General features: G+C 45.7%; 1 protein-coding gene across 1 annotated transcript; it reads right to left on the minus strand.

The window, feature by feature from the left end:
• Positions 1-27,640: 27,640 nt before the first annotated feature.
• Positions 27,641-118,347, minus strand: LOC308675977 (oxysterols receptor LXR-beta-like; the record flags this gene model as incomplete). The annotated part of the gene is given in 9 exon segments (XM_081341668.1): positions 27,641-27,787; positions 48,349-48,557; positions 76,748-76,847; positions 76,944-77,123; positions 77,366-77,607; positions 85,912-86,181; positions 118,081-118,180; positions 118,184-118,203; positions 118,308-118,347. Coding segments are annotated over 9 exon segments (1,308 nt in total).
• Positions 118,348-144,179: the final 25,832 nt, after the last annotated feature.

The raw sequence follows: 144,179 nt of genomic DNA on the forward strand, positions 1-144,179 counted from the left end.
CCCCTCCCCTCAAACCATCTGGTCAGTCCCGGATCTATGAAAATTCAGGTGTCAAACCCTTCCATGGGAAAGAGGGATATGTTCTGTACCAGCCTGCTACCGGCCCTGCAGAAAAGGCAGGGACAACCCCTTTACAAACGGCAAGAGGCTGGAATTACGCCTGCCAAATTTATAGCTACAAAAACAAACAAGACACGAACCAAGAAACAGGAGCTTTAAGAAACACGAACTATCCAAGCGGTTGCCTTCAGCAAACCAGCCCTCCCCACACATTCCCCTTATATAGAGTTCAGGGCGTGGCTTCTCTCTGCCTCCTTCCGAGAAGCCCCATTGCCTTCCTCTGTTTACTCCTAATTGACTGCCTCCTTCGTCGGGTGTCCTTGAACAGGGCCAGCTGTGGGTCATCTTCATCCACGCTGTCAGGCTCACACAGCTGGGTCTCCGTGGTGACCAGGTGGGAGGGGCCTGGCTGAGGGCTCTCATCAGCAAGATCTTCAACCCCCTCAGCAAGGTCTTCAACACCCCCCTCCTCCTCCTCTGAGTCGTCCGACCCAACTGCCGAACCCACAGGCTGACCCTGAATCACAACAGGATCTTCCCATGCCTTTACGACAATTACCTCCTTCCTTTCATATTCTAATCGGAGATACAAACCAGATCTCTTCCCCCCCTTTCCTTTGTTGTTCTCAGTTCAAAGGTTCTTCCCCTGGTCTTTGAAGACAGCCTCCCGGCAGGCGGAATAAACAATCCTTGCACCTATTAACATCTTCTCTTCTCCTCCTTGGAGAAATGGCAGAATCCAGGGAGAGGTATAAGATTTTAGAACATACAGATAGAGTTTTATGAATGGGATATAAATGGATTCTGACAATCTGCTCCCCTTAGAAAAAAAGATAGGTCCATCTGTAGAGGAAATAAAACATAAATGTTAGCCCGGTTTGTTCGGATATTCTGTATGAAACCTCTAAAGCAACTTTGGTGCTTTAACGTGGTGTTTATTGACCCACTCATTTTCTGAGGAGGGGAGGTGTTTCCAAGCTACGAGATACTGAATTGCTCCATGGTGTTTCCTGGAATCTAGGATTTCCTTCACCTCAAAGTGTTGTTCTCCTTCCACCATGATGGGAGGTGGTGGTGGTGGTGTTTTTGTTCACAGGGGTGACTGTTGTTCTCTCTTTAGTAAACAGCAGTGAAAAATTGGGTGTATTTGTCTAAGATTTTTGGGTAGTCTTAATTCAACTGTTACTGGGTGTATGATTCTTTTAATTGGAAAAGGTCCAATATATTTTGGTCCGAGTTTTTTACAGGGTTGTAGTGATTTAAGGTATTTTGTGGATAAATATACCATCTCTCCCACCCTGAATGGTATGGGATCTACTCTTTTTTGGTCCGCCTGTGTCTTGTATGCTTGTCTAGCTTCATCTAAAGCTTTCCTAATGATTGGCCAGATGTTTTGTAATTGAGTAATCCACTCCTTCAGTTCGGGAATTACCGGTTCGGTTGGGGTTAGTTCTGGCATGGGGTTGAAACTTTGACCGGTAGCTACTTGAAAAGGAGTGTAACCTGTGCTGGAGTGGACTGCATTATTATATGCCACTTCTGTGAAAGGCAGTAGGTCCGTCTAGTTTGTTTGCTGGAAATTAATAAAGCATCTTAAATATTGCTCAAGCACTGAGTTAGCCTTTTCACATTGACCGTTCGATTGAGGGTGATGACTAGATGTCAGTCCTTGGGTGGTTCCTAAAAGGGATAAAAATTCTTTCCAAAATGCCGACATAAATTGCACCCCTCTATCAGATATGATGCCTTGTGGTGCCCCATGCAATCTGTAAATATGCTGTACGAACAGTTTTGCTAAAACCTTTGCGGTAGGGATCTTTTGGCAAGGTATGAAATGCAGTTGTTTAGAGAACAGATCTGTGACAGTCCAGACTATCGTGTTCCCATTGCTTTCTGGTAATTCCACTATAAAATCCATGGCTATTTCTTTCCATGGGGCTGAGGGGTTCGCCACCAGTTGTAACAGTCCTGGCAATTTCCCTTGCAGCCTCTTGGCCATCGCACAAATTTGACAACTGCCCACATAGCTTTCTATGTCCTTTTTCATAGATGGCCACCAAAATTGCCTTTTAGTTAAGTGTAAGGTTTTGACAAACCCAAAATGCCCTGCCAATTTTGTATCATGGCACAGTTGCATGAAATTGATCCTTTGGGTGGCAGGTATGTATAACCTCTCACCCACCCAGGGTAGTCCATCTTTAATTGAGCACATATGTCTATTTTTCTGGAACCATTCATCACTTTCCAAAGACTTTCGGAATTCTATTCCAGTTTGGCTATCCACCTTCGGCTTTATTTTTATTTGAGCCCTGGTGGTGACTGGTGCTGCCAGTTGTTCTTCAGGCACAAGTGGTTTAGAGTCAGTGGTCCGTGTGCTGTTATATTGGGGCATGTGAGATAATGCATCCACCAGGAAATCCCCCCCCCCGGTAAGTGTTTGAGAGTGAAATTGAATCGGTGAAAATGTTGGGACCAGCGGGCTTGCTTAGGAGTGAGTTTCCTGGGTGTTTTTAGTGCTTCCAAGTTTTTGTGGTCTGTCCAGACCTGGAAGGGGATTTTATTTCCTTCCATCTCACCGAATACGCCTCCTTTTCCAACGCAGACCAACGTTGTTCTGTCTCCGTGAGTTTCCTGGATGTATATGCACATGGTTGCAACACCCCCTCATCATTTTTCTGTAATAATACGGGGACTTCCGGTAGCGCTGCCGTGCCAAATGGCGGCGTTTCAGAAGCCGCCCGATCTTGGGAAGCGTTAAGCGCTAGGAGACAGCGAAAATCAGCTGTTCCGAGGCACTGAAGTCTCTCCCTCGGGAGAAGAGGGAAAGACGAGCTTGTCTGGGTAGAGGTAGAGCTCCCCTGTCAATTCCTCAATTAGTTTGGGGGTTGATAGGGTGAGTTCCCTCGGAGCCCAGGCTCTCTCCGCTCCCAGGATGCTTTCACTCCATAAGGGAGTGGAACCAGATGCGACAACTACATCTGCTGCTTAGATGGGACTGTGAGTATTTTTTCTCTGAGAAGCAGGCAGAGCGAAACAGGAGGATTTGAATTTTCAAGTTGGATTTTAACTTTAACTCAGATTCATTATCTTCTTCAAGTTTTAAGCTGATTGAAACGGAGTAAAAATGGCGCTGGAATGTTGCTTTCTTGTATGAATTGACAGTTTTGGAAAGTTGCTACATTTTGCAACATAGCATGAGATACAATTTGCAACTGATTCTAACCAGTACCGGATTTTGTGTATTTGAGTTTGCCTTTTTTTTATTGAAGGATAAGGAATTTGGGAGAAAAACTTTTATTTTTTCTCCCTCTCCTTTTTTTCCCTGAACTTTGATTCTGCTAGAAGAAAGAGGAAATCGAAACTTAAGAGATGGCTGCAAGGCGTGGGGGAGGCCCTACAATCTCTAAAAGTGCCATTTCTTCACCTTTATCACAAGCTGCAGGGCAAACTACAATGAAACCTACAGTACAACCACCTTCCCCACCACCACCTGCATTTACATTGGCAGACATTCAGCAAGTTGTGATGCAATCAACGTAAGTATTACAGCAAGAAATAAAGGAAACAAAGGAAGAATTTGTTAATCAAAACAAGCAGATGAGGGAGGATATAGTGCTTGCACTTCAGGGCTTGGCTGCACACATTGAACGCCTGGATGTTTGTGTGGATTCAGTTATGGAGTATGTTGAGAATTTGGAAAATAAAATTATCAGTGCTGAACAGAAATTGGACAGAGCAGAGATTAAAATTGACAGAACAGAAGATGAAATTATCATTTCACAATATAGAGACATGGAGTCTGCATTGCGTACAAGGGGTTTGAGAGAGAACCCTAAAGAAGATTTGGAATGGGAAGTGGCACAGGCAGTGGCTCCTGTCTTGAAATGTGAACCTGAAGAATTAGTTAAAGAGATGGATAAGACATTTAGGGTTAATTCCTGGATTGCTAGACAGAAAAATTTACCTAGAGATGTAGTGATTTACTTCTCCAGGAGATCAACTAGAAATGCAATCATCCAAGCTTTTTACCGGGAAAGATTCCAAATTGCAGGCCAAGATATCATAATTTTAAAGGAGATACCCCAAAAAATTCTTAGAAAAAGGAAAGATTTCACCTTTTTGTTTGATGAGCTTAAGAAGTGACAAATTCAGTTTAGATGGGAAATACCCATTGGAATTGTGGTGAATTATGCAGGGACGAGGTATAGGTTGAATACAATTTCAAAAGCAAAAGATTTTTATACTAAGGTCCTTAAAGCAGGCTCACCACCGTCTCCTCGAGTTAAAAGAACAGAAGTAAGACAAGAAGACAAACAGTTGAGTGAAGGGGCAATGTCACTGCCTCTTGAGGAGATGCAGCAGGCTGAGACTATGGAACAGAGTTTGGTGTTAAAGGAGGACCTGAGAGAACAGAGGATGACTAGGGCTGCATACAAGCGTAAGGAAAAAGAGCAAAAACAGAAGCTTGTATCTGGTTTAACTACACAAGATGCGGCTGTTTCAGAGCCTGTGGGAGGAGTACGCCCGAAGAGAGCAACAGGTGATCTTCAGGTCATGTTCCAAAGGCTCCTGGTCACCAGAGATGGTGAAGTTCCTGACATGGAATGTTAATGGTTTAAACTCACCACAGAAAAGAAAGAAAGTATTTTACTATTTGAAACAACATAAAAATGAGATTGTTTGCTTACAAGAGACTCATATTGCATTAAAGGACCAAAAGTTTTTGGTTAATTCCCGGTTGGGAACACATTTTGCAGCCTGTGCTCCGGACAAGAAGGCTGGAGTGGTCATTTATCTAAAAAAAGATTTTTCGGCTAGATTAATTGAATCGGATAAACTAGGGAGATATGTTAGTATTGAACTGATGTTACAAGGAAAGAAAGTTCTTCTTATTGGATTATATGCTCCAAATCAACAACAGCAAAAGTTTTTTAAATTTTTACATCAAAGACTAATTGAATTGGATTACAAATCTGTTATTATGATGGGGGACTGGAATGGAGTTTTGGACTCATTTGAAGATAAGAAGGGATCTTTTAAAAACCCTTCTAATTATTCGAAACTGCCCAAAGCCTTTTTTGATTTGAAGGAGGATTTGGAGCTAAGAGATGTATGGCGGGAAAGGTATATGAAGCACAGAGATTTTACTTTTTTTTCGGATAGACAGAAATCTTTCTCTAGGATTGATTTTATTTTAATTACTACTGATCTTCTCTCTAGGGTTAAGAACGTTAAGATTTTTCCTAGAACATTGTCGGATCATAGTCCTGTTTGGTTGGAGTTCTTTGCTGAAGATGATAATAGAAGATCCTGGAGATTGAATGAAAATCTATTTACAAATGAGGTGTTTTTGCAGAAATGTAGAGAACATCTGAAAGAATTTTTTGTTATAAATATGCATAAAGGTACATCGATGGGAATGGTTTGGGATGCTAGTAAAGCTTACATGAGAGGGGTCTTGATTTATATGAATAATGCTTATAGGCGTAAGCAAATGCAAAAACGTAAAGATCTTGAGGAAGAGATTAAATCTAAGGAAAAAGATTTTATTTTGAATCCATTGGATAATAATTTAAGGACCTCGATACATTTATTGAAAGAACAATTTAGTATGCTAATGGCTGACCAAGTAGCAACTAATTTGCGTTATGCTAGGCATAATGCTTTTTGTAATGCTAATAAGCCTGGTAGGTGGCTGGCTTATCAATTAAGGAAGAAACAGAAATTACGTACTATAGATAAAATAGAATATAAAGGAAAAGAAGTCTATCAACAAAAATTGATTAAGAGGAGTTTTTTAGAATGTTACTCAAAAATATATTCTAGAGAAAACATACAAGCTTTAGATATAGATAAATATTTACAGGAAGCACATTTTCCTAGACTTTCAAAAGAACAACAACTTGAGATGAACCGCTTAATAACATCAGAGGAAATCTCTTTAGCTATTAAACAGTTGAAAGTGGGCAAGGCCCCGGGAACAGATGGATTAACAGCAACTTATTATAAAATGTTGTTGGTTGAAATGATTGAACCTTTAAAGATGTTGTTTAATGAAATTCAGACTGGAGGAGCAGTTCCTCCATCTTGGAGGACAGCCTTTGTATCATTGATTCCAAAGGAGGATCAAGACCTTACTCAACCTAAAAATTATAGACCTATATCGCTTTTGAATATAGATTATAAGATCTTTGCCAAAGTATAAATCAGGATTTATATCTGGAAGGTATATGAAATATAATGTAAGACAAATTGTAAATTTGCTTGAATATTTGGATAAGAACAACCAAGTCCCTGCAGCATTGATATTTTTGGATGCAGAAAAAGCTTTTGATCAATTGAATTGGCAATTTTTATTTAGAGTTGTTGAGGAAATGAATTTTGGAGAAGGATTCTTACATTCTATTAAAGCTATATATCAACAACAAACTGCACAAATTATAATTAATGGGGGGTTAACAGAGATGTTTAAAATTGAAAAAGGTACAAGACAGGGATGCTCCCTATCACCATTGTTGTTTGTATTAACGTTAGAGATTTTATTAATTAAAATTCGAGAGTCCTCTATGATAAAGGGAATTAAAATAAAACGGAATGATTATAGATTGAGAGCTTTTGCTGATGACTTGGTTGTGACATTATCTCAACCGATACAATCGGTTATAGATTTGATGGAAATTATAACTCAGTATGGTAAGGTTTCAGGGTTTAAGGTAAATAGTAATAAGACTAAGATATTGTCTAAGAATATGTCTATGAGTGAAAGGGAAATGTTAATTAAACTAACAGGTTTTGAAATAGTAAAAAAGGTTAAGTATTTGGGAGTGTATATTGCAGCTTCAAATGCAAAATTATATAAGAATAACTATGAAACACTATGGTTGAAGATACAAAAGGATTTAAATAATTGGAAAAAAATACAATTATCTCTATTGGGAAGAATTGCAGCTGTTAAAATGAATGTTCTGCCGAAGTTTCTTTTTTTGTTTCAAATGATACCTATATTGAAAAAGGATGCCAACCTTGATGAATGGCAGAAGGGTATTAATAAATTTATCTGGGCGGGGAAGAAACCAAGAGTTAAATTTAAGATTCTGCAAGATGCTAGGGAAAGAGGGGGACTCAAGGCGCCTAACTTGAAATTGTATTATGATGCGGTGGTCATGACATGGGTTAGCGATTGGCTTAATTTAACTAATAAAAGAATACTTCACCTTGAGGGTTGGGATTTGGTTTATGGATGGCATGCATATTTGCTTTATGATAAAAAGGTAGATAGGGCTTTTAAATCTCATGTTCTTAGAAGTGCCTTGCTGCGTGTCTGGAAAAAGTATTATTATAAGTTAAATTATAAAATACCAATTTGGGGAATTCCCGGACACGCGATAGAAGGTGTATCTATGGGAGTGAGTTTGGATATGTTTTCCTATAAGGAATTACTTAGATTGGAAGGGAATAATTGGCAACTTAAATCATTAGATGAGTTAAAACAAGAAAACATAAGTTACTCTTGGTTCCAATACACCCAACTGAAAGCTAGGTGGAAGCTGGATCAGAAGGTTGGCATTACAATTACAGATGAAAACTTAGTAAAACAAATTAGAGATATAAATCGTGCACATATAAAGAGGATATATAATGTTTTAATTGAATTGGACTCGGAAACAGAATTAGTTAAAGATTGTATGATAAAGTGAGCACAAAACATACAGGAACCAATTCCATTGGATACTTGGGAGGTAATCTGGGTCAGAAATGTTAAATTTACTCAGGCTCAAAATTTAAGAGAAAATTTGTATAAAATGTTTTATAGATGGCATTTGGATCCCAAAAAGTTGTCTAACATGTATCCTAACCTACAGTCTAAATGCTGGAGATGTGGTAGTTTAGATGCTACTTATTTTCATATGTGGTGGACTTGTAGAAATATAAAAGCTTTTTGGATTAGAATTTGGTGGAACATTCGAAAGATTTTTAAGAGAAAGATAAAGTTTTCTCCACAATTGTTTTTATTGGGTATTGTTGTAGATTGTGATACTAAAGAAATCAATTTGATGTTGAACTTGATAACAGCAGCACGGTTACTGGTGGGACAATATTGGAAGAAGGATAGTTTGCCTACTATAGAAGAATGGGTACTTAAGGTATCGAATCTTGCAGAAATGTCTAAGATTTCTGCTTATTTGAAGGATCACTCGCAAGATAGATATATTTCAGTTTGGAGGAGATGGATAGATTATATTCAGAATAAATATGGGACTAAAAAGTTCCATTTAGCTTATGAGTAGATTTTAGATTGTTATTAATTTTAGTATTAGTATTGATTATATTTTTGTTTAAGTTATTATTATTATGTTTTTAATAATTTGAATGTATCAATGTTAAAGGGGAGTTAAAGCACATTATGAATTTGGTTAATTTTATAATGGATAATTTTAGTTAGAATATGATTATTATATCTATGACCCTGTATTCAGCTCTGGGAAGTGGGGGGGGAAGGGGGGTGGTTTGGGGTGGGTGGGTTTTGGGGATATGTATTGAAATTTTTTTTTGTAAAACTCTTTAATAAAATAATAATAATAATAATAATAATAATAATAATAATAATAATAATAATAATAATAATAATAATACGGCTCCCAACGCTACATCGCTAGCATCTGCCTGTATTACAAAAGCTTTATCGGGATCTGGGTGTCTCAGGACCGGTTCAGCAGAAAAAAGTCTCTTTAGCCTCTCAAATGCTGTTTGACATTCCATTGCCCACTTCAGAGGCTGGCTGGGTTTCACTGGGGACCCCCCCTTCATTTTCAACAAATTTGTGAGGGGCAGGGCTATTTGGGCAAATGAAGGGATGAATTGGCGGTAGAAATTTTCAAATCCCAGGAAACTTCCGTGTGCGGGGAGGTGCCCATTCTAATACTGCCCTGACTTTCTCAGGGTCCATTTCGATGCCCTCTGGGGATATGCGATATCCCAGATAGTCTATTCTTTCCTGGTGGAATTCACAGTTCGATAATTTAGCATATAGGTGGGCAGCCCGCAATTTTTTCAGGACTTCTCTGACTAGGTTGATATGTTACTCTTTGGTCTCAGTGAAGATAAGGATGTCATCTAGGTAAACCAGGACCACCTTATATAGGTGCTCTCTTAGTACGTCGTTAATTAATTGCATATAGACTGCAGGGGCCCCTTGCAGTCCAAATGGCAGTACTTTGAACTGGTAGCAACCCATTGGGCAGTTGAATGCAGTCTTCCATTGATCTCCTTCCTTAATTCTAATGCGGTAATATGCTTCCCTCAGGTCTAGTTTAGTAAAAATCCTTCCTTTCAAAAGGTGGGATAGCATATCCTTCATTAGGGGTAGGGGGTACAGATTACATTCACTAATTGTGTTCAAATTTCTATAATCTACGCATAAGCGATAAGAACCGTCCTTCTCCCTGAACAGGACCGGGGCGGCCACTTTGGGTTTGGCAGGCTCAATAAATCCTCTTTCTAAATTTTTCTTTATGAATCTTTCCATCTCTGCCATTTCCTTTGGGCTCATGGCATACATCCTGGGCTTTGGGAGTTTTGCCCTGGGTTTGAATTCTATAGCGCAGTCTGTGGGGTGGTGGGGGGGAAGCTCATCTGCCCGTTCCTCACTGAAAACTTCAGCAAGGTCCCTGTATTCCTCTGGTATTTCTGGTAATCCCTTCTCTTCCCCCACCGATGCTGACTCCTCTCTTTGGGTTGAGGGGGTGCTTTTGGGTTTTAAACTCCTAAGTTCCCCCTCTGGGAAGTTGAGTTCTGCTGTCCTCCAATTTATCCCAGGGTTCCATTTCTTCAGCCATTCCAGTCCTAAAATCATTGGGCATTCCATGCCTCGGGCCACTACAAACGTTATGTCTTCCTCATGAGACCCTAGGGATAGGTGAATTGGTAAAGTGGCTAGGGTAGCTGGTGCCCCCCTGCTATTGACCCATCTAACTGGCTAAAGGAGATTGGTTGCTTTAGTCTCTTCACTGGGATGCTGAGTCTCCCCACCACCGTTGGGCTGATAAGGCAGCGGGTGCAACCAGAGTCTATTAGGGCTTTTATTTTGACGGCTTCAGGCATAGAGGAAGCTAATATAGTCAGTGTCTTAAAGATGGGTGGGACGGATCCACTTACCAAAGGCTCTCCCTCTGAGCTGTCTTCCGAGGTATCCACCGCCCCTGCGGTGTAGGCTGGAATCCAATGCCAGTTCTTGGCAGGGGTTGTGGACTCTACAGCCTCTGTCCCCTTCATGGAAGATTCTTTTGGGTTGCCTTGGGGCTTCCTTAGTTTCTTGGAGGGTGATGCCTCTGATTTATGCTGGGGGGCTTTTAAGCAGCATTCTGTGGCGCGGTGACCCTCTCTCCCGCATTTGAAACAGCCTGCTGATTTTTTAGCTGTGGACGGTGGTTTTTCCCCCTCGCGTGTTTGCTCGGTTGGCAGGCAGGCCCATGGTTTCCCCCGATGGTGTGTCTTCAGTAGGTCTATCTCTGCCTCCTCTGCCAGGACATACCAGTCATCAAGATGGTGTGGGTCTCCTAGAGGCAGGCAAGCATCATACAGGTTGTAGTTTAGCCCATCCTTGAAATGGCTAAGGAGGATATCTTCTGGACAGTTCAGCTTGCTGGCAATGGCTCGAAATTCTTGGGTATATTCAGCCACCGGCCATCTGCCCTGCCTGTTTTGATTCTCTCCCGGGCCTTATGATCAGCCAAAGGATCCTCGAACCGCCTCCTCAAGGATGACATGAATCGGTTGAAGTCGTTGATTTCTGGGGCATTGGAGTCATGCAGGATCACCACCCAGTCTGCAGCCGGTCCGTCCAGAGCAGATTGTACGAAACGGATGCGGGCTTTGTCACTGGGGACATATAGCTGAGGACTTGGGTTAGGAAAAACCCCAAGCGTGGTGGATCCCCCCTGAATTTAGCTTCCAGGGGTGGAAGTCTTTGAATGGATCGTTGTCTGCTCTGTGGGTGGTATTGCCTCTCATCCTGATCCCTGTCTGTGGTTCTGGGGTGGGTGGGTATTCCTGCAACAGCAACTCCTGTTCCAGCGGACGGCCCCAGTGTTGCAGGTACCAGATCCCCCCACTGTCTCTCCAGTTTCAGTCCCAGGTGCTGCTGCGGCTGTGGTACTCAGCTTTCTCCTCTCTTAGTGAGCTAAGGGTTTTCTTCATCAGGTCAATAGCTCTCTCTAGGACCCACTCCTCTTCACTGACATGCAGGGAGCTCTCCATCTCTTGCCTCCATTCAGGTTGGTGGCTGCCCCACCTCAGGGTCACTTTCCTTGATGCCTTTTCCCACTCACTTTTCCTTCCAACGCCCATTGACCACCACGGTTTGCGGTCGTGCGTCTCCATCACCTCTTCCCCGGAGGAATCTGATGCTTCAGCTTCCAACCGTTGGTGGGGTTTCAGTTGAGGGGGAAACTCCCTTTCCATGGGGCTTTCGTCCTGCCTTGCTTCGTCGTTAGACATTGTATTTTTTGCAAAGTCCCCCGGCAAGGGTTTTCCTTCCAGGTTGACTCTTACTGCAGATCCTGTCTAATGTAAGAACCCACCCCAATCCACGTCTTAGGAAAGAAAGAACTCTTGAACCAGAAATTGTCCAAAAGGAGCTTTTACTAAAACATGATTGGTAATGGGAATACTAGACAGGATCTGAAACTGTGTTACAGTTTGGTACTTTTAAAGAGTCCCCGAGTCATCACCCCTCCCCTCAAACCATCTGGTCAGTCCCGGATCAATGAAAATTCAGGTGTCAAACCCTTCCATGGGAAAGAGGGATCTTCCCATGCCTTTACGACAATTACCTCCTTCTTTTCAGATTCTAATCGGAGATACAAACCAGATCTCTTCGCCCCCCTCCTTTGTTGTTCCCACCAGGCTCAAGGTTGACTCAGCCTTCCATCCTTCCGAGGTAGGTAAAATGAGGACCCAGATTGTTGGGGGCAATAAGCTGACTTTGTAATAATGCCGCTTGGGGGGGGGGGCAAAAGCCCTAATAAGCAGGCATATACATAGAATGAAGGCTATTGCTAAGCACATTGGTTTGTGCTTAAATTGTAAGCCGCCCTGAGTCTTCGGAGAAGGGCGGGATATAAATGGGAATAATATATAAATATGATTCGGTCCAGGAGGAATCTTTTTGTGTGGAGTTCATTTCTGATTAGGGCCAGTTCAGTTCTTATCAGGATGCGTTTGATGGCTGCATAGTTGGAGTGGAATTTCAATTGGAAGGATGTGGAGATTAAATTTTGATCTCGGCAGTTGCGTAGGAATGTGAGGTCACACAGAATGGAAGCTCTTCGTACTTCGAGTTTTTCGTACGTCCTAGTTAGCTGGTGGATTTCCTCCCCGTAGAGGTAACCGAATCAACAGAGAAAGAGGAACAAACAGCCACTACCACATGCTTCTCCCAGAAGAAGGAAGCTGAAGCCACCAGCCTGAGGATGACGGATGGGATTCCTTCGAAACGTTGCTCCTACACCTTCAATTCTACGCGGGAAAAAACCCGAATGACCAAAGATCCACATACAAACACCCGCGAAAACCTCAGAAAACAAATATCTTACCTCTACATATGGATTCAGAGTAAACAAGCTGGGTATAAAGAAAAGACTGGAATGAACCCAGACCCCTGAAGTGTGAGACAACTCTTGCTGGAGCAGGGGACACCCAGAATCTGCTTCCCAGCCCACTCTAACACAGCCTAATCACCTTTGTTGAGTGTATGCGAGCATTGTGTGAATGTGTAGCTTAGTTGGGCAACAATACTTACAGCAACTTGAGTAGCCTTGTTGAGCATAGCTTATTGTAGTAAGATAACTTTGAAATTAGACAAGTACAAGTAGTCCTCAACTTACAACAGTTCATTTAGTGACTGTTCATTCATGTCACTGAACAAAAGTGACTTATGACTGTTTTTCACATGACCATTGCAGCATCCCCATGGTCACATGATCCAAATTCAGATTTATTTATTTATTTAATTAATTTTATTTATATACCGCCCTTCTCCCGAAGGACTCAGGGCGGTGAACAGGGCAGATATATAAAAATACAAAAATACAAAAGTTAAAAAAGAATTAAACATGTGCCCAGCTAAAAACAATAAATACATATAATAAAATGAGAATAAAAAACCCAAACCATCCCCCATCAGGCCAGGCCGGCTTGTTCAAATAAGAATGTCTTCAGATCGCGACGGAAGGAGCGAAGATCGGGTGCCATCCGGAGCTCAACCGGCAACCGATTCCATAGCTCTGGGGCGCCCACAGAGAAGGACCTCCCCCTGGGGGCCACCAATCGACATTCTCTGATCAGTGGCACCCTGAGGAGGCCCTCTCTGTGGGAGCGCACAGGGCGGAGGGAAGTTGATGCCGGCAGCAGGTGCTCCCTAAGGTACTCCGGACCCATGAAATGTAGGGCATTAAACACCATTACCAGTACCTTGAATCTCACCCGGAAGACAACTGGCAACCAATGCAGCTCACGGAGCAGAGGTGTAACATGGGAGTATCGGGAGACTCCCAACACAACTCTCGCGGCTGCATTCTGTACCAGTTGGAGCCTCCGAGTGGTCCTCAAGGGCAGCCCCATGTAGAGAGCGTTGCAGTAGTCCAGACGAGAGGTCACGAGCGCATGAGTGACCTACATAAGGCATCCCGGTCTAGATAGGGCCGCAACTGGCGCACCAGGCGAACCTGGGCGAAGGCCCCCCTAGTCACAGCTACTATATGGTCTTCCAGAGTGAGCCGTGAATCTAGGAGGACTCCCAAGTTGCGAGCCCTATCTACGGGAGGTAATAGTTCACCCCCCATAGAAAGAGATGGAATGTTCTGAATATCCCAGGATGCCGGTATGTACAGCCACTCAGTCTTGTCGGGGTTGAGTTGAAGTCTGTTCCTCCCCATCCAGACCCAAACCGCCTCCAGGCAATGGGACATCACGTCGAGGGCATCACTGGGGTGGTTTGGGGTCGAAATAAAAAGCTGGGTATCATCAGCGTACTGATGATACCCAACTCCAAAACCACGAATGATCTCACCCAGCGGTTTCATATAGATGTTGAACAGGAGAGGCGAGAGGACCGACCCCTGAGGAACTCCACAAACAAGAGACCTCGAGGTCGACCTCTGCCCCCCTGCCAACACCGACTGCGAACGTCCCAGGAGATAGGAGGAGAACCACTGCAAAACCGTGCCTCCCACTCCCAATCCCCTGAGACGCCGCAGCAGGATACCATGGTCGATGGTATCGAACGCCGCTCAGAGGTCTAATAGGACTAGGACAGAGGAATGTCCCCTGTCCCGAGCCCTCCAGAGATCATTCACCAGAGCGACCAATGCCGTCTCCATGCTGTACCCGGGCCTGAAACCCGATTGGTACGGGTCTAGATAATCCGCTTCATCCAGGACCAGAGGGAGCTGATGCGCCACCACACTCTCAACAACCTTCGCAAGAAAGCGAAGGTTGGAGACCGGATGAAAGTTATTCAACACAGCTGGGTCCAAGGCAGGCTTCTTGAGGAGAGGTCTCACCACCGCCTCTTTCAAGGCGGCGGGGAAACTACCCTCACTCAAAGAGGCAGATATAACCGCCTGGAACCAGCCTCGTGTCCCCTCCCGGGCCGCATAAACCAGCCAGGAAGGGCACGGGTCCAATAAACATGTGGTGGAGCTCAGGCTCCCCATAATCCTGTCCACTTCCTCCGGAGTCACAGAATCAAATTCCTCCCAGGTAATATCGACAAGACCACCCGTGTCCTGATCGTCAGACTCTGCCCAGTCAGAGTCCAGACCGGTCCGAATCCGAGCGATTTTGTCCGACAGATGTTGGTTAAACTCCTCGGCACAACCCTGCAAGGGTTCCTCCCTCACCTCCTGATTAAGGAGGGAGCGAGTCACCCTAAACAGGGCGGCCGGGCGATTATCTGCGGACGCGATAAGGGTAGCAAAGTGATTAGACCTCGCCGCCCTTATCGCAGCGAGATAAGACCTAATGTAGGTTCTTAGTCGCAATCGGTCGGATTTGGATCGGCTGGACCTCCAACAGCTCTCTAGGCCCTGTCTCCGAAGCTTCATCTCCCGAAGCTCCGCGGAAAACCATGGAGCTGGATGGGATCTGCACCGGGTCAGGGGCCGCAAGGGTACAACTCGGTCAAGAGCCTCCATGGCTGCCCTTTCCCAGGCTTCCACTAAGGCATCTGCCGAGCTGTGAGCAGAGGAGGCAGGTGGGGACCCCAGCGCCGCCTGGAACCTCTCAGGGTCCATTAAGTGCCTGGGGAAGTACCATCTAGTTGGCTCCACACACCCACAACAGGGAGTGGCAAAACAGAAGACCAGCCGCAGGAGGTGATGATCGGTCCATGACAGGGGCATAGCAGTTGGGGAGCCCCCACCAAGGTCATCTAACCACCGTCCAGATAAGAAAATCAGGTCAATGGTGTGGCCTCCCACATGAGTCGGTCCAGAAATTACTTGCGTCAGGTCCATGGCCGTCATGGAAGCCATGAACTCCCGAGCTAACTCAGATGATCCTCCCAGGGATGGTAGATTGAAGTCACCCAAAACTATAAGTTTGGGGAACTCAATCACCAACCCAGAGAGGATATCGAGAAGCTCAGGCAGGGCTGCTGCTGCGTGACTAGGCGAAAGGTACACCAGCAGCAAGCCCAACTGCACACCAGGGCCACATCTCAAGAAGAGGGACTCACACCCGACTATCTGGGGAACGGTGGTCTCCCTCATAACAACCGCCACTCCCCCACCCCTACCCTGAGCCCGAGGCCGGTGTAGCACCCGGAAACCTGGTGGGCAAAGATCAACCAGAGGAATACCGCCCTCTGGGCCCAACCAAGTCTCCGTGATGCAAGCCAGGTCCGCATGCTCACCCTCGACCAGATCCCGGACAAGGGGAGCCTTATTAACAACAGACCTGGCGTTCAAATACACCAACCGGAGCTCAGGTGGCTGCTCATCCTCGCTCCCGGGACCTCGGGGCAGAAACAGAGGGTCGGAGCGCCTCACTGCTTGTAAACAGCGGAGAGGCCCTCCCGGATATCGATACGGCCCTCTGTTCATACACCTGCTGCCATTCCCTAACGTCGTGGGAATAGGCAATCCCACGACCCGCTCTGGAGCTCCAGGGGCAACCGAACCCCGCTCCCCCCTCACGCGATCAATCCCGGACCTGGCCTGAACAACGGTTGCTGGACTACCCCCCATTGCCGAACAACCATAAGAAATTCCCACCCCCCTCCCTAACCCCACAAAAAATTTAACTAAGAAACTAACCAGGGGCCTCTTATTGAATTTATATCGGAGGCCCCTGCCCCTGCCCGGCCATCTCTCAGGGTCCCAACAATTGGGCCCTTCATCGAGATTATAGTTGGCTAGAGAGGCGGGTCGCACCCAGGAGGGGGGGCACCCCTGAGGGCGAACAAGTCCATGCTAGTGTAGCGAAAATGAGGCATAAGGAGCAGTTCCAGGAGAAGGCAGTCCCATATTAATTAGATGATTAGGAGGATCTAAGCAGAGGTAAATGGGTGTCCAGACCATCAACCCAGCTTCACTGCCACTCAAGCTGGGTGAACCCCGAGAACAGGTCAACCACCATCCTCTCACGAAGGTCGCGACTCTGTTCCCGGGGGTGGTCTGGAACACACATGCTGGGTAGGGCATACCCCATAGAGCTCTCACCTCTAGGGGCAGCCGATGTAATTTTAAGCCACCCTCACACCATGGCTTATACCCAGGTCCCTCTGAGTCCTTTGGGGATGATATGCAGAAGAATTAGGCAAATGTTCGTACGAGGCAGATGTATAATAGGGCATAGTAGACCCGTCTATCAATGGTCGGCCACTCAAGACGCCATCACAGTTCCTCCGGCGCTCCACCATTCCAGACGCTAGTCCTAGCCGCAACTCCATGGGCCCCCAACCATCCACTAGATGGGGCCTTCCACAGCGCGGCCGTCCAAGATGTAAGTCAGGTCTTCCGGGCTCCTCCAGTCCGACCAAACTCGGCTGGGTTCCACTGGGCTTCATCGGACTTAACCGGCTGCGTGGCAACTGACTTATTTTTATGACAGTTGCATTGTCCATGGGTCATGTGATCACCTTTTGCTGCTTTCTGACAAGCAAAGTCAATGGGAAAACCAGTTTCACTTAATAACTGTGTTACTAACCTACCAACTGCAGTGATTCACTTAACAACTGTAGCAAGAAAAGTCATAAAATGGGGCAAAATTCACTTAACAAATCTTTCACTTAGTAACAAAAATGTTGGGCTCAATTGTGGTTGTAAGTTGAGGACTACCTGTGTTAATTAAGCTTAGTTGCACACTTGCTTTGCTTTTTGTCCAAATAACACAAGAATAAAAGAACTATTGGAAAACTGTATTTTGAGTGGTTTGAACTCAATTTTATGACACAGTTAGCCCAGAAGAAATTGACTAACTTTATGCAAAATGGTATTCATTTGCATAAAAGGCTAGAACTGAAGCCAAATCCCAAAGGTGCTTTTTCAAGAGGCAACTGAACTTTGTTTTTCTTTGAAGATGCTTCACTTCTCATCCAAGAAGCTTCTTCAGCTCTGACTGGATGGTGGGGAATGGAAGGATTTATACTCCGTGCAGACAGCTGGTCATTTGCATTCTTTGGGATAACTATGACCTGGATGACTGAGAATCTCCATAAACAACTGAAGACGAAAGGACAGAGTTTCCCTGTTTGAAATTCTGAGGTATTTTCCCCCCATTTATTTGGACAAGGCATATATACATAACACTGTGCTAATAAAGTGCTTCTGCATTTCATTACAAAGCTGAAGGGGGAAATCCAGTGGCTTTAGCCTTACACAATATAATTAGAAATGTAGAAGTTGTGGGTTTTGTACTACCCCTAGTGGACAGTCTTAGTCTCATGGAGGAAATCCCCATTTTCCTGACAAAGCTGGGGATTCCCTGATTGCAGATGGGAAGTTCCAGGCCAGCAGACTTAAAGGCAGCATTGGGCAATATAATATTCTGGAACACTCTTACTCAACCTGGCATCCTCCATAGGTGTTAGATCCGAACTGAGGATCTGGGAATTGTTTATTTCTTTCATTAGATTTAAAGACCACTTAACTGCAATATACAATTTAAAAAGAGTAGAAAACAATGTATAGCAGAAGAGACTAGATATGTCTGGGCAAAATAGGTGGGCAGGGCTTCCCAGCTAACCTCCCACAAGGCCTAGGAGAACAGCCTGGTTTTTAAAGACTTCAGGAACACCATCAAGGTGACACCTACATACAGTAGATCTTAGGGGTGGCAGGGGTACTGTTCCAGAGCACAGGCATCATGACTGAGAAGGAACACTTCCTGGGTCTGGATAAATGGCATTGTTTGACAGGACCTGCAACTAACATAGCTACATATAGTGGATTCAAGCCTGGTGCCTAGCTCCAAGAACATTTCAATAAACAACCAACCTTGTAACACTAAAACATTTGTAGGAAGTCAGCAACCCCCCCCCCCCCAAGATAATGAAATATTTTGGGGGAAATTAAAAGAGGCAGGATAGAATATTTCTCCTAAAGGAGAAATGGAGGAAAAAATCTTAAAGGCAGAAAGCAGCCCCAGTCTTCCTGCTATAGGAAAAAGCCTCAAGGAAAAAGGCCAATCTTTAGGAGATTTTGAATGGATATTCAGAAAGATTTCTCCATTCGCTTCTCAGCCTTCGCCATGTGTTTGTGGAACAAAAAAAAAGTTCCATGAGACTTTCTAACTTCTGGCGAAGGCTGAGAAGCAAACAGAGAAATGGAATGCAGCTGAAAGGCAGGTTAGTAAAAAAATGCTTGGGGGAGGCGAGGGCATCTGGGCGGGGGCAGGGGTGGAGGGAAGGTTAACGGCGGGCGCGGGGGGCCCAGGAGGAGCTGCACAAAGCAGACAGAGGGGAGGCCGGGCAGATTGTGGGCAGTGGCAGCGGCATGGAGGCTGATTACAGGCGCGAGCGGCACAGCTGCGCAGGGCAGAGGCACTGCCCAGGGCCGGAGCGGAGCTGGGCGGGACTGTGGCAGCGGCTCCACTCCAGGCCCGGGCAGCGCCTCTGCCCTGCGCAGCTGTCCTGCTAACGCCTGCGATTGGCCTTTGCACCGCCGCCACTGCAGAAGTCGTGCAACGGGGGTGTGTATCTGGGCAGCTCGGGTGAGAAGAACGTGGGCTTTGTAGGGCTGGACCACGGCGCCACTTGAAAAGCCCATACGTTGGAAACTTGACACCCGGGTCCTCCCGTGATGGGGCCCTGCTGATTGCTGGCTCCGAGGGCGGTGGCGGCCACAGTGGCAAACATGGCTCGATCCTCAGGGAGTCCTGTTTGCCGCCTCCTGCCCAATTCCGCTGCCATGAGGTCACGGAACAAGCCAGGTGGAGGTAAGAAACCAGGGCGGGGCGGTGGGAGAAGAGCGCTCTGCAAGGGTTGGGTCTGATGCACGTGGGGCTGCTGCCTCGCTTTCCATGCCGTGCTGGGGCTAGGCTGGACTGGGTGCTGAGTCTCTTTGCCACTTCTTCCCCCGCAGACATTGGGAGCGCCCACCCCACCTACTGCTCGTCCCAGGGCACCTGCCACCATCCCGCACTCTCCAGCCCATCGCTGGCCAGCTGGACGCGCCGAACTCAGGTCTCGTGCAGATGGAGGCCGGAGGGGAGTGAGAGCTGTGGCTGCCTGGCTCCTCTGCCTGAGGATGCGTGCGGGGAGAGGCGCTGCCCAGCTTGGTAAGCCATGGTCCGCCCGCAGAAGGATGGAGGAGGGCTGGCCAGGGACAGGCGCAGGGCTGCCCATGGGGGGAATCTGACCAGCCCCAGCCTGGAAGGGGGGAACGGCCGAGGGAGCCTGAAGGGAAGCATCCTGGCATGCCCAGTGATGAGCTGGAGAGCGCGGGACAGTGGCAGCTGCCCCGGGACGAGTGGTAGGTAGGGTGGGTACCCCCAATGTCCACAGGAAAGAAGCTGCGAGGAGGCTCCAGGCCCAGTCCAGCCCAGTCCTGGCACGGCAAGCGAGGCAAAAGCCCCATGTGCGTCCCTGAGCTTGAGCACGTCCCCCCCACCAGGCAAGGGGAGCCACAGCATCTGTGGCAGAAGAGCGCAGGCGGGCAGTGAAGGCAGGAGGAGCCCTGATCCCAGCACAGCCCCTCCCCACTCCCCTCCTCCCCCCCTCAGAAGAGCTGCAGGGCTCAGGAGCCTCCACTCATGCCCCCCCACTCGCTGAGCAAGACACCCTCCTGCCCACTGCCCCAACCAGCTGTTCTGTCCCAGCCTATGTACGTCCTTGTTACTTCACAAAGACAACCCCTCTTTTAACAGTAGACTGGAAAAATAAACCCTTCTTGAGTTACAGACCTGATAATTGTCCCAGAAAACAAAAACAACAGAACACTTTTCCAATGGAGACCTTGTCCAAAAGAAAAACGGAGTACGAGTCAAACAGGAAATAACTCACAGGCAAAATAAACAGACTGTGATCTCTTGACACTGAAGTTCTTTGCAAACGGTTGCCTCCAGCAACCAGCCCTGCCCACACATTCCCTTTTTGTTACGCAGCCCCCAAGGCATGGCTTCTCACTGCTTTCTCCTTCTCCCCTGGAGTTGTCCCATTGCCTCCCTCTGTCCTACTCGTGTGACCTGTCTGTGTTTACAAGCGTCTCTGAGGTCTTCCAGTTGTGCTTCCTCCGAGTCCGACTCACCTTCCCAGCACTGCTGGCTCTCAGCTTGATCACAAGTGGAAGGACCAGCCTCTTCATTAGTTTGTAAGTCCTGCAGCTCATCAGAGCCTCCCTCCAACTCTGATGGTTCTCCAGGCCCCTCCTCCTCCTCCTCCTCTGATTCCCCAGACTCAACTACTGGGATCACAGGCTGGCACGGAATCACAACACTGCCAAATCAACATCCTGGCCACACCCACCCAGTCTTCTGTGACCACCGTAGCCATGCCCACCCAGTGGGTCACACCCACTGAGTGGGCCACACCCACCTGGCAATACATAAGTGGGTTTTGGGTTGCAGTTTGGGCACTCGGTCTCTAAAAGGTTCGCCACCACTGTTTTAGAAGAACCTTTGGAGATGATTCCTAAACTACTGGGAAAGATAGAACAGTATGAAGAAATAGCAGGACTGAAAATAAACAGAGAAAAAACTAAAGTAATAGTCAAAAATCTTTCAGATAAACAAAAAAAACAAATGTCAGAAAAAATAGACTTACAAATAGTTAAAAAGGTCAAATATCTGGGAATTACTTAACAGCAAGATGTTCAACGATAAAAGAAGATAACTATGGCTTCCGGTTTGCCAAGCCAGCCGTCATGGACGTCTGGAGGACGGCTCTCGTCTTCCACGTCCAGATTCGCATCGCTAGGGGGACCTAAAAGGGCTGAAGAGTCACCTTGGCGGGGCGACCAGATAGAAGGGGATTTTGCAGAAATGCGGGGGAGCCGCAACCCCCCCGTTAGTGCCTGCATTCCCTTTGTACTGGCAGACGAAAGACTGGTCATAGTAATATGGCCAGTTACTAGGCTGCAGACAGCCGAAGTCAAACTTACCATCAGGCAACATTAAAGCAGCGTGGAAGAGACGGGGGTAAGATTCCTCTCTTATACCTTAATCTTCTTCTTTTCACCTAAATAAGCTGCTAAGTACCTTCCACCCTGTGGAGAGGGAGGGGGTAATTCAACCCTCCCTTCAAATAAGCGGAGAGCAAGCCCAGGGGTGTTTTTTAAAAAAAACATTGAAAAAAGAAACGGACTAAAAGAAAAGAATTTTCAAAGTACTTGGGGGACACCCAGTGGCTAAACCTGAAATTGCAATCTGACTTTCTCTTTTAAACAATCAAGAAAATATTTAAGAAAAACAAGATAAGATTAACCTTGAACACCAGATGTGAAACTTCACTATGGAAGAGTTTCAAAAACAAATCTATGCTATGTGGGAAATATCTTACCAAACTTATCAGTTCCTTTCTTCAGCTGGCGATGAAATAAGAGCTTTTGGAAAAGAACTGGAAAGCATCTCGAAGAAACAAACTCAAACTGTGACTACAACTAATATTTTTTTGGGACAGAACTTAACAGAAGAAATTGAACAATCAAATACTGTACATTGGCAGAAGAATTAAATATTCAACAAATACAGACTTTTGAAGATTATAATGGAAAAAAGGTGGAAAAAAATCTATTCAGACCAGGACAATTATATCAAGAGGCGAAAATAATGAGAAGATTTGGTGCTGTTAACAGACTCCTCAATCCTTCAAAAGTGGAGACTGGAGGGCCACTTCAATATGATATAACAACACAAGAATGCTTTGATGATCCTGAGGCAAAGAAGTGAAAAATGACATGGCAAAGGAAGAAAGCAAGAATAAGATTGAAGAAATATGGACATTCTTAAGAGGCCTGAAATAGATAATACCAAAATAGAAAGGATTGTACTTGGATTACGAGAGATTGTTTTGATGAGTAGATAAAAATACTAATTATAAAAAATAAAAATAAAACACAGATGTATGAATACTATCATTGAAATATTGAGTTCCTTAAATGATATGGATTAAGATGTATATATGTTAAAAATGATAGAATGTATCTAATATACTTGGATGTAGTGACATAAGAGGATGTATTAAATGTTGAAACAGAAGAAATTTTGGTTAATTTTTAATATGAGGAAACTATAAATGAGAAACAAGAATATTATATTGTCCTCCTCCTCTTTCTCCTCCTTGCAATCGGTATTCTAATGACTACTATTCTAATATTGTACTACTAATATTGATATGGAAATGAGATAAATAAGAAGTGTATTACATTACTAGGTATTGGAGAAAATTGTGTAAAGGGAAAGGTTATTTAGCAATATGAAAATGAGAAATTTTAAACATTTAATTTTAATATCAATGTAAAATTAAAGCTAGAAAAATATATAAGGTGTTTGATGTTTTAAAGATGGAATGTTAAAATATAAAATATAGTATAGTATTGATAAATATAAGAAAACTATTAAATGACTGATGGATAGCAATGAGAAGTATGTTAATTTAGATAAGAGATAGTATGTATTAAAGGAAAAGAGAGAGAGGAAGTATTGGTTACAACAATTTGGAGATTTGTAATAATATATATTTGTCTGAAATGGAACTATTGTAACCCAGACAGCACGTTGCTTTTTAAAGATACTATTGTAATATTGGAAAACTAATAAAAAAAGGAAGAAGAAGATAACTATACAAAACTATTGAATCAAATAAGAGTGGATTTGGAAAAATGGAAAAATTTGCAATTGTCACTATTAGGAAGAATTGCTACAGTGAAAATGAATATATTACAGAAAATCTTATTTTTATTCCAAACAATACCTATAAAACTTGAGAAAAAATTCTTTGAAGATTTAAATTCATTAATTTTGAAATTTATTTGGCAGGGAAAGAAAGCTAGAATTAAGATGAAAATGTTACAAGATGCCAAGGAAAATGGAGGTTTGGGTTTACCAGAGTGGGTTTCATATTACCAAGCATCTGTATTAACATGGGTAAAAGAATGGATAATTCTTAGAAACAAAAGGTTGTTATATCTGCGAGGGGCATGATTTACAATTGGGGTTGCACGCTTTCTTATGGTACAGGAAAAATAAATTTCATAAATACTTCCAAAATCACTATATAAGAAATGCATTATTAACAACATGGGAAAAAATAAAATGTAAAATATATCTGAAAATACCAGGGTGGTTGTCAACAATGGAAGCATTTGTACTGTAAGGTTTTACACTTAGCCTCACAATTGCCCCAGCATTACTCAGGAATTTAAAAGAGCCAAAAGAAACTCCTGAGCCGAGGTTTCAGCAAGCAAACAACTTTTATTTTGATCAAACCAGAGTTGGGTGGCTACATCTCTCTTTGTGGCTGGTAGAGAGATGAAGGCAACAACCAGGAAAGATGTCTTCACCTTTTATACCCCTTCAGAACAAAGAGATCTGGTCTTGGTACTAGGAACCAAAAGGTACAGAAAAATAATTCCTAGATGATGACTCATACACAAGAACCCAGGCTCCACCATAACTCCTTTCCCCCCTCCCCTTACCATGCTCTTTTCATGTAAGCAATCACCTGTACCTAAAGCATGAAACATTTGCTTTTATATAATTTCCCAATATAAAGCCCCTACAAAGCTGCTTACACATAAACAAAGATGATTACAAAGTATCACTACTAATATCAATATTACTAACATCAACCTTAAGCATAATAAAATCCCTTCAGTACATCCAAATTTAGTGGACTTTGAAAAATTCTGGACATATAGAGATATTCTAAACTCTGAAGGGAATTTAAAATCTAAACAAGAAATGGAAAATCAGGGTATCAATTTATCATGGTGAGCACAGTTACAAATGCAAACTAGATATGATAAAGATGTTAAATTGTATGGGTTTTATAAGGAGCAAACCTTGTTTGATAAGATATTGTTAATTTCTGATGAGAAAATACTTAAGAAAATTTATAATTTTTTATTAACTTTGAAGAAAATTTATATAAAATGTTTTATAGATGGCACTTGCCACCAGCAAGACTAGCAAAAATGTTTAAAAACATGTCAGATAGATGTTGGAAATGCAAACAGAAGTCAGGCACTTATTACCATGTTTGATGGACATGTGCCAAAGCAAAGAGTTATTGGAAAAAGATACATGCCTGGCTAGAAAAGATGTTGGGAGAACATGTAGATTTTAAACCTGAACTTTTTTTATTAGGTATAATGCCAGAAAAGACTGGTAAACAAAGCATATATTTGACTTTGCATGTTACAACAGTGGCAAGAATTATATTTGCGCAATATTGCAAAAATGAAGGAATACCATCAGATGAAGAAATAATTAAAAAAATATTAGAATGCACGGAGATGGATAGACTGACTGAGACTGAAAGAAAAAGAAGAAACGGAATATTATCAAACTTGGGACTTATTTTATTAATGGCTAGAGGAAAGAATAAAGGATTAGGAACTAAATATGTATTAGCGAATGTAAACTCAAACAGCACGTTTGTTGAATAAATATTACTGAATGTATGGGAAAAATCAATAAAAACCTTTTTAAAAAAGAATAGAACAGAACAGAACAGAATATGCTTTATTGGCCAAGTGTGATTAGACACACAAGGAATTTGTCTCTGGTGCAAAAGCTCTCAATGTACATGCAAAGCAACAGAGTAATAATAATCATAATATGATACCAATAAGAGGGGGTAGTAGAGAAGATGAGGATAATAATACTACAGCCATACAATGTGGGTAAATAAATGTGTAGGATTTTCCCTTCCTTTTATTGTATCATCACAATAAACCTGGCTGTAGACTAGGCTAAAAGATCCTATCTGACCCAAAGCCACTCACTAAATATTAATTAGTACTTAAGTCTCTGTAGCCCACAACATTCCAAAAATGTGATAGCCTAATACATATGGAGGGCACCAGGTTTGAAAGGCCCTCTTGGCTACAACATGAAATACACACACACCTCCAAGAATGCTAGTTCCCAGCTCCCGTCTGAATACAAAACTCAAAAATTCAGTTCACATGTGGCATTAAACACACAATGTGCAATGACTTGTTTTGGCAGAGGTATGTTTTGTGAACTCATCATTGTATATGTAATAAACCACTGTTAATAACAAGGATGGACAATTGTGTTTTAACTGGGGACTGCACCTTTTTCTTCTCCTTGCTTAGGAACCACAATTGGGACTGGCAACATGATCGGTAAGTGGAAAATCACATGATCATGACTGCAGCATATGATCTTACTTTCCCTTCAGTTGTTAAGTGACACAGTCACTATGTGAAAAGTCATGTGAATGTGACAATTTCACTTCCACCTTTCATACTGTACAGTATTAATTCTGCTTGTCATAAGCGAAAATGTGCAATGGTTGCAAAACACGTGAATGGCAATCATGACTGTGGGACACTGCAACTGTCATTAAGTGCAAGGATTGGTCACAAAGGGCACTTTCCTTCCTTTCACTTCTGACAGGATTGCAGCATTTTTTTCATCACCTCCCCCAACATTATAACAATTAACTACAAGGAACATTTCTCATATAGGGGTATCAGGAGACCAGTCAGACACTTCATGACCAGTTTATTTCTTCTGGGTATCTGCCCCACACACCAGGTATATGGCAACCCCTCTTAATTTTCACTGCAAAACTCTTCCCTTTGAAGGAGAATATTTGTAGCTCAGGGTTGAAATGAGGGGTCCTTGGTGCTCTCTGAGCTTGCTTGTTTTCTTGCAGATGTTTCATTACCCTAACTAGGTAATATCATCAGTGCTAGTAAGCAGTGTTGTTTGCTGTCAGTTTATATTCTGGTGTCTTGCTTGTCTGTGTGGGTGGGGGCGGTCTTAGGGATTTTTTGGTTGGGCTGTTTACTAATGGCTCTTTGGCAGTTTCCTGATTGGGGTATTGCTTACTTGATTTTTGGTCTGAAGTTGACCTTAGAGCTAATCTATGCTGATCTCAGTGCTGATTACTGGTGGGGAGGTGCTGGAGTCTTTTTCCTAGTTTCATTTGGGAAAATGTAACAATCCTAGACCAGGCCAAATCCAAAAATGCCAAGGAATTTCTAGAAGCCTGGCACTCTGACAAATCAGCCATCAACAGACACATAGACATTAACATCTATAGACTATGCAAAAGAGACAATCAACTAGCCCAAAAGAGAAAAAGACTCCAGCACCTCTCCACCAGTAATCAGCACTGAGGTCAGCATAGATTAGCTCCAAGGTCAACTTCAGACCAACAATCAAGTAAGCCACGGGTGTCAAACTCACTGCGTCATGTGAAGTGTCATGACTTTTTTGCATTGCCAGAGCTGGGGTGGGCGCGGCCTCCGTATGATGCAACCAGCCTGTGGGCTGGCAGTTTGACAACCCTGAAATAAGCAATACCCCAATCAAGAAACTGCCAAAGATCCATTAGTAAACCAAAGAATCCCTAAGACCACCCCCACCCACACAGACAGGCAAGACCCCAGAATATAAACTGACAGTAAACAGCACTCCTTACTAGCACTGATGTTACCTAGTTAGGGTAATGAAACTTCTGCAAGAAAACAAGCAAGCTCAGAGAGCACCAAGGACCCCTCACTCTTCCCTTTCTTAAGGATAAACAATTGTAGGTTGTTCAGTCAAAGTGTGATGCAGGGCACAGCTGTTTGCTGTTCACAAACAGGAGGGAATAGTGTCTTTGTGGAGAGGTTTTTTAACCTTCTCCCTCTTCTCACTCAGAAGGAAGGTGGTGACTGACCTCTCCACCTCCATCTAATCTGAAGTAGTGGAAGAAAGATGATGATTATATGGGGAGGAGGAGGGAAAAAATGCTTAGTAGTTCACTTGACTCAACTTTTTCAGCGGGATCCCAGTCCAGCCACTGGAAGGCTTATGCTGAGTCCAAAGACTCGCTATGGAGAAGCATGTCTGCTGGCACTGTTGGAAGAGGTCAACCTCTTCCCCAGTCCATTTAAAATGTCTATTCATGTACATCCCAGATCTCAGACAGAAGTGGTGGAAGCTTCTTATCTTGAAGGCGCAAAGCAAAGACCTGCTCTGAGTGGACGCTGCTCAGAGTCCGCAGGCTCACTAGCTTCATCAGCATGCGGGGGAACATAAGGTGGTCCTATGGAAGGAAAGGGAAGCAAAAAGAAGTCTTGTAAAAGGTGTCATAGCTTTAATCAGAATTGAATCATCTGAGATTCCAGGGCTGTATGTGGTCCAGACCTCTCAAAAAGCTGCCATTAAATTTTAATGTTTAATTTGAGAGAAATACAAACTGACTAAATATACGGGGAGTAACCATATAACCTGTATTTCATTATTACATACAGGTTGTCCTCAAATTACCATGGCAATTGGGACCAGGATTGTTGTCATTAAGTGACGTGGTTGTAAAGCACAATGTTAGGTGACTGCACTGCTTAGCTATGGCAGTCCCAGTTGCTGTTGCAACCCTGAGACATGCAGGTCATTAAGCAGGAAGCAATAGAAGTCCCAAGTAAGTAATGCAGGGTGTCACAAGGAGGTGGGGAGGCCCAGTGCAGGCTGTGCATGAGTTGGGGAGTCCTATGGAGTGGCACAAGCACAGGAAGGGCAAGGGGAAGAAGGGCGTGTTATGTGCGAGCGAAGGGAGAAAGGAGGGCACAGTGCATGTGAGCAAAGGGGGGAAGGAGGACAAAGTGCACGCAAGTGAAGGGAGAATGCAGTGCGTGTGAAAGAAGAAAAGCTGGGGGAAGATTTACCCAAGCAACTTACAAGCTTCCCTGCTGGGTTCCCCATTGACTTTACTTGTGGGAAGCCAGCAGGGAAGGTCACAAATGGCAATCGCATGACTTCAGGACACTGCAAATGTTGTAAGTGTGACTGGGTTGCCAAGAGTCCAAATTTTGTTCCCATGACCACAGGGGCATTACAACAGCCAGAACTTCAAGGAATGATTGTAAATCCCTTTGTTGAGTGCCATCATAACTTTGAATGGTTGCTGAACAAATGAACTCTAGGCAAGATGGGCAGCAAACAAGTAAGGACTACCTGTAAGTTGAATGCATTTTTTTACTTAATCCTGCCCATCTACCTGAAAATACAATCTGTATGTTTGACCATGGTCTGTGAAAGATACATGATTTACTAAGATACAAGTTGAAGGAAAAAAGGAACCAGAAGAAATGGGAAGAGATAGGAAGGAGACATTGGCCTACTCAGGCTCTTAAAACTCAGTATCTAGTGAAAGCAGGACAGAATTGCACAATCCAAAGATGTTTCAGGAAAGATACTTGTCTCCACACCCTACCATTCCTAGAATATAGGAAACATAGAAAACTGTTAGTTTCACTGAGGTGGTACTTCAAAAGATTACTATATTTGTGGCTGCAGGGTGGTGACATCCTTGGATAAAGCAGGAACACAGGTTTTGAGCCATTTTTCCATTTGATAAGAGTGAGGATTGAAGAGACTTTCAGTTTAAGAGCCAAAATAAATCTTAACAGAGACATAATACACTTATTTTTTATTAGTTTCCCCACTCTAAATTGGAAGAAAACCATGCCAAAAATTCTGACACTTTGCCACTGATTTTTGCCACTGCAATATTGTGAAATTTTTGGCAAAAAAGGACTTCAAGGTTGAAAATGGCCTACTTCCATCTCTAAACCCAACATGTTCAATATATTTTGTTATTATGCTTTAATGTTAGTAGTGAGTCTAGTGTACTGTGCTATGTAGTCCCAGCCAACTTTGGAGGGATACGCTTAGAACTGTAGTGGTTACTTGCACTCTTAATATTAAAGGCTAATCTGAAGCAAACTTCCTTGTGATTCAGAAAATGTATCATTATGGTTTTGTGTCTTCAATTCAGGGACTGTTCCAATCATCAGTTCCTCCTGGAACAGAAAACTATCCCTTTCTCCCTTGCAAATAAAAGAATTATCACTTATTCTGCCAAATGAACTAAGATGAAAAGGGAAATGCCTATACCAGGGGTGGTTCCGATAAATGAGACAGTTCAAACAAAATGCAAGCATTGTTTATCTAAAAAGTCTTAGTAATGAAACGAAAGATCGGCACTCATGGAGGGATGCCAGAATCTGAAATCTCCTCCCCCCAAACCCATTGTAGCACACACAATCCCTGCCCTTATCTACACGTCATAAATCACATTATCCAATTAGTTTTACATATGAAGTTTCACTTCCCGGTTTTTTTATTGAAAAGTTTTACAGTACATTTTAAGTATACTCCATCCCTCCCCTCCCCCCCACATTCCCCCTCCCCCCCTCCCCCCCAACTTCCCAGAGCTGAAAGCAGGGTATTGCCTCTAACAAGCTTAAACTAAAATATGCTAACCAACTATGAATACACTTTAAATCCTATCGCACTTTAACTCCCCTTATACATAGATAAATAATAGTACATCTTATAATTCTAATATTCATTCATATGCTAGGTGAAATTTTTTAGTCCCATATTTATTCTGAATATATTCAATCCATCTTCTCCATTCCGAAATATATCTCTGTTGCGATTGTTCTTTCAGGTATGCTGAAATTTTTGCCATTTCTGCCAAGTTTGAAACTTTTAAAGTCCACTCTTCTATAGTAGGCAGTTCCTCCTTCTTCCAATATTGTGAAACCAAAAGTCTTGCTGCCGTTATTAAATTCAACATCAATTTAGTTTCTATAACCGTACAATCAGTAATAATACCCAATAAAAATAACTGTGGGGTAAACCTTATCTTTTTCTTAAATATCTTCTGCATATTCCACCAAATTTTAATCCAAAAAACTTTTAACTTTTTTACAAGTCCACCACATATGGTAATAGGTTGCATCCTCACAACCACACCTCCAGCATTTAGGCTGATAATTTGGATACATACATGCTAATTTTTTAGGATCTAAGTGCCACCTATAAAACATTTTATAAAAATTCTCTCTTAAATTTTGAGCCTGAGTAAATTTTACATTTCTGACCCAAATTTTTCCCCAAACATCCATCGTTATTGGCTCTTGAATATTCTGGGCCCATTTTATCATACAATCTTTGACAAGTTCCGTTTCTGAATCTATTTCTATCAATGCATTATATATCCTTCTTATATGCACTTGACTTTGATCTCTAATTTGTTTTACCAAATTTTCATCTGTTGTTGTAATACCAATTTTCTGATCTTCTTTCCATCTAGCTTGTATCTGACCATTCTGAAACCAAGTTTGTACTATTTTCCCTTCTTTTAAGATATTAAATGGCTTTAATTGCCATACATTCCTCTCCAGTCTAAGAATATCTTTATATGTAGTCACATCATGTTTAAATCCCAGACTTATATTTTCTATTGCATGCTTAGGTATTGCCCAAATTGGTATTTTATAATTTAACTTGTATCGATATTTTTTCCAAACTCGCAACAGGGCATACCTTAATATATGTGTCTTAAAGATATTATCCACCTTTTTATCATACAATAAGTATGCATGCCAACCATATAATAAATCATGTCCCTCAATATTCAATAATCTTCCTTCTGTTAAATTAAACTAATTACTAATTGATGATAAAACCGCAGCTTCATAATATAATTTAAAGTTGGGCAATTTAAGACCACCTCTTTCACGTATATCTTGCATTATCTTGAGTTTTACTCTCGGTCTTTTCCCTGCCCAAATAAATTTATTAATGCCTTTCTGCCATTCTTCCAAATTTGAATCTTTTTTAAGTATAGGTATCATTTGAAACAAAAAAAACATTTTTTGGTAAAACATTCATTTTAACTGCTGCAATTCTTCCCAATAAAGACAATTGTAGTTTCCTCCAACTATCTAATTCTTTTTGTATTTTAAACCATAACAATTCATAATTATTTTTATATAATTTCACATTTGAGTCTGTAAGATATACCCCAAAATATTTAATCTTTTTAATAATTTAATAATTTAATTTGTATACCACCCTTCTCCCGAAGGACTCAGGGCGGTGAACAGGGCAATACATAATAAAAAACAGAATACAAAAATTAAAAAGTGATTAAACCATTATGCCCGTAATAATTAATACATATTAAAATTAAAACTATTTATAAAAACCCAACCAAAGGAAGATCAAGATCTTACCCAACCAAAAAATTAGCTATTTCAAATCCTGTTTTTTTTCCTAAAACTACCTTTTGTTCCATAGTCATATTTTTAGACAAAATTTTAGTTTTTTGTCTATTAACCTTAAATCCAGAAACTTGCCCATATTGCAAAATTATTTCCATTAAATCTATAACCGAATGAATCGGTTGAGCTAATGTAATAACCAAGTCATCTGCAAATGCTCTCAATCTATAATCTTGATCTTTAATTTTAATTCCCTTTATTTTATTTGAGTCACGTATCTTAATCAATAATATTTCCAATGTTAAAACAAACAGCAATGGTGACAACGGACATCCCTGTCTTGTACCCTTTTCAATTTTGCAAGCTTCTGTTAAACTACCATTAATTATTATTTGAGCTGTTTGTTTCTGATATATTGCCCTGATAGGTTGTAAAAACTTATCACCAAACTCCATCTTCTCTAGAACTTTAAATAAAAATTGCCAATTCAATTGATCAAACGCCTTTTCAGCATCCAAGAAAATAAGCGCTGCAGGGACTTATTTCTTTCCAAATATTCTAATAGGTTTACAATATGTCTCACATTACTCTTCATTTGTCTACCACTTATAAATCCTGTTTGATCACTATAAATCATTTGCTGCATAACCTTCATTAATCTATTTGCTAAGATCTTTGCAAATAACTTATAGTCTGTATTTAAGAGCGATATAGGTCTATAATTTTTTGGTTGGGTAAGATCTTGATCTTCCTTTGGAATGAACGATATGAATGCTGTTCTCCATGATGGAGGCACTTCCCCCTCCAGATTGAATTGTCCTAAATAATTTTTTTAAAGGTTCCACCAACTCTAATTGTAAATTTTTATAATAAATGGCTGTCAAACCGTCTGTTCCAGGTGATTTACCCACTTTTAATTGTTTAATTGCTAAAATAATTTCTTCAGCAGTTATCGGTTGGTTCATCCCTTCCCTCTGCTCCTGTGTAAGTATAGGGATATTCACTTCTTGTAAATACCTGTCTATATCTAAACCTTGAGTTATATCCCTTGCATATAATTTAGAATAAAATTCTCTAAAAGCCTTTTTAATAAGATTTTGCTGAAACACCTCTTTACCCTTATATTCTATCTTATCTATGTTATGTGATTTTTGTTTTTTCCTTAACAAATAAGCTAACCATCTACCTGGCTTATTAGCATTATAAAAAGTATTATGTTTGACATATCGTAAATTGGTTGCCACCTGATCTGCCATCAGCATATCAAACTGCCCTCTTAGCAAATTAGTTTTACATATGAAGTTTCACTTCCCATTGTGTATGCGGGCTTTTCTTATCTTCTCAAAACATCCAACTGACGCTTCCCCCCAAAGCGAAGCAATTAAAGTAACAGGCTGTCTCTTATATTGTCAGTGCAAAAATATGTCAATGTTTGCAGCATTAACATCTGGCCCCCCTTACAAAAAGAACAGATCCTGTAATGTAAACAAACACAAGTTAGGAGCTGGCTTTTGGTTTGTTGAGATGTTTCTCATAAAACGTTTTGATAAGTCTGTCAGCTTTCACATCGCTAGATTTCATCCAAATGGCTTCAGACCATGGGTATCCCTTCCATTGTACAAGGTACTGCAATTTTCCCTTAAAGATTCTATAGTCAAGAATACGTTTCACTTCATAATGGGTCTGATCCGCTACTATGAGGGGTCCAGGTGCTTTCTTAGGGGGAGGTCTTAAAGTGGAGGCTCGAAAAGGTTTCAGTAAGCTACAATGGAACACTGGGTGAATTTTTCCCAAAAGTCTGGGGAGTTTCAATTTTACTTTGACCGGGTTGATGATTTTCACAATGGGAAAGGCCCCAAGAATTTCGGTCCCAATTTCTTGCTGGGTAATTTGAGATGTAAATATTTAGTTGACAGATAAACGTTTCCCCCCACTTGGAATGTTCTTTGGGGAGCCCTCTTTTTATCAGTCTGTTTTTTATAAGTCTCTGAAGTCTTTTTTAACACCGTTTTTGTCTTTCTCTAAACCTCTTCCCACCCCCTCACCCATTGATCAAGTGTCTGGGAAGTGGAGGGCACCTGAGGATAGTCAGGCATCGGGCTGAACTCTTTTCCTGTGGCTACTCTGAAAGGCGTGTAGCCAGTGCTGCTGTGAACAGAATTATTGTAGGCCACCTCGGCAAAAGGGAGGAAGTCAGTCCAGTTTGTCTGTTGGTAGGAAACATAGCATCTGAGGTATTGCTCCACCATTTTGTTAGCGGATTCTGCATCCCCATTGGTAGCTGGATGAAAAGCAGATGATAAGCCTTGGGATGATCCAATTAATTTAAGGAAATTCCTCCAAAATTTAGCTGTGAACTGCAAGCCTCTACCTGAAATTATTCGCTTAGGGGCGCCATGCAGTCAGTAGATATGTTTCAGGAACAATTTAGTCAGTCGTTGTGCAGATGGGAGTCCTTTACAGGTGATAAAGTGAACCTGCTTCAAAAACAGATCTATCACAGTCCAGATGACAGTATTTCCTCTACTGTTGGATAGGTCTACAATAAAGTCCATAGCTATTTCTTCCCGTGGTTGAGAATGGTCAGCTACCAACTGCAGTAGCCCAGGGGTTTTCCCTGGAATTCTTTTCATGGTGGCACATACGGTACAACTCTTGACATAGTTTTCCACATCTCGTTTTAGCCTCGGCCACCAAAATTGCCAACAGATGAGTTGTAGAGTTTTTAAATAACTGAAGTGTCCAGCCTGTTTTACATCATGGCTGTGTCTGAGAGCATTGAGACGGAGGGTTTCAGGTAGATACAATCTTCCCCCCATATATGCCAAACCATCCCTGCATGTTAGGGAGGTTTGATTATCTTTAAACCATTGATCATTAAGGAGCTCCCATTTTATCTTCTTCACTCCCGGGTCATCAGGATTAGGGGTTCTGCGAGGTGTGAGTTGTGCTGCAGGTTGTGAACTGGGGATAATTGCCTCGTAGACCTCTTCATGTTCACTTTTGTACTGTGGCAGTCGGGATAGCGCATCAACTAGGAGGTTTTTCCTTCCCGGTATGTACTTTAAAGTAAAGTTAAAACGGTTAAAGTACTGTGCCCATTGCACTTGCTTTGGGGACAATTTGCAGGGAGTTTTTAGTGCCTCTAAATTTTTGTGATCTGTCCATACTTCAAAAGGCACCTTGCTCCCTTCTAAATAGTGTCGCCAGTTTAATAGCCCCCACCTAATTGCGAAGTCCTCCTTCTCCCAGACTGTCCATCTCCTCTCACTTTCTGTGAATTTCTTAGAGGTGTAGGCACAAGGTTGTAGGACTCCACTCTTATTCTTTTGTAGTAACACAGCTCCAACTGCCACATCACTGGCATCTGCTTGAATTACAAAGGGCTCTTTGGGGCAAGGGTGCATTAGGACGGGTTCAGCCCCAAATAGTCTTTTAAATTCTCAAAAGCTTTCTGACAACTCATACTCCATGCTAGTGGTTGGCCAGGTCACGGTTTTCCCTCTTCCTTTACCCATTTTGAGTAGTTCTGTAAGGGGTAGAGCAATCTCGGCAAAAGAGGGAATGGATTGACATGTAGAAATTAGCAAACCCTAGGAAGCTCTGGAGCTGTTTGTGAGTTTTGGGGGGCTGCCATTCAATTATTGTTTTCACTTTGGCTGGGTCCATTTCGATGCCCTCGTTGGAAATTCTATAGCCAAGATAATCTAATCAGGTTTGGTGACATTCACATTTCGACAATTTGACATAACGTTTGGCATTCAATATTTTCTTTAACACTTCTCTGACCAGTTTTATGTGATCAGTCATATTCATACTGTATATCAGAATATCACCCCTTTGTATAAATGTTCATGTAGGACCTCATTAATCAACTGCATAAATACGGCTGGGGCCCCCTGCTGTCCAAATGGCATGACTTTGAATTGGTAGCTTCCCAAGGGGCAGTTGAAGGCTGTTTTCCACTCATCCCCCTCCTTTATTCTGATCCGGTAATATGCTTCTCTCAGGTCTAACTTGGTGAAGACACTCCCATTCGCCAGGTGGGTTAGTAAGTCTTTCAGGAGGGGGAGAGGGTATTTATTTTCCACACTCACAGTGTTTAGGCCTTTATAGTCTACGCAGAGATGAAGTGACCCATCTTTTTTTTCTTTGAACAACACAGGGGCTCCCACAGTAGACTTGGCTCGTTCCCTGTAACATCTGTTGAATCAATGGGGGGATCGGGCCCTATGGGTAGTCTCACAGTTCTCATTCCTTTCTCCCATCAGATAAATGGTTTCCATTTGTCCAACCAGGCTAATCCTTGAATCACAGCCTCAGTCCTTTTTGGAGCCACCAGGAAGCGAATAAATTCCCAGTGCTCACCTATTTCTAGGCGCAGGGGCTCCGTTAATTGCGTGACTAAAGTTCCTCCCATCAGGGAGCCATCAGCTTGCTCGAACCTCACAGGTTTGGAGAGCTGTTTGTCCAGTTTCATGGCAAATGGCAAGCTAATGATGCATCGGGAGCATCCAGAATCAATTTGTTGTTGTTGTTGTTGTTAGCTGCGAAGTCGTGTCCGACCCATCGCGACCCTATGGACAACGTTCCTCCAGGCCTTCCTGTCCTCTACCATCTTCTGGAGTCCATATAAGCTCACACCTACTGCTTCAGTGACTCCATCCAGCCACCTCATTCTCTGTCGTCCCCTTCTTCTATTGCCCTCAATCTTTCCCAGCATTAGGCTCTTCTCCAGTGAGTCCTTCCTTCTCATTAGGTGGCCAAAGTATTTGAGTTTTAGCTTCAGGATCTGGCCTTCTAAAGAGCAGTCAGGGTTGATCTCCTCTAGGACTGACCGGTTTGATCGCCTTGCAGTCCAAGGGACTCGCAGGAGTCTTCTCCAGCACCATAGTTCAAAGGCCTCAATTCTTTGGCGCTCAGCCTTTTTTATGGTCCAACTTTCACTGCCATACATTGCAACTGGGAAGACCATAGCCTTGACTATACGCACTTTTGTTGACAGGGTGATATCTCTGCTTTTTAGTGTGCTGTCTTGATTTGCCATGGCTTTCCTCCCGAGGAGCAAGCGTCTTTTAATTTCTTGGCTACAGTCCCCATCTGCAGTGATCTTGGAGCCCAGGAAAATAAAATCTGTCACTACCTCCATTTCTTCCCCATCTATTTGCCAGGAATTGAGAGGGCCGGATGCCATGATCTTGGTTTTCCTAATGTTAAGTTTCAACCCAACTTTTGCACTCTCCTTCTTCACCCGCAACAAGAGGCTCTTTAGTTCTTCTTCACTTTCTGCCATTAGAGTGGTATCATCTGCATATCTTAGGTTGTTGATATTTCTTCCGGCAATCTTAATTCCAACTTTTGATTCATCTAGCCCTGCCTTTCTCATGATGTGCTCTGCATATAAGTTAAATAGGCAGGGCGACAGTATACAGCCTTGCCGGACTCCTTTCCCAATTTTTAACCAATCAGTGGTTCCGTGTCCAGTTCTCACTGTTGCTTCTTGGCCCACATATAGGTTTCTCAAGAGACAAATAAGATGGTCTGGTACGCCCATCTCTTTAAGGACTTGCCACAGTTTGTTATGATCCACACAATCAAAGGCTTTAGCATAGTCAATGAAGCAGAAGTAGATGTTTTTCTGGAACTCCCTAGCTTTCTCCATGATCCAGCGTATGTTGGCAATTTGATCTCTAGTTCCTCTGCCTCTTCGAAATCCTGCCTGTACTTCTGGTAGTTCTCGGTCCACATACTGCTGGAGTCTAGCTTGTAGGATTTTAAGCATAACTTTACTAGCATGAGCAATGACTGCAATGGTGCGATAGTTTGAACATTCTTTGGCACTGCCTTTCTTTGGAATTGGAATGTAAACTGATCTTTTCCAATCCTGTGGCCACTGTTGAGTTTTCCAAATTTGCTGGCAAATTGAGTGTAGCACTTTTACTGCATCGTCTTTTAAGATTTTGAATAGCTCAGCTGGAATACTGTCACCTCCACTACCTTTGTTGTTGCTCAGCTTTTCTAAGGCCCACTTCACTTCACATTCTAGGATGTCTGGCTCGAGGTCAGTGATCACCTCATTGTGATTATCAGGGACGCTAAGCTCATTCTTGTATAGTTCTTCTGTGTAATTTTGCCACCTCTTCTTAATCTCTTCTGACTCTGTTAGGTCCCTGCCATTTTGGTCTGTTATCATGCCCATTTTTGCATGAAACGTTCCCTTCATCTCTCCAATTTTCTTGAAAAGATCTCTGGTCCTCCCTATTCTATTGTTTTCTTCTATTTCTTTGCACTGTTCATTTAAGAAGGCATTCTTATCTGTTCTAGCTATTCTCTGGAATTCTGCATTCAATTGGGCGTATCTTTCTTTTTCTCCCTTGCCTTTCGCTTCCCTCCTTTCCTCAGCTATTTGCAAAGCTTCTTCAGACAGCCATTTTGCTTTCTTGCATTTCTTTTTCTTTGGGATGGTTTTGGTTGCTACCTGTTGTACAATGTTGCGAACCTCTGTCCATAGTTCTTCAGGCACTCTGTCTATCAGATCTAATTCCTTAAATCTATTTGTCACCTCTACTATATATTCAACAGGGATATGATTTAATTCATACCTGAGTGGCCTAGTGCTTTTTCCTACTTTCTTCAGTTTAAGCCTAAACTTTGCAATGAGAAGCTCATGGTCTGAGCCACAGTCAGCTCCTCGTCTTGTTTTTACTGACTGTATAGTGCTTCTCCATCTTTGGCTGCAGAGCATATAGTCAATTTGATTTCTGTGTTGACCGTTTGGTGATGTCCATTTGTAGAGCCGTCTCTTGGGTTGTTGGAAAAGAGTCTTTGCTATGACAAAATTCTATCAGCCTGTGCCCTGCTTCATTTTGTACTCCAAGGCCAAATTTGCCTGTTATTCCAGTTATCTTTTGGCTTCCTACTTTAGCATTCCAATCCCCCATGATGATAAGGACATCATTTTTTGGTGTTAGTTCTATAAGGTGCTGTAGGGCTTCATAGAACCGGTCACCTTCATCCTCTTCAGCACCGGTGGTTGGGGCATAGACTTGAACTACTGTGATATTGAATGGTTTGCCTTGGATTCGAACTGAGATCATTCTGTCATTTTGAGGATTGTATCCCAATATTGCTTTTCCTACTCTTTTATTGACTATGAAGGCTACTCCATTTCTTCTGAGGGATTCTTGCCCGCAGTAGTATACCTGATGGTCATCTGAATTAAATTCACCCATTCCTGTCCATTTTAGTTCGCTGATTCCTAAGATGTCGATGTTCAGTCGTCATCTCTTTTTTGACCACGTCCAGCTTTCCTTGATTCATGGATCTTACATTCCAGGTGCCTATGGAGAAAAAATCTTTACAGCATCGGACTTTCCTTTCACCACCAGACACATCCACAGCTGAGCGTCCTTTCGGCTTTGGCCCAGTCGCTTCATTCTTTCTGGCGCTACTAGTACTAGCCCTCTGCTCTTCCCCAGTAGCATATTGGACACCTTCCGACCTGAGGGGCTCATCTTCCAGCGTCATATCGTTTTGCCTTTTGGTACTGTCCATAGGGTTTTCATGGCAAAGATACTAGAGTGGGTTGCCATTTCCTTCTCCAGTGGATCACGTTTTGTCAGAACTCTCTGCTATGACCTTTCCATCTTGGGTGGCCCTGCACGGCATAGCTCATAGCTTCATTGAATTACGCAAGCCCCTTCGCCACGACAAGGCAGTAATCCATGAAGGGGCCAGAATCAATTAGTACCTTTAAATCTATCTCCGTACCCGACTTAGGGATTATGAAGTTGGCAGGTAGCGAGAAAGGTGGGACGTGTTGGCTCACCATCGGGTTGTTCTCTCCTTCGTCGTCGCTGTCAAAAGAGGGTAGAACGGGGTTGGGTTCAGCCTGAGTTCCGGCGTCCTCCTGTGTGGGGGATGTGACCTGGGTAACAGTTTCCTGCGTCATCCGGTTTGATTTCTCTCCCATTAGCCACTGTGCAGGTTTCTTTCTCACTAGTGGTCCTGGCCTGTTCTGCTGTTGGGGGAAGGGGACTGGGCATTTCGCTGCTCGATGACCCTGCTGTCCGCATTGCAAACACTTAAATGCCGGGCCTACAGGTGGCCTGGGTCTTTCAGTCATCACAGTAGCTGGAGATTTCGTGGGGGTGATTGCCATTCGGGTTGTTCTTTTTTTATATATATAAATTTTTATTGAATAAACATTTAAAAACAGGTTGAACACAGTGTGACTTTTCTGGCTGTTATTTTGCCATACATACTATACCATATACCATATATCTCCCTAGTCATTGATCTTTTATACCATTTACATATTGCATTTTATACTATTTACATATTTATTTATTTACATACATATTTACGTCTATTTACAACATAACTTCCATTTCCATTCTTATTTCATATTCTTTCTGATCTCTATCTTACACTCACTTTGGGGTTGAAAATCTACACTTTCTCTCTTCTAGACGAGCTTTCTTTGTTCTGACTTTTTCTCCTTGAGTCTAACCAATAATACATCTTATCCCAAACTTCGTAATACTCTGTTTCATCCTTGTCTTTAATTTCTAAGGTTAGTCTATCCATCTCTGCACATATCAATTTTTTTTTAATTAATTCACTCTCCACCGGGAAATTTCCATTTTTGCAGTTCTGGGCATACACAAACCTTGCTGCTGTTATGATATGCAACACTAGATATGTCTCTCCTTTGTTAAACTTCCCATCTATAATTCCCAGTAAAAACAATTCTGGTCTGAGATCTATCTTCAGTCCCAACATTTCCTCCAACCAAGTCTTTATTAGCTGCCAAAATTCTTTTGCTTTGGAACATGTCCACCACATATGATAATAAGTCCCTAACACTTTCTTGCACTTCCAACATTGTGGTGATATATCTTTTCTCATCTTTGCCAGTCTTGTTGGGGAGAGGTGCCACCTGTAAAACATTTTGTACAGATTCTCTTTATGTGAGGTAGCCAAGGTTAAGTTTCTATTTCTTTCCCATAACGTTTGCCATTTGTCTAAATCAATATTATATCTGAAATTTTGGGCCCATGTTATCATCACTACTTTTACCTGCTCCTCTTCTATTTTATATTCCAATAAATATTTATATGTTCTTTTGATTGCTTTCTCCTCCATTCCTAATAGTATTTTATCTAGTATTGTCAGATCCCTCCGTATACCCCATTCCTTTTTGTCTTTCTTATAACGTGACTGGATTTGCAGGTACACCCACCATTCCAATTGTACCCCGTTTTCTTTTAATTCTTGTCTAGATTTAAGTTCCCCTTGTTCATTTAAAATATCTCTGTACGTAACTACTTTTCCCAAGTTCATGAAATTTGGATGCACTAGCGCTTCCAATGTTGAGATCCATACCGGTGTTTCTATATAGTTCTGTTGTTTAACTTTAAACCACACATTAAGTAATGCTGCTCTGATATGGTGTCTCTGGAAGTATTGATGAACATTATATCTCTCATCCCACAAAAATGTGTGCCATCCAGATTGTAAATCATGATCCTCTAGAGTTAATAGCCTTCTTTTAAATTTATCGAATCCCGCACCCAGGTGAGTATTGCAGCTTGGTAGTACAGCTCCCAGTCAGGTAGTCCGAATCCCCCTCTCTCTTTGGCTTCTTCTAGTAGTTTTAATTTAATTCTAGATTTCTTCCCCTGCCAAATAAATTCCAATATTGTTTTATTCAAATTTACAAAATATTTTTTCTCTAATTTTATGGGGACATTCTTAAATAAAAAGAGTAATTTAGGTAAAATGTTCATCTTTACTGCTGCAATTCTCCCCATGAAGGAGAGTTGCAAATTTTTCCATCTTTCTAAATCTTTCTTTATCTGATTGTTTAAATTAATATAGTTATCTTCTTTAATTGTAATACACCTTGCTGTTAGCTGTACTCCCAAGTATTTAACTTTCTTCACTATTTGGATATTTACTTTCTCCACCAGGTCATTTTTCTGTGTACTAGTCATATATTTAACTATCATTTTCGCTTTGTCATTGTTGATTTTCAGTCCAGCTACCTCTCCATATTGTTCTAACATTTCCACAAGTCTTGTACCTGAATGTAGCGGTTCCTCTAAAATAAATACGAGGAAGCATCCATCCACAAATGCTTGCAGTTTGTAGGTTTCTTTCTTAATATTTAAGCCTCTAATTTGACTTTCCTTTCGAATCATTCTAGTCAGTACTTCAAGAGTTAGTATAAACATTAGTGGCGAGAGCGGACACCCTTGTCTTATACCTTTCCTAATTTGGAAGCTTTGTGTCGCTTCTCCATTGATTATAACTCTCGCCTCTTGTTTATCGTATATAGCTCTGAATATGTTTATAAAATTTCCGCCAAAGTCCATATAGCCTAACTGCCTCAACATGAAATTCCAATTTATGTTATCAAAGGCTTTTTGTGCATCCAAGAACATCAGAGCTACTTATTTTTCACTGTGAATCTCGTAGTACTGCAAAATATTCAAAATCGTCCTCATATTGTTTCAAATTTGCCTTTGTGGTAGGAAACCATTTTGATCTATGTGTATAAATTCGTTTAGGTATCTTTTTAGCCTTCCCACAATTATTGCCATAAATATTTTGTAATCCGAATTTAAAAGTGATATTGGCCTATAATTATTAATTTTTGTTAAGTCCAAATTTTCTTTTGGGATCAGCACAATGTTTGCTTCTATCCAGGATGCTGGCGTTTTTGCTTCTTTTAGGACTGCATTGAACGTCTCCAGTAATATTTTGCCAAATGAATCTTGAAATTCTTTGTATATTTCTACTGGCAGTCCATCTGGGCCCGGTGCTTTATTGTTCTTCTGTTTTTTCAGTGTCTCAGTTAATTCAATCATTGTAATCTCCGCATTTAACATACACTTTGTTTCATCCGGAATTTTTGGTAGATCAGCTTTTTAAAAACATTGAAGTATTTTGTTCATTCGTAGCCCACTTATTCTCATTGTATAGTTTTGTATAGTAATTTTGAATTATCTTTTTCTTCTCTTCACTTTGATGTTGTATATTTCCCTCTTCGTCCTGTAATTTATTAATCCAGCTTCTTTCTCTCTGCTTCTTTAGCTTATACAATAGCCATCTCCCTGGCTTGTTCATATTCTCAAAGAAATTCTGGCCACTCCTTTTAATTTGTTGTGCTAGTTCTTCTTTCTCAAGAATGGTCAGCTTATGTTTAATCACTTCCATTTGTTTTTTCAGGCTTTCATTTTGGGGGTTGTGTTGTAGTTCTATTTCTAATCTTTGGAATTCCTCTTCTAAGTTTTTTCCCTTTTGTTTCTTCTTTTTGTTTTCTCTTGCCATGTAAGCTATAGCCACTCCTCTCACATACGCCTTCGTTGTATCCCATAAATTTTGTATGTTCGTATCCTCTTTTTTATGTCCCTGGAAGAACAACTTTAGCTGTTCCTCCAGCTTTATTTTAAATTCTTTGTGTTTTGTAATCGCTCTTTTTAGCGTCCATCTGCCTATTTTTTCCCCTCTGCACCTGATTCTCACCGGGTTGTGGTCCGCCCAAAGATTCGTTTCTATTTCCACTTCCCCCATTTCCTGCAATAGTTCTGTCAATACCCAAACCATATCTATCCTGGACCATGTCTTATATCTACTCGAATAGTACGTGTATTGGCTTCCCCTTTGGTTCCTTTCTCTCCAAATATCTCGCATCCCTAATTCGTCCACCATCTTAAAAAAACTTTTGGCAATATTCTTCTAGGTCCCTTTCTTTCTTGCTTGCTTTTATAGTCTAGTTTCCTGTCTATTATTGCATTAAAATCGCCCATAATACAGATGTTCTCACAATCTATCGCCCGTAGTGTATTATATAGTTTCCTATAGAACTGTTCTTGCCCCCCATTTGGGGCATAAATTCCTACTAATATTATCCGTTTTTGGTTAATTGTCATCTCCACTACCATAATCCTACCTTCTGCATCTTTATAAATTTGCTTGGCTAAGATTGACTCTCTGATATATATCACTACTCCTCTTTTTTTGTGCTGTGATAAAGATGCAAACATCTTCCCCAATTTAAGGCATTCCAACACCTGTCTATGCTGTTCCTTAATGTGAGTCTCTGGGATTACTATAACATCCAAATTTCTTCTGATCAATTTATTAAAAGTTTTTTTCCTTTTTTGAGGAGAGTTTAAGCCATTAATATTCAAAGATAGGATTTGGAGTTCTCCCATCATGTTTCTACTTATATCTAGTTTTTATACCCCTCGTTATTCTAGTCTCCCTTGGTTCCTCTCTCAACTCTTGTTGTTTCCTTTCATAGTTTACCGTTTCCTCTCTCTTCTCGTTTTTCCCTAATGTCCCTCCTCTTCTGCTCTAGCCAACCTTGACTCCCTCACTTCTTTGACATCTCTCTCTAGTTCTTCACTGCTAAAGCTTTGCTTATAAAATTCCTCCACCTTATCTGGAGTATCTATTCTAATCTTCTTGTCCTGCCACAAAATCAGTATTCCCTCTGGAATCAACCATTGAAAGTTAACATTATATCTAGTCAATTTCGTTGTCAAGAAGTGGTAGGGTCTTCGTAGATCCCTAACTCTTTTTTGCACCTGCTTTAAGACAATCAGCTGTTTCCCCCTACATTCTTATGGCTCATCTCTTGCTCTGTGGAGAATCTCGTCCCTAATCGACTTTTTAACGAACCTAACATGAATCTCTTTAGGCAGGTTATGTTGTCTTGCGTAGTTTGTGTGGATCCGATAGACCTCATCCATTTCACTCAGCATTTCTTCTTTCCCTATTCCCAGAGCTTTTGCTAGTAAATCCGCCATCATTTCCAATAAATCCTCCCCCCTTTCCTCTCTTATGTTCTGAAACCGTAGGTATCAGTCAGCTTTTTCAGATTCTAGGGTGATGACTGTTGCTTCTAGTTCTTTATTCGCTCTGATTAGCTTCTCATTTATTTCTTCTACTCTTTTTTCTTCCTTTTCCATCCTTTCCTCCATCTTTTGTAATTTCTGTTCATTTTTTGCCATCTGCTGTTGGAACGATTCCAGTCTTCCATCCATTACTTGCATCCGTTCTTTGAGATCGCTTGTGTCATTCCTCACCTCTCCAATCTCTTTCCTCAGCTCATGATTTCTAGCCATGGCCTCCTGCATCGCTTGTAACATGGCCTGTAGGTCTTTAAATGAATTAGACCTTTCTCTTTGCAGAAGCTCATTAATTGATTTTTGGCTCGATGGACTTGAGGCAACTGAGGCAATATGTGCCCCCTTCTTCGCTGTCCCTACCTTGGATAGGTTCGGAATACTCATTTTAAGTAATTCTTTAAACCAACGCACCCCTCCCTTTATTCCTTTACTATATCTCTCCACACTTCAATCAATAGAATAACCTACTTAGCTTAATTATACCTAAAATAACAATAGTAATAATACAAATAGCAATATAAGATAGGTAATTAATAGCAGTAGATAGAATATCTATAATTTTAAATATTAAATTAAATATTAATTTCTGAGCACAAATTCACTATTTCTTAATTATAAGAGCAATAATATATATAAGTACACAGCCTAAACTATTTGAACCATAGCAACAATTAGATCTTATCTATTACTCCAAACAGTCCTTTGTATCCAAAGTCTATCGATAATCCCACAAAGAGGAAAAGAAAGACTTCCAAGAAGATGTGTCCAATGTCAATAAGTTCCAAGGAAAGGAGAAAAAGAAAAAAGAAAAGATTCCTATTTTAGCCACTAGATGTCCCTCTTGCCCTTTTTTTAACTTCAGCTCCGCATAGAGAATGCACTGTCACTTTCAAAATGTCACTTCAAAATGTCAGCCCGTCCTTCCAAATCACCTTCTTTTTCTCTCTTCTACAGCCAATTCGATCTCATATAGTCCTCAAAGCTCTCCGGTCTAGGTTCCCTTCTCATTATTGCTGTTCTTTCCCTGCTAGCGTGTCTCTATCTCATTCCAAATTCAATTTTGTGACTTTTAAAAATTTTTTCCAAACAAGCCTTTCTCGCCGCTTTCGGGGGGGGGGGGATGTGAAAAAAAACTACCCCCTTTTTCCCTGGGATCCTCCTATCCTGTGCTACCCGGGGAAAACTTCCAAAGGACTCTTCCTTTCCAGTTTCCTCCCGTTCCTCCGTCAGAACCAATTCTCAGCCAGTTCCATTCACCTGTTGTTCAGCTACTTCACCGCCTGCGTTATCCCTCTGTCAAGCCTCTATGTCGGCCATTGAAGGCCGTCTTCTTCCCCGCTTAGTCTGCCAGGCTCTTCCCTGCCGTCACCACCTGGATTGCACTGCAGGTCGTCCTTCCTTCTCAGCTCCCCTCCGAGGAACCGCGGCTCCGAAAAGCCAGCCCAAGCGGCTGGTAAAGCGGTTGTGTATTTCAGCAAGCCGTTTAAAACAACCAGTTGGCTTGACAGCTGGCCCCGCCCCCCCGCCAGTCGGGTTGTTCTGACCTCGACTCGGCTTCAGGGAGGAGAGACTTCTTATAACTGGCGAGCTGAACATCTAATTTCACCGCTGCCTGGTACCATTCATGCAGCTGGTCAGGCACAGCTCAGTAGATACATGCCTTAGAAAGGTGGTCTTCTAACCCTTCTCTAAAAAGATGAATTATGGATTGCTCAGGCCATCTCTCTATCCGACCTGCCATCTTTCGAAACTCCCGTACGTACTCTAGGGCAGGCTGGCCAGATTGCTTTATCTTATGGATTTGTTCTTCCGCTTTGAGGGCAATGGATGGGTCCTTAAATCTTTCCCTCAGCCCCAGGAGGAAAAGGTGGGGGTCCTCCAATTCAGGGGCCTGCTCGTTGTATAAATTGTTCAACCATTCAGATGCTTCTCCCTCTAGGCTGGATGCAATCACATCGACCATAGCAACTCGGTCCGGGTAGAGTCAGCCCAGCGACTCAAGTGAGAGCGTACTTGGTTGAGGAAGAAAATCAGTTTCTCTGGGTCCCCATCGAAGGTTGCTCTGAACAGTGGGCTCATCATTGGTTGCTGGGGCCCCCCATTGCTGCTGGCCCCACCCTGGTTGTTGGTTAAATGGTTGCTGGGGGCCCCACTGCTCTTGTTGTGTCTCCAGTTGCTGCTGGCCCCACTCTGGTTGTTGATTTAATGGCTGCCAGGGCCCCCACTGCTGCTGGCCCCACTGGTCCTGCAGTATGTTCAGGGGTTGCACATTTGGGTCCTGCTGCTGCCACCCTTGCTGTTGTCCTCCCACCAGCTCCTGATCTCCAGGCTCCTGCACCACCCCCAGCTGTTGCAAGGCTTCTATTAGCTGGGGCAAGGTCAGAGGTTGTTGGACTTTCACTTCTGGGGGTTTCCCAACCTCCCATTGCTGCAGAGGCCCCAGGCTGGGGTCCTCTGTCTCTATGGGTCTGGAGGGCTTGGCAGGGGACTCTTGGGGCTGGCAGGCAGTCTGGTCTGCAGACAGGATTTTCCACTCACCCAGATTCTCAGTGGTAGATGGTCTGGCAGCTCTCCACCATTCTGCTTTTCGGGGCTCCGGCAGTACAGTCTCACAGCATGTGTAGTCTCCACTGGAATGGTTCCAGCCTGACGACCAGCTGACCTCTGCTAACTGCTCGGATTCTGCCCCCAGATGGGAGTTCTGCAAAAATTCATCTTCCCACAGCATGCTATCTGTTAATTCCTCCTCTGAATTGTCAGCAGCTGCCAAGTCTCCATCTTCCAGCCAATTCTCTGTTTCCATAATAAAGATTCTCTTCTGAATCTTTGCCAACTTCTCTCAAGGCCATATACAATGGCAGGTTGTTTGAAAGAATGTAGATTCTGGCATGATGTCATGGTTCCAATAAATGAGACAGTTCAAACAAAATGCAGGCATTGTTTATCTAAAAAGTCTTAGTAATGAAACGAAAGATCGGCACTCATGGAGGGATGCCAGAATCTGAAATCTCCTCCCCCCAAACCCATTGTAACACACACAATCCCCGCCCTTATCTACACGTCATAAATCACATTATCCAATTAGTTTTACATATGAAGTTTCACTTCCCATTGTGTATGCGGGCTTTTCTTATCTTCTCAAAACATCCGGCTGACGCTTCCCCCAAAAGGGAAGCAATTAAAGTAACAGGCTATCTCTTATATTGTCAGTGCAAAAATATGTCAATGTTTGCAGCATTGACACCTTGGCTCTTTTATGATTCATGGACTTCAACTCCCAGAATTCCTGAGCCAGCCAAGGTTGCCTACCCCTGGCCTATACAATACAGCCCTCCAGATACTGGCTTGAATCCTTATCATCCATGCTCAGCACAAACATACTCAGTGGAGATGAGAGATGTAGTCCAGCAGATGGAATAGGCTACTAATTTCTCAATCCTGTCTTAAGTTTTAACAGGGGAAACCCGAAGTAAGGTTTGCTTAAGCCAACTGTGGTCTTTGCAATCTAACAAAGTTGTGCTAAATGAAGAGTTTTGCCTTGGGCCTCATACCAGGAGGAATGTTATTTTTATCACTTTCTTTTTCCTCCACCCAACAATGACTATCCATTCCCTTTTATGCTTTTCTCTTTCAGCATTTACTGTTGTTCTTCTCCCCAATCCAGGTACCTGTGGGCGATTGAGGTGGATGTAAGAACTGAGGGCCTCAATATAGGGCTGCTGCAGTGTTTCTACCAGGCTATGGTCCTGTACATTGGGCCTGTCAGCAGAGAAGATGTTGATTGCAATGAGGAGGGCGTATTCGGCATCATCCAGCTGCAACTGTCGCATGGCCCGGGAAAATTCAAATATAGGGTTGATAAATTCGACCTGAAGACCTGATTTTGGGGGGAATGGGATTGGAGAGGAAGAGAAACAAAACATTAGGGAAAGATAGATGTCGTCTAACTTTCCATGCTGAGACCTCCAAATGTATTTTTTGTTTTGGATTTCTGTCCTACCTCACTTTGGCTAATTTGCAATGCTCAAAGTTAAAAGTGCTTCAGAGCATTAATACATAAGAGAAATTCATAGTTTGGGCTTAAAAATGAAGTGGGCTGTACACTAGACCTGAAAGTTGAAAAGATGCTGCAGAAGATGGTAATGGCAAACCACCCTATGCATCCATAAAATGAGTAGCCAATTCATTATAAAAGTAAAGATCAGTGTCAGGACCTACTTCAAGCCCACATCTTAAGAAAGCAGAAATCTTGGGAACAGTTTCTTCCAAGCAGAAACTTTTATTAAGAATAGGAGATAGCAGGCATAAGACAGGAACTGAGGGATTCCCTTACAGATTGATATTTTAAAGTGTCCCTAAGCAAACCCCACCCCACAGTTCATCCGGGTGGTTCAGACCGGCCAATGCCCAGGTGGTAAGTCCATCGTGGGAAAGGGAAGATAACATCAATCCGGTTCCATTTGCAGCATGATCATTCCACAGCTCTTCACAACTCCTTTTGGAGAAATAAACCAGAACCTGGAGGTTTTTATCTCTCCCCCCCCCCTGGCCCTTTTCCTAGCTGCCTGGTAAGGGAGAAGTTCAGAGAGATGCATAGTATAGGAGGCAATTTGTTACATTGTAATGGATAGCAGAAACCAAGGCGAATAAACAAAAGGTTACATTGTGGTTAATAAAGGAAGAGAAAGCAATAAAATCTGCATGCATATCCTCTCTCCCCCTTGGGGGTATGGCAGAATCCAGGGAAAGGTGGGATTTGGTTTTAGATCAGAGGAGATAGTTAGAAATGAAATATAAATGGATTCTGACACTATCTTTAATTAAGCAGTTAACAGAAAATAATACTGTACTTTCATGAAAGTAGACAGTGGTATAACAAGAACATGGTTAGTGGCACAAAATCTGAAAACCTAGCAGGACAAATGCCTATAAGAATAAAAAAAGGGAATCCAGGGAAAGGTGGGATTTGGTTTTAGATCAGAGGAGATAGTTAGAAATGAAATATTAATGGATTCTGACATCCTGCCCCCCTTAAAAATAGGAGAGATCCACCTGTAGATGAAGGAAAAAAAATAGAGGTTAGTCTGGCTTGTTGGGATATTCTGTATGAAACTTCCTTAGCAGTTTCGGTGCTCTGACGTGACGTTTATGGACCCACTCGTTTTCTGCGGAGGGAAGGTGTTTCCATGCTACTAGGGTTTTTTTATTAAAGAGTTTTACAAAAACAAAGTTTTACAATATATCCCCAAATCCCCCCCACCCCAAACCCGCCCAACGTCCCCCCCCACTTCCCAGAGCTAAATACAGGATTATAGTTATAGTAATCATATTCTAAATAAAAATTATGCATAATATACAATTAACCAAATTCATAATGTGCTTTAACTCCCCTTTAACATAACTACAAACAAAGTACCAATAACAATATCCCACTAAAATCTACTCATAAACTAAATGGAACTTTTTAGTCCCATATTTGTTCTGAATATAATCTATCCATCTCCTCCAAACTGAAATATATCTTTCCTTTGAATGATCTTTCAAATAAGCAGAAATCTTAGACATTTCTGCAAGATTCGAAACTTTAAACACCCATTCTTCTATAGTAGGCAAACTATCCTTCTTCCAATATTGTCCCACCAGTAACCGTGCTGCTGTTATCATATTCAACATCAAATTAGTTTCTTTAACATCACAATCTACAACAATACCCAATAAAAACAATTGCGGAGAAAACTTTATCTTTCTCCTAAAAATCTTTTGAATGTTCCACCAAATTTTGATCCAAAAAGCTTTTATATTTCTACAAGTCCACCACATGTGAAAATAGGTAGCTTCTAAACTACCACATCTCCAACATTTAGACTGTAAATTAGGATACATGTTAGACAACTTCTTGGGATCCAAATGCCATCTATAAAACATTTTATAAAAAATTTCTCTTAAGTTTTGAGCCTGAGTAAATTTAACATTTCTGACCCAAATTATCTCCCAAGTGTCCAACGAAATTGGTTCCTGAATATTTTGTGCTCACTTTATCATACAGTCTTTAACCAATTCCGTTTCCAAATCCAATTCAATTAAAGCATTATATATCCTCTTTATATGTGCACAATTTAAATCTCTAATTTGTTTTACTAAATTTTAATCTATAATTGTGATGCCAACCTTTTGATCTGACTTCCACCTAGCTTTCAATTGAGTATATTGAAACCAAGAGTAACTTATGTTTTCTTGTCTTAACTCATCTAATGATTTAAGTTGCCAATCATTCCCTTGCAATCTAAGTAATTCCTTATAAGAAACCCTATCCATACTCACTCCCATAGATACGCCCTCTATCGCCTGTCCAGGAATTCCCCAAATCGGTATTTTATAATTTAACTTATAATAATACTTTTTCCAGACACGCAATAAAGCACTTCTAAGAATATGGGATTTAAAAGCCCTGTCCACCTTCTTATCGTAAAGCAAATATGCATGCCATCCATATACCAAATCCCATCCCTCAAGATGAAGTATTCTCTTATTAGTTAAATTAAGCCAATCACTAACCCACGTCAAGGCAACCGCATCATAATACAATTTCAAATTCGGCGCCTTGAGTCCCCCTCTTGTAAAATCTTAAATTTAACTCTTGGTTTTTTCCCCGTCCAAATAAATTTATTAATACCCTTCTGCCATTGATCAAGGTTGGCATCCTTTTTCAATATAGGTATCATTTGAAACAAAAAGAGAAACTTTGGCAGAACATTCATTTTAACAACTGCAATTCTTCCCAGTAATGATAATTGTAATTTTTTCCAATTATTTAAATCCCTTTGTACCTTCAACCATAGTGTTTCATAATTATTCTTATACAATTTTACATTTGAGGCTTCAATATATACTCCTAAATATTTAACCTTTTTCACTATTTCAAAACCTGTTAATTTAGATAACATATCCCTTTCACTCATAGATAAGTTCTTAGATAATATCTTAGTCTTATTACTATTCACCTTGAACCCAGAAACCTTACCATACTGAGTTATAATTTCCATCAAATCTATAACCGACTGTAACGGTTGAGATACTGTCACAACCAAGTTGTCAGCAAAAGCTCTCAATCTATAATCATTCTGTTTTATTTTAATTCCCTTTATCATTAGAGGACTCTCGAATTTTAATTAATAAAATCTCTAATGTTAAAACAAACAATAATGGTGATAGGGGGCACCCCTGTCTTGTACCTTTTTCAATTTTAAAGGTCTCCATTAGTCCCCCATTAACTATAATTTGTGCAGTTTTTTGTTGATATATAACTTTAATAGCATGTAAAAAAGCTTCTCCAAAATTCATCTCCTCAACGACTCTCAATAAAAATTGCCAATTCAATTGGTCAAAGGCTTTCTCTGCATCCAAAAATATCAATGCTGCGGAGACTTGGTTGTTCTTATCCAAGTATTCAAGCAAGTTTACAATTTGTCTTACGTTATATTTCATATACCTCCCAGATATAAATCCCGATTGATCACTATGAATCATTTGTTTCAAAACTTGCATTAATCTATTAGCCAATACTTTAGCAAAAATCTTATAATCTGTATTTAAAAGCGATATAGGTCTATAATTTTTAGGTTGAGTACGGTCTTGATCCTCCTTTGGAATCAATGATACAAAAGCTGTCCTCCATGATGGAGGAACTGCACCTCCAGTCTGAATTTCATTAAACAAAATCTTTAAGGGTTCAATCATTTCAGGCAACAACTTTTTATAGTAAATTGCTGTTAATCCATCTGTTCCCGGAGCCTTGCCCAATTTCAACTGTTTAATAGCTAAAGAAATTTCTTCTGATGTAATTGGGCAATTCATCTCAAGTTGTTGTTCTTTTGAGAGTCTCGGAAAATGAGCTCCCTGTAAATATTTGTCTATATCTAAAGCTTGTATGTTTTCTTTAGAATATAATTTCGAGTAAAAATCTAAAAAACTCCTCTTAATCAAATTTTGTTGGTAGACTTCTTTTCCTTTATATTCTATTTTATCTATAATACGTGATTTCTGTTTCTTCCTTAATTGATAAGCCAACCATCTACCAGGCTTATTAGCGTTACAGAAAGTATTGTGTTTAGCATAGCACAAATTAATTGCTACTTGATCAGCCAGTAGCATATTAAATTGTTCTTTCAATAAATGTATTGAGATCCTTAAATTATTATCCAATGGATTCAAAATAAGCTTTTTCTCCTTAGCTTTAATCTCTTCCTCAATATCTAAACGTTTTTGCATTTGCTTACGCCTGTAAGCACTATTCATATAAATCAAAACCCCTCTCATATAAGCTTTACTAGCATCCCAAACCATTTCCATCGAGGTACCTTTATACGTATTTGTAACAAAAATTATTTCATATGTTCTCTACATTTCTGCAAGAACAAGTCATTTGTAAATAAGTTCTCATTCAGCCTCCAGGATCTTCTACTAGCATCTTCAGCAAAAAAACTCCAACCAGACAGGACTATGGTCAGACATTGTCCTAGGAAAAATCTTAACGTTCTTAACCGAAGAAAAAAGATCAGTAGTAATCAAAATAAAGTCAATCCTGGAGAAAGATTTATGTCTATCCGAAAAAAAGTAAAATCTCTGTCTCTCATATTCCTTTCCTGCCATACATCTCTTAATTCCAGATCTTCCTTCAAATCAAAAAAAGCTTTAGGCAATTTTGAATTAAAAAAGTTTTTAGAGGATCCCTTCTTGTCTTCAGATGGCACCAAAACTCCATTCCAGTCCCCCATCATAATAACAGATTTATAATCCAGTTCGATTAGTCTCTGATGTAAAAATTTAAAGAATTTTTGCTGTTGTTGATTTGGAGCATATAATCCAATAAGAAGAACTTTCTTTCCTTGTAGTATTAATTCAATACTAACATATCTCCCTTGTTTATCCGATTCAATCAAACTTGCCGAAAAGTCTTTTCTTAAATAAATAACCACTCCAGCCTTCTTGTCCGGAGCAAAGGATGCAAAATGTGTTCCCAATCGGGAATTAATCAGATACTTTTGGTCTTTTAATGCAATATGTGTCTCTTGTAAACAAACAATGTCATTTTTATGTTGTTTCAGATAAAAAAATACTTTCTTTCTTTTCTGTGGTGAGTTTAAGCCATTAACATTCCATGTCAGGAACTTCACCATCTCTGGTGACCATGAGCCTTTGGAACATGGCCTGAAGATCAGCTGTTGCTCTCTTCGGGCGTGCTCCTCCCACAGGCTCTGAGACAGCCGCGTCTTGCGTAGCTGGACCAGTTACAGGCTTTTGTTTTTGCTCTTTTTCCATACGCTTATATGCAGCTCTTGTCATCCTCTGTTCTTTTGGGTCTTCCTTTAATGCCAAACTCTGCTCCGTAGCCTCTGCCTGCCGCATCTCCTCAAGAGGCAATGACATTGCCCCTTCACTCAATTGTTTATCTTCTTGTCTTCTGTTCTTTTGATTCGAGGAGACGGTGGTAAGCCTGCTTTCAGGACCTTAGTGTAGAAATCTTTTGCTTTTAAAATTGTATCCAATCTGTATCTGGTCCCTGAATAATTTACCACAATTCCAATTGGTATTTCCCATCTGAACTGGATTTGTCGCTTCTTAAGCTCATCAGACAGAAAGGCAAAATCTTTCCTTTTTCTAAGAATTTTTGGAGGTATCTCCTTTAAAATCATAATATCTTGGCCTGCAATTTGAAATTTTTCCCGATAAAAAGCTACATGCTACTAGGTATTGAGTTGCTCCATGATACTTCCTAGAACAGTGATGGCGAACCTTTTAGAGACCAAGTGCCCAAACTGCAACCCCAAACCCACTTATGTATCATCGGGTGTCAGGTGGGTGTGGCCAATTGGGTGGGTGTGGCCAATTGGGTGGGCGTGGTTGTAGTGGTAACGGCAGACTGGGTGGGACTAAAAAGTTCAATCAATCAATTCCAACTTTACGAGAACTTTTTTTCCCCCATGAGAAGTTGAAATTGATTGATGGATTGAACCTTTTTTTTGCATACGGTGGCAGAGGCCTAAAGCGAAAAGATTTTATAAAACCCAGCTGAAGGCCAAGGACTGGGGCAACGGCGCGCGTGCCCACAGAGAGGGCTCTGCGTGCCACCTGTGGCACCCGTGCCATAGGTTCGCCACCACGGTCCTAGAATCTAGGATTTCTTTTATCTCAAAGTGTTGTTCTCCTTCAACCATGATTGGAGGTGTTGGGGGGGGATTTTTGGCCATAAGGGTGACTGTTGTTCTCTTTTCAGCAAACTGCAGTGAAAAATTGGGTGTATTTGCCTAAGATTTTTGGGTAGATCTAATTTTACTGTTACTGGATTTATGATTCTTTTAATTGGAAAAGGTCCTATATATTTTGGTCCAAGTTTTTTACAGGGCTGTAGGGATTAAATGGACTCCAGAAGATGGACTCCAGAAGATGGTAGAGGACAGGAAGGCCTGGAGGAACGTTGTCCATAGGGTCGCGATGGGTCGGACACGACTTCGCAACTAACAACAACAACAGGGATTTTAGATATTTTGTAGATAAATATACCATTTCTCCTACACTGAATGGTATGGGTTCGACTCTCTTTTTGTCTGCTTGTGCTTTGTATGCTTGCCTAGCTTCGTCTAAGGCTTTCCTAACGATTGGCCAGGTGTTTTGTAATTGTGCAATTCATTCTTTCAGCAATGGGATTTCCGGTTCATTTGGGATTAGTTCTGGCATAGGGTTGAAACTTTGACCAGTGGCTATTTGAAAGGGAGTGTAGCCTGTGCTTGAGTGGACTGCATTATTGTAAGCAACTTCTGCAAAGGGGAGTAGGTCCCTCCAATTTGTTTGCTGGAAATTAATAAATCATCTTAAGTATTGCTCAAGTACTGAGTTAGAACGTTCTGATTGGCTGTTACATTGAGGATGATGACTAGATGACAGTCCCTGAGTGGTTCCTAAGAGGGATAAAAATTCCTTCCAAAATTTTGACATAAATTGCACTCCCCTATCAGATATGATGTGTTGGGGTGCCCCATGCAGTCTGTAGATGTGCTGCATGAATAGTTTCGCTAAGGTTTTTGCGGTGGGAATCTTTTGGCAAGGGATAAAGTGCACTTGTTTGGAAAACAAGTCCGTAACTCCCCAGATGACAGTGTTTCCATTGCTTTCTGGTAATTCCACTATAAAATCCATTGATATTTCTTTCCAGGGGGCTGAGGGATTCGCCACTGGTTGTAACAGTCCGGTCGACTTCCCTTGCAACCTCTTAGCCATTGCACTCGTAGGGCAGCTGGCCACGTAACTTTCTATGTCCTTTTTCATGGACAGCCACCAAAATTGCCTTTTAATTAGATGTAATGTTTTTACAAATCCAAAATGCCCTGCTGATTTTGTATCATGGCATAGTTGCACGAAAATGACCCTTTGGGTAGTTGGTATATATAACTTCTCTCCCACCCATGGCACTCCATCTTTGATGGTGCACACATGTCTATTCTTTTGGAACCACTCATCTGTTTCCAAAGTTTTCCGGAATTCAATTCCAGTTTGGCTACCTAGCTCTGGCTTTAATTTAGCTAGGACTCTGGTGGTTACTGGCACTGCCAGTTGTGTTTCAGGCATGAGTGGTTTAGAATCGGTGGCTCGTGTGCTGTTATATTGGGGCATGTGAGACAGTGCATCTGCCAGGAAATTCTCCCCCCCCCGAGAAGTGCTTGAGCATAAAACGGAATTGGTGAAAATGTTGGGACCAGCGGGATTGCTTGGGAATGAGCTTCCGGGGTGTTTTTAAGGCTTCCAGGTTTTTGTGGTCCGTCCATACCTGAAAAGGGATTTTATTTCCTTCAAGGAAATGGCGCCACGTTGTTCTGTACCAGCCTACTACCGGCCCTGCAGAAAAGGCAGGGAGAACCCCTTTACAAGAAGGCAAGAGGCTGGAACTAAGCCTGCCAAATTTATGGACACAAAAGCAAACAGAGCAAAACAAAACACGAACCATGAAACAGGAGCTATTCGAACGGTTGCCTTCAGCAAACCAGCCCTCCCACACATTCCCCTTTTAAAAAGTTCAAAGCGTGGCTTCTCTCTGCCTCATTCTGAGGTGCCCCATTGCCTTCCTCTGTTTACTCCTGATTGACTGCCTCCTGCGTCGGGCGTCCTTGAACAGGGCCAGCTGTGGGTCATCTTCATCCACGCTGTCAGGCTCACACAGCTGGGTCTGCGTCGTAACCAGATGGGAGGGGCCCGGCTGAGGGCTCTGCGGAGCCTCAAGGCTATCCTCAGCAAGCTCTCCAACACCCCCCTCCTCCTCCTCTGAATCGTCCGACCCAACTGCCGAACCCACAGGATGACCCTGAATCACAACACTATCCTGCACCGCAGGGCCCTTCTCCCGGGTCTGCCGATCCGGATGTGGTCGGGATGGAAATTGTTCATGAAAAACAGACACCAAAGCAGGGGCATGAACGGTGGTCGCGTCCTCCCAGGTGAAGTCCTCTGGTCCATAGCCTTTCCATTCAATCAGGTACTGGAAACGACCTTTCAGCCAACGGGAGTCCCTGATGCTGGCGACCTCGTACTCGGGGGTGCTGTCTCCATCACGAGGTCCTGATGGGGGAGGTTCTGCTCAGCGGAGTGGACAGGCCGGTTGCTCGGGGACCAACAGAGACCGATGAAAGACTGGGTGCACGTGCAGGGAACGTGGCAGAGTTAAGCGATAGGCGACCGGATTGATGACAGCCTCGATTGGGAACGGTCCTAAATATCAGTGATCTAACTTTCTCACCGGCCGTGTTGACGTTAGGTTCCTGGTGGACAACCAGACCCGATCTCCCACCGATAGTGGAGGCGTATCCCGCCTTGACCGATCAGCAAACCTTTTGTAATCGGCCTTGGCCTTCTCTAACTGACGTTGCACCAATCGATGGATCGCCTGTAACTCTGCCATGAAGTCGTTCGCTGCCGGCTCCGGTGAGTCCACGGGAGAAAGGGGGAAAAACCGGTGGTGATATCCCACATTGGCCAAGAACGGTGTCATCTGTGTGGAGGTGTGCTGCGAATTGTTGAATGCAAACTCAGCTATGGCCAGATAGTCCACCCAATTGTTTTGCTGCAGATTGACGTAGCAGCGCAGATATTGTTTCAGAATACCGATGACCTTCTCGGTTTCCCCATCAGTTTGAGGATGATGCGCGAACGAGAGGCAAATCTTGATATCCAACGCATGCATCAACTCCTGCCAGAAGCGCGCTGTAAACTGGGCCCCCCTATCAGTGATGACACTATCAGGGAGGCCGTGCAGCCAAAACACCTGCTGAATGAACATACAACTAGTGGCGCGGGCTGACGGTAAGCCGCAACAGGGGATGAAATGCACCATCTTGGTCAGCATGTCCACCACCACATACACTGTCGTAAAACCAGAGGACCAGAGGTAAATCCATCAGAAAGTCCATGGACACAGCCCCCCAGGGTCTTTTGGGTGTCGCCAAGGGCTACAGTAATCCAGGCGGGGCCCCTGTCGCTGACTTGGCCTGCCTGCATGGGATGCAGGAAGTGACATAGGACTGGACGTCGTGTCGGACTCGGGGCCACCAGAAGGTACGGGAGACCAGGTTCAGGGTCTTGAACAGGCCAAAATGCCCCGCCGCCAGGTTATTGTGACACTGGCTGAGGATGAGTCCCGAGTGGCCCTCCCGGAACGTAGAGCCGGTCACGATAATACAAGAGTCCATCCGTGACCGTCCAAGGAGAATCTGGCCCCACCTCCTCCTTCCGCTGAGCCACCCATACCTCCTGCTGCTGTGCCTCCCGGATCCGAGCCCGTATATCAACCGGCTCTCGCACCGCAGCAAAAGACTCGACGGGGATCACCGTCCTGGGCAGAAGCTTGTCTTCCACTCAGGAATATTCGGGCTTCCTGGACAGAACATCCGGTCTTTGATTGCGCGTGCCGACCAGCTGACGGGGAAGCTCCAGGATGACGTCGGACAGTCGCAGGTGGCAGCCAGCGCGAGGAAGGCGTGCTCGCGATGAGTCGAGGTGGGCCCGTGTCCGTGGCGAGCCGGGACGGTGAGGGTGGCGCCTGTAGCGTGGGAGGCTCGTCCGCGGAGGGACGGGTGAGGCCTGTGCGCCGTGCTGCGAAGAGGGCCCGTGGACTCAGTGCCGGACATCGGGCCCCCACTGAATGTCGAGCCCGCAGGGCGCGACATGCCGCCCCTCCTACCAAGGTCCCTCCTGAAAGGGAAGAATCAAGGGGTAAGTGACCGTCCACCCGGCCCCCGCCCAACTTACCAGGGTGCCGGCGGTGGAAATCCCGAACCAACCGGGGAGCGTGAACGTCCTCCCCCTGCACCCATGTTGCCTCCTCCACAGGGTATCCCTTCCACCGGATTAGGTACTGCACACGACCCCTACGTGTTCTGGAGTCGAGGACCTCCCGTACCTCGAAGTGGTCTATAAGTGGTCCTTATAGACGGGCCCAGGCCGTCCCCCCCGCCGTTGTAGCGGGCTTCAATAGGCTGCTATGAAAGACCGGGTGGATCCTGCCTAGGAGCTTAGGCAATAGGAAACGCACCGTTACGGGGTTGATTATCTGCAGCACCCGGAACGGCCCAAGGAATTTAGGCCCCAGCTTCTTACATGGTACCTATGCGCGCAGGTATTTGGTGGACAGGTACACCAGGTCCCCCACTTTTGGAACGACAAATGGCCTCCGCTTCTTATCGTCCTGTTCCTTATACGTTACTGCGGCTTGTTCCAATGCTTTTTTCGCTGCACCCCAGGCCTCCTCTATCTGCCGTATCCATTCCTGAGGCTGGCAGGGAGCCCCGTCTTCCGGGGCACTTTCGCCGATAGGAACGAAATCACTGCCAGAGACTATTTTGAATGGGGAGAACCCTGTGCTACTGTGGACGGCGTTATTGTATGCCACCTCCGCGAACGCCAAAAGGTCCACCCAGTTGGTCTGCTGGTAGGACACGTAGCATCTCAAATACTGTTCTACGGCAGCATTGGCTCGTTCCACCGCCCCATTGGTGCTGGGGTGATACGCTGTACTCAGTACCTGAGACGACCCAACAAAATGGACGAACTCCCTCCAAAAGCGTGCCGTGAACTGTACCCCCCAATCAGATATTATTCGTCGTGGGACGCCATGTAATCGGTAAACGTGGGTCACAAAAAGCCAAGCCAACCGTCGAGAAGAAGGCAAGCCTTTGCAGGGGACGAACTGAGCCTGTTTAGAGAACAGATCCACGACAGTCCAGATGACGTTATGGCCCCTACTCTCAGGCAGCTCAACGATAAAGTCCATAGCAATGTCTTGCCATGGCCTGGTGGGGTCGGCCACCCTCTGGAGAAGACCTAATGGCTTTCCAACGGAGGGTTTGGTAGTGGCACAGATATGGCACCTTCGCAAATAGTCCTCAATGGTTTTTTTCATGTGAGGCCACCAAAATTGCTGGCGTGCCAGATGCAGGGTCTTCAGGAACCCAAAATGTCCTGCCTGTTTGGTATCATGGCAACGGTACAATATCTTTTCTCGTAACGTCAAAGGTACGTACATTCGTGTTCCGTACCAAGCCAAGCCATCCCGCATTGTCAGGAGGCCTGGGTGGGCCTGTAGCCATTCATCCCCCTGAAGGGCCTTCCGGAGCTCGGAGCAAAGATCATCCTGAGTCGCTAGGACCATGTCCCCCACCCAGGTTGTACTCTCTGCCTCTGTTGGTACAAGTGCCTGTACAACTTCCTCCCTCTTACTCTCGTATTGCGGCATATGAGACAACGTGTCTGCTAGGAAATTCCTTCCCCCCGGGACGTACTTCAGAACAAACCAGAAACGGCGGAAATAGAGCACCCACCGGACATGTTTGGGGGACAACCGCCGGGGTGCTTGTAGGGCCTCCAAGTTTTTATGGTCTGTCCACACCTGAAATGGGTGGACAGCCCCCTCCAGGTGATGTTGCCATGTTTCAAGGGCCCAGCGGACCGCGAAAGCCTCTTTCTCCCAAATTGCCCAGGCACGTTCCGTGGGAGTAAACCTTTTGGACGCGTAGGCGCATGGTTGGAGCACCCCTTCACTATTCCGTTAGAGGAGGACGGCCCCGAGAGCGACATCGCTCGCATCCGCCTGGACCACATAGGGCAGGTCGGGGTTTGGATGCAGCAAAACTGGTTCTTTGGCGAAGAGGGTTTTTAGCGTCTCAAAGGCCCATTGGCATGTCAAAGACCACGCCAGTTTAAGACCGGGTCGTGGCTGTACCGACAGCTGCCGCGTACGAAGGAGGTCCGTGAGCGGCAGGGCGATGGCTGCAAAGCACGGTATAAGCTGCTGGTAGAAGTTAGCAAAGCCTAAGAAGCTTTGCAACTGGCGTTGCGTCCGTGGGGCTTGCCATTGTTGGATGGCCTCCACTTTCTTAGGGTCCATTTCCACCACCCCTGCGGAAATCCTATACCCCAGGTAGTCTAGTTGTGTCTTGTGAAATTCACATTTGGACAGCTTCACGTAGAGTTGCGCCTCCCGTAATTTTGCCAGCACCTGCCGCACCAAGGTGACATGTTCCTCCATTGTCGCCATGTAGATTAAAATGTCATCCAAGTAGACCAGGACTCCGCGGTATAGAAACTCATGCAGAACCTGGTTGATTAGCTGCATGAAAACAGCAGGGGCTCCCTGCAGCCCAAATGGCATCACCCGGAATTGGAAGCTCCCCAAGGGACAGTTGAATGCTGTTTTCCACTCGTCCCCGGCCTTAATCCTGATCCGATAGTACGCCTCTCTCAGATCTAGTTTAGTGAACACCCGACCCATGGCCGGGTGTGCTAGTAGGTCCTTCATCAGTGCGAGAGGATAAAGATGTTCGACACACACTGCATTAACCCCCCGGTAATCCACACACAGCCGAAGCCCTCCATCCTTTTTTTCGCGAAACAGAACGGCCGCCGCCATCCTGGACCGTGCTGGTTGTATGAAACCCCTCTCTAGATTTTTATCGATGTATCGCCGCAGCTCTTGCATCTCTTTCGGCGACATGGCGTACATACGGGGTTTAGGTAGCCGGGCACCAGGCTCCAACTTGATAGCACAGTCCGTAGAGCGGTGGGGAGGCAGCGTGTTGCATTCACGCTCATCAAACACATCCATTAGATCTGAGTAAACCTGGGGCACCTGGGCTTCTTGGTCCAACCCACCCCACAAGCCCTTTCCGGTTTCTCTGTGTTGGCTGGCCCCATGAAAACATGCTTGGGAGGGGGCTGGGGCCCCAGCCCTAGACGAAGATGTCGACAACCCCCCTCCCACAAGACAGCCTCGGGCTGTCCTCGAACGTCTTGCAGCCCAACGTCCAGTTCCACGGCCACGCGGAACCATTCCTGCAACCGAGCCGGGACGCCGCACACCACGCAAGCCCGGCGAAGGGCACCGTCCAAGCCAGCCCTAAAGTGATGAACAAGAAGGCGCTCCGGCCACGAGCGTAGTTTCCCAGCCACTTTACGAAAGTCTCCTACATAGTCCACTGCTGGTCTGCCCCGTTGCCGCAAGGTCAAAATGTCGGCCTCGGCACGATGCACCCGGGCGATATCCTCAAAGCGACCACGTAGGGCCTCCAAAAAGAGACCAACATCCCCAAGCTCACGGGCGTGGTCACTATATAGGTCGGCCGCCCAAGCTGCGGCCTCTCCCTGCAGGCAAGCCGTTACGGCCACCACCATCGCCCAGGGGGATACATAGGCTTGGGCGTACTGATCCATGTGGTTTATCACCTGTCCTATGAACATCGCCAGACGATCAGGGTGGCCATCGTACGTTATGGAAAGGGGTGGTGGCCCCCACACCACTCCAGGACCCCAAGGCCCCACCTGTGACCCCAAAAGCCGGGGTCCCCCAGCCAGCCTTGTTGACTGCTGGCTACGTCTTCCATCGGCTCCTGGCCAAGGCCCTGAGGTGCTTTCAGCAGGGGCCGCAGGGGGGGGCAGGCCTTCATGTGACGTGTCAAGGCTGGGCGGGCTCTGGAACCATGGACTGGCCAAGCGGAAACGAGACGGGCCGGACCGTCCTGAATGGGTCCCAGCGAGAGACCACCGGCCTGGCTCCGCCCCGGACTCAGCGGCCATCCATGGGGCGCCAACCTCCCCGAATCTGTCCCGCAGCACGTCCATTGTTTGATGGCCTGGGGCAGTGGAGTAACTCCATTCCTCACCATGGTCCTCCATCAGGCACCGCTCTCTCCATTCCATTGAGGGCCCCTTCAACCGGGTCTCCTGGCCTCGACCGGGGCCTCTATGCTCCAGGGTGGAGCCCAACCACCACTGCCCTCTACATTCGCGGCTTCCGGCCTCCCTTGGCTCTACCGCAGAGTCCACTGGCAGAGGAGGCCGCCGTTTCGGCCGTACTGAGGGAGGCACCTCCTTCCCCCACTTCCACTGCTTCAGACGGTGTTGCAGCGGCCTCAACCACATCCTCCATGGCAGTCGCTGGTGCAGCTCCTTGCAAGCCTTCTGCCATGCCCGAACGTTCACACAACAACAAAAGGAAAGGGAGAATGCTGACTTACTCTCAGCCCCGTACGGAAGAGTAGGGAAAAATGCAGCTGGAACGAGAGCTGAGTCCACAGGAAGTGTTTACTGTGAAGCAAACAGCAAACAACGATCCAAAAGAAAGCGAAGTCAGCATTGGCTGCTACCCGCAACCAACGCTGCTAAATACCCTCCCAATGCAAACGTCCAGACCCCACAAAAACACGCCTACAACCGCCCGTCCCCTATTTCCACCCAGCCCTTTCCTGACAATGTCTTTTGCCTCAATCCCTGCCTCCCGACGCTCTCCGCCTGCCAGGTAAGCTCCCATCGAACTCTGAGACCACCACCTCGCGGCCCGTCACCTCCCTTCACCACACCCATCTCCCACCCATGTATGGCCCCCACCCGACCCCAGTCCTTGGACGCCTCTCCACCCCCCACAGGCCCTGGTGCCGCCACATCTCCAGCCATGCTGGCAGGCTCAATGGGCATAGCCTCTAGCTGCGCGCTCCAGGGAATGCGAGACCGTAACTGCCTCCCAGCCAGCCTGTTGACGCCGTGCTCCCCAGTCCACACCGCGTCCAGGTTCGTTGCGGCACGGACGGGTCCGGTTCCAGACGAAGAAGCCACGGAGCCCGCCGGTACTGGGCGAGGCCCGGCAGAGCTGTCCTGTGCATGCGCGCACCGACCAGCTGACGGGGAAGCTCCGGGACGACGTCGGACAGTTGCAGGTGGCAGCCGGCGCGAGGAAGGCATGCTCGCAACGAGTCGAGGTGGGCCCGTGTCCGTGGCGAGCCGGGAGGATGAGGGTGGCGCCTGTAGCGTGGGAGGCGCGTCCGCGGAGGGATGGGTGAGGCCTGTGCGCCGTGCCGCGAAGAGGGGCCGTGGACTCGGTGCCGGACATCGGGCCCCCGCTGAATGTCGGGCCCGCGGGGCGCGACACTCGATTTGATGCCGCGCTCCCTCCAGATGATGCTTCCAGGCCTCGAACGCCACTTTGATGGCCAGCAGCTCCTTCTCCCAGATTGTATAATTGTGCTCTGAAGGGTTCAGTTTTCGTGAATGGTACGTGCAAGACACGAAGTTACCGCTGGGCGTTGTTGCCTGGAGTAACACCGCCCCAATGGCAATGTCGGAGGCGTCCGCCTCCACAACAAACGGCCGTTGCGGGTCAGGATGCTTCAAGATGGGCTCCTTCATGAAGGCTTCCTTCAAAGTCTGGAAAGCCCGTTGTTCTGGAGTGTTCAACTGAAACCGAGTCTTCTTCTGCAGGAGCCGGGTGAGGGGGGCTGTCAAAACAGCAAACCCAGGGATGAAAGCTCGGTAATAGTTGGCGAACCCAAGAAGTCACTGAACATCCTTCACATGACGTGGGGGTTGCCAACTCTGCAAAGACTCAACCTTACTCGGCTCCATGGCGATGCCCTCAGGAGAAATGCAGTGACCTAGGAAATCGATGGTCACCCGGTAGAACTGGCACTTCTCCAACTTGGCAAACAGCCGATGTTCTCAGAGTCGCTGCAGGATCTGATGGTGCACTTCACGCGACGGGGAGTAGATCAGGATGTCGTCCAAGTAGATCACGACAAACTGATCCAACAAATCCCGGAAAATATCGTTCATGAAATGCTGAAACACGGCGGGGGCATTGGTCAGACCAAACGGCATCACCGTGTACTCAAAATGTCCATAACGAGTACCAAACGCCGTCTTCCACTCATCACCCGGCCGAACCCTGACGAGGTTGTAAGCTCCACACAGGTCCAGTTTCGTGAAGATCTTAGCCTCCCAGAGTCGGTCCAAGAGTTCGGAGATGAGCGGCAGCAGGTAACGATTGTGCACCGTGATGGCGTTGTTTCCTATAATCGCAGCAAAGCCGCAATTTGCTGGACTTCTTTTTAACGAAGAGCACGGGTGCAGACACTGGCGAGGACGAGGGCCGGATGAAACCGTGAGCCAAATTCTTCTCCAGAAAGTCCCGCAATGCAGCCAACTCGGGGTCCGACATGGAGTACAAACGCCCGACTGGGAGAGGTGCATCAGGGACTAAATCAATGGGGCAGTCATAGGGCCTGTGCGGGGGTAATTGATCCGCCTCTGTCTCACTGAACACATCAGCAAATTTGGACAGTTCGGGAGGCAAGGAAACCCCTGGGGAACCCTCCACCTGGCCAGCACAGATATGGCGGGTGTAGTCCACGCACTGCAAGCTTGGGAAGGTGACCAGGTTCTGTGACCAATAGATTTGTGGGTCATGCACCCGAAGCCACGCCAGTCCCAAGACCACAGAGAAATGCAGATCTGAGGTGATATAGAACTGGATGGCCTCCACATGGGAACTGATGGCCATACATAATGGTTGCGTGGCGGCCGTAATTGGCCCAGACAGGAGCACTCGACCAGTCCACTAACATGGGCGGTTCCACCGGGCACTGGGGAACAGCCCATTTGGCCACAAATGCTGAGTCCATAAAATTTGTGGTGGCCCCAGAGTCAATTAAGGCATGGACTGGAATCCCCTTTGGCTTGCCAGGAAGGATCAGATGTGCCTCCAATATCAGATGCCGTGGAGGTCCACAGGCAGCATCGGAAAGACGTCGCTCAGTGTTGTTGTGGGACGCCTGATCTATCACACCGTCTAGATCGGGCTCGGGGCGTTTCCCGACAGAAAAGTAGGGGACTTTCTCGGGGCAGACTCGGTCACTGATGCCCGCTGTCGCTTCTTTGGGCAAAAAGCAGCCAAATGCCCAGGGTCCCCGCAGTAAAAACACAACCCCCCGATCGTCGTCTGTTCATTTCAGTCACCGATAGACGAGACCTGGCGGCACCCAGATCCATTGGCTCCTCCCTTTGAACTGGGGTCTCACGCACAACAGGGGCTGCAGGGGTCTGTGGGGTGGCACGGCGACTCCTTCGCTGCTGCAACCGAGCATCGATCCGCAGGCAGAGATGGATCAGCCCATTGAGGTCTGAGGGAATATCCACACGGGCCAGCTCATCCAACATCTCCTCCGACAATCCATCCTGGAAGGCATCCACAAGCGCAGCCTCATTCCAGGCGGAATCCTGGCTAAGCAGCCGAAAATCGCTGATATAGCCCTGTAGGGGGCGTTGACCCTGCCTCAGAGCTTTCACGCGTTGAGTAGCAGTCTGCGTCTTTATAGGGTCCTCATACATCAGACGCATATGATCACAAAACCCCACAAAGTTGTCCAACAATGGGCTAGGTTGAGCCAGCAGAGGCGTGCCCCAACGAGCTGCATCACCCGAAAGAAGGCTTAACACAAACCCCACCTTATCCCGGTCAGTGGGGAAATCAGCTGCTCTCACGCTGATGAAAAGCTGGCATTGTCCCAGAAAAGCAGGAAACAGTTCTGGATTGCCAGTAAATTTATCCGGCATCGCAACTTGGCATTTTCTCCTGGGTGGGGGTGATGGTGGGGGTGCAGTATGGACCTGAGCTTGCAATTGAGCCACCTGAGCTGCCAACAAAGTGAGTTGCTGGGCGAGCTGGGCATTCTCAGCACGTAGCTGCTCCATAATAATAAGGGGTGGTTGGCTGAAGGCAAACCGTTCTGTACCAGCCTACTACCGGCCCTGCAGAAAAGGCAGGGACAACCCCTTTACAAGAAGGCAAGAGGCTGGAACTAAGCCTGCCAAATTTATGGACACAAAAGCAAACAGAGCAAAACAAAACACGAACCATGAAACAGGAGCTATTCAAACGGTTGCCTTCAGCAAACCAGCCCTCCCACACATTCCCCTTTTAAACAGTTCAAGGCGTGGTTTCTCTCTGCCTCCTTCCGAGGTGCCCCATTGCCTTCCTCTGTTTACTCCTGATTGACTGCCTCCTGCGTCGGGCGTCCTTGAACAGGGCCAGCTGTGGGTCATCTTCATCCATGCTGTCAGGCTCACACAGCTGGGTCTGCGTCGTAACCAGATGGGAGGGGCCCGGCTGAGGGCTCTGCAGAGCCTCAAGGCTATCCTCAGCAAGCTCTCCAACACCCCCCTCCTCCTCCTCTGAATCGTCTGACCCAACTGCCGAACCCACAGTCTGACCCTGAATCACAACACACGTAAGTAATGACCAGTGCACCCTGTATGCCTCTTTTTCCCACTCGGCCCAGCGCTGTTCTGTTTCGGTGAGTTTCTTGGATGTGTATGCACACTGTTTATTTATTTTATTTATTTATTTAGTTATATTTATATACCGCCCTTTCCCTGAGGACTCAGGGCGGTTTACAGGGAATTAAAAAATCCAACATACAAAAGTTAAAACCGAATTAAAAAATATTAATTAATGTTGCAATACCCCTTCATCGTTTTCTTGTAATAGTACAGCCCCCACTGCCACATCCCTTGCATCTGCCTGTATTATGAAAGGTTTATCCATGTCTGGGTGCCTCAGTACTGGTTCGGCAGAAAAAAGTCTCTTTAACCTCTCAAATGCCGCTTGGCATTCCATTGTCCATTTTAGTGGCTGGCTAGGTTTCACTGAGGATTCTCCCTTTGTTTTTAGTAAGTTCGTGAGGGGCAGGGCTATCTGGGCAAATGAGGGGATGAATTGGCGGTAAAAGTTTGTGAAACCCAGGAAACTGCAACTGCTTCCTTGTGCGAGGTGGTGCCCATTCTAGTAGTGCCCTGACTTTCTCGGGGTCCATTTCGATGCCCTGTGGGGATATGCAATACCCCAGGTAGTCTATTCTTTCCTGGTGGAATTCGCATTTCGATAACTTGGCATATAGGTGGGCAGCCCGCAATTTTTTTAAGACCACTCTGACTAAGTTGACATACTCCTCTTTGGACTCGGTGAAGATAAGGATGTCATCTAAATAAACCAGGACCCCCTTAAATAGGTGCTCCCTTAGCACTTCATTGATTAATTGCATAAATAAGAGCCTTGGTGGAGCAGTGGGCTAATGCCTCCTTAAGTAACACCAGCTGCCTGCAATTAGTGCAGGTTCGCATCCCACCAGGCTCAAGGTTGACTCAGCCTTCCATCCTTCCGAGGTAGGCAAAATGAGGACCCAGATTGTTGGGGGCAATTAAGCTGACTTTGTAATAATGCCGCTTGGGGTGTGTGTGAAAGCCCTAACAAGCAGGCATATACATAGAATGAAGGCTACTGCTAAGCTTGTAAGCCGCCCTGAGTCTTCGGAGAAGGGCGGGATATAAATGGAATTAAAATAAAATAAATAAAATAAAATAAATACTGCGGGGGGCCCTTGTAGTCCGAACGGCAAAACTTTGAATAGGTAGCATCCCATTGGTCAATTAAATGCAGTCTTCCATTCATCCCCTTCCTTGATCTTAACGCGATAGTACGCTTCTCTTAGGTCTAGTTTGGTAAAAATCCTTCCTTTCAATAGGTGGGATAACATGTCCTTCATGAGGGGTAGGGGATACAGGTTACTTTCACTAATTGCATTCAGGGTGCGGTAATCCACGCACAAATGCAAAGTGCCGTCCTTCTCCTTAAAGAGGCCCAGGGCAGCCACTTTGGGTTTGGCAGGTTCAATAAATCCCCTTTCTAGGTTTTTATTTATGAATCTTTCCATCTCCTCCTTCTCTTTAGGGCTCATGGAGTACAGTCTGGGCTTCAGGAGTTTTGCCCCGGGTTTGATTTCTATAGCACAGTCCATGGGTCAGTGAGGAGGGAGCTCATCTGCCCGTTCCTCGCTGAAGACTTCAGCAAGGTCCCGGTATTTTTCCAGTATTTCTGGTAACCCCTTCTCTTCTCCCACTGATGCTTTCTCTGCTCCTAGGGTTAGTGGGGGGCTTTGGGCTGTTAAGTTCGCACAATCCCCCTCTGGGAAATTGAGCTTTGCCGTCCTCCAATTTATCCAGGGGTTCCATTTCTTTAACCATTCCAGCCCTAGGATCATTGGGCATTCTATGCCTGGGTTCACTATAAACATTATATCTTCCTCATGGTTCCCCAGGGACAGGTGGACTGGTAAAGTGGCTAGGGTAGCTGGCACCCCCCTGTTATGGACCCATCTAAATGGCCAAAGGAGATTGGTTGCTTTAGTCTCATCACCGGAATGCCCAAGTTCCCCACTAGCGTCAGGCTAATGAGGCAGCGGGTGCAGCCAGAGTGTATTAAGCCCTTCACTTTGACAGCTTCGGGCATGGAGGGAGCTAATATAGTTACTGTCTTAAGGATGGGTGGAATGGATCTACTTACCAGGGGTTCCCCCCCCCGAGCTGTCGTAGGCCAGAGTTCCCTCCCCTCGTTGGCAAGGGTTGGGGACTCCACAGCCTCTATCGCCCTCATGGTGGGTTCTTTTGGTTTGGCTGGGGACTTTCCTGATTTCCTGGCTGGTGATGGATCTGGTTTGCACTGAGGGGCTTTGGAGCAGCATTCTATGGTGTGATGCCCCTCTCTCCCACATTTGAAACAGCCCGTTGACTTCTTGGCCATGGCCGGTGGTTTCGCTGGCTCATGCGTTGGCTCAGGAGGCGAGCGGCCCCATGGTTTTCCTCAGCGGTGCCTCTTCAGTAATCAATCTCTGCTTCCTCTGCCAGGACGTACCATTCATCGAGTTGGCTTGGGTCCCGTCGAGGCAGGCAAGCATCATACAGGTCGTAGTTTAGACCGTCTTTGAAATGGCTAAGGAGGATGTCTTCCTGCCAGTTCAGCTTGTTGGCAAGGGCCCAGAATTCTTGTGTATATTTGGCTACCGGGCGTCTGCCCTGCCTCACCGTTTTGATTCTTTCACGGGCCTTGCGATCAGCCAGGGGGTCCTTAAATCGCCTTCTCAGAGAGGACATGAAACGGTTGAAGTTGTTGAGCTCTGGGGCGTTGGAATCATGCAGGTTCACCACCCAGTATGTGGCCGGTCCGTCCAGGGCAGATTGTATGATACAGATGTGGGCTTTGTCGCTGGGGATGTACCGTCCATATTCTTCCATGAAGCTGAGGACTTGGGTTAGGAAAAACCCCAAGCGTGGCGGCTCCCCCGAATTTCGCATCCAGCAGCGGGAATCTTTGAATGGATCGGTGCCTTCACTGCTGGCGGTATTGTCTCCCATACTGACCATCTGTGGGTCGGCGGGGAGTGGGGGCTGCTGAAGTGGTAGCTGTGGGTTCAGCAGACGTCCCCGGGATTACAGGTTCCGATTCCCCCCCAGTGTCTCTCCAGCTGCAGCTACAGGTGCTGGTGCGGCCGCGGGGCTAAGGTTTCTCCTCCCCTAGAGAGCCAAGGGTTCTTTTCATCAGGTCAACAGCTTTCTCTAGGATCCAGTCTGAGTGTGGTGCACAACTTCCTTCCTCTCCGCTAAAGTGCAGGGATTTCTCCATCTCTTGCTTCCATTCGCGTTGGTGGCTGCCCTGTCTTAGGGTCACCTTTCTCGATATCTTTTCGCACTCACTTTTTTTTCCAACGCCCATCGACCACTGAGGTTTCTAGTCACATGTCTCCACCACTTTTTCTCCTGAAGAGTATGAGGTTTTGTATCCCAACAGCTGGCAGGATCTCGGTTGGGGGGAAGGCTCCCTTTCCACAGGGTTTTCTTCCTTCCCTGCCTCATCGTCCGACAATGTATTTCTTGCAAAGTCCCCCAGTAAGGTTCTTCCTTCCAGGCTATTAATGCAGTTCCTGTCTAGTGTCAGGACCTACTTCAAGCCCACATCTTAAGAAAGCAGAAGTCTTGGGAACAGTTTCTTCCAAGCAGAAACTTTTATTAAGAATAGGAGATAGCAGGCATAAGACAGGAACTGAGGGATTCCCTTACAGATCGATATTTTAAAGTGTCCCTAAGCAAACCCCACCCCACAGTTCATCCAGGTGGTTCAGACCGGCCAATGCCCAGGTGGTAAGTCCATCATGGGAAAGGGAAGATAACATCAATCTGGTTCCGTTTGCAGCACTATCATTCCACAGCTCTACACACCTCCTTTTGGAGAAATAAACCAGAACCTGGAGGTTTGTATCTCTTCCCCTCCCCACCCCCCAAATTTTGCTAGCTGCCCGGTAAGGGAGAAGAAGTTCAGAGAGATGCATAGTATAGGAGGCAATTTGTTACATTGTAATGGATAGCAAACACAAAGGCGAATAAACAAAAGGTTACATTGTGGTTAATAGAGGAAGTGAAAGTAATAAAATCCACATGCATATCCCCTCTCCCCCTTGGGGGTATGGCAGAATCCAGGGAAAGGTGGGATTTGGTTTTAGATCAGAGGAGATAGTTAGAAATGAAATATAAATGGATTCTGACACTATCTTTAATTAAGCAGTTAACAGAAAAGATAATTAATGATATAGATGAGATATTTAGAATACATACTAGATATGCAACGAGAAATACTCTCCCCAGAGAGGTGCATATAAGATTTACTAAAAAAGCATTAAGGGCAGATATGCTACAGAAGCTGAGAAATGTTAAAATAAAATACAAAGGAAGAGAGATAGTGATGTTAAAACAGATCTCAAGAAGAGTGAGAGACCTGAGAAAGGAGTATCAATTTCTGACAAAATGCTTAATTAAAAAAGGGATAAATTTTAGATGGTTAATACCAGAAGGAGTAATGATAAATTGGCAAGAACAGAGACATAGACTGGACACATTAGAGAAAGCAGAACTTTTCTATGATCAATACTTTGGGCAGCAAGAAGAAGAAAGGCTGAGAGGGGAAAGAGTAATCAGACAGCAAGGAGACGAGACAGAGAAGCAACGCAGTAAGTATAGCATAGAACAGGAGGAAAGGGTGTTGAGAGAAGGGACAAGAGCAAAAGAGGTAAAAGCAAAGAGAGATGAGAATAACGAGAGCAACTAAAACTTCAAATAAATAATCATGGAAGAAGAGATAAGAGCAATTTCGATAAATGTAAATGGACTAAATTCGGCTATAAAAAGAAAAAGAACACTAAATAAATTGGGGAAATGAAAAATGGACATAATTTGCTTACAAGAAGTTCATATTAAGAAACAACATAAAAATCTACTAGAATATCCAAAATTGGGAGAATTATATACCTCACTTGCAGATCAGAGTAAAAGAGGTGTGGTATTATATATTCAAAAAGCAATACAAACTACAATTAAAATTAAAAAAAAGACTCAGGGCGGCTTACAAGATTAACAATGTGTTGTTCCAGCTGCAGCAAATCAGACTGCAAAAGAAAGCTGTAGTACTGTAGATGCTGTTTTGCCAACCATTCAGCGCTCAGCATGGTACGCTTTCAGTGAAATGATAATCCAGACACTCTTGTGTTCAGATGGCATTCAAGAGAGGAAAGCTGGTGTGCAAAAGATTATTAACTTGAGGGGTGCAGACGTGCTGGGAGATTTTTCTGTATGTGCAATAAAAATGCTTTTAATCAATGTCAGAGCATCCACTCTGCTGGAGCCGATTAACTGGTCTGAAGGTGTATATGAGCCACCTTTGACATGCAAACTGACCACAGTGGAAATAAAGAAGTTCATTGACGAACCAAGGCAAGTACCACAGTGGCCCTGTCATGCCCAATCAATAGAGAGATGTGTGAAAGAGGTCACAGAGGCAGCAAGCAGAGTGTATACATATGAGAAATGTGAGGGTTATATCAGAGGCCAAGAAGCAAGTCGGCGGCTGATGTCGAAGAACGAATCAAAACAAGACTTGATGAAACTTGCTTAAACATTTTTGTAACTCAGATAATTGCTTTCTGATATTAGTTTATGATTGCATGGATTATTTTTTGTTTAGCTAGATAAGATTCATACAGAAAAAAACTTCAATTTTTGTAGCACAAGGTGCAATTTTGAGAAGATAACATTATTTGGGTTACAAGAGACTTTTGTGGGGTATATGATCAGATGTGGCTTTACCAAGCTAAACGTGCAATTGCAAAAATAACAGATTTGAATTCTGACTTCCGGTGGCTGCGCGGCGACGGAGACAGCCTTCCCGGGCTGCCCGCGGCTCAGCTGAGTGATTTTCGCCCGAAACAGCGCCGATCAGCTGTTCGGGCGAATTTGAAGCCCCCTCCTCGGGAGAAGAGGAGGGGGTGAGGCCCCAGGTAGGGGTTGAGTTCTCCGGGGCCGCCTGAGCTTGTAGCTTGGGCGGCCGAAGGATCGAACTCCCCCGTAGCCTGGGTCGCTCCCAGCTGGCCAGCGCCTCTGCTCCTGACTTTATGGAGCAGAGCCAGGCGTCTGCGACCACCCCTGCCTGAAGGAAGGACTATGGAATAAAAAGAGCAGGCAGAGCGGTACAAGAGGAAAGGGTGAAGAGGATTATTTTATTCTACTCTCGAGCTTGATGGATTTTTTAAACTCTAAGTGAAAGTGCGTCACAATTGAAAGTAAAAGATGGCGGCTAAACCTCCCCCTAAAACTCTTCGGAGTGCTGGAACTTCCCCGGTGCAACAATCATTATTGCAGGCATTGCATCCTCCTGATGTAGTGACATCGAAGGACTTACAAGATGCTCTTGAAAAACATACCCAGGTAATCTTGAAATCAATTTTGGAATCAATGGGTGATAAATTTGCACAGATGGAGGAGAAATTGAAGAAGTTGGAGGAGAGAATGGAGGAGAGGATGGAACAGAAGTACAGGGTGATGAAGGTAGACATCTTGTCTTCAGTGTATAAAGTGGCTGAATGTGTGGAAGATTTGGAGGAAAAAGTCAAAGATTCGACTCAAAAGAATGCCATATTAGAAGCAAAAGTATTGGAGAATGAAGATTTAAGAGACAAAATGGATAGAGAATTGAGTCTTGCTCAATATTTCCAGATGCAGTTTGCCATTAGAATCAGAGGTTTAAAGGAGAATATTAAGGAAGATCTAAAGCAGCTGGTTTCTGAGGCTCTCGAAGTGGTATTGAATCAGCCAGCATCTGAAATAAAAGGAGGCATGGATAAAGTGTATCGTGTGAACTCATGGATTGCTAGACAGAGAAAGTTGCCTAGAGATGTGGTGGTTTATTTTGCAAAAAGGGAAATTAGAGATGAAGTTATACAAGCTGCCTATGATACTAAAGTCGTGATTGCTGATCAAGAAGTTTTGGTTCTAAAAGAAATTCCTCCAAAGATTTTAAGGAGAAGGAAGGATTTTACATTTCTTGTGCAAGAGCTCAAGCAACGAGATATAAGGTTCAGATGGGAGATTCCAGCTGGGTTGATGGTGATGCATGAAGGTAAAAGGTACCGTCTGGTTACTGTGATGCAAGCGCGTGATTTTTACAACAATGTTTTAAAAGCAACCCCATTAACACTTCTGGAAGCTGCAAAGGGATCTGGAGAAGGAGAATATCAAGAGGCTGAAGATGGACAGACAGAGGAGAATGGTGCTGGAGGAGATCAAGTTATAACACTTTTGGATGATCCCAGAGAACAGAGGGTGACGCGTGCTGCTTTAAAACGATCAAAAAAGATAAAAGAACAAGATCAGCAGAAGTCTATGGAACTTTCACAACGTACTTACAGCCAAGTAGTGGGAGGTGGGAAAAGATTTGGGTGAGGAATGTAAAATTTATATAAGTTTGAAATCTAAGAGAGAATTTTTACAAAATGTTTTATAGATGGTATTTAGATTTTAAAAAGCTAAGCATGTATCTGAATTATTAGCCTAAATGTTGGAGGTGCGGTGATAAAGACGTAATATATTTTCATGTTTTCATATATGGTAGACTTGTAAAAAGGTTAAGGCTTTTTGGATAAAAGTCTGATGGAATATACTAAGTTGATGTTGAATTTAATTACGGCAGCAAGACTTTTGATAGGATAGTACTGGAAAGAGGAACTGCCGACCATAGAAGAGTGGATTTTAAAGGTTTCCGACCTGGTCGAAATGGTGAAGATTTCGGCCTATCTGAAAGATTACTCGCAGGAACGCTATATTATGGAAGGGAGAAAATGGCTTGAGTTTACTCAGAATAAGTATAGGGTTAAGAAGTTTTATATTTGAATAAGTCTTCTTTCTTTGTTTTTTTTTCTATATTAGTTTTTTTTATATATATTTATATATATTTGATATTACTAAGGTTTGTTTTATCCTATATAAGCTAGAGAGTGATAGATTTTAGAGTTTATGGTTGTTAGTATATGGTTGTTTATGATTGTTTTTTTTATATATACCTTGTATTTAGCTCTGGGAAGTGGGGGGGAGGGGGGGAGGGGGGAGAGGAAGGGGGGGAGGGAGAAGGGGGGGGGAGGGGGGATTTTTTAAGGGAAAAATTGTATGTTAAAACTTTTCAATAAAAAAAAACATTTGAATTCTTGGTGTAAAAAGACATTTTTTTAGAACCCCTCACTGAAAAAAACTGCAAAAATTAATTTTCACCCCATTGAATGACACACCTTACTGGGTAGGTACTTTTAAACCAAACATATTTTCGGAAAACACCAATTATATAGTATATTGGGGCTGCCCTTGAGGTCCACCCGGAGACTTCAACTGGTGCAGAATGCAGCCGCGCGAGTTGTCTTGGGGGTTTCCCGATACTCCCATGTTACACCTTTGCTCCGCGAGCTGCATTGGCTACCGGTTGCTCTCCGGGTGAGGTTCAAGGTGTAAGTGATGACTTACAAAGCCCTTCATGGCATGGGTCCGGATTACCTACGGCAACACCTGCGGCCAGTGTCAACTTCCCTCTGTCCAGTGCGCTCCCACAGAGAGGGCCTCCTCAGGGTGCCTCCGATCAAAGAATGCCGATTGGTGGCCCCCAGGGGGAGAGCGTTCTCTGTGGGTGCGCCAGACCTGTGGAACCGCTTACCGGTTGAGCTCCGGATGGCCCCTGACCTTCGCTCCTTCCGGCGCGATCTCAAAACCTTCTTTTTTGAACAAGCTGGCCTGGTCTGACAGGATGGGGTTGGGTTTTTTTATAATTAGTTTTAACTTTTAATATGTATCAATTACTACGGGCATAGTTGTTTAATCACTTTTTAATTTTTGTATCCTGTTTTTTATTATGTATTGCCCTGTTCACCGCCCTGAGTCCTTCGGGAGAAGGGTGGTATACAAATTAAATTATTAAATTAAATTAAAATTAAATATTTCTAGACAAAATAGTAATTCTGCTTGCATTGAAATCTACTCAAAATATATAGATTTGACTGCAAAACATGAGCTAGCAAGAAGCTTCTCTGGAATGGAGAGTTCGACCACCATTCAAACACGCTGGATTCTCAATTCTCCATTTTGTATCTAATGAGTCATAATGTGCTAAGTTTCTCAAGAATACAAATGCCAGGAAAGTGGCTGCTGGGATTTTTTCTCTCTGTGTGTATATGGGAGTGGGGTCTCTTCCTTAAGCAATTGTGGACAATTTAATAAAATACATGGAACTATAACCTGTCTTTGTGAAGTTTTCTCAAATATGAGATGTACAGTATGTATGAAGTATGAGAGAAATATTCGTACCGTCAGGGAAACCTCAAATTTGGTGACCCTCATATGTGTTTACATCACAATGCCCATCACTCCCAGCCAGCTGATTCTTCTTGGGTGGGCCAGGAATTTCCTGGGAGTAACCTCTACCATTCCATACACACCTTTTGATTTTTCTTCTCTCTCTCCAGATTTCTTCCCCACACCACCCCATCATGCTTCACATTTCCAGCTCACCTGCACGGTGAAAATCATCCTTGCTGTACGTAAAATCTTTAAGAAACGTAATGCACTGGGTTTCATGATTATAGCGCCTGGCTGTCTCCAGTAACATGATCTAAGAAGACAGGAAAGTATCAAAGAACAGCTATTGCCCTTCTTTTAAAAACTACCTAATGTTCATGGTATGTGTTTAGCTAGATAACTTGCTCACCTCAATGGTAGAAGCCTTGAGCAATGCGATTTGGTCTTCTCGCAAGAGCTGCAGGAAGCCAGGCACTTGCTTGGCAAAGTCCACAATCTCTTGCACTGAGATGATGGCTAACTCTGTAAAATGGGCAAAACGCTGCTGGCGTGCCTCCCGGCTGTTGGGGTCACTGCTTATTGGCCATGGCTGGGAAGTGATTGGAAAAATTAGAGACAAGGGAGGAAGAAAAAAGGAAATGAGGTGGGTGTAGTACACATTATGGCTGGAAAGCATGGAAATCACAGTCCAACATATCTGGAGAACATTCGGAAAGTTAAAGGCTGTTCTAGAAAGTCATTAAGACTATTACCTGCCTTTGCCATAGGTCCTAGCTGGGACTTTAAACCAGTTTAGAGCTCTCTCTCACACACATAAACACTCACAATTACCGTGACTTTGGGCTGATCGCTAAAGCTCCTTTTGTTGCACTGCTGTTGAGCTGCCACCAACTGCTGGATCATCCCCTCCTGCTGTGGGGTAAGAGGAACTGGCTCAGGCTGGGATAAAGCACGGTCACAGAGCAAAGGAGGCACTTGAAATACTTTGTCTCCATTTCTTTCCCCAGCTGGAACTGCATCACCCTCATGTTTAGGGAACTTCTTCTTGCGGATCTGTTCTTCTGAAAGGACACCTGGAGACAGAGAGGCAGGCATAAAATGAGAAGATCTCAAAAGTTCAACAGAGAATTCCAGATCCACTTAGCATTCTGAAGAACCATCTTCCTCAGCTGTGGAATAAACTGCCCAGAAAGATTTATTTTCTGCCCATCTTAATAATAATAATGATGATGATGAAGTTGGAAGGGACCTTGGAGGTCATCTAGTCCAACCCCCTGCTCAGGCAGGAAACCCTATACCATTTCAGACAAATGTCTGTCCAGTCTCTTCTTAAAAACATCCATTGTTGGAGCATTCACAACTTCTGGAGGCAGGTTGTTCCACTGATTAATTGTTCTAACTGTCAGGAAGTTTCTCCTTAGTTCTAGGTTGCTTCTCTCCTTGATTAGTTTCCATCTGTTGCTTCTTGTCCTGCCTTCAGGTGCTTTGGAGAATAGCTTGACTCCCTCTTCCTTGTGGCAGCCCCTGAGATATTGGAACACTGCTATCATGTCCCCCCTCATCCTTCTCTTCATTAAACTAGATATACCCAACTGCAGCAGCCGTTCCTTATATGTTTTAGCCTCCACACCTCTAATCATCTGAGTTGCTGTTCTCTGCACTCTTTCTACAGTCTCAACATCTTTTTTACATCGTGGTGACCAAAACTGGATATGGTATTCCAAGTGTGGCCTTATCAAGGCATTGTAAAGTGGTATTAATACTTCACGTGATCTTAATTCTCTACCTCTGTTACTGCAGCCTAGCACTGTGTTGGCTTTTTTGGCAGCTGCAGCACACTGCTGGCTCATATTTAAGTGATTCTCCACTAGGACTCTGAGATCCCTCTCACAGTTACTAGTTATTGAGCAAGGTACCACCTATACTATACCTGTACATTTGGTTTTTCTTGCCTAAATGTAGAACCTTACTTTTTTCACCACTGAATTTCATTTTGTTAGATAGCGCCCAGTGTTCCAGTTTGTTCAGATCCTCCTGTTAAGCTTATCTTCTAGAGTGTTGGCTATTCCTCTGGTCCACTAATTTTGTCACTTGGTCAAAGAATGTAATAAGATTTGTCTGGCATGATCTGTTTTTGACAAACCCATGTTGGCTTTTAGTAATGACTTTGTTTGCCTCTAGGTGTTTGCTGATTTGTTATTTGATTATCTTTTCCAGAATCTTCCCAGGTATTGAGGTCAGGCTGATAGGTCTGTAGTTTCCTGGATCTATTTTTTTCCCTTTTTTGAAGATGGGAACTACAACAGCTCTTTTCCAGTCCTCTGGTAGTTCCCCAGTGCTCCAGGATCTTTCAAAAATATAGTTCAGTGGTTCTGAGATCACATCTGCCAGTTCCTTGAGAACCTTGGGGTGTAATCCATCTGGTCCTGGTGATTTGAACTCGTCTAGGCTGGACAGGTGGTCACTTACCATTTTCTTGCCTATCTTAACTTGTGTTTCTAATCGATTTTTTATGGTATTGTTTTTAATAGGTTGGACTGTTTTTTTCCCTTTATGTAAAGACAAGAGGTAAAAAATGAATTAAATAGTTCTGCTTTTTCCCTGTTGCTTCTCACATTCTTGCCACTTTCCCCCACTAATGGACCAATCATTTCCTTCACTTTTGTCTTGTTTTTTACATGTTGAAAGAAGCTTTTTTTTGTTATTTTTGACTTTGGTCACAAGCCTTAGTTCATTTTGAGCCTTAGCTTTCCTCACTTCATCTTTGCAGGCTCGGACTATTTGCTGATATTCTGCTTTAGTTATGTGCCCCTCTTTCCACTTTTTACACTTGTCCTTTTTATCTTTCAATTTATCAGAGAGTTCTTTATACAGCCATGCTGGTTTCTTTTGAGAGCTGTTATTTTTCTTCTTCATTGGTATTGTGCTAGACTGGGCTTTTATTATCTCACTTTTCAAAATTTCCCAAGCTTCTTGAGTTGTTTTCCTCTTGAGGATTCTCATCCATGGAATCCTTCCCAAGCCCTCTCTAAGTTTATTGAAATTAGCTCTCTTAAAGTCCAAGACTCTAGTTTGACTGTGTTCTATTGCTTGTGCTTCCATAATGTTGAATTCCAACATTATTATTATTATTTGGATTTATATACCGCCCCTCTCCCGAAGGACTCGGGGCGGTGTACAGGGCAATTAAAACACTATATACAACACATAATATACAAAAATTAGAAATAAATTAAACCAAGTAGCCCTAAACAATAAAACACATTCTAAAATTAAAATTTAAAATTTAAAATTTAAAATCTAAAACCCCAGTCCCTCAGTCCAGGCCGGCAAGTTCAAATAGCCAAGTCTTCAGGTCGCGGCGAAAAGAACGAAGGTCGGGAGCCATCCGGAGCTCAACAGGGAGCTGATTCCAGAGGGCAGGCGCACCCACAGAGAATGCTCTCCCCCTGGGGGCCGCCAGTCGACATTCCCTGACCGACGGCACCCTGAGGAGGCCCTCTCTGTGGGAGCGCACAGGACGATGGGAAGTTAACGCTGGCAAAAGGTACTCCCGTAAATAATCCGGGCCCATGTCATTTAGGGCTTTATAGGTCATCACCAGCACCTTGAATCTCACCCAGAAGACAACTGGAAGCCAATGCAGCTCGCGGAGCAGAGGTGTTACATGGGAGTATCGGGAGACCCCCATCACAACTCGCGCGGCCGCATTCTGCACCAGCTGGAGCCTCCGAGTGGTATTCAAGGGCAGCCCCATGTAGAGAGCGTTGCAGTAGTCTATCCGAGAGGTCACGAGCGCATGAGTGACTGTGCGTAGGGCATCTCGGTCCAAATAGGGCCGCAACTGGCGCACCAGGCGAACCTGGGCAAAAGCCCCCCCTGGTCACAGCTCCTATATGGTCTTCTAAACTGAGCTGTGAGTCAAGGAGGACACCCAAGTTGCGAGCCCTATCTACAGAGGGTAACACCTCACCCCCTATAGATAAAGATGGAATAGAGTGGACAACCCGAGATGCCGGTATGCACAGCCACTCGGTCTTGTCAGGATTTAGTCGAAGCCTGTTCCTCCCCATCCAGACCCTCCCCGCCTCCAGGCAACGGGACATCACGGCGAGGGCATCACCGGGTTGATCTGGGATGGAAATAAAAAGCTGGGTATCATCAGTGTACTGATGATACCCCACCCCAAAACCACGAATGATCTCACCCAGCGGCTTCATATAGATGTTGAATAGAAGGGGCGAGAGGACCGACCCCTGAGGGACTCCACAAACGAGAGGCCTCGAGGCCGACCTCTGCCCCCCTGCCAACACCGATTGCGAACGACCCAGGAGGTAGGAGGAGAACCACTATAAAACAGTGCCACCCATACCCAACCCCCTGAGGCGCCGCAGTAGGATACCATGGTCGATGGTATCAAAAGCTGCTGAGAGGTCTAATAGGACTAGGACAGAGGAGCAACCCCTGTCCTGAGCCCGCCAGAGATCATTCACCAGTGCGACCAATGCCGTCTCCGTGCTGTACCCGGGCCTAAAGCCCGATCGGTAGGGGTCCAGATAATCCGTTTCCTCCAGGAACAGAGGAAGCTGATGTTATGAATAATTCTCACTGTTGCTTCTTGGCCCACATATAGGTTTCTCAAGAGACAAATAAGATGGTCTGGTACTCCCATCTCTTTAAGAACTTGCCACAGTTTGTTATGATCCACACAATCGAAGGCTTTAGCATAGTCAATGAAGCAGAAGTAGATGTTTTTCTGGAACTCTCTAGCTTTCTCCATGATCCAGTGTATGTTGGCAATTTGATCTCTAGTTCCTCTGCCTCTTCGAAATCCTGCCTGTACTTCTGGTAGTTCTCGATCCACATACTGCTGGAGTCTAGCTTGCAAGATTTTAAGCATAAGTTTACTAGCATGAGAAATGACTGCAATGGTGCGATAGTTTGAACATTCTTTGGCACTGCCTTTCTTTGGAATTGGAATGTAAACTGATCTTTTCCAATCCTGTGGCCACTGTTGAGTTTTCCAAATTTGCTGGCAAATTGAGTGTAGCACTTTTACTGCATCATCTTTTAAGATTTTGAATAGCTCAGCTGGAATACTGTCACCTCCACTAGCTTTGTTGTTGCTCAGTTTTTCTAAGGCCAACTTCACTTCACATTCTAGGATGTCTGGCTCGAGGTCAGTGACCACCTCATTGTGATTATCAGGGACATTAAGCTCATTCTTGTATAGTTCTTCTATGTAATTTTGCCACCTCTTCTTAATCTCTTCTGCCTCTGTTAGGTCCCTGCCATTTTGGTCCTTTATCATGCCCATTTTTGCATGAAACGTTCCCTTCATCTCTCCAATTTTCTTGAAAAGATCTCTGGTTCTCCCTATTCTATTGTTTTCTTCTATTTCTTTGCACTGTTCATTTAAGAAGGCATTCTTATCTGTTCTAGCTATTCTCTGGAATTCTGCATTCAATTGGGCGTATCTTTCTTTTTCTCCCTTGCCTTTCGCTTCCCTCCTTTCCTCAGCTATTTGCAAAGCTTCCTCAGACAGCCATTTTGCTTTCTTGCATTTCTTTTTCTTTGGGATGGTATTGGTTGCTACCTCATGTACAATGTTGTGAACCTCTGTCCATAGTTCTTCAGGCACTCTGTCTATCAGATCTAATTCCTTAAATCTGTCACCTCTACTGTATATTCAAAAGGGATACGATTTAATTCATACCTGAGTGGCCTAGTGCTTTTCCCTACTTTCTTCAGTTAACAATATCATATCTGCCATTATTTACCTGAATTTCTAGTTCACCCTGTTTACTGTTCATACTCTGTGCATTGGTGTATAGACATTTGAGTCCTTTATGACTGACCCTGTGTTTACTTTCTATATAACCTGTGTGGTGCCTAAGTTCCCCTATTTTCTTACCACCTATTTGGTTAGTGCACTTTGTGTGTCACTCGCTATTAAAAGTTTGATTTTGCTTGACAGCAAGGTTGATATTCTTGTCCACACACACATGTATGTTACATGCACTGCTAACCCTGTAATTTTTTGATTCCCGGGGACAGGGATGTTCTGTATCAATTAACTCACTGTCCCTGTTGTTTAAATATTCCTCCAGAAAATCTGTGAGTTTATTGCCAAGTAACTCAGTCCCTTTCTTTGATGGATGCAAACCATCTCTTTTGTACATTGTTTCATTGGACCAGCTACCGACATCGTGACTAATGTAACCAAAGCCTTCCTCTTTACACCACTCCTTTAGCCACATATTGAATTCTGCTATATGCTGGCCTTTTCCATTTTGCTCCTTATACACTGTTAAAACCTCTGAAAAAGTAAGCCTTTCCTAAATTTACATCTCTTATAATTGAATCACCAACCAGAAGGTGGCTTCTCTTTTTGGATGCCTTGCTCTTCTTGCATGACTGATGTGTAATACCTGATTCACACTTTCCCCTGTCCAAAACACTTTCTTCATCTTGGACCATGAACCCCTGCTTATTTGAGTTATCATCACAAGTAACTTTACCTGTCCCCTTAATGTCCCTATTAAGGTCAGCAAGGGCACTGTATCTATTGTGCAGGGACACAGTGAAAGCTTTGTGTTTATGGTTCACAGCTCTCACCCTGCCAGATCCCATGGTTGTCCACACTGCCCTTCTCCTGCAGGATCTTTGTGGTAGAGGGGCCTGATAGCACGGAGGCTCAATAGAGTAGAAGGGCTGAACTGCACACCTAATTTCTGCCTGAAGAGCACAGATTACAGACCCTAGATAAATAATCTATCCTTGTAGACTAGTGATTTGTTTACAGATAGGACAGTTTCCAAGTTCGAAAAGTGTACTGTGAAAGACAGCTGCAAAACAAGTGTTGCACTGAACTAAGCCAGACATTCTGAGATACAAGGAATCTGACACACTTGTCCTTTTTTTAAAAAAATATATATTCAATTTTATTTTCCCATTTCTTCCACAAACAAGTCAACAAATATATCGCCATACATAAATACATACACGTAAGTTTGGGTGCTGCTCGTCCATTTCCCCTTTCACTGTATCCACCCTCCTTCTCTCTCTTCCCTCTTCTCTTTCTTTCTCCCTTTCTCCTTTCTTTCCTACTTCCCTCTTCTTCCTCTCCTCTCCTCTTTCCCTCACCACTCCCCTTGCATTTCTCCCCACTTCTCCTCCTCTTTTCCTCTAACCTTCCTACTTCCTTACCCCTCCTCTACTCTTTTCCCTCTCTCCTCTTTCTTCCCTCCCATTCCTCTTCCGATACAATTCAGGGGTGATGCCCGAGCAGCTCCTCTCCTTAGATTTTCAATGTCTATATTAGGTATGATAATATCCTTATATCCTTATTTTTCTTCCATCTTAATTAGTGTTAGCTGTCTTTTAAGCATATTCTCTTTTTCACCCACTCAAAAAATTTTCCCCAAATTTCATAATACTCTGACTCTGTCTTATCTTTAATTATCATTGTTAATCTATTCATTTCCGCACATTCCATTATTTTCCTGATCACCTCTTCTTCTGGAGGAGCTTTCAGTGCCTTCCAGTTTTGTGCAAACACAATCCTAGCTGCAGTGGTTATATGAATAATCAAATATTTGTTCTCTTTACTATATTTCACTGGTAAAATACCCAACAGGAATATTTCTGGTCTTAATTCTATACGTTGTTGTATCATCTTTTCTATCCATGATTTGATTATGTTCCAATAGGTTTTAGCTTCTGCACACGTCCACCACATATGATAGAAAGAGCCTGGTATTTGATGGCATTTCCAACATTTCATAGATCTGTCCTTAAACATTTTAGCTAGTTTTTCTGGAGACATATGCCATCTGTAGAACATCTTGTTTTCTTTATATGCTGTCGCCATTGTCAGTTTATAGTTTCTTTCCCACAATTGCTGTCATCTATCTAATTCAATCGTATATCCAAAGTTTCTTGACCATTTTATCATTGACTCCTTAACTTGCTCCTCCTCTAATTCCCTATTTCCAGAGACATCATATCAGGAATTATTTATTGATGGTTTGGGAGAAAATAAAGAGGAAGCATTACTTGAGGATTCCACATTGGCTCTCAACAATGGAAGCGTTAATACACCCCAATATGTTTAACATGGGAAACATTATAAGATATAAAGACCTACTAACAGATACGGGGAAGCTGAAAACCAAACAACAATTAGAGGAACAAGGAATAAAGATGGATTGGTACATGAGAACGCAAATACAATCTAGATATGAAAAAGATGCTAAAATAGATGGTTTTAATTTGGGGAGAACAGAGTTAGATGAAATACTTACGGGAACTGAAGAAAAATGGATTAAAAAAAATGTATAGACACACTTGTCCTGAATGCACCACTGCTGTTTTTGATTTTTAGTTCAGCTACTTTTCTTCTCCCACCTCCTCCTTTTTAACTCAGTTTGTAGCACTTCCCAGCAAGCTCTAGGCAGTTTAAATCTTCTCTCAGAGTACAGTCCAAATCCATCCTGTTGGTTCAAAACGTCACTCTTTCAGCTTTTTGTCTTTTTGGTGTTTGTAATTTGAGAGTTTCTGGCTGACAAAAATAAGGTTTGGCCCACCAAATGTGGCCTATACTACAACTTCCATCATTTTCACAAGCAGCTATTTTGGCTTGGCTGTTATGACTTAGTGTTCAGTGCCACCTGATGGGCTACAGGTCCCTCATTTCTGCAGACCCTACATCAATGCTTCTCAACCTGAACAACTTTAAGATGAGTGGATTTCAACTCCCAGAATTTCCCAGCCAGGCTACCTGGGGAATTCTGGGAGTTGAAGTCCACACAGTTGCTTAGGTTGAGAAACACTGTCCTACAGTGTTCAATCTTTAAAAGGTTGGTGAAGCATTTAGAATTCTGGGAGCAAATTTTGCATATGCAAAATATCTCCTTCCTTCCAAACGCTTTATTCCACTAGGGCAGAGGTCCTCAACCTTTCGGGCACCAGGGACCGGTTCCGTGGAGAAAGGTTTTTCCATGGACTGGAGAGTGCATAGTTTTGTGTGCTGCCTGCATCCCACGGATAGGGCTTTGCTTGTTTGTGCGGTCCAGTTGCTGACATGCTGCGGCTTGGTACCGGTCCACGGACCGGGGGTTAGGGACCCCTGCACTAGGGTGATCCCTGGTAGCCTGCTACTTGTCTTTTTTCCAGACAGTTCAATCCCTTCCAAGCTGAAGCCACCATTTATTTTTTTAAGAATTGCCACTAGAACAACGGGGGCCCAGTGCCACTCTTGGAAATCATGACGACGGAAGCAGTGGCTTTGCTCTGCACCAGGACAGCTCCCATTCCCATCCAGGCCCTGATAACTAACCTCAACAGGTCTTTGTGGCTAAGATCCCACTACTCACATTCTTCCCGCATGCCTGCTTGTCGGCACTTTTTCAACCGGCATTCCTGGCACTTCCTGCGCATGTCCATGTCCATGTGGCACTGTCCACTGCCCTTGCACATGTACTGTGCTCCTTTGATGAGGCTGCGTCGGAAGAAGCCCTTACAGCCCTCACAACTCAGGACATTATAGTGAAAACCTGAGGCGTTGTCCCCGCACACGCTGCAGACTTCATCCCCCAACATCTTGGGCGCAGGTCCCTTTTTGCGTTTGCGGACTGGCTCCTCAGCTACAGAGGAAGAGAGAGAAAACCAAAGAAGTTTACTGTAAGAGAAATAGGAAATTGCTCCCACTTCTTAATTCCCAGGCATTAATTTGAGTGTTTTCAAGATGCTCACATGACAGGGTTGGGTAGGGTTGGGAAGGGGTGGGTGGGTTGGGAGGGGTTGTTTTGTTAAAGATAAAATGTATTGAAAAACTTTTCAATAAAAAAAAATGCTCACATGACTGACCATTGTGGAGTGTGTTTGGTTTATCCTTATCCCCTCTGCCATCTCCAGTGGTCTATTATTTGGCAGCATTTTTTTAAAAAATAAGCAGCCAGGAGCCATAATGGAACAGAAAAGGCTGATAGGGAAAGGATTGTATTTTGTTGTGGATAGTGTTAAGCAGTGTTTTTCAAACTTGGCAACTTTAAGATGTATGGATTTCAACTCCTGAAATTCACTAGCCAGCATATTCCCTGCTGATATCCATTTAGACAGGCAGACCTAACCACTCTGCCTCCTCTTCTGGAAGTTGTGGCTAGCTACAAAGTCAGGCGCTTCTTGTAAACAGGAGCTTTACTCCTGGATCTCCTGGTACCAAACTAGACAATCTTCAAAAATCTAGTAATACTGGTTCAGTTTTCCTAGGCTTTTATATCATGTTGAAAATGCTTTGATGGTTTTTAGTGGTTTGTGGCTTCCATGTTTCTGTGAAAATATGTGGTTACTATTTAAGGTGCTTGTACTTACCTTTAAAGCCCTACATGGCTTAGGCCTGGGATACTTGCAGGACCATCTGCTGCCGGGAACGATCTCCCATCGCCCAGTACGCTCACACAGAGAGGGCCTCCTCAGGGTGCCGTCAGCTAGACAATGTCGGCTGGCGACCCCCAGGGGGAGGGCCTTCTCTGTGGGAGCGCCAGCCCTATGGAACCAACTTCCCCTTGAGCTCTGGATGGCCCCGGATCTCCGGTCCTTTCTCTGCAGCCTCAAAACACTTCTTTTCCATCAGGCTGACCTGGACTGACAGGGATTTTAAAATGTTTTTTAATTTTTAACTTTAATTTTAACTTATTCTATTGGAGCTATTAATTTAATTTCTTTTTTAACTTTTGTATCATTGTATTTTATTGTTGTTAGCCGCCCTGAGTCCTTCGGGAGATAGGGCGGCATATAAGTCCCAATAATAAATAAATAAAATAATAAATACTATCTGCTTCCTTCAGTTCCCAAAAGTCTTGACTGCGATCTTTGTAGCATCTCCATTGTCAAATGCTCGTCCTGTAGTAAGTGGAACACAGTTCTTGCAGCAGGAACGAGAGACGACCCACAAAGGAAATGCGATTTATTTTCTCAATACAGCAAACCAAAGCAGGAAAAAAGTCAGCGTTGGCTACCCAGTGCATCCAACGCTGCTTATATACCTACCCGATACAGCAATTATCACCACGCCCTTCAATTCAGCATCCGCCCGTCTCCCTATAAGTATCCTGTTCCCTCCCGCCCGTTCCTTTCTTTGATTCAGCTGCCCGGCGTCTCACAACCTGCCCTCCTCTGCCAGGAATGTCCCGCCCTCCCAGGTACCTCCCCCCTCATCCCGTTTCCTACCCAGAGAACACCCCCCTCTCGCCAGCTGTTCCCCCCCGGAGACCATTTTCCCTATGGCCCCGGCCCCCTCACAGTCCGACATTGTCCTTTCACTCCAGCCCAGCCAGAAGGCCCCAGAAGTCCACCACACGCACGCCTGGTGTGCGTGCGCCTTCCCCCCTCTGTCTGTCCAGCGGCAGGCCCCCTCCCTCTGCCCAGGACATCCGTCCGTTGGCGAGGAAGGGGCTCCCGGATCGACACCTGTATGTCGGGTGAGAAGCACGGCACCGGCTGTGCCGGCAGAGCTGTTCCGCGCAGTCGCGGCAATGGCGGCAGGCTGAGCGTCCTGCTGAGCTCAGGAGCATCGGTGCGGCCTCCAGAGCATCGGCGCAGCCTCCGGAGGTGAGCGTGAAGGCCAGCGGTCATTTTGGCAGGGCCGGGAGCCGGTGGGTCGCTCATGGGTGCCAGCGACCACCGGGCCGCCTCCCCGGCCACCGGAGCCACCGATCAGCTGGCCAAGAGGAGCATGAATGCTGGAGGGGTATGGCGTACCGCCCCTTGTTGAATGTCGGGCCTGCGGGGCTCGACACGCTGCCCCCCCTACCAGCGCCCCACCTGGAACGCAAGAGGAAAGAGGTAAGTACCCGTTCACCAGACCAGCAGTTTCCCCCTGGTCCTCACCCAGCTTCCCCGGATGCCTGCGATGGAACGCCCATACCAGTCGAGGAGCGTGCACATCCCCCCCTACCCATGAGGCCTCCTCCATGGGGTAGCCCTTCCAGAGAACCAAGTATTGTATCCGACCCCTTCGCCTCGAGTCCAGGATTTCCTGCACCTCATAGTGCTTGCTGTGGACAGGCCCTGGACCTCCCTCTCCCACCGCCATGGCAGATGTTGTTGCCGGCTTTAGCAGGCTACTATGAAAGACGGGATGGATCCTGCCCAACAGCGTCGGCAGCCGGAGCCTGACCGTGACGGGGTTTATTACTTGCACCACCCGGAATGGCCCGAGATATTTGGGCCCCAGTTTTTTACAGGGCACCTGCAACCGCAAGTATTTGGTGGATAAATAAACAAGGTCCCCCACCTTGGGGGTGCTAAAAGGTTTCCGCTTCCTGTCTGCTAGCTCTTTATTTACTCTGGCAGCCCGCTCCAACGCCTTCCTCACCACCCCTCATACCTCTTCCATCTGCTGCATCCACACCCTGGGTGGACAGGGTGCAGGGCTTCCCTGGTCACAGCCAGAGATGGGCACAAAGTCATATCCAGACACCACCTTGTATGGGGAGAACCCAGTACTGCTATGAACTGTGTTGTTGTAAGCCACCTCCGCAAACGCCAGCAGGTCCACCCAATCAGTCTGTTGATAAGAGACGTAGCATCGCAGGTACCGCTCCACTGCTGCATTAGCGCATTCCGCAGCCCCGTTGGTGCAAGGGTGATATGCCGAGCTAAGGCCTTGTGATGACCCGATATACTGGATGAAGTTTCTCCAAAACTGGGCCGTGAATTGCACCCCATGGTCCAAGATGATGCGCCGAGGTACCCCATGTAGGCGGTATATATGTTGCACAAACATCCAGGCCAACCGGCGAGCTGAAGGCAACCCCCTAAAGGGTATGAAGTGCGCTTGTTTCGAAAACAAGTCAATCACTGTCCATAGAACATTGTAGCCCCTACTGTCAGGCAATTCGACCACAAAGTCCATGGCTATGTCTTGCCAGGGCCGAACAGGGTCCGCCACCTGCTGAAGAAGCCCCAACGGCTTGCCAGTAGAGGGCTTGGCGGTTGCACACACGTGGCATTTTTTTACATAAGTTTCGATGTCACGTTTCATGTGTGGCCACCAGAACTGCCGGCGAGCCAAATGCAGGGTTTTTACAAAACCGAAGTGGCCTGCCTGTCTGGCGTCGTAGCACTGGTATAACATCCGGTTTCGCATTGCCATCGGTACATACAGCTTAGCCCCGTGCCAGGCCAGGCCATCTCGTACTGTTAGTGTAGAGGGGTGTGCTCGTAACCACTCATCTGTCTTCAGTGCTTCCCTGCAATCCTGCAGTAGGTCATCCGCCAACGCTCAGGCTACGTTCCCCTCTCCCGTTGCACAGAAAGATGGCACCAGCGCCTGCACCACTTCCTCCCTCTTGCAATCGTACTGCGGCAGACGCGATAGGGCGTCTGCCAGAAAATTCCTACCCCCCGGTACGTACTTTAGCTGAAACCGAAACCGTCGGAAGTACTGGACCCACCGAACATGCTTGGGCGACAGACGGCGGGGCGTTTGTAGGGCTTCCAGGTTCTTATGGTCCGTCCATACCTCGAATGGCTGGTTGGTCCCCTCCAGGAGATGTCTCCATGTCTCCAAAGCCCAACGGACTGCAAAGGCCTCCTTTTCCCAAATCGCCCAGGCTCGTTCAGTGGTGGTTAACTTTTTGGACGCATATGCACAGGGTCGAAGTACCCCTTTCTCATATCGCTGGAGAAGGACGGCCCCAACAGCAACGTCGCTTGCGTCAGCCTGCACTACATAGGGCAAGTTGGGGTTTGGGTGTTTTAGGACGGGCTCCTTGGCGAAATGGGCTTTCAGCATCTTGAAGGCCTGTTGACATGCTGTGGATCATGCCAGCTTGTGTCCCGGCCGTGGTTGTACCGTTGTCTGTTTTGTGCGCAGAAGGTCCGTGAGCGGTAGGGCAATAGACGCAAAACACGGGATGAACTGCCGATAAAAATTCGCGAAACCCAGAAAGCTTTGAAGCTGTCTCCGGGTCCACGGGGCTTGCCACTGTTGAATGGCCTCGACCTTTTTGGGGTCCATCTCCACCCCGTCCGACGATATCCGGTAGCCCAAATAGTCAAACCGGGACCTGTGAAACTCGCATTTGGAGAGTTTCACGTACAACTGGGCTTCCCTCAGCTTGGTTAACACTTGCCGTACTAGGGCGACATGTTCCTCTCTTGTTGTTGTGTAAATGAGGATGTCGTCCAAATAGACTAGGACCCCCCCGGTACAGATGGTCATGTAGGACCTGATTGATTAACTGCATAAAGACCGCGGGGGCCCCCCTGCAAGCCGAACGGCATCACCCTGAACTGGAAACTACCTAAGGGGCAATTAAAGGCCGTTTTCCACTCATCCCCGGCTTTTATTCTTACCCGATAATATGCCTCCCTAAGGTCCCTGAACAAGACAGGCGCCACCATCTTTGACCGAGCTGGTCAAAGGTTTTTGTCTATATACCGCCGGAGCTCCTGCATCTCCTGTGATGCCATGGCGTACATACGGGGTTTTGGCAGTTTCACTCCTGGCTCCAGCTCAATAGCATAACACAGTCCGTGGGCCGATGAGGTGGTAGCACATCGCACTCTCGTTCGTTGAAAACGTCTGCTAGGTCGGCATACTCCCGAGGTTTCTGGATCTCCGGTCCGGCTTCAACCCCACAAGCCTTCTCTGGCTCTCCCGTCCTTTCTGGTCCTAAATAAGAATGCTCTGAGGGGGGCTGAGGTCCTGTCCCCAAGCGGAGATGATGGCATTCCCCCTCCCACCAGATCGTGGGACCCCACTTATCTAGCCATGTGAGGCCTAAGATGACTGCCTCCGTCATGGATGGTACTACCCCAAATCGCAGGGTCTCCCAATGCGTGCCCAGTTCCAGTCTGACTGGTACTGTTACATGTGTAATTGGTGCCCCACCCAGAAGAGACCCATCCACCTGTTGGAATCTGAAGGGGGTGGCTAACCGTTTAAGTGCAACCCCCACCTCCGACGCCACTGCCTGGCTGATAAGGCAACGTGTGCTCCCTGAATTGATTAGCACCTTATACTCCTTCCTTTCCCCCGTCTGTGGGTTTACCAAGGACACAGGCAGTACAAAGGGGCACACCGGGGCACTTACCATCGGGTCCTCATCTTGCTCTTGTTCCTCGGAACTGTCATTGGATTCAGGCCCCCCATCTGCAGGCAACTCCGGGCGCAAAGGGGCCGAAACCCTGGGTGCCTCGGGGGCCACTTGAATTTGAATTTGATGTGCTGCCCTGGAGCGCTCTGTAGTCCTCCTGGGAGTCGGGACCCGCATCGCCTGAGAGGCAGGTGCCGCTCGGGACGGTGGTAACGGGCACTCAACCGCCCAGTGACCCGGCTGATCACATAGGAAGCACGGAAACGACGTCTGTGGTGCCTGCACGGGGGTCCTCGGTACCACTGCCACGGGTTTCCGCTCCTCCGCTCTCGTCCCCTCGGTAATCCTTCGACCTCCAGGACCCGCCTTCGGCCTCCCCTGTACGTCTTGTAACCCAATGTCCAGTTCCACGGCCACCCGGAACCAGTCCTGTAACCGAGCAGGTATACCACGCACCACACAGGCTCTACGGAGAGCCCCGTCGAGCCCGGCATTAAAATGGTGCACTAAGAGACGCTCCGGCCATGAGCGTAACTTGCCCGCTATCATGCGGAAGTCGCTTACGTACTCCACCGCTGGCCTACCCCGCTGACGGACGTTGAGGACCTCAGCTTCGGCATGATGCACCCGCGAAACGTCCTCGAACCGGACCCGTAGGGCATCCAGAAAAAGCCCGTCACCCAGCTCGCGGGCATGCTCACTATAAAGGTCTGCAGCCCAGGTCGCGGCCTCCCCCTGTAGACAAGCGGTTACCACCACCACCATTGCCCACTGGGACGCCTAGGCCTGGGCGTACCCATCCAGGTGATTGATGACTTGTCCCAGGAACATGGCCAGGCAGTCGGGGTGGCCATTGTACGTCACTGCCAGGGGTGGTGGGCCCCACACCATGCCCGGCCCCCAGTAGCCAGCCTGTGGGTGTCGGGCTCGGCATGCCCGACATTCGGGGGGGCCGCGGAGCGGCCTGCCGGCCCCCGGGGCCCGCCGCCGGCGCCCGCGGTCTCCCGGCGGGCCGGGGGGGCGCAGCCGCCGAGACAGCCCAGCAGCCGCCCGCCCGACGCCTGGTGAGGCCGCAGAACGACTTACCGGCCCCCAGGAACAGCTGCCGGCGCCCGCATTTGCCCGACGAGCCAGGGAGGAGCGCAGGCGCCGAGACGGCTCAGCAGCCACCCGCCTGTCACTCAGAGAGGCCGCGGAGCAACCCGCCGGCCCACGTGAGCGGCCGACAGCGCCAACGTTCTCCTGACGAGCCGGGGAGGAGCGCGGCCGCCGAGTCGGCTCAACGGCCACCCGCCCCGCACCTGGAGAGACCGCAGGGTGTCTTACCGGGCCTCGGAAACAGCCGCCGGCACCCGCGTCCCACTGACAAGCCGGGGGAGAGCCCAGCAGCCCCGGGGCCGTCTGGAAGGCCGGGGAGCAGCCGTGCGGTGGCGCGGCCGGCGGTTGCCCAGCGGCCGAGCAACAGACCGAGGAAGGGCGCCGGGGAGGTCCAGGAGGCGGCAGGGCCTGCCGGCGGAACGGGGAGGGACCCAGGACGTGCACTGCATCCCCCCGGAAACCCATTCCCGCAGACGACGCGTTCCAATGCTTTGCCGGCCTCCTTGCGTGCTAAGGGACTGTGTGAGAGGCACCAGCGGCGGATGGTCCGAGCGGCGCAACTCACGGCGGTTTGGGGACCTGAGGGGGGAGGCGAGGTCGTGCGGGGCTCAGGGGAAAAGGAGGGCGGTCTGGGCTGGGGGGTGGCTTACCGGCTGCAGTGGTGGTGGGACGGGGACGGGGAGGATACGTACCTGGGGGCGGGTGCCGAAGGGCGGGAGCCAAGGGGGGCGGTAGTTAAGTAGGGTGAGGGCGTGGGTAGGCAACTAAGGGTGTGGTGGTGGGTGTCGGCTCTGCCGGCTACTTAACAGCGTTGATTGTATTGTGAAATCAACGCTGACTTCGATCGTCTTCGAGTGACTGTTTGTGAAGTTAATAAACGTGGCTCAGGAGAACCAGCTCTCGTTCCGGACTCATTCTTCCTGGTGATTTGTCGGACGGGGGCTGAAAGTAAGTCAGCGTTCCTTTACTCTTGGTGGAGAGCACTCTCTGGGAGACTGCAATGGCGGAAGGCACGGAGGATGCTGCACCGCTGGCTGAAGCGCAGGAGGAGGCTGGAGCTACGGCTGGGCTCCTCGAGTCGGTAGAGGTGGGGGAGGAGGCATTGCCCTCGGTGCGGCGGAAGGAAAGGCCTCCCCCTCTCGAAGGCCCTGGTCCGGGGCCTCAGGAGACTGGAGTGCGGGGAAGCAGCGGCGATTGGTGGTCACACTCCGCTGGGGAACACAAAAGACCTGGTCAGGGCCAGACGACCCGGCCCAAAGGTGCGTCTACAGAGTGGAGAGAGCGGTGTTACACGGAGGACAGCGGTGAGGAATGGAGCTACTCCACTGCCCCGGGCAGCCATACCATGGAGGTGCTCAGGGAGCGATTCGGGGAAGTGAGGGGTCGGGAGCCTGGTTTCTGGTCTGTTCCAGACGAGTCCGACCAGGGGCAGTGGTCCCTCCCAGGCGTCCCTACACGGCGGTCCAGCCCGCCCCGTTTCCGCATGGACAGTCCGAGGTTCCAGGGCCCGTTTTGTCAAACTGAGGCCCACAGAGGTCCTGGGGCCCCGGCTCCCGCAACGATGGTACCGAGCAGCACAGTTCCCTAGGATGGCCTGGGCGGAAGACCAAGACAACAGCCGCTACGACCAGACGTGGGGGTCCCAGCCCAGGGGGTGCCGCCAGGTCCTTGGGGTCCAGGGCTGGTGTGGGGTCCACCGCCCCTGGCCGCGGTCTATGATGGTCATCCAGACCGCCTGGCAATGTTCTTGGGCCAGGTGATTAACCACATGGACCAATACGGACCGGCCTACACGTCCCAGTGGGCGATGGTCGTGGCCGTGACGGCGTGTCTACAAGGAGAAGCCGTGGCCTGGGCGGCCGACCTATACTGTGACCATGCTCGTGAACTCGGGGACCTTGGTCTCTTCCTGGAGGCTCTACGGGCCCGTTTTGAGGATGTCTCGCGGGTGCTCCACGCCGAGGCCGAGGTGTTGGATCTGCGCCAGCAAGGAAGACCGGCGGTGCGCTATGTGGGGGAGTTCCGGAAGGTGGCCGGGAGGCTGCGGTCCTGGCCAGAACGCCTCCTAGTGCATCACTTCAAGGCCGGGCTCGACAGTGCCTTGCGGCGGGCTTGCGTGGTACGGGGGGTGCCGGCCCGTTTGCAGGACTGGTTCCGGGTGGCTGTCGAGCTGGACATTGGCTTACAGGACACTCGAGGAAGGCCTGACGGGGTGACCGGGGCCCGGTGGCCTGCCGAAAGAGCGAAGCTGGAGGAGCGGCCCAGCCTGTCAGTGGCTAAAACCCTTTCCGTACAGCCAACACGGCCTGCCATCAGGTGTTTCCGGTGTGACCAGCCGGGCCATCGGGCGGCTGAATGCCCGCTTCCGCCGGCCCGGGTGGTTCCCTCCGCGACCTCGACATGGGCCTTGTCCGCTAGGAAGACCACGGAGCGGTCCCGAACTGCTTACCAGGCGGCCGATGACACTTGCCGGGTGACGACTCCTCCCTTGGCGACCGGACCAGCAGCCGCCCAGCCCACGCCGACGGAAGACCTCGGGGACCTGGAGCTGGAGGAGGATCCAAATGTAAGCGCCCCGGTGTGTCCCTTTGTGTTCCCAGTGGTACTGGTGAGCCCCCTGTCGGGTCAAAAACGGGCGGTTAGGGCTTTGATCGATTCAGGGAGCACCCGGTGCCTTATCAACCAGGCAACAGCGGCCACAGTGGGTATCCGGTTGCGATGCCTGGTGACCCCTCTTCGCTTCCAGCAAGTGGACGGGTCGCTCCTCGGGGGGGCTCCTATCACCCATGTTACTGAACCAGTCCGGCTGGAGTTGGGGGCCCATTGGGAGACCTTGCGCTTTGTCATGGTGCCCTCCATGACCGAAGCCGTTATCCTGGGGCTCACCTGGTTGGACAAATGGGGCCCCACGATCTGGTGGGAGGGGGTTGCCGTCATCTTCGCTTGGGCCTGGGCCCCGAGCCCCCTCTCCACCATTCCTTTCTGGGCCCGGATGACACGGGGAAGCGGGAGAAGGCTTGCGGGATTGTGGAGGACCCGAAGGTGCACGTGCCCCGGGTTTACTCTGACCTAATGGACATTTTCGACGAACGGGAATGCGACTGGTTACCGCCCCACCGGCCCACAGATTGTGCCATCGAGTTCGAACCCGGAGCCAGACTGCCTAAGCCCCGTATGTACGCCATGTCTCCAAAAGAGATGCAGGAGTTACGGCGGTACATCGATAAAAACCTGGAGAGGGGGTTCATCCAGCCAGCACGGTCTCGAGTGGCGGCGCCGGTGCTCTTCCGTGAGAAGAAGGATGGGGGCCTTCGGCTGTGTGTGGACTACCAGGGGGTTAACGCGGTGTGCGTGGAGCACCTCTATCCCCTTCCTTTGATGAAGGACCTGTTGGCCCATTTGGCGACGGGCCGGGTATTCACCAAGTTGGACCTGCGGGAAGCCTACTACCGGGTTAGGGTCAGAGCCGGGGACGAGTGGAAGACTGCATTCAATTGTCCCCTTGGTAGTTTCCAGTTCCGAGTGATGCCGTTCGGTTTGCAGGGAGCCCCAGCTGTGTTCATGCAGTTGATCAACCAGGTCCTGCATGAATTCTTGTACCGAGGGGTCTTGGTGTATTTGGACGACATCCTCATTTACTCGGACACCTTGGACGAGCATGTCACCCTTGTGCGACGGGTATTAACAAAACTGCGGGAAGCGCAGCTCTATGTTAAACTGTCCAAGTGCGAGTTCCATAGGGCCCAGCTGGACTACCTTGGGTATCGCATATCAGCAGCAGGAGTGGAGATGGACCCCAGGAAGGTACACGCCATTCAACAGTGGCAGGCTCCACGGACCTGTCAACAGTTGCAGAGTTTCCTCGGCTTTGCCAACTTCTACAGACAGTTCATCCCACGCTTCGCGGCCATCGCTCTGCCGTTAACAGACCTCCTTCGAACACGACAACTGAAGATACAGCCATGGCCAGGGCTTAGATTGGAGTGGTCCATAGCGTGTCAGCGGGCATTCGAGGAACTGAAGTCCCTCTTCGCTAAGGAGCCCATTTTGCGGCACCCAAACCCCGACCTGGCCTACGTAGTGCAGGCGGATGCGAGCGATGTTGCTCTTGGGGCCGTCCTCCTTCAGCGGAGCAGTTCCGGGGTCCTGCAGCCGTGCGCTTAAAAAAAAGCTGACTCCCACCGAGCGGGCCTGGGCGGTGTGGGAGAAGGAGGCCTTTGCGGTACGTTGGGCCTTGGAGACTTGGCGGCACCACTTGGAAGGGGCCTCCCGTCCATTCGAGGTGTGGACGGACCATAAAAACTTGGAGGCCCTACAGACCCCTCGACGCTTGTCGCCTAAGCGCGTCCGGTGGGCGTTGTACTTTCGTCGCTTTCGGTTTGTGTTGAAGTATGTGCCGGGGGGACGGAACTTTCTGGCGGATGCTTTATCCCGCATGCCGCAGTTTGACAGCAAGAGGGAAGAGGTGGTGCAGGCACTTATACCAACACTGATGGAGGAGGGGGTTGGAACAGAGAGCGCTGGACAGGTGACAGAGGAGGGTCTGGACCAGGCAATCCAAAGGGCCTTGCAGGAGGACGCTTGGTTGCGGAGCAATCCGGGACTGTTGACCATGCAGGAAGGCCTGGCTTGGCATGGGTCACGACTGTATGTACCCGAAACTGTGCGGCCACGGGTCCTTTTTGGCTGTCACGACGCCAAGCAGGCGGGACATTTCGGGTTCGTGAAGACTTTACATCTGGCACGCCGACAATTCTGGTGGCCCCGCATGAAGAGTGATATCGAGGAGTATGTGCGGCGCTGTCATGTTTGTGCTACTACAAAACCCCAGGTTGGAAAACCTTTGGGGCTGCTGCAGCAGGTGGCTGACCCGGCCCGGCCATGGCAAGACATAGCCATGGACTTTGTCGTGGACCTCCCGGAGAGCAAGGGTCACACCGTCATTTGGACAGTAGTTGACCTGTTTTCCAAACAGGCACACTTTGTTCCGTGTAAGGGATTGCCATCAGCCCGTCGGCTGGCGTGGCTGTTTGTTACTCAGGTGTACCGATTGAACATGGCCAGGCAGTCGGGGTGGCCATTGTACATCACTGCCAGGGGTGGTGGGCCCCACACCATGCCCGGCCCCCAGTAGCCAGCCTGTGGGTGTTGGGCTCGGCATGCCCGACATTCGGGGGGGCCGCGGAGCGGCCTGCCGGCCCCCGGGGCCCGCCGCCGGTGCCCGCGGTCTCCCAGCGGGCCGGGGGGGCGCAGCCGCCGAGACAGCCCAGCAGCCGCCCGCCCGACGCCTGGTGAGGCCGCAGAACGACTTACCGGCCCCCAGGAACAGCTGCCGGCGCCCGCATTCGCCCGACGAGCCAGGGAGGAGCGCAGGCGCCGAGACGGCTCAGCAGCCACCCGCCTGTCACTCAGAGAGGCCGCGGAGCAACCCGCCGGCCCACGTGAGCGGCCGACAGCGCCAACGTTCTCCTGACGAGCCGGGGAGGAGCGCGGCCGCCGAGTCGGCTCAACGGCCACCCGCCCCGCACCTGGAGAGACCGCAGGGCGTCTTACCGGGCCTCGGAAACAGCCGCCGGCACCCGCATCCCACTGACAAGCCAGGGGAGAGCCCAGCAGCCCCGGGGCCGTCCGGAAGGCCGGGGAGCAGCCGTGCGGTGGCGCGGCCGGCGGTTGCCCAGCGGCCGAGCAACAGACCGAGGAAGGGCGCCGGGGAGGTCCAGGAGGCGGCAGGGCCTGCCGGCGGAACGGGAAGGGGCCCAGGACGTGCACTGCATCCCCCCGGAAACCCATTCCCGCAGACGACGCGTTCCAATGCTTTGCCGGCCTCCTTGCGTGCTAAGGGACTGTGTGAGAGGAACCAGCGGCGGATGGTCCGAGCGGCGCAACTCACGGCGGTTTGGGGACCTGAGGGGGGAGGCGAGGTCGTGCGGGGCTCAGGGGAAAAGGAGGGCGGTCTGGGCTGGGGGGTGGCTTACCAGCTGCAGTGGTGGTGGGACGGGGACGGGGAGGATACGTACCTGGGGGCGGGTGCCGAAGGGCGGGAGCCAAGGGGGGCGGTAGTTAAGTAGGGTGAGGGCGTGGGTAGGCAACTAAGGGTGTGGTGGTGGGTGTTGGCTCTGCCGGCTACTTAACAGCGTTGATTGTGTTGTGAAATCAACGCTGACTTCGATCATCTTCGAGTGACTGTTTGTGAAGTTAATAAACGTGGCTCAGGAGAACCAGCTCTCGTTCCAGACTCATTCTTCCTGGTGATTCGTCGGACGGGGGCTGAAAGTGGGCCAGGAACTCGGGTACCTCCAGGTGGCCTTGGTGCTTGCCGCCTAGGACCCCTATCCGGCGTTGGCCAAGACTCCGGACTACCTGGCACCAATGTTGTTGGGGGTTGTGCTGCAAAGACCCCTGGGTGAGATGTGCTCATTCCGGACGGCCCCTTGAACCTCGGGCTGGCCAGCCTAAAGCGGGACGTTCCTGTCCGCAAGGAGGGGCCGCCCGCGAGAGACCACCGTCCCATGTCCAGCTCAGGGCCTGTGGCCACCCAAGAGCCAGGTTCCTGGCCGCCAACCTCTCCAAACCTGTCCCGTAAGATGTCCAAGGTCTGACTGCCAGGGGCGGTGGAGTAGCTCCATTCCTCTCCGTCGTCTTCTGTTTACCGACGCTCCCTCCATCCCGTCATAGCCCCGCTAGGTCGGCCTGTCTGTCCCTGGTCAAGGCCTGTGAGCCCCAGGGCGGGGCTCAGCCACCACTCCCCTCCATGGGCCTGGCTGCTGGCCCCCTGGGACTCTACCACAGAGGCCACTGGTGGCAACTCCCACACCTTGGGCCTCACCGCTGGCTGGGCCTTCTCCACCTCCACCTCTTCGAGGGGCTTCGTCGCAGCCCCAGCCGCAGCAACCTCCTCCACCGCAGACTCTAGTGCAGCCCCTTGCGTTCCTTCTGCCATGTCCCTTGCACGGATGAGGCACACAGCAGTAAGGCCAAATGGCTGGAGTTATTACGTTTGGAACGCTGACTTACTGTCAAATGCTCGTCCTGTAGTAAGTGGAACACAGTTCTTGCAGCAGGAACGAGAGACGACCCACAAAGGAAATGCGATTTATTTTCTCAATACAGCAAACCAAAGCAGGGAAAAAGTCAGCGTTGGCTGCCCAGTGCATCCAACGCTGCTTATATACCTATCTGATACAGCAATTATCACCACGCCCTTCAATTCAGCATCCGCCCGCCTCCCTATAAGTATCCTCGGACAAAATCGCTCGGATCCGGACCAGTTTGGACTCCGACTGGGCAGAGTCTGACGGTGAAGACATGGGCGGTCTTGGTGATGTTATGTGGGAGGAGTTCGATCCTGTGACTCTGGAAGAGGTGGACAGGATTATGGGGAGGCTGAGCTCCACCACGTGTTTATTGGACCCGTGCCCCTCCTGGCTGGTTTATGCGGCTCGGGAGGGGACACGAGGCTGGCTTCAGGCAGTGATAACTGCTTCTTTGAGTGAGGGCAGTTTTCCCACCGCCTTGAAGGAGGCGGTGGTGAGACCCCTCCTCAAGAAGCCTGCCCTGGACCCAGCTGTTTTAAACAACTATCGTCCGGTCTCCAACCTTCGCTTTCTTGCGAAGGTTGTTGAGAGCGTGGTGGCGCATCAGCTTCCTTTGCTCCTGGAGGAAGCTGATTATCTGGACCTGTACCAATCGGGCTTCAGGCCCGGGCACAGCACGGAGACGGCATTGGTCGTGCTGATGAATGATCTCTGGCAGGCTCAGGACAGGCGTTGTTCCTCTGTCCTAGTCCTATTAGACCTCTCAGCGGCTTTCAATACCATCGACCATGGTATCTTACTGTGGCGTCTCAGGGGGTTGGGAGTGGGAGGCACCGTTTTACGGTGGTTCTCCTCCTACCTCCTGGGACGTTCGCAGTCGGTGTTGGCAGGAGGGCAGAGGTCGGCCTCGACGCCTCTCGTTTGTGGAGTTCCTCAGGGGTCGGTCCTCTCGCCTCTCCTGTTCAACATCTATATGAAACCGCTGGGTGAGATCATTCGTGGTTTTGGGGTTGGGTATCATCAATATGCTGATGATACCCAGCTTTTCATCTCTACCCCAAACCACCCCAGTGATGCCCTCGATGTGATGTCCCGTTGCCTGGAGGCGGTTCGGGTCTGGATGGGGAGGAACAGGCTTCGGCTCAACCCCGACAAGACTGAGTGGCTGTACGTGCCGGCATCTCGGGAAATTCAGATTATTCCATCTCTAATCATGGGGGGTGAGATATTACCCCCCGTAGATAGGGCTCTCAACTTGGGTGTCCTCCTAGATTCACAGCTCTCCTTGGAAGATCATATAAGAGCTGTGACTAGGGGGGCCTTCGCCCAGGTTCGCCTGGTGCGCCAGTTGCAGCCCTATCTGGACCGGGATGCCTTGTGTACAGTCACTCATGCGCTCGTGACCTCTTGTTTGGACTACTGCAATGCTCTCTACATGGGGCTGCCCTTGAGGACTACTCGGAGGCTTCAGCTGGTGCAGAATGCAGCCGCGCAAGTGGTGGTGGGGGTTTCCCGATACTCCCATGTAACACCTCTACTCCGCGAGCTGCATTGGCTTCCGGTTGCCCTCCGGGTGAGATTCAAGGTGCTGGTAATGACCTATAAAGCTCTAAATGGCTTGGGTCCGGATTATCTAAGGGAGCACCTGCTGCTGGCATCAACTTCCCTTCGTCCAGTGCGCTCCCACAGAGAGGGCCTCCTTAGGGTGCCGTCGGTCAGAGTGTCGACTGGTGACCCCCAGGGGGAGGGCGTTCTCTGTGGGCGCGCCAGACCTTTGGAACCGTTTACCGGTTGAGCTCCAGATGGCTCCCGACCTTCGCTCCTTCCGCCGTGACCTAAAAACATACTTATTTGAACAAGCCGGCCTGGTCTGATGGGTTTGGGGTATTTTAATATTAATTATTTTAATATTAATTGTATTAATTTTTATTGTAATTGGGCTACATTATTTAATTCTTTCTTAACTTTTGTATACTGTATTTTTATTGTATTTGCCCTGTACACCGCCCTGAGTCCTTCGGGAGAAGGGCGGTATAGAAATTAAATTATTATTATTATTATTATTATTATTATTATTATTATTATTATTATTATTATTATTATTATTATTATTATTATTATTATTATTATTATTATTATCCTGTTCCCTCCCGCCCGTTCCTTTCTTTGATTCAGCTCCCCGGCATCTCACAGCCTGCCCTCCTCTGCCAGGAATGTCCCGCCCTCCCAGGTACCTCCCCCCTCATCCCGTTTCCTACCCAGAGAAACCCCCCCTCACCAGCTGTTCCCCCGGAGACCGTTTTCCCTATGGCCCCGGCCCCCTCACAGTCCGACATTGTCCTTTCACTCCAGCCCAGCCAGAAGGCCCCAGCAGTCCACCACACGCACGCCTGGTGTGCGTGCGCCTTCCCCCCTCTGTCTGTCCAGCGGCAGGCCCCCTCCCTCTGCCCAGGACATCCGTCCGTTGGCGAGGAAGGGGCTCCCGGATCGGCGCCTGTATGTCGGGCGAGAAGCACGGCACCGGCTGTGCCGGCAGAGCTGTTCCGCGCAGTCGCGGCAATGGCGGCAGGCTGAGCGTCCTGCCGAGCTCAGGAGCGTCAGCGCGGCCTCCGGAGCATCAGCGCAGCCTCCGGAGGTGAGCGTGAAGGCCGGCGGTCGTTTTGGTGGGGCTGGGAGCCGGTGGGTCGCTCATGGGTGCCAGCGACTGCCGGGCCGCCTCCCCGACCGCCGGAGCCGCCGGTCAGCTGGCCGAGAGGAGCGTGACTGCTGGAGGGGTGTGGCGTACCGCCCCTTGTTGAATGTCGGGCCTGCGGGGCTCGACATCCATGTTGCCACACATGAATTATAATTTTTAATGCAGCAATAATAGGAAAGTTAGGAATTATAGTAATTGTATTTAACTAATTAAATAACCAATTTAGGGAGCAATAGTTGACTGTGTCCGTAGCACTACTTAAGCTACACGTGCTCCCTAGGTGGTGCTAAATGGGTGACAACGATCAGATGCAGCCGTACTGCCCTCTTGGGCCTCATGGCCATGACAAACAGAAGTATATAAAATCAAATAGCCCTTTTGGGAACGTAGCATTATGCCCACATACTTTTGTTCCCCAATTAATTATCTGCCAGCTTAATACTGAAGGGATCAGCAGAGCCAAAAGTGGATACTTGTCCAAGATCATTATGGATTATTCTGTTGACATTCTAGTACTTCAGGAAACACACATGGAGGCCAATCACCAACTGAAAGGGCTAAAATCTTTGGATATAAATAATTGCACCACCCTAAATATAGAATTGTGATTTATGTCAAGGATGATATTGACAGTTATAATGCCCTTCCAATTATTAATTCAACTACCAATCTGTTCTGTCCCAGCCTATGTGAGTACTTGCTTAACCATTTTATTCATGAGGAGAAACCCCTCTTCATGGAACCAGGTAGGACCCGCAAGAAAAACAACCCTTTTATTTTTACGCACCTGACTCAATGTCCAAGATTTCAGAGGCAAGCAACACAATCAACAAAAACACGAATCCTCAATGTGAACGGTTGCCTTCAGCAACCAGCACCACCCACACCTCCCCCCTTTATAGTCCTGCCAGGGCGTGGCTTAATGACTTTTCCTTTGCCTCTGGAGCCGCCCCACTGCTTTCCTCTGTCTTGCTCGCCTCTCTTCTCTGTGCATCTGGGATTGGCCCCAGCTGTTCCTCTTCATCACCCAACTCAGGGTCCCAAAACAGCTGTGTCTCTGCCCAAGTGGGAGTAGAGGGGCTGGCCTCCTCGTCTGACTGTGAGTCTTGGTGCTCCTCAGAGCCTTCCTCTGACTCCAATGTCACTCCAGGCCCCTCCTCCTCATCTGAGTCCTTAGACTCAGCTGCTGGATCCACTGGCTAGTGAGGGATCACAACACAATCAGAATGTTTTCTCTACATCCACAGACTTACAGAATATTACTATCATGAATGTTACAAGCCTTCAATAGACAGTTAGCCAGATTCTGTTTTATCAGTGCCTGTGGGAGATAGCATAATACTTGGTGATTTCAATAGCCACCACACAACTTGGGGCTATAACCAATGCGATGATAATGGGAGTAAATTATTTGATTGGATGGAAATAAACGAACTTACTCTTATATATGATGCTAAAGATAGAGGCACATTTCATTCTGCTTGTTGGCAACAGGATTATTCACAAGACCTTTGTTTTGTTTCCTCTGGAGTAGTAAAATCATCATCTTGACTCCAGAGACAGGTTTGAACAATTTCCTACAGTCTCAGCATAGGCCTATAATCTACAGAATAGGTGTCAGAGGTCCTTGCCACGCTCCTGGCTCCAACAGGAAACAAGATGTTGACTTCACAGGTACATTGGTTTATTACGGGACACTCTGGCATGCGAGCTCTAAGCTATAGCAAACAAAGTCAGCGCTGGGAGCAACCGCCTCCCAGTGCTCTAAATAGACGCCTCCCACCCAGGCCCACCCCCACCCACCTAACCAGCATCCGGCATGATGAGCATGTATATAGTCAGTTCACAGCAGCAGCCTTCCGATCCTGGCAAACAACCCGGCATAAGTATTGGCATGACAGCAAGGCAAGGTAGGCAAAAGCAGGGTTCAAACTCCCCACCGTTTCTCCGTGCTGAGCAGGTGTTCGGCGAAGCGCCGAACAGCTGAGCAGGCAAACCCAGAAGTGTGGCTGGCCACCATTATCATTCAGGACGGCCTCACAGCTGCACTCCACAGGACCCACAGCCATCACATAGGTACAAGGGAGGAAAAGGTCTGTCACTGCCATCCATGCTGCCGGTCCCAGCCACTGCCTCCATATGCCACCATCCGATGTGTCCTTGCCCCCTCCCCCCTCCCGTTAGTGGTAAGCCCACAGGGGCTTGACAATAGGTCTCTTGATCCCAGTAATTAGGTTCACTCCTAAACCTTGTTGGAACTTCCAGAAAGCAAATTGAAATACATGTCAAGCACACTGATGCTAATATCAGATGGATCAAAGCAGTCCCTAAGAACTAGGACAGGTTTGTTGGCTTTTTGAAATCTGCAGCTAAAAGGAACATCCCTAGAGGCTACCATAAAGATTACGTCCCAGGCTGGAGTGAGGAGACAAATCGCTTGTGCACCAAATTTGAACTGGATGGTAATCCGGAGAAAGCAACTGAATTGCTGAAGTCCCTGGACAGAGCCAGAAAAGAGAAATGGTTCAGGACTGTAGAAAATCTAAACTTTACCCACTCCAGCAGGAAAGCCTGCTCCCTTATCTAAAAATTGGACTCATCATCCATACCATTGAGAAAACATTCTACCATCAGCATGGAATCCATAGCTAACCATCTTGTCTCTACTTCACAGGCAGTAAGATACAAGAAATTCACCAGACAAATTAGATCTGAATTTAGACTGTTGAAGCATGATCTTTTACCGCATGCTTTATACTCATACCCATTTATACCAGAAGAAATGCAGAAGGGGCTGGATTCTTTACAAAACAATAAAGCTGCAGGATTTGATGGTATGTACCCAGATCTACTGAAGAACTGTGGGCCAGCAACTAAACATTGGCTTGCCTCCTTTTCTAGTTCTATATCATACTCAGGATGGCTGCCTCCTATATTCAAGACCACCAAAATTGTTGCAATTTTGAAACCAGGGAAGGATCCAAACCTTCCCCAAAGTTACAGGCCGATTGCTCTTCTCTGTATCACCTACAAACCTTTAGAAAGACTTGTGTTAAACAGAATAGCCCTAGCAGTAAAATCTGTAATCCAAGTAGAACAAACTGAATTTCACCCCAAACGTGATTGCAGCAATCAAGTTCTTGCACTAACTTCCTACCTGGAGAATGGATTCCAAAGGAAAATGAAAAATGTCTCCATTTTTCTTGACCTCTTGGCGCACTACAATACTCTCTGGAGAGAAGGACTTCTCTAGCTAATCAAGGTTACACCTTGCCATAACACCATTGCCTTAACTGTTAACTTGTTGAGTAACAGTCTATTTCAAGTTTTCACAGAATTCAATAGAAGCAGATATAGGAATAGAACTGGAAGGGACCTTGGAGGTCTTCTAGTCCAGCCCCCTGCTCAAGCAAGGAGGACCTATACCACCTCAGACAAGTGACCGTCTAGCCCACAGGTCTGCAACCTGTGGCTCCGGAGCCGCATGCGGCTCTTTCAGCCTTCTCTTGCGGCTCCCGGTCCTCTGCCACGTGCAGTCCAAAAAAAAAGTGGGACTAAAAAAGTTCAACCAATCAATTCAAATATGCAGGATAGGTGCATATCTCGCCTTGGCTCCACTCTTCAGTCAAACCCTGTTCTGCGCATGCGCGCATGTATGCGCATGCACACAAATTTTTTGCGGCTCCCAGTTTTTCCTTTTGTGAGGGAATCGGTTCCAAGTGGCTCTTTCACTGTTTCAGGTTGCTGACCCCTGGTCTAGCCTCTTCTTAAAAATCTCCAGTGATGGAGCACCCATGATTTCTGGAGGCAAGATGTTCCACTGGTTACTTGTCCTCACTGTCAGGAAGTTTCTTCTTAATTCCAGGTTGCTTCTCTCTTTGAGCAGTTTCCAACCATTGTTTATTGTCCTAAGCTGAATAATGGACTACCACAAGGATCAGTGCTATCCCCTGCTCTTTTTAATTTCTACATTCATGACCTGCCTGAAACTGGTTCTTGGAAATTTATTTATGCCAATGATATCAATCTCACAGCCCAAAGAACCAACTTCAATGATACAGAGGACATCCTTTCTCAAGATCTCCAGAAGCTGGATGACTACTTCAAAAACTGGCGCCTCCATCCAAGCCTAACAAAAACAGAAATAGCCACATTCCACCTCAGCAATAGGTACAGAAATTACCAATCTTCAGTGAAGTTGTAGAACTGTATTTTACAATGTAATAACTCTTCGAAGTATCTGGTGGTAACATTGGACAGATCACTAAGCTTCCGACGACACCTGGGAAAAACAACTGCAAAATTGAAAAGGTGCAACAATTTACTGAACAGACTTGCTGGAACATCCTGGGGTGTGGATGCTAACACCCTACGAACAACAGCCTTGGCTTTGGTTTATTCCACAGTTGAATATTGTGCCAGTGTGTGGCTTAACAGCGCCCACACCCAAATGGTCAATGTCCAACTCCGCCAGACAATGTATATCATCTCTGGTACATTGCACTCCACTCCTGTGCACTGGTTACCAGTACTTAGCAATATCATACCACCCCACATTAGAAAATAAGCTCTTGTTCAACTATGGTCAAGGATGCTGAGCAACAAGGCCCTCCCTATTCACCAAGAGAATGCACAGTCCATCACAATATTGAAATCCCCCAGGCCAGCATGAAAAACAGCTATTTTCTTAACTGTTAACCCTGAGAAAGCCTGGAGAGAGGAATGGTCAAAGGTACCTTCTTGTGGCCTGTCCATTAGTGATCCCTCTACCAAACCACCTGGTTTTAACTTGCCTCGCTCTGTCTGAATGAAATTGAACAAAATTAGGTGTGATACTGGAAGAAGTGCCTCTGCCCTGTATCAGTGGGGATGGAAAGTTTCCCTGAGTTGGAATTGTGATGCTGATATGCAAACTATTAAACATATTGTGCAGGTTTGCCCACAACATCTGTTCTCTAGTTCCCTAGAAGATCTGCACAAAGCAACACCAGAGGCAATCACCTGGATAGCTGAATTGGGCATCAAGTCATGAGGCCACTGCCATACCCCTGTAGAAGTTTTATATATAGGGCTTCTGGTTTTGCACAGTAGCGCAGCAGCCGAGGGATTGCGGGGCTCCGCACCCTATGACTGATTTCTGCCTGCTAGGGGACCCTACAGGTGAAACTCGAAAAATTAGAATATCGTGCAAAAGTTCATTTATTTCAGTAATGCAACTTAAAAGGGGAAACTAATATATGAGATAGGCTCATTACATGCAAAGCAAGATAGTTCAGGCCGTGATTTGTCATAATTGTGATGATTATGGCGTACAGCTCATGAAAACCCCAAATCCACAATCTCAGAAAATTAGAATATTACATGCAATCAATAAAACAAGGAGTCTACATACAACAATATCGGACCTCTGAAAATTATAAGCATGCATATGTACTCAGTACTTGGTTTGGGCCCCTTTTGCAGCAATTACTGCCTCAATGCGGCGTGGCATGGAAGCTATCAGCCTGTGGCACTGCTGAGGTGTTATGGAAGACCAGGATGCTTCAATAGCGGCCTTCAGCTCTTCTGCATTGTTTGGTCTCATGTCTCTCATCTTTCTCTTGGCAATGCCCCATAGATTCTCTATGGGGTTCAGGTCAGGCGAGTTTGCTGGCCAATCAAGCACAGTAATCCCACGGTCACTGAACCAGGTTTTGGTGCTTTTGGCAGTGTGGGCAGGTGCCAAGTCCTGCTGGAAAATGAAGTCAGCATCCCCATAAAGCTCGTCTGCGGAAGGAAGCATGAAGTGCTCCAAAATCTCCTGGTAGACGGCTGCGTTGACCCTGGACTTAATAAAGCACAGTGGACCAACACCAGCAGATGACATGGCTCCCCAAATCAACACAGACTGTAGAAACTTCACAATGGACTTTAAGCATCTTGCAGTGTGTGCCTCTCCATTCTTCCTCCAGACTCTGGGTCCTTGGTTTCCAAATGAGATGCAAAAGCTGCTCTCATTAGAAAAGAGGACTTTGGACCACAGAGCAACAGACCAGGTCTGTTTTTCTTTAGCCCAGGTAAGACGCATCTGACGTTGTTTGTTGTTCAAGAGCGGCTTGACAAGAGGAATATGACATTTGAAGCCCATGTCCAGGATCCGTCTGTGTGTGGTGGCTCTTGATGCACTGACTCCAGCCTCAGTCCACTCCTTGTGAAAGTCCCCAACACTTTTGAATGGCCTTTTCCTGACAATCCTCTCCAGGCTGCGGTCATCCCTGCTGCTTGTGCACCTTTTTCTTCCACACTTTTCACTTCCACATAACTTTCTATTAATGTGCTTTGATACAGCACTTGGGGAACATCCAACTTCTTTTGCAATTACCTTTTGAGGCTTTCCCTCCTTATGGAGGGTGTCAATGATGGTTTTCTGCACAACTGTCAGGTCAGCAGTCTTCCCCATGATTGTGATTCCTACTGAACCAGACTGAGAGACCATTTAAAGGCTCAGGAACCCTTTGCAGGTGTTATGGCTTAATTAGCTGATTAGAGTGGGACACTTTGAGCCTAGAATATTGCACCTTTTCACAATATTCTAATTTTCTGAGATTGTGGATTTGGGGTTTTGATGAACTGTACGCCATAATCATCACAATTATGACAAATCATGGCTTGAACTATCTTGCTTTGCATGTAATGAGTCTATCTCATATATTAGTTTCCCCTTTTAAGTTGCATTACTGAAATAAATGAACTTTTGCACGATATTCTAATTTTTAGAGTTTCACCTGTAAATGGGCCTGAAGTTGCCCCGTAGAGGCAACAAAGAAGAAAGGAAGCCCTGCCGATTGCAGAGAGATGGCAGTCGATCCGATCGGTTTGGGAAAAGCCCTCCAGAAACTGGCAGGAGAAAAGCTAGCTTAACTTCAGAGTCTAGCCCAAGCTACAAGCAGCCGAAGCCCAAAAGCACGATTTTAAGCTGGTTGTATACAATGTGTTTGGAAATGGGTAAGAACAGTGATTTTCTCTCTTCTACTTGAAAGTTGATTCCCTGGGGGGGGGGAAGAAAAAAAACCCCAAAAGCAAAAAGCCTCCGACATGCCTCCCACTGGATTTCAACAAACATTAATTTGCCTACAGGGGGAACAGGTCGACAGACGATGCCATAGCTACTGCTTTACACTCTGTAGCAAGTCATCTTGAGAAACCTGGAAGCTATGTCAGGATGCTTTTTTTATTATAGCTCGGCTTTCAACACCATTTTGCCAAGCAATCTCATTGAAAAGCTGACTGACTTGAAATTTCCCCCCTCCATCTGCGATTGGATTCAAGACTTTCTCAGGGACCGGTTACAAACAGTGAGGGTTGGGTCTGCTTTATCCACCCCCCTGAAGCTTTGCACCAGCTCGCCACAGGGCTGCATGCTTAGCCCCTACCTGTACTCATTGTACACATATGATTGTGTATCATCCGACCCATCTACTGCAATAATTAAGTTCGCAGATGATACTACCGTAGTGGGTCTTATTACAGGTGGGGATGAGACAGCATACAGGGGGGAGGTACAAAAACTAACCATATGGTGTTGCAACAACAACTTGCACCTGAACATCGGCAAGATGAAAGAGATGGTGCTAGACTTCTGGAGGAAAAAGGAGGAACCTGCCCCACTTTACATCAGGGGGGGGACTGTGTGGAGAGTGTTTCCTCCTTTAAATTTCTGGGAGTCTACCTCTGTGAAGATCTTACCTGGAAAGTTAATACAACCCCGGTGGCCAGAAAGGCCAAACAAAGACTTCACATTCTCAGGGTATTGCGGAAGAACAGGGTAGAACAACAGCTAATGACCCTCTTTTACCAGTCTACTATAGAGAGCGTCCTCTCGTACTGTATTGTGGTTTGGTATGCTGGTCTGACAGCCGCGGATAGGAAAGTATTACAGAGGGTGGTGAGCACAGCACAAGACATTGTGGGCTGTCCCCTGACACCACTGGATGACATCGCCAGGGCTCGCTGCTTTGGAAGAGTGAGGAAAATTCTCAGGGATGACTCACACCCTGGACGGTATCTCTTTACTCTCCTACCATTGGGTAGGAGATATAGGAGTATAGTCAGCCGTACCAACAGGCTGAAGAACAGCTTTTGTCCATGGGCTGTTAGGCTTTTGAACGGGAAATAATTTTCATTTCATTTCATTTCATTTCATTTATTTGATTTCTATACCGCCCTTCTCCCAAGGGACTCAGGGCGGTTCACAGGGCATATATAAATAGCTATACAAAAATTAAAAGAAAATTAAACCAATGCCCAATTAAAATACAACAATGATAGAATAATAAAAACCAATTTAAAAACCCATATTCCCCCATCAGGCCAGACCGGCTAATTCAAATAAGTCTTCAACCCGCGACGGAAGGATCGAAGGTCCAATGCCATCCGGAGCTCAACCGGCAGTTGGTTCCATAATGCCGGAGCACCCACAGAGAAGGCCCTCCCCCTGGGGGCCACCAGTCGACATTCCCTGACCGGAGGCACCCTGAGGAGGCCCTCTCTGTGGGCACGCACAGGGCGGAGGGGGGTTGATGCCGGCAGCAGGTGGTCCTCGAGGTATCCCGGACCCATGCCATGTAAGGACTTAAAGATCATAACCAAGACCTTGAACCTCACCCGGAAGACAACTGGTAACCAATGCAGCTCGCGGAGCAAAGGTGTAACTTTTATGCATGATTGACTTGCAAGGCCGGTGTGTTGTGCAATTAGCTCACATGGTGTAATAAGATGGAGGGTTTGTGTCACTGAGAGTTGGGGGTGGGGGCACGAAGGGAGGCTCAGCCAATCTCAATGTATACATGGTTGTACTTTGACAATAAAGGTTCATTCATTCAAGGAGGAGGGGGATCTTGGCCCCACCCTCCTACAGACAGAAGCACCAAATTAAACTGTTCAGGGGGAACAGAAATATATTGAAATGAAAGGATTATAAGACTTAACTTGGATAAGCTTGAAATCAGTGGAATCTGTTAAGATTTTCTTTTTAAATCATGAAAATAGAAGCAAACAATTGTCTATTACTGAAAAATGAAAAAAAAACATGAAGTGGTGCTGACATCTAGTGGTGGATGAAAATATACAACAGCAGTTGCTCTATTACAGGGATTGGCAAAGTCCAGGAAGAGATAACTGCTTCTAGACGACCTTCAATGTCTTAATAACAGAGAACAGCTGTGACAAAAAAAGAAAAAAAAGAAAAAAAAACATTTTGGGCTATCTACAAAGTGAGAACTATAAACTCAATTTTTTTTTGACCTTTCTGGATTACAAATACTAACTCAACTGTGATTCTAAAACTGTCTGCAGAGAAAGGAAAACCCTGACTTTTGGCTATCATGAAAAACCAGAGATCTGCAGAAAGAATGTACCAAGAAAAAACAAATACTTTCCAGAAGGAGATGTATACTATGTTGCAACTAATTCAAACAAAAATGATCTCAAACCATGAGGAAATCAAAAATAACTTTGAAAACATAAATGAACACATCTCCAATTTAACTTTACAACACAAAAATTCTCAGAAAATAAAAATAGTGAGCAGAAAAAACAGACAACTGAATATGAGACTGAAGAGAGAGATTTTAAGATGGAATTTAACAACAGAAGAAAGTATGACTTAACCCAGAAGGGAAAAAAACCTACAAGAAATACTGGATATGGAAAAGATAACCTAGAATCTAAGATCACAAAATAAGTTTGAGGACAAGAAAAAATATTTGACAAAATGGATTCTGTCAGGAGAACTACGAGAACTTGAGAGACAAAAGATAAATAAAATCAAGAAAGAAAGAAAGAAAGAAAGGAAAATGAATACGAAGGGGTGAAACCTTCCTATAAAGACATCTTACCTGTTTTGCTTTTTATACCTGCAACATTTTCAAGATTATGGGAAGATTCTTTGATTCAGTGAAGCATATTGATCAGGAAAGATGTTTGGGGGGAAAAAAAGGCTAAAGCGAGAATTAAGAAACTAGATGATGGGATTTACCAGAGGGAATATTAAAAAATTAAACATTTGTTTGAATATGTTTAAAGAAACAGAAAGAATTTGGATATAAATGAAGATTAGTTTAAGAGGGATGAACCCCTCAAGTAACGTAGTATTTTTTCTTTCTTTTTTCTTTTGTGTTTTGTTGTTTGATATGAGAAATATTAAGATGTTGGGATGGTTTATATAAAATAAATGTTTTCTCTGTTTTTCTTTTTTTTCTTTTTTTTTAACATATGAGAAATGTAAAAATGTTGGGACGGCTTGTATGACAAAAAAGATTTAAATACTTAACCGTAACTAATTTTGAGAAAATCTTAACCAGTAAGAATGCTTTGAATATTGTGGGGAAAACAAATTTAAATAAGAACTTTGTAAACAGAATCTATGATGAGGCAACCAAGATGATTAATCAGAAAAGAAATTTTATACTGACGTGGTTATTATTTGCAGAAACATGAGCAAAATGTTTATATTTAACTGTCATTTATTCAAATAATAAGAACTGTATTAATTTAAGGTTGGTAAAAGAGAATATTATTGGGAGAAGAAAAAATCAAGCAAAGCCATAATATGGACTATAGAATTATAGAAATTAATTGTCATTGTTTTTTTAAATACTAACCCAGACAACACGCTGTTTACCAAATATTAAGGTGATTGTTAAAAATCAATAAAACATATTTTTTAAAAAAGAAGTTTTCTATATAATTACATGGATTGTGTGTATATGTTTACTTCTCTTCTGTTATGTTCTCATCATACGCTAAATAACCAATTTAATTAAATATAATCAAATTTCATTTTTGACCAAACCAAGTATTTTTGAGAGTGGTGCCTCAACATGAAAAGAGTTTGTCCTTTTGTGCCACCCATACCAGTATAGCTGCTTAGCCATTTCCACTGGATGCAGGAATAATCAGTCAGGACAGGCTGCACAAGTGTTGTTGTTAGCTGCGAAGTCGTGTCCGACCCATCGCGACCCTATGGACAATGTTCCTCCAGGCCTTCCTGTCCTCTACCATCTTCTGGAGTCCATTTAAGCTCACGCCTCCTGCTTCAGTGACTCCATCCAGCCACCTCATTCTCTGTCGTCCCCTTCTTCTATTGCCCTCAATCTTTCCCAGCATTAGGCTCTTCTCCAGTGAGTCTTTCCTTCTCATTAGGTGGCCAAAGTATTTGAGTTTTAGCTTCAGGATCTGGCCTTCTAAAGAGAAGTCAGAGTTGATCTCCTCTAGGACTGACCGGTTTGATCCCCTTGCAGTCCAAGGGACTCGCAGGAGTCTTCTCCAGCACCATAGTTCAAAGGCCTCAATTCTTTGGCGCTCAGCCTTTTTTATGGTCCAACTTTCACAGCCATACATTGCAACTGGGAAGACCATAGCCTTGACTATACACACTTTTGTTGACAGGGTGATGTCTCTGCTTTTTAGTGTGCTGTCTAGATTTGCCATGGCTTTCCTCCTCAGGAGCAAGCGTCTTTTAATTTCTTGGCTACAGTCCCCATCTGCAGTGATCTTGGAGCCCAGGAAAATAAAATCTGTCACTACCTCCATTTCTTCCCCATCTATTTGCCAGGAATTGAGAGGGCCGGATGCCATGATCTTGGTTTTCTTAATGTTAAGTTTCAACCCAACTTTTGCACTCTCCTTCTTCACCCGCAACAAGAGGCTCTTTAGTTCTTCACTTTCTGCCATTAGAGTGGTATCATCTGCATATCTTAGGTTGTTGATATTTCTTCCGGCAATCTTAACTCCAACTTTTGATTCCTCTAACCCTGCCTTTCTAATGATGTGCTCTGCATATAAGTTAAATCGGCAGGGTGACAGTATACAGCATTGCCGGACTCCTTTCCCAATTTTGAACCAATCAGTGGTTCGGTGTCCAGTTCTCACTGTTGCTTCTTAGCCCACATATAGGTTTCTCAAGTGACAAATAAGATGGTCTGGTACGCCTATCTCTTTAAGAACTTGCCACAGTTTATGATCCACACAATCAAAGGCTTTAGCATAGTCAATGAAGCAGAAGTAGATGTTTTTCTGGAACTCCCTAGCTTTCTCCATGATCCAGCGTATGTTGGCAATTTGATCTCTAGTTCCTCTGCCTCTTCGAAATCCTGCCTGTACTTCTGGTAGTTCTTGGTCCACATACTGCTGGAGTCTAGCTTGTAGGATTTTAAGCATAACTTTACTAGCATGAGAAATGACTGCAATGGTGCAATAGTTTGAACATTCTTTGGCACTGCCTTTCTTTGGAATTGCAATGTAAACTGATCTTTTCCAATCCTGTGGCCACTGTTGTTTTCCAAATTTGCTGGCAAATTGAGTGTAGCACTTTTACTGCATCGTCTTTTAAGATTTTGAATAGCTCAGCTGGAATACTGTCACCTCCACTAGCTTTGTTGTTGCTCAGTTTTTCTAAGGCCAACTTCACTTCACATTCTAGGATGTCTGGCTCGAGGTCAGTGACCACCTCATTGTGATTATCAGGGACATTAAGCTCATTCTTGTATAGTTCTTCTATGTAATTTTGCCACCTCTTCTTAATCTCTTCTGCCTCTGTTAGGTCCCTGCCATTTTGGTCCTTTATCATGCCCATTTTTGCATGAAATGTTCCCTTCATCTCTCCAATTTTCTTGAAAAGATCTCTGGTCCTCCCTATTCTATTGTTTTCTTCTATTTCTTTGCACTGTTCATTTAAGAAGGCATTCTTATCTGTTCTAGCTATTCTCTGGAATTCTGCATTCAATTGGGCGTATCTTTCTTTTTCTCCCTTGCCTTTCGCTTCCCTCCTTTCCTCAGCTATTTGCAAAGCTTCCTCAGACAGCCATTTTGCTTTCTTGCATTTCTTTTTCTTTGGGATGGTATTGGTTGCTACCTCGTGTACAATGTTGCGAACCTCTGTCCATAGTTCTTCAGGCACTCTGTCTATCAGATCTACTTCCTTAAATCTATTTGTCACCTCTACTGTATATTCAACAGGGATACGATTTAATTCATACCTGAGTGGCCTAGTGCTTTTTCCTTTCTTCAGTTTAAGCCTAAACTTTGCAATGAGAAGCTCATGGTCTGAGCCACAGTCAGCTCCTGGTCTTGTTTTTACTGACTGTATAGAGCTTCTCCATCTTTGGCTGCGGAGCATATAGTCAATCTGACTTCTGTGTTGACCGTCTGGTGATGTCCATGTGTAGAGCCGTCTCTTGGGTTGTTGGAAAAGAGTGTTTGCTATGACCATCGTATTCTCTTGACAAAATTCTATCAGCTTGTGCCCTGCTTCATTTTGTACTCCAAGGCCAAACTTGCCTGTTATTCCGGTTATCTTTTGGCTTCCTACTTTAGCATTCCAATCCCCCATGATGATAAGGACATCATTTTTTGGTGTTAGTTCTATAAGGTGCTGTAGGGCTTCACAGAACCGGTCAATTTCATCCTCTTCAGCACCGGTGGTTGGGACATAGACTTGGGCTACTGTGATATTGAATGGTTTGCCTTGGATTCGAACTGAGATCATTCTGTCATTTTGAGGATTGTATCCCAGTATTGCTTTTCCTACTCTTTTATTGGCTATGAAGGCTACTCCATTTCTTCTGAGGGATTCTTGCCCGCAGTAGTATACCTGATGGTCATCTGAATTAAATTCACCCATTCCTGTCCATTTTAGTTCGCTGATACCTAAGATGTCGATGTTCAGTCTTGTCATCTCGTTTGACCACGTCCAGCTTTCCTTGATTCATGGATCTTACATTCCAGGTTCCTATGGAGAAAAAATCTTTACAGCATCGGACTTTCCTTTCACCACCAGACACATCCACAGCTGAGCGTCCTTTTGGCTTTGGCCCAGTCGCTTCATTCTTTCTGGCGCTACTAGTACTAGCCCTCTGCTCTTCCCCAGTAGCATATTGGACGCCTTCCGACCTGAAGGGCTCATCTTCCAGCGTCATATCGTTTTGCCTTTTGGTACTGTCCATAGGGTTTTCATGGCAAAGATACTGGAGTGGGTTGCCATTTCCTTCTCCAGTGGATCACGTTTTGTCAGAACTCTCTGCTATGACTTTTCCGTCTTGGGTGGCCCTGCACGGCATAGCTCATAGCTTCATTGAATTACGCAATGGGGGGCTGCACAAGTACACTATCCCTAAAATAAAATAAAATTCACAGGAGTTTGGCTTATCCTTTTGTGCAAACTAGTCATTTTCTTCAAATTTCCATACTGAAAAGCAACACACAAACATTTCAAACATATCAACACATGGACTTTTGTTCCAAATAGCAATAGCACTTAGACTTATGTACAGCTTCACAGTGCTTTACAGTGCTCTCTAAGCGTCCAACAGGGATGGCACATCTCCCTTGGAATGTTTGGAGAGGCCAGGGGCTGAGGACAATGCTGTTTTAGGCCCCTCAGGCAGTGGGGGAGATGGTGACTTAAGGAGAAGCAGGTCTCTCTCTCTCTCTCTCTCTCTCTCTCTCTGTGTGTGTGTGTGTGTGTGTGTGTGTGTGTGTCTTTGTCAAGAACAATTTTTTGTTTTGGCTTACACTTTCCCGGCTTTGACTCGTGCTCCTGCCTGGGCCTTGCTTTTGCCCTGTGGACTTGCCTTTGGACTTGTGGACTTGCCTTGCCCTTTGTACCTTGACTCCAGACCTTGCCCTGTAAGCTATACCTGTAAGCTATACCTCTTTGGACTTTCTTTATTACTGGATTTTGTTTGGGGGATTGAGGTTGGCTGCCTTCAGGGTAGCATGGGGTAGAGCCTTACCGGCTGTTGTAGGGCCATTTATTGTGGTCTTTAATCAGAGCAATAAAGGACTCTATCAATGCCTGCCTCTGCCTAGGTGACCTGGGTCATAACAGAGTCAGCATATTGCCCCCAAACAATCTGGGTCCTCATTTTACTGACCTTAGAAGAATGGAAGGCTGAGTCAACCTTGAGTCAGTGAGAATCGAACTGCTAGCAGTTGGCAGAATTAGCCTGCAATACTGCAATCTAACCACTGCACCACCACAGCTCTAACTATGACTCTGTTGCTTTCTCATCTAGTTGCCTTTCCATACTGAAAAGCAACACACAAACATTTCAAACATATCAACACATGGACTTTTGTTCCAAATCCTTACTATACCTGTACAGGTAGCCCTTGATTTATGATTGGTCACTTCGAAGTTACAATGGACCTCTCTGGGGGTATTTACAACAAGGATTTGAAGTTCCAACAACACCGCCCCATGGCCACATGACCGCACTTCATGTAGTAAGCAACTTGGCTGCATTTATGGCTGTTTACAGCATCCCATGGTCATGTGACATTTTACAACGGTTTTGCAGAGAACCATCATTTACTTCCCATTTTTAGCAAATCCAGCCCATAGTGAACCACTGGTTCACTTAACGACCACAGCAGTCACTTAATGGCTGCTACAAAAATAGTTGTAAAATCGGGTTGGTCATATGGGTGACCTGATGTTTGACCATCACATGTTACAACTGTGATGGGCAGGCTCCATTATGGTTGTAACTTGTGGACCTGTAATAGCAATTTCCCCAAAAACCTTCACCTTTCCAGTACACTTCAGATTTCTGGATGGACACTCTTGCTCACCAATGCTGTTCGTAGAGCTCTCACTATCATCTATGCAAATTACTTCAATTTTCACAGCATTCTGAGACTCTGTCTTTGCCGTTGACCACTCATTTTTGAATTATGAAGTGGGATCCCCATAGACTGTTCCCCCCCCCCAAAAAAAAAAAAATAGACGTAGGAAACAAAAGTTAAACTCTGGAAAGCTTATCTTGCTTGGGCCATCTGGTGGATTTTATTAGGCTTACCTTGTGATAACTGAAGTTCATCAGTGCCTGTTTTGGCCATCTCAGGGCATGAGCCACAGCACCATTACATAGATAGCTCTGGAATCAGACGATAACAGTCCCTTGGAGCTCAGCTTCTTCACTCCTCTTTCATTTCCTTGGGAAAGACAAAAGTCCTACTGTTCCCCGTCTTGTCCTGGGAAAAGTGCTTTACCTCAAAAGTTGTGCTCCCCTGCCTGATAGGAAAGAGAGTCCAGATGCATCCAAGTGCACCTTCAAATAACCAATTTACTGAGGACAGATCAACAGCTCTTATCCATGATGGCTCCATGCAACAGCAGAAATGAGTTGTTTCTTCATACATTGCTTGTGGCAAGGCCATTTTACAAATATGTTACTAGATTGCCTTTGGCTTGATATAGCACAAGTCTTCGTATATTGCCTTATACCAGTGATAAGGAAACTGTGATCTAGGGCCAAATGTACTCTCAACTAAATTTCAAAGAGCTCAGCAAATAAGCAAATCACATCTGACAAAAGGAATGTTTGCCTTTCCCACTGGGTGGAAAAGAAAAGATAGAGAGACTAGGAGGGTGGGGAGGGGTGGTGGATATCAAACAGAAAAAGGAGAGAAAAGTAAAACTTCCACTTCCATGTAACTTTGCCTACACCTCCTACTAGGATACAACTATTAATAGAATTTTTTCTGAGATGATATAAAAGTGAAAAAGGTCCCTATCCTCATCCTATACTAACAGCTCCTCAATTTTTTTTGTACCCTATGTCAAATAGTTGCTCTAACTTTCAAATGCTCCCTCTCTTCTGTAGGCTGCCTTAATGGAAATAGGACAGAATGCTTTTGGTCCTTCTGTACTGAATAAGGATGATATCCCAGCCTCCTTTTCTTCATTTATCCACTGCCAAAAGCTGCTTGTTCCTCTCCCCTGACCTTCTTTTCCAAAACTGTTACTGATCATCATATAGCTATTTGGCTACACCAAACATTCCATGAGAACATTATGCAAAGGAGGGGATGTTGTCCTTAAATTCTGTCTCACCTTTCCCCCCACCATGGGGAAGATGTTCAGCTAACGTGCAACCACATAGCAGGGTTTATGGAGGAGGGGGCACAGCAGCAGTTATTAGGAAGGAGGGACAGGTGACCAAATTACTGTCTGAAGGTAAAATGTAACCTGAAACAGAAAGAGAAAGAAGTTATCAGCAAATTCCCTTATTTTATTACACACCACAATCCTTTACATGTGATTATGTGAAGGATAAGGCAATTTGACTCACTAATAGGTCTGTGTCCAAAGTCCGTTGTTGTTCACCCTGTTCACCTATTACTGTTGTGCAAGGTTTGCCACCAAGCACATTGTGAAGTATGCAGATGATACAACAGTAGTGGGCCTTATTCAGGATGACAATGAGGGTGCTTACTGCAAGGAGGTAGAAGGTTTGGTGAACTGGTATAATAAAAACAGCCTTGTTTTAAATGTAGGAAAAACTAAAGAGTTCATTGTCGATTTCAGAAAAGGCAGGCACAGCCAGACACCTCTGTGTACTAATGATTCAACTGTGGAGGTGGTTAGCAGCATCAGGTTTCTGGGTGTACAGCTAACAAGTAGGTTAGCTTGATCGCTCAACAGTGAGACACTGGTGAACCAGACACAGCAGCACCTGCATTTTCTGCACCTGTCATATTGCATTTGTCAACGCTGTGACAATTAAGAAATTGCAGCCACTTCCGGGTGGCAAGGCTCCGTCGATGGCGGTCATTTCTGACCGTCAGCCCCGCTATTCCGTTTAAACCGCGAAAACAGCGACGATCAGCTGTTTCGCGGTTTGGGAATCCCCCCTTTGGGAGAAGAGGGGGGGTGAGTATTCAGGCAAGAGGTAGAGCTCCCCTAGACCCCCAGAACTTAATCTGGGGGTTGAAGGGTGAGAGTTCCCTCGGAGCCTGAATTAACTCCGGACTCAGGACTCTTCTGTTTCAAGGCTTTGAAACAGAACAAGACGCTGCAACCACCCCTGCTTTCAACATTGTATTTTGGATTACTTGGACGCAGGCAGAGCTGAGCGGGAGAATACAGAAACAGCAAGTATATGATCTTTAACTCCGGTTTAACTTAAAAGAAGGGGAGGAAGATGGTGTCGGAATAACTTCTGAGAGAAAGTGTGAAGTACAAAAGAACAAGGAAAATAAAATAAAAGCAAGGGGGAAGACAGAAAGTGGATTTTTAAAAGTTGTAAAAGACTTTGTTTAAAACATTTGAAATTGGTTCAAAGGTGATTTAAGAGACTTGGCTATTTGACAGTGAAGCAACAAAGTTGCAATTAGTGCGGAAAAGTGAAAGTGAGAAACAAAAGTTAATTGGGTGTTAAAATGGCTTCCAAACCACCTAGATTTTCCGTCTCTAAAAGTACAGGGGCATCACCAGTTCAACAATCTGGACTTCAATCACTGATGCCACCCCCTGCAGCATCTGCACCCACATTAATATTGAAAGATTTACCAGATGCTCTAAAACTCCAATCTGTGCAAATATCTGAGCAAGTGGCAGAGCTTATTAATGAGAAAAATAAAGAAATATGAGAGGATATTTTGCTGGCACTTCAAGGACTGACAGTCTGTATTGAGAATCTGGATGATCGTGTGGAAAGAAGTTAATCAAAATAATTTGATATTGGAAGCCAAAGTCAGTGAAGCTGAGAATAAAATGGAAAAAATCGATGATGAGATGGTGATGATACAATATAGAGACATGGAGTTTGCTTTGAGGATCAGAGGTCTGAAAGAAAATCCACAAGAAAATTTGGAGGAAATAGTGGCAAAAGCTGTGGCGCCTATTTTGGGTTGGCGAGTTGAAGATGTTATATTGGAAATAGATAAAATATTTCGCGTCAACTCTTGGATTGCTAGGCAAAGAAAATTGCCAAGGGATGTGGTTGTTTATTTTACAAAGAGAACGATCAGAAATGCGATTATTCAAGCTTTTTATAACAACAGATTTAAAGTGGCTGATCAAGAGGTTTTAATTCTGAAAGTAATTCCACCAAAAATTTTAAGAAAAAGGAAAGAATTTGTTTTTCTGGCAGATGAATTAAAAAAAAAGACAGATTCAGTTTAGATGGGAGATACCAACCAGGATAGTGGTGAATTATGTTGGCACAAGGTATCGTCTTAATACAGTTCTTAAGGCCCGAGACTTTTATTATAATATATTGAAGGCAGGCTCACCGCCATCCCCAGAAATTAAAAGGAGAGAGGAAAAAGAAGTGCGACAGACACAATTGGAAGGTACACAGCAAGATGAAGAAATCACCTCGCTGATTTCAAAAGAAGTACAGCAAACTTTGGAAATTGCACAGCCCTTGGTCCTATTAGAAGATCCAAGGGATGCTGAAAAGGCGTTTGATCAATTGAATTTATTTATTTTATTTATTTATTAGTTGAATTTATATACCACCCTATTCCCGAAGGACTCAGGGCAGTTCACAGGGCAATTAAAACAGTACAAAAAAGAATAAAATGGAATTAAATTAGTACAGGCCCACAATTCCTAATAACAATAAAATTAAAATTTTAAAATTAATTTAATATAATTTAATTAAATACTTTAAAATTTAAAATCCCTCAGTCCAGGCCAGACAATTCGAACAACCAGGTTTTTAAGTCCCGGCGAAAAGAGCGAAGGTCGGGGGCAGTCCGAAGCTCCATCGGCAGTTCGTTCCAAAGGGCAGGCGCACTCACAGAGAACGCCCTCCCCCTGGGAATCACCCACCGGCAATCTCTAACCGGCGGAACCCTGAGGAGGCCCTCCCTGTGGGCGCGCACAGGATGATGGGAGACTGATGCTGGTAGCAGGTGCTCCCTAAGGTAATCCGGACGCATGCCATTTAGGGCTTTATAGGTCATCACCAGCACTTTGAATCTCACCTGGAGGGCAACTGGAAGCCAATGCAGCTCGCGGAGAAGAGGTGTTACATGAGAGTATCGGGACACTCCCATTACTACTCGCACGGCTGCATTCTGCACCAGCTGAAGCCTCCGAGTGGTCCTCAAGGGCAGCCCCATGTAGAGAGCATTGCAGTAGTCTAACCGGGAGGTCACGAGCGCATGAGTGACTGTACGCAGGACATCCCGGTCCAGATAGGGCCGCAACTGGCACACCAGGCGAACCTGGGCAAAAGCCCCCCTGGTCACGGCTCCTATATGATCTTCCAAACTGAGCTGTGAATCCAGGAGGATGCCCAAGCGGCTTCATATAGATGTTGAACAGGAGGGGAGAGAGGACCGACCCCTGAGGAACTCCACAAACGAGACGTCTCGGGGTGGACCTCTGCCCTCCCGTCAACACCGACTGCGAACGGCCCAGGAGATAGGAGGAGAACCACTGTAAAACAGTGCCCCCCACTCCCAACCCCTGAGACCTCGCTGCAGGATACCATGGTCGATGGTATCAAAAGCCGCTGAGAGATCTAAAAGGACTAGGACAGAGGAACAACCCCTGTCCCGAGCCCGCCAGAGATCATTCATCAGCGCGACCAATGCCGTCTCCGTGCTGTACCCGGGGCTGAAACCCGATTGGTACGGGTCCAGATAATCAGTTTCCTCCAGGAACAGAGGAAGCTGATGCGCTACCACACTCTCAACAACCTTCGCCAAAAAGCGGAGGTTGGAGACCGGATGATAGTTATTCAAAATGGCTGGGTCCAGGGCAGGCTTCTTGAGAAGGGGTCTCACCTCCTTCAAGGCGGCAGGAAAGACACCCTCACTCAAAGAGGCAGATATCACTGCCTGGAACCAGCCTCGTGTCTCCTCCCGAGCTGAATAAACCAGCCAGGAGGGGCACGGGTCCAATAAACAGGTGGTAGAGCTCAGCCTCCCCATAATCCTGTCCACCTTCTCTGGAGTCACAGGATCAAACTCAGTCCAGATAATACTACTCTCAAGACCGCTCGATTCCTGAGACTTCCGGTGGCGACGCGACGCCGAAGACAGCCATTTTTGGGCTGCCCGCTCCGCAGCTGTGTTTTTCCATCGTAAACAGCGCCGATCAGCTGTTTAGATGGATTTGAAGCCCCTTCCTCGGGAGAAGAGGAGGGGGTGAGGCCCCAGGTAGGGGTTGAGCTCTCCGGGGCCGCCTGAGCTGAGAGTTTGGGCGGCTGAAGGATTGAGCCCCCCCGAAGCCTGGGTTGCTCCGAGCTGCGCAGTGCCCCTGCTCCGGGATTTATGGAGCAGAGCCAGGCGTTAGCAACCACCCCTGCCAAAAGGAAATACTTTTGATTGTTAAGATGCAGGCAGAGCGGTACAGGAGGTCAAGGTGATGTGGACTCTTATCTTTACTCTCTAGCTCAATGGATTTTATAGCTTTAAAGTGAAAGTGCGCAATAAGTGAAAGTGGGGGAAGATGGCGGCTAAAACTTCTAAAGCTCTTCGGAGTGCGGGGTCTTCCCTGGTGCAACAGACCTCATTGCAAGCTTTGCTTCCTCCTGTACCTCCTCCGGCATTGACGCTTAAGGATTTACAAGATGCTCTTGGAAAGCATTCACAATTGATGTCTGACATGATGGATGAAAAGTTGAAAAAGCTGGAGGAGAAAATGGAGGAGAAATTGGAGAAATTGGAGAAGAAGATGGAAGAGAAGTTTAGAGCAATGAGGGTGGACATGTTGTCTATGATTGAATCTGTAGCTGAATGTGTGCAACAGCTGGATGTAAAAGTGAAGGATCTCAGTTAAAAGAACTCTATATTAGAAGCAAAGGTATTAGAAAATGAAAATATAAGGGATAAAATGGACGGAGAATTGAGCCTAGTTCAGTATCATCAGATGCAGTATGCTATTAGAATCAGGGGTTTAAAGGAGAATTGTAAAGAAGATTTAAAGCAGCTGATTTCTGAGGCTCTGGAAGGGGTATTGGGCCAGCCAGCATCTGAAATTGAGGGAAATATGGATAAAATTTTTCGTGTAAATTCATGGATTGCAAGACAGAGGAAGTTATCCAGAGATGTGGTGGTCTATTTTACAAAGAGAGTAATTAGAGATGAAGTCATTCAAGCTGCTTATGATACTAAATTGGTAGTGGCTGAGCAAGAAGTCTTGGTTTTAAAAGAGATTCCTCCAAAGATTTTAAGGAGAAGGAAAGATTTTGCATTTCTTGTACAGGAACTTAAGAAACGTGATATTAAGTTTAGATGGGAGATTCCAGTTGGACTGGTGGTGACGCATGAAGGTAAAAGACATCGTCTGGTTACTGTGGCCCAGGCACGTGATTTTTATAGCAATGTGTTAAAAGCAACCCCCCTATCATTTTTGGAAGCTGTAAAGGGATACGGCGAGGGAAAGCTTCAAGATGTTGCAGACAGACAGATAGAGGACAATGGTGTTGGAGGGGATCAAGATACAGTTTCATCGGATGTTGCAGGAGGCCAGAGGATGACGCGTGCCGCCCTAAGAAGAGCGAGACGAGAGCAAGACCAGCAGAAAGTTATGGAATCTCCAAAGTGTACTTACAGTGAAGCTGTGGGAGGGGCGCGGTCCAAAGAAGTTTTGGGGGTCATGACAGACGTGCTCCAAAAGCTTTGGGGCATTAAGATTGCTGATTAAATTTTTAAATTAGAATGTTAATGGATTAAATTTATCATAGAGGAGAAAGAAAGTTTTTTTAATATTTTACACAATTTAAGATTGATGTGATTTGCTTGTTAGAAAAGTATATTAGGGTTATGGACTAAAAGTATGTGTTGAACTAAGAATGGGTATGCAAGCTCCTAATTAACAACAAGTTGTCTTACAGACTGCTTAAACCTTTTTTTTTACTCTTTTTATTTGAACTCAAGGATGAGTTGGAACTGCGAGACATTTGGCGTGATACATGCAAGAATTATTTTTGATTATGGTTTAGTTTGGTTGGAGATTATTAAGGTTAATGGAGATAGGCGCTTTTGGCGCGTAACTGAGAATTTGTTTAGAAATTAGAGAAAGGTTGGAGAATGTAAATAGTAGGTGAAAGTTGTTTTTTTTTCTTCTTTTTTTTGAAATTAATATGAATAAGGACTGGGATTAAGAAAATCTATTCTGAGTAAAGCTCTTTTTCTGTTTTCCTCTTTTTCTTTTTTACTTTATTTGTAATATTAATATTGTTTGTATTCATTTTACATGAGCTAGAGGGAGATAGAATTAATAGTTTATTGCTGATAACATAGGGGTGCTTATGTTTGTTTTTTGATTTTATACCCTGTATTTAGCTCTGGGAAGTCGGGGGGGGGGAGGAGGGAATGGGGGAAAGGGATAGGGAGGGTTGGGTGGGGGTGGGGGAGGGGGGGATTAAAGTCAAAATGTATTGTAAAACTTTTTAAATAAAAAAAAAAGACCGCTCGATTCCTCCCCGTCAGACTCTGCCCAGTCAGCGTCCAACCCGGTCCGAATCTGAGCAATTTTGTCCGCCAGATGCTGGCTGAACTCCTCGGCCCGCCCCTGTAAGGGCTCCTCCCTCAACTCCTGATTAAGGAGGGAACGAGTTACCCTAAACAGGGCGGCTGGGCGATTATCTGCGGACGCGATGAGGGCCACGAAGTGATTAGACTTCACCATCCTCATCGCCGCGAGATAAGACCTAATAAAAGATCTTAGTCGCAATCGGTCAGATTCAGATCGGCTGGATCTCCAACAGCTCTCCAGACTCCGTCTCCGACGCTTCATCTCCCGTAGCTCCACAGAAAACCATGGAGCCCAACGAGATCTGCGCCGGGTCAGGGGTCGCAAGGGTACAACACAGTCAAGTGCCTCGGTGGCGGCCCTCTCCCAAGCCTCCACCAAGGCATCGGCCAGGCTGTGAGTGAGGGAGATAGATATAGACCCAAGCGCCGTCTGGAACCGTTCTGGATCCATCAGGAGCCTGGGGCGGAACCACCTGGTTGGCTCCGCAGCCCAGCAGCGAGGGGTAGCGTATTGGAAGACCAGCCATAGGAGGTGATGATCGGACCACGACAGGGGGACAATATTTGGCGAGCCCCCTCCCAGATCATCAAACCACTGCCCAGATAGGAAAACCAGGTTGAGAGTGTGACCCCCTCCATGGGTCGGACCCTGAATTATCTGGGTCAGGTCCATGGCCGTCATGGAGGCCATGAACTCCCGAGCTAACTCTGATGACCGGCCCAGGGATGGAAGGTTGAAATCACCCAGAAACATAAGTCTGGGGAATTCAACCACCAGCCCTGAAAGGGTGTCGAGAAGCCCAGGCAGGGCCGTTGCAACACAGCTGGGCGACAGGTATGTCAGCAACAAGCCCAACTGAACCCCAGAGCCACACCTCAGGAGGAGCGACTCACTCCCACCAATCTGTATGACAGTGGTCTCCCACGGATATAAGGTCTCCCGTATAACCACCGCCACACCCCCGCCCCTACCCTGAGCCCGCGGCCGGTGTAGCACACAGAAACCTGGAGGGCAAAGATCAGTCAGAGGGACACCTCCCTCTGGGCCCAACCAGGTTTCCGTAATGCATGCCAGATCCGTGCGTTCCTCCTCGATCAAATCTCGGACGAGGGGAGCTTTGTTCACCACGGATCTGGCATTGAAATACACCAGTCTAAGCTCAGGGACCCGAACTCCCTCACCCCCGGATAAACGGGTATCAACCGGAGGGTCGGAGCATGCTACCGCTTGGAGACAGCGGGGGCGTTATCCCAGATATTGGTATGGCCCTCCGTGCAGCCGCCTGCTACCATTACCAATCGTCGTGGGGATAGGAAATCCCACCCCATAGCCGGAAGAAGCAGAGGTCCCCAACCCCAAGCCCGTCTTGCCGGGAACCGTCTCCGGCCTGGACTGACAGCCGGTTGATAAAATACCCTTATCCCTCCCACCTCTATCATTCGCCCCCCTCCCTAACCCCCTAAAACAACTGGCTAAAAAACATAGTAGGGGCTTTTTAATCAGATTCAACCAATAGCCCCTATCTATGCCCAACCACCTCTCCGGGTCCCAACAATTGGGCCCGTCCTCAAGGGAGATGGAACACAAGGCGATAGGTCGTGCCCAGGAGGCAGGAACTCTCCTGAGGGCATATAAATCCGCAGTAGAATAATGTAAGCGAACCATATGCCAAAGATGTTCGCATTGGGTTGTTTACAGCAGCTAGATGAGCAAGGCAGAAGATGTTGAAAAAGATTATTGATGTTAACAAATCAGGATGGCAAAACAAATCCATTAAGCCAAGCCAAGCCAAGCTGGCTTGACTCTCACCCGAGCCAGTTACAGATATAAGAGCCATAACAGTTCTCTCACAACAATGGCACTTGAGTCTGGGCTAAACTTGGCCACAGCTTAACTGTTGTGACTCAGGGCCAGCCTGTGGGTCCGACAGCCGGCTCCGATGTATCGGATGACTCAGATGTGGGGGAGGAGGGAAACGAACCGGCTGATGATGATTTGGAGGCTTTGCAGAGTCCTCAGCCGGGGACCTCTTCTCAGCTGCGTGAGCCCGAGAGTGCGGAGGAAGATGACCCACAGCTGGCCCTGTTCAAGGACGCCCGACGCAGGAGGCAGTCGAGCAGGAACAAACAAAGAAAGGCTGTGAGACTCCTCGGGAGGAGGCACAGGGAGACCACGCCCTGAGCTCTCTATAAAAGGAGTGTTTGGGGAGGGGCTGGTTGCTGAAAGCAACTTTTCCGCTTGAGAAGACAAGCTCTTGTGTTTTTGTTAACTGCGTAATTAAATCTTGGCAGATGCCTTTTAGCCTTGGAAGCTCTCCAGTCTCTTCTTCTTAAATAGGGGTTTGCCTTTACAAGGCCTGAAGAGGGCTGGTTCAGAACATTAACCGGGATAAATCCACCTCAACTGATCTCTCACATCAGGGGGTGGATTAATGGTTAATTGTCCTGCCCTCTCACCGCAGTCAGATCCCGGGTCTGTCAAGTCCGTCCTTGGCCATCAATGTTCTTACAATTGCAGCTGACTCTCTGTAGACCAGAGAGATGGGGGCTTCTCAGCACAGATATTAATCTTTGAGGAGAAAGAACTCACTGCGCCATAAAAATGGTGCTGATCAGCTGTTCCGAGGCGGCGAAGTTGGTTGCTACCCGCCATATCTCCACACTATCCTGCAACTCCAAGAGGGGGGGAGGCCTCCACGGTGCAAAAACAGCACCACAGATGGTCAAGACCTCACAAAGCCCAACCATCTCAATCGGAGGAGGGAGGGAGAGAACAATCTCCTCGCTGCGGAGTACACCAACTGAAGTGCCACCAGCTGAGACGCGCGACGAAGCAGCAGGCAAATCCACAGCCGCTACTCGGAAAGCTCCCACCAGCGCCGATCAGCTGCTTCCAAGGCAGCAAATTTGATTTCCAGCCACCATATTGCCACACCGACCTAGAAGTCCGAGAGAAGGGGGAGAGGTCTCTACGGCGCAAAAAACAGCGCCCCGCAGATGATCCAAGACCTCAAAACCCACCATCTTGGTCTGGGGAGGGAGGAAGAAAGAAATCTCCCCACTGCAGGACCCACCAGCCGAAACACCGTCAGCTGAGGCGCGCGGTGCGCGGCGAACAGTAAACAATCCTCAGCCGCTGCTCACAGAACTCCCACGACCACGGCCAGCTCGGGGAGGCAAGAACCTTTGCACTGCAAAACAGTGCCCGGCAACCACACTCCCATCCAGGAAAGCCCCATGCCAGGCTTCATCAGCTGCTCAGCTGCTCGGCTGCTTAAACAGACCCATCGCGGAGCTCACAAACTCAGCTCCCGACCGACGCCGCCATCTTTAACAGAGATGTTTCTCTGTTGGCAATTTTTATTTAAAGTTCTAGAGAAGATGGAGTTTGGTGATAAGTTTTTACAACCTATCAGGACAATATATCAGAAACAAACAGCTCCAATAATAATTAATGGTAGTTTAATAGAAGCTTGCAAAATTGAAAAGGGTACAAGACAGGGATGTCCATTGTCACCATTGCTGTTTGTTTTAACATTGGAAATATTATTGATTAAGATACGTGACTCAAATAAAATAAAGGGAGTTAAAATTAAAGATCAAGATTATAGATTGAGAGCGTTTGCAGATGACTTGGTTATTACATTAGCTCAACCGATTCATTCGGTTATAGATTTAATGGAAATAATTTTGCAATATGGGCAAGTTTCTGGATTTAAGGTTAATAGACAAAAAACTAAAATTTTGTCTAAAAATATGACTATGGAACAAAAGGTAGTTTTAGAAAAATTAACAGGATTTGAAATAGCTAAAAAGATTAAATATTTGGGGGTATATCTTACAGACTTAAATGTAAAATTATATAAAAATAATTATGAATTGTTATGGTTAAAAATACAAAAAGAATTAGATAGTTGGAGGAAACTACAATTGTCTTTATTGGGAAGAATTGCAGCAGTTAAAATGAATGTTTTACCAAAATTTTTATTTTCATTTCAAATGATACCTATACTTTTAAAAGATTCAAATTTGGAAGAATGGCAGAAAGGCATTAATAAATTTATTTGGGCAGGACTTCCGGTTGGTCGCCATTCCTGTCGGACGGGAGAATTCCCTGCTCTGGAAATCTCCTGCGTGTTGGAGGAGGGGGGCACTGCAACAGCGCTGCGGGCACCCCAAAAGAACCCCTCAGATCGAGCATTCTGAGGACGTGGGACTCGGCGGGCACCTTAGACGTTTCCCCTGCTCCCCGGTAGGCCCTAGTAAGGGCTGCCAAAAGCGAGCGGGGTGGGAGACGTGGTGCTGTGAATCTTCTTTGCTATCTTCAGCGTGCGAAGCTGCGACGTGGAGCGACCAATTTCTCTGTCAGAAATTAAAAGAATTTGGACAATTGAATACCATGAGTAAAAGAATCTTAAAAACAAAATTTCGACTTGATTTGGATTGCGGAAGGGAAGCTAAAAATAGAGGTCGGTCCCTTTCCGCTGCAGCAAAACTGAAAGCAATTGCCTGACAGCTGCAGCTGTAAAAAGACTCTTGAACTTTTAAAACTTCTAAGTTTCTGTTTTATTAAAAAAAACTCCCCTGAAGCAGGGTGAGGGGGGGAGAGACTCTTTAGACTTAAACCCCCTGTCAAAATAAATAAAAGTTAAACCGACTCTGTCTGTCAGACAGCGGACTCCATTGTGATGTAATAAAGAGTCTGGAAGTCTTCGATTCTCGTTTCCTATTGGAACCTTTGATGTCATGGTGACGGTCTGAGCTGTTGCAATTGAATCTTTAACGATCAGACTTGCTACATATTGACTTTCTCGTCGGCTTGGTAACATAAATTGCTTCTTAAAAACTAGGAAAAAAAAGACTGGTAAAACTGCCTGCTTGAGTGGAACTGTTGTGCTCTGGCTGTTGCAACTGGTTGACTGCTAGTGAGAAAATAGTGACCTTGACATTCCAAACTGTTGAGCCTCTAGTTTGTTATGGCTGCGGAGGCTACAACTGCACCAAAAACAAGAAGGAAACTTTCTGCCTCCCCAACCTTTGAAGATGAAGTGCTCAAAATGTTAAATACATTAAAGGAGGGGCAGGACAGATTGCAAGAGACACAGGATAAACATACAGAGGAATTTAAAGAGATAAAAAAGGAAATTGGCTTCCTGAATAAGGAAATTCAACAGATCAAGACAGAAGTTTCTCTACATGGGGCTGCCCTTGAAGACCACTCGGAGGCTTCAACTGGTGCAGAATGCGGCCGCGCGAGTTGTAATGGGGGTTTCCCGATACTCCCATGTAACACCTCTACTCCGTGAGCTGCATTGGCTTCCGGTTGCCCTCCGGGTGAAATTCAAGGTGCTGGTTATCACCTATAAAGCCCTACATGGCCTGGGTCCGGGATATCTGAGGGAACACCTGCTGCCGGCATCAAATGCCCTTCGCCCAGTGCGCTCCCACAGGGAGGGTCTGCTCAGGGTTCCGCCGGTAAGAGACTGCCGGCGGGTGACACCCAGGGATAGGGCCTTCTCGGTGGGAGCGCCTGCCCTCTGGAACCAGCTGCCGGTGGAGCTGAGAACTGCCCCCGACCTTCGATCATTCCGCCGGGGCCTGAAGACCTGGCTCTTTGAGCTCTCGGGCCCAGACTGAGGAGGAATTTTTAATTTGGGGTTCTTTTTAACTGACTACAGGGTTAATTTAATATTTTTTAATTTGGTTCTTAATTTTTGTATTTTGGATTTTTAATTCCCTGTAAACCGCCCTGAGTCCTCAGGGAATAGGGCGGTATATAAATATAACTAAATAAATAAAATAAATAAAATAAAGTTTCAGAAGTGGATACAAGAGTTACTCAGCTGGAAACAGGACGTGTCCAGGATTTGGAAAGACAACAGTACCAAGCTCAGGTAGCAATTGCTTCCCTGCAGATGAAGGAGAGGGAAATGAACTTAAGAATTCGAGGATTTCCCGAGATAGAACAAGATATCTTAAGGGCAACAATAATCCAGGAATTTGAAGCATTGTGGGATTTGACAAAAGAAGAAACAATAATAGTGAAGGCCTATAGATGTGGTGCGAAACCAAAGAAGAGAGATTTGAAATTTATAAGTGATTTTATGGTGGTTTTTCAAACTAAAGAACAAAGAGATAAAATTTTGGGCCTTCACTATCAAAAGAATTTGAAAGTCCAAGAGCAACAGGTGGTCCTTTTTAACGTTATCCCAAAATTTTTCTTGGATTTAAGAAGCAATTATACAGATTTGGATAGTGCCCTAAGAAAGAAAGGGATCTACTTCCGTTGGGAATTCCCCGAAGGATTATATTTTAAATACCAACAGAAGAAGATTCGAATTCGAACATTGGGAGAGAAGGAAAGTTTTCTGGAGAAGAACGTAAAAGATCTTGAATCGGAAGCAGGAGCAAGACCTGGCCCACAACTGGAATTACCACCTCTTTTTGACGTAGGGCCACTAGGGCAGGAGCTAAGCCAAGAGCAGTACAGTAAAACAATATGGCACTAAGAATTTTATCATGGAATGTGAATGGTTTAAATTCGAAACCTAAAAGAAATCGAATCCATCACGTGTTGCAAAAACAGAATTTGGATGTGATATGCCTACAAGAAACACATGTGATGAGAACTCATAGAAAAATTTTGCAAAATAAAAGATTAGGTCAAGAATTTATTTCGGCAGATAAAGTTAAGAAACGAGGAGTAGTGATTTATGTTAAAGAGAAATTTGAAGCAAAATTATTGTTTAAAGATGAGGAGGGAAGATATGTTGCAGTTGAAATAACAGCACAAGGCGATAAGTTGCTGATGCTTGGAATTTACGCACCAAATGAAGGTAAGGCTGAATTTTACAAGAAGATACACGATGTACTTTTGGATTATATGGATTATAAGATAATCTTGATGGGAGACTTGAATGGAGTAGTCTCCACATTGATGGATAGATCACAAAGACAGAATATTTCTAATGATGGAAGACTACCAAAGATTTTCTTTGAAATGATGGATAATTTTGATATGATTGATAATTGGAGATTGAAAAACCCATTGGAGAAAGACTTTACGTTTTTCTCTGATGCAAATAAATCGTGTTCACGCCTTGATTATATATGGACAACAAGAGATTTGGCCACGAGAATAAACAAATCAGAGATTTGCCCAAAGATTTGTTCTGACCATAATGCTGTGCTGGTGGAATTAAAACTGTTTCTACAGGGTTCGTTTAGATGGAGAATGAATGATGCCTTGCTGAGAAGTGAACAGATCATTGAGAAGGCCCAAAAGACCATAAGAGACTATTTTGAGATAAATTTGAATACAGAGGTAGAAAAAAGGGTCATTTGGGACGCAAGTAAGGCGGTCATGAGAGTTTTTTTGATTCAACAGAATGTAATAAGGAAGAAGGCCCAAAATGAAAAGAAAGATATCATCTTGAACCAATTGAAAGAGAAAGAGAAAAAATTGAGGAGTAATCCAAAGAATCAACAGGTTCAAAAAGAAATAAAGGCCCTTCAATCACAATTCTCTCAGATAATTAATCAAGAAATTGAATGGAAAATAAAAATGATGAAGCAAAGGTCTTTTGAATCGGCAAATAAATGTGGTAAGTTACTAGCTTGGCAGTTGAAAAAGAGACAGAAACAAAGTGCAATAACTATGATAATGCAAGAGGAAAAGACTATTGAGAACCCTGCAGAAATTAGGAAATGTTTTCAGAAATATTATAAGCAGCTATACAAGAAAAAAGAGGACTTAATTAAAACAGAACAGTTATTGGACAAATATGGATGGCAGAAAATTCCTGAAGAGAAAAGGACCCTACTCAATTACCGGATTACAAGACAAGAATTGGAGGCAGCAATTAATCAAATGCAAATTGGCAAGGCACCAGGACCTGACGGATTGACAGCAAAATATTATAAGACATTGAAAGACTGGCTGATTCAGCCACTGATGGAAATATGCAATGAATTACTAGAGGGGGTCAAGGCGCCCGAGACCTGGAGAGAAGCATTTATTACGCTGATACCTAAACCAGATACAGACAGAGCTCAAGTAAAGAATTACCGCCCAATCTCCTTGTTAAATGTGGATTACAAAATTTTTGCAAATATCTTGGCTACAAGATTAAAGAAGGCCCTTGAAGATCTTATTCATCATGATCAAGCAGGTTTTTTACCTGGTAGACATATGAAGGATAATATTAGGAATATAGTAGATATTTTGGAAAGGTTAGAGGTCAAAAAGAACTTTAAGGCTATGTTAATGTTTATTGATGCGGAGAAGGCCTTTGACAACATTTCTTGGAGTTTTATGAAGAAGAATTTTGAAAATATGGAGGTTGGGCAGAGTTTTATGAATGGTTTAAATGCAATCTATTTTGAGCAAAAAGCAAAAATTATGGTTAATAATGTGGTGTCAGAGGAAATTAGAATTGAAAAGGGTACCAGGCAAGGGTGCCCACTCTCCCCTCTGTTATTTATTACGGTTCTGGAAGTCTTGCTGAATATGATAAGGAAAGAGAAAGGTGTGAAAGGGATTGTAGTGGGTTCGAAACAATATAAGTTAAAAGCCTTTGCTGATGATTTGGTGTTAACATTACAAGATCCAGAAACCAGTGCAATTAAAGCACTGGAAATAATACAAGAGTTCGGACATGTTGCAGGTTTTAAATTGAATAAGAGTAAAACCAAAGTCTCAGGGAAAAAATTGACATTAGAGGAAAAAAATAAGTTACAGGAAGCCACTGGTTTGATATTTGTAAAAAAGGTGAAGTATCTGGGTGTAAATATGACGGCAAAAAATTTGAATTTGTATAAAGATAATTACGACAAAATGTGGAATGAAATTAAGAGAGATCTGGATATTTGGACAAATTTGAAATTGTCTTTGATGGGCCGAATTTCAGTTGTGAAGATGAATGTATTGCCAAAAATGCTATTTTTGTTTCAAGTACTTCCAATTATTGAGAAGTTGAATAGTTTTAAAGAATGGCAAAAGGTATTATCGAAATTTATCTGGCAGGGGAAAAAAACTAGAATTAAGCTCAAGCTATTAACAGATTCAAAAGATAGAGGGGGCTTTTCCCTGCCAGATTTGAAACTTTATTTTGAAGCTGCTGCTTTTTGCTGGTTAAGAGATTGGTTTGTGTTAGAGAATACCGATGTATTAGATTTGGAAGGTTTTGACAATGTATTTGGATGGCATGCATATTTATGGTATGATAAGATAAAGGTCCACAAAGGTTTTAAAAATCATATAATTAGAAAGTCATTGATTAATGTGTGGATGAGATATAAAGATCTGTTAGAAAGTAAAACACCCAGGTGGATTTCACCGCTAGAGGCTAAGGCCCAGAAAAGGTCAAATATGGGAACCAAGTGGCTGAAATATAAGGATATATTGGTACAAGAAGGAGACCAATTTAAGATAAAAACATATGAGCAGATGAAAGATAATGTTGATGATTGGTTTCAATATTACCAAATGAATGAAGTGAATAAAATGGATAAAAAAATAGGTTTTCAAATAGAGAAATCCAAATTGGAAACGTTATTGTTAGATACAAAATCAAAGAATCTTTCCAAGATGTATAATTTATTGCTGGAGTGGCACACGGAAGATGAACAAGTGAAATCAGTGATGATTGATTGGGCTAATGATGTGGGGCACAACATTATGATGGAGGACTGGGAGAGGATGTGGAAAAAGGGTATTAAGTTTACAGCATGCAATGTTTTGAAAGAAAATATGATGAAGATGATGTATAGTTGGTATGTAACACCGGTTAAACTTGCAAAAATTTATCATACACATGATAATAAATGCTGGAAATGTAAAGCTGTAGAAGGAACCTTTTACCACATGTGGTGGACTTGCCCCATAGTAAAAGACTTCTGGGAAAAGATCTATAATGTATTAAAGAAAGTGTTGAAAAACACATTTATTAAGAAACCAGAAGCCTTCTTATTGGGTATAGTCGGAAAAGAAATTCCCAAAAAAGATGTTACTCTCTTTCTGTATGCCACAACAGCGGCAAGAATTTTGATAGCCAAGAATTGGAAGACACAAGAAATACCAACTGTGGAAGAATGGCAGATGAAAATGATGGACTATATGGAACTCGCCGAGCTGACCGGGAGAATTCGTGACCAGGGAGAAGAGTCGGTGGAAGAAGATTGGAAGAAATTTAAGGACTATTTGAAGAAATATTGTCATATTAATTAGTTTGAAATGGACTTGGAAGTGCTTATAGGTTGCAGTTTTAGAGTTTAATGTTTAGTAATAAGCAGGGCTTTTTTTCTCATAGAACGCTCAGAACAGAGTTCCGGCACCTTTTTTGGATGGAACCTTGTAGGGTAGGCAAGGGGGGGTTGTATGACATGTGTGAGTTCCGGCACCTTTTTCTTTTACAAAAAAAGCACTGGTAATAAGGATAATATGAAAGAATGATTGTTAAATGATAAGAAATTAAATATAGATATTAAATATGATTTAGAATTATGAAATAGAAATTGCTAATGATGATCTACGATGAAATGCAGATAAGTGGGACTTGAGGAAGTCACCTGAAAATGATTAGAAAGATTAAGAATAATGGAAGTTAAGTATTCTTTTTGTATTTTTGTTGATTGTATTGTTTATGTTATGTTTTGTTTTTTATATGTATTTTTTGTTTTAATATATGTTTTTATAAAAGCAATAAAAAAATAAAATAAATTTATTTGGGCAGGGAAAAGACCGAGAGTAAAACTCAAGATAATGCAAGATATACGTGAAAGAGGTGGTCTTAAATTGCCCAACTTTAAATTATATTATGAAGCTGCAGTTTTATCATCAATTAGTAATTAGTTTAATTTAACAGAAGGAAGATTATTGAATATTGAGGGACATGATTTATTATATGGTTGGCATGCATATTTATTGTATGATAAAAAGGTGGATAATATCTTTAAGACACATATATTAAGGTATGCCCTGTTGCGAGTTTGGAAAAAATATCGATACAAGTTAAATTATAAAATACCAATTTGGGCAATACCTAAGCATGCAATAGAAAATATAAGTCTGGGATTTAAACATGATGTGACTACATATAAAGATATTCTTAGACTGGAGAGGAATGTATGGCAATTAAAGCCATTTAATATCTTAAAAGAAGGGAAAATAGTACAAACTTGGTTTCAGTATGGTCAGATACAAGCTAGATGGAAAGAAGATCAGAAAATTGGTATTACAACAACAGATGAAAATTTGGTAAAACAAATTAGAGATCAAAGTCAAGCGCATATAAGAAGGATATATAATGCATTGATAGAAATAGATTCAGAAACGGAACTTGTCAAAGATTGTATGATAAAATGGGCCCAGAATATTCAAGAGCCAATAACGATGGATGTTTGGGGAAAAATTTGGGTCAGAAATGTAAAAATTACTCAGGCTCAAAATTTAAGAGGGAATTTTTATAAAATGTTTTATAGGTGGCACTTAGATCCTAAAAAATTAGCATGTATGTATCCAAATTATCAGCCTAAATGCTGGAGGTGTGGTTGTGAGGATGCAACCTATTACCATATGTGGTGGACTTGTAAAAAAAGTTAAAAGTTTTTTGGATTAAAATTTGGTGGAATATGCAGAAGATATTTAAGAAAAAGATAAGGTTTACCCCACAGTTATTTTTATTGGGTATTATTACTGATTGTACGGTTATAGAAACTAAATTGATGTTGAATTTAATAACGGCAGCAAGACTTTTGGTTTCACAATATTGGAAGAAGGAGGAACTGCCTACTATAGAAGAGTGGACTTTAAAAGTTTCAAACTTGGCAGAAATGGCAAAAATTTCAGCATACCTGAAAGAACAATCGCAACAGAGATATATTTCGGAATGGAGAAGATGGATTGAATATATTCAGAATAAATATGGGACTAAAAAATTTCACCTAGCATATGAATGAATATTAGAATTATAAGATGTACTATTATTTATCTATGTATAAGGGGAGTTAAAGTGCGATAGGATTTAAAGTGTATTCATAGTTGGTTAGCATATTTTAGTTTAAGCTTGTTAGAGGCAATACCCTGCTTTCAGCTCTGGGAAGTTGGGGGGGAGGGGGGGAGGGGGAATGTGGGGGGGAGGGGAGGGATGGAGTATACTTAAAATGTACTGTAAAACTTTTCAATAAAAAAAGAAAAGAAATTGCAGCCATTTTACCTTTTATTTTACTTGTGCTTTTTATGTTGCTTGGGATTCTCAGATGTAAAGGGGGGAAGGAGGAAAGCTTGAGCTTTTTAAGTTAGCCTAAACAATTGCAGCTGGGTGAGCTTCAAGGTCAATTCTAGATAAAGTTTTGGTGGGTTGTACAGTGGGGAGGATTTTAGATTAATTGGTGAATGTGATTTATGACGGCCTCTCTGGGGTGGGAATTGCAACTTGTTACTTTGTATCAGGGGGATGGAACTTTAGTCTTGGGTTCAACTATGTAAGTGCCGATACTTTGTTTCCTGAATAAAATGTTCTTTAAGGAAGAAATCCTTGCCTTGAAGTTATTTTAATTGGTTTCATCTATCAGAACCATGACAGCATTACTGGTTTGGAAGCATTACTGCTTTGGACAGGAAGGCGGTGCAGAAAGTGGTGAGGATGGCAGAAAAGATTAGTAGTTCACTTCCTTCTATCCAGGACATAGCATGTAAGTACTGCTTGAGCAAGGTCCACAGTATTGTCAGGGATGCTACACATCCTCTCCATGACCAGTTTTCCTTGTTACCTTCTGGGAGGAGGCTTCGTGGTATCTGAAGCAGAACATCTAAATTCAGTCACAGCTTTGTTCCATATAGTATCAACCTTGTGAACTCTCAAGTTTCCTCCTTCCACTATGTATTCAAAATGGACAGTGATTAATATACATATGTGTATATGTATATATATGTATATAGCATGTGTGTATGTATGTGTATACAGAATGTGTATATCTGCAGTCGGGGGCCACTTCTTAGCGGCGCGGAGGCTCTCCTCTCTTTTTTGTAATCCAGCTGGCCTGAAGATCGGCCAAGGCATGGTTGTGCCGTCCGGAGCGTTGTTGCTTCTATGAATCAGCTGGTGGGCTCCCTTCCCCCTCCGGAAGGCCTCCCGTCCCGAAGATCAGCCGAGGTGTGGCCTTGCTATTCGGTGCGCTGCCGCTTCCAGGAACACCAGGGGGGCGCCCTTCTCCCCCTGGAAGGCCTCCCAGCCCGAAGATCGGCTGAGGTGTGGCCGTGCCGCTCGGAGCGCTGCCGTTTCCATAAACAGCAGGTGGGCTCCCTTTTCTTCCTGGAAGGCCTCTCAGCCCGAAGATCAGCCGAGGCGTGGCCATGCCGCTCGGATTGCTACCGCTTCCATCGACAGCAGGTGGGCGCCGTTTTTAGCTGCGCGGAGGCTCCCTTCTCTCTCGGGGGGCCTCCCGGCCCAAAGATTGGCCAGGGTGTGGCTTTGCGGTTTGGGACGGCTGCTGGACGCTTTTTGCTCTGTGGAGACATGAACAGTGGGTGGGCGCCCTTTTTGGTGGTGTGGAGACCCCCTTCTCCGTTTCAGAAGGCCTGCTGGGCCGAAGATCGGCTGAGATGTGGCCTTACCGTCTGGACTGCTGCCGGGCGCTTTTCTGCTGAGGATGGTGGCTTAATGGCTTGTGGACTTTCTATGGCATGGCCCTCATGCTTTGTTCGGTGGGGGGGCTGGTTTGAGCCCCCTGGATTGGCTGATGTATATTGTTTTGGCACGAAGGACCACCTCCTTAACGCCCGGTTGGTTGGAGCAGGGTGGAATACGAACATTTGTCCCCACTCCTAAGGCTTCCTATTGTCAGTTGGATACGGTACCGGGATAAGGCCGTGGTGAGAGGGCAGTCTGGACTGGCCATCAACCACCCACTGATGTGAGAGATCAGTGGGATGGGTTTTCCTGGTACTCTGGACTCAGTCCACCCTAGGTGGGCTTCCCTCAGCGGCGGTGAGAGAGTGGCTGCGGTTGCTCTACCTGGTTGACTCGGGTGAGAGCAGAGTTGAACTGAGTTGGTGGACTGAGATATATCCTGGACCTATAACATCACTATAGTCATCTAATTATCCATTTGGTTTATTGCCCTATGCAGTTTTTATTATGTTATGGCCTGTATTCAATATTCTAGCACAAACTTGTACGCTCTCAGGGGGGCTCCTCCCTCCTGGATATGACCTGTCGCCATGTCCCTCACTTCCCTTAAGGACGGGCCCAATTGTTGGGACCCCAAGAGGTGGTTCGGCATAGATAGGGACCTGTGGTGGAAATGCATTAAGAGGCCCCTGGTATGTTTTTAAGCCGGTTATTTTAAAGGGTTAGGGAGGGGGGGAATGGTAGGGAGGGGAGGGAATTGGGGTGTGTGTCATCAACCGGCTGTCAGTCTGGGCCTACAACGGTTCCCGGTGAGATGGGGTTGGGGGTATGGGCTTTTGGTTCCGTTTGCACTGGGGTGGGGTTGCAAATCCCCACAACAATTGAGAATGGCAGCAGGCGGTCACATGGAGGGCCGTATCAACATCTGGGATCGCGCCCCCGCTGTCTTCGAGCGGTGGCGTGCTCTGACCCTCCGGTTGGTACCCTTTTCTCTGGGGGTGAGGGGGATCAGGACCCTGAGCTCAGGCTTGTGTATTTTAATGCCAGATCCGTTGTGAACAAGGCTCCCCTCGTCCGGGAGTTGATCGAGGAGCAACACGCAGATCTGGCATGCATTACAGAGACCTGGTTGGGCCCAGAGGGCGGTGTCCCTCTGGTTGAGTTGTGCCCTCCGGGTTTCTGTGTGCTACACCGGCCGCGGGCTCAGGGCAGGGGCGGTGGGGTGGCGGTGGTTATACGGGAGACCTTATGTCCGCGGGAGACCACTGTTGTACAGATAGGCGGGAGCGAGTCCCTCCTCCTCAGATGTGGCCCTCTGGTTCAGTTGGGCCTGTTGCTAACATACCTGGCGCCCAGCTGTGTGGCAACGGCCCTACCCGAGCTGCTCGACACCCTCTCAGGGTTGACGGTGGAGTTTCCCAGACTCATAGTTCTGGGCGACTTCAACCCGCCTTCCCTGGGAGAGTCGTCAGAGTTAGCTCGGGAGTTCATGGCTTCCATGACGGCCATGGACCTGACCCACGTAATTCAGGGCCCGACTCATGGGGGGGTCACACTCTCGACCTGGTTTTTCTATCTGGGCAATGGTTGGATGATTTGGGAGGGGGCTTGCCAGCTATTGTCCCCCTGTCGTGGTCCGATCATTATCTCCTGCGGCTGGTCTTCCGCTATGTCACCCCCCATGGCTGGCCTGCGGAACCGACCAGGTGGTTCCGCCCCAGGTGCCTAATGGACCCAGAACGGTTCCAGATGGCGCTTGGGTCTTTACCTATCTCCCTCACAGCCCGGCCGATGCCTTGGTGGAGGCCTGGGAAAGGGCTGCCACCGAGGCACTTGACCGTGTTGTACCCTTGCAACCCCTGACCCGGCACAGATCCCGTTGGGCCCCATGGTTTTCTGTGGAGCTCTGGGAGATGAAGCGTCGGAGACGGGGTCTAGAGAGCAGTTGGAGGTCCACCAGGTCTGAATCTGACCGATTGCGACTAAGAGCCTTCACAAGATTTTACCTCGCAGCGATGAGGATGGCGAAGTCTAATTACTTCGCTGCCCTCATCGCGTCTGCAGATAATCGCCCGGCCGCCCTGTTTAGGGTGACTCGCTCTCTCCTTGATCGGGAGATGAGGGAGGAACCCTTACAGGGGCAGGCTGAGGAGTTTAGTCATCATCTGGCGGACAAAATCGCTCAGATCCGGACTGGTTTGGACTCTGGGCAGAGTCTGACATGGAGGAATCGAGCGGTCTTGAGCATGTTATCTGGACTGAGTTCGACCCTGTTTCCCCCGATGACGTGGACAGGATCATGAGGAGACTGAGAAGACTGTTTTACAGTGGTTCTCCTCCTATCTCCTGGGCCGCTTGCAGTCGGTGTTGATGGGAGGGCAGAGGTCCGCCCCGAGGTCTCTCGTTTGTGGAGTCCCTCAGGGGTCAGTCCTCTCTCCCCTCCTGTTCAACATCTACATGAAACCGCTGGGCGAGCTCATTCGTGGTTTCGGGGTGGGGTATCATCAGTACGCTGATGATACCCAACTTGTTCTTTCTACCCCGAACCAACCCAGTGATGCACTCGACGTGATGTCCCGTTGCCTGGAGGCGGTCCGGGTTTGGATGGGGAGAAACAGGCTTCGTCTCAATCCTGCCAAGACTGAGTAGCTGTGCATACCGGCATCTCGGGTTAGCCAGGCTGTTCCATCATTAATGATGGGGGGTGAGGTGTTACCCCCCGTCGATAGGACTCACAACCTGGGTGTCCTCTTAGATTCATGGCTCAGCTTTGAAGACCATATAGGAGCCGTCACCAGGGGGGCTTTTGCCCAGGTTTGCCTGGTGCGCCAGCTGCGGCCCTATCTGGACCGAGATGCCCTACGCACAGTCACCCATGCGCTCGTGACCTCCCGGCTAGACTACTGCAACGCTCTCTACATGGGGCTGCCCTTGAGGACCACTCGGAGGCTTCAACTGGAGCAGAATGCAGCCGCGCGAGTTGTGATGGGAGTTTCCCGATACTCCCATGTAACACCTCTTCTCCGCGAGCTGCATTGGCTTCTGGTTGCCCTCCGGGTGAGATTCAAGGTGCTGGTAATGACCTATAAAGTCCTAAATGGCTTGGGTCTGGATTATCTAAGGGAACACCTGCTGCCGGCATCAACTTCCCATTGTCCTGTGCGCTCCCACAGGGAGGGCCTTCTCAGGGTACCGCCGGTTAAGGAATGCCAGTGGGTTATTCCCAGGGGAAGAGCGTTCTCTGTGGGTGCGCCGGCCCTATGGAACCAACTTCCCACAGAACTTACGACTGCCCCCGACCTTCGTTCATTTCGCCGGGACATGAAAACTTGGCTCTTCGAGCTGTCTGGCCCAGATTGAGGGGTTTTAATTTTTAATTGGGTTTTAGTTTTAAATTTCGGGGACTTGAATTAATTAATTGTTTTAACTGATTTTAATTTTTGTATGTTATGCTTTTAATTTTCCCTGTAAACCGCCCTGAGTCCTACAGGAATAGGGCGGTATATAAATTTAATAAAATAAATAAATAAATGTATGGGTAAATACATATTTTCTTTTGACAGCAAGCAACAGAATTTCATTTTTAATGTGTGCCAGTGTGCTCACAGTAAAAAATGACAATAAAAGTTATCTTATCTAATATACTTTTCAACATGTTGGTAAGGGTTTCCTCCTATATGTTCAGGGGCTTTAAATAGTGCTAAAATAAGAATAAGCAACCTGTAGCCCAAAGCCTCATACAGAGCCCAAAACAGGTTTTGCAACTTCAGATCTCCTCAATTATCTCACTGAATTTTGCTTTCCTGCCTTTTAGAGAAGGGAAACTCATAGAAATTGTTGAAGTCTAAAAATTAAACATTTTCTAAACAACTAAACAACAACCACCCTCTCACTCCAAACTCTGAAAAAATCCAGAAAAAGATTGTACAGTAGGGGTAGCTTGGATATGCAGGATTCTGGCTAGCTATGACAAAGAAATTTGAGGAAACATGCACACCCAGAAAAAAATATATAAAAATCTTTGTACATCCAGTTAATGCATTTATTCTTTTCTTACCCTACCTTCATGATAAACACTAATGGAAGCATACATCAACCAAATAAATCTTTAAAAACTAATTACCATTCCTGCTAAAAATGCTCATTTAAAAACTTAACTCTTCAGGGATTCCTTCTTTAAACCCAAGGGCAAATTAAACACTGATATTCTCGAGAGACTTCCAGTTTGTCACGCAGCCGCTATGGACGGCTGCGAGACTTGTTCTCTCTCCATCCAGTTTCGCATCGCTGGGGGGCCCTGAAAAGGGCCGAAAGTTGCCCTGAAGAGGCGACCAGCAAGGAGGGGTGCTCACTGGATCACGGGAGAGCTGCAACTCTCCCGTTAGACCTGGCGATCCCTCCAAACTGGTGGACAAAAGGAACGGCCATTATGGCTCATCCCTAGGCTGTGAACAGCCAAAGTCACATTTTCCACCAGGCAACTCTTAAAGCAGCACGGAAGAGACTGGGTGAGATCTACCTCTTTTACACCCTAATTACTTTCTGTACCTCCTTAAGCTGCTAAGCATTTTCCCCCCTGCAGTGAGGGAAGGGGGACATTCACCCTCCCTCCAGAAAGAGTGGCGACTAAATACCCAGGAGCGTTTTAAACGTTGAAAAAGTAACTGAATCCCAATTGGAACTTTATTTCTCAAAGCATGTGGATTGAAAGATTTTTTATTTCCTATTTTTTATTGTCTACTTCTGTTGGAAATTTGGATTCTTTCTTATGAAAAGAAAAAAGAAAAACTGAAAAGATTAAGACAACTTTGGGACTCA

The sequence above is a fragment of the Vipera berus genome, assembly GCF_964194415.1.
Source record: "Vipera berus genome assembly, chromosome: W".
Classification (NCBI taxonomy): domain Eukaryota; kingdom Metazoa; phylum Chordata; class Lepidosauria; order Squamata; family Viperidae; genus Vipera; species Vipera berus.